The 144179-nt window shown below is 40.0% G+C and overlaps 3 protein-coding genes, 1 long non-coding RNA gene and 1 pseudogene across 11 annotated transcripts in view; 1 reads left to right on the top strand and 4 right to left on the bottom strand.

Annotated features, from left to right (window-relative positions):
- The window catches only part of OSTC (oligosaccharyltransferase complex non-catalytic subunit), a 17258-nt gene extending 724 nt beyond the window's left edge, over nt 1-16534 (bottom strand). The window contains exons 1-3 of the mRNA XM_024245994.3: nt 16314-16534; nt 11446-11539; nt 9459-9656 (exon numbers count right to left, since the gene is read on the bottom strand). Of these exons, the coding sequence (XP_024101762.1) occupies nt 9459-9656; nt 11446-11539; nt 16314-16452 (431 nt within the window). The 5' untranslated portion in view covers nt 16453-16534. The remainder of the gene's footprint in view (nt 1-9458; nt 9657-11445; nt 11540-16313) is intronic.
- Nucleotides 14848-14960, bottom strand: LOC112133215 (U6 spliceosomal RNA; annotated as a pseudogene).
- A 25359-nt stretch (nt 16535-41893) lies between the features above and the next one.
- Nucleotides 41894-46698, bottom strand: RPL34 (ribosomal protein L34). Of its 3 annotated transcripts, none has more exons than XM_009240246.4 (5): nt 46617-46698; nt 45181-45254; nt 45001-45100; nt 44587-44690; nt 41894-42027 (listed from the first exon to the last, which is right to left on the bottom strand). In XM_009240246.4, the coding sequence occupies exons 2-5, from the start codon at nt 45243-45245 to the stop codon at nt 41943-41945; spliced, it is 354 nt and encodes a 117-aa protein (XP_009238521.2). In that variant the 5' UTR covers nt 45246-45254; nt 46617-46698; the 3' UTR covers nt 41894-41942. The 3 variants fall into 3 exon arrangements, with proteins under 3 accessions (XP_009238521.2, XP_009238522.2, XP_024102080.1); XM_009240247.3 differs by having other exon boundaries at nt 46416-46633; XM_024246312.3 differs by lacking the exon at nt 46617-46698 and adding an exon at nt 46505-46603.
- Nucleotides 46699-46723: 25 nt separating this feature from the next.
- On the top strand, nt 46724-111519 carry LOC100451818 (uncharacterized). 6 transcript variants are annotated; one of them, XR_008524673.2, is made up of 4 exons: nt 65484-65618; nt 69647-69804; nt 102937-103181; nt 111151-111519. XR_008524673.2 is itself a non-coding variant. In XM_003776514.3 (2 exons), exons 1-2 carry the CDS (start codon nt 46779-46781, stop codon nt 111497-111499), a joined length of 498 nt encoding a protein of 165 aa, XP_003776562.3. In that variant the 5' UTR covers nt 46759-46778; the 3' UTR covers nt 111500-111519. The 6 variants fall into 6 exon arrangements, 1 of the variants encoding a protein (XP_003776562.3); XR_008524672.2 differs by lacking the exons at nt 102937-103181; nt 111151-111519 and adding an exon at nt 69902-70130; XR_008524674.2 differs by lacking the exon at nt 102937-103181 and having other exon boundaries at nt 65491-65618.
- On the bottom strand, nt 107885-110983 carry LOC103890480 (uncharacterized). Its single transcript, XR_654807.1, has 2 exons — nt 110898-110983; nt 107885-108384 (listed from the first exon to the last, which is right to left on the bottom strand). It is a non-coding gene; the product is annotated as an uncharacterized LOC103890480 (long non-coding RNA).
- Nucleotides 111520-144179: the final 32660 nt, after the last annotated feature.

The raw sequence follows: 144179 nt of genomic DNA, 5'->3' as shown, positions 1-144179 counted from the left end.
TTTCATATTTTGCCCCCCTCACCCCAATATACAAATAAATTACTGAGCCTCAGTTCTACTATCCTTCCCTCTTTTTCCTTTTTTTTGAGATGGAGTTTTGCTCTTGTCACCCAGGCTGGAGTGCAATGGTGTGATCTCAGCTCACTGCAACCTCCGCCTCCCGGGTTCAAGTGGTTCTCCTGCCTCAGCCTCCCAAGTAGCTGGGATTACAGGCGCGTGCCACCACACCTGGCTAACTTTTGTATTTTTATAGAGACAGGGTTTCGCCACGTTGGCCAGGTTGGTCTGGAACTCCTGACTTCAGGTGATCTGCCTGCCTTGGCCTTCCAAAGTGCTGGGATTACACGCGTGAAGCCCAGCAAAGTTTTGTTTTTTTTTTTTGAGATGGAGTTTTGCTCTTGTTGCCCAGGCTGGAGTGCAATGGCGCAATCTCGGCTCACTGCAACCTCTGCCTCCTGGGTTCAAGCGATTCTCCTGCCTCAGCCTCCCAAGTAGCTGAGATTACAGGTGACCACCACCACATCCAGCTAACTTTTTCTATTTAGTAGAGACGGGGTTTCACCATCTTGGCCAGGCTGGTCTCAAACGCCCAACCTCAGTTAATCCATCCACCTCAGCCTCCCAAAGTGCTGGGATTACAGGTGTGAGCCACTGCGCCTGGCCCTTCCCTCTTAAAGTTACAAAGCAGTATGCTAAACAACACAGAATAAGAAAAGGAAGTAAAGAAAAGAAAATGATATCTAAAAGTTAAAGTTAAGAGTCAGAATCAATCTATTTTAGACTCTCAGAAGTGCAACAAAATCAAAATGTTTTTTATGTAAAGAAACTGGTTTGGATTTCTAAAAACTCTAATATTACCAGAAGAGAAGTGGGAGAATCAGAAGCTCTTCAGGACTGGGAGGTGAGCCTTTGAGACTTCAAAAAACAGTGTGCACAAACATCTGCCCCTGAACCTCTAATACTTTAGGAAATGTCTGGATAACAGTTAGGAGCTTTAGCTGTACCTGCTGGTAAGGTCAAACTTCATGCTGGTCAAACAGAAAATCCTTTTATTAAATGTGCAAGTTAGGCCCTGAAATCCCCTTTAAATTAAAGCATTAAATCTGGTGTTATAAAAGTTCCAAACCTTTCCTTTGGCAATAAACCCTTTAAGTCTATTATTAATTAAGAATCTACAGGATCAGGAAAAAAAAAAAGGAAAAATTATGTACAAGTATCCACATTAAGAAAGGGTTGGGCTGGGCATGGTAGCTCATGCCTATAATCCCAGCACTTTGGGAAGCCGAGGCAGGTGGAGTACCAGGTCAGGAGTTCGAGACCAGCCTAGCCAACATGGTGAAAACCCACCTCTACTAAAACTACAAAAATTAGCTGGGCGTGGTGACAGACGCCTGTAATCTCAGCTACTTAGGAGGCTGAGGCAGGAGAATTGCTTGAACCCAGGAGGTGGAGGCTGCAGTGAGCCAAAATCGTGCCATTGCACTCTAGCCTGGGCAAACAGAGTGAAACTCCATCTCAAAAAAAAAAAAAAGAAAACAACAACAATAACAAAACAAAACAAAACAAAACATCCTGGCTAACACGGTGAAACCCCATGCTCCAGCCTGGGCAACAGTGCAAGACTCCGTCTCAAAAAAAAAAAAAAAAAAAAAAAAAAGGTTTACAACACCCTATACTCACTGATGGCTTCAGAACGCCTCTTCTTTTGACCCTGCTTCTACCACTTACTGCATGAGCCTGGCAAACCTCACTCAGTTTCCTCATCTGTAAAATGGAGTTACCTCAAAGGGTTTTAAGGATTATAAGAGAATCTACTCATATAGTAATTGCTACTCATAGTTACATGCACTTGACAAATGTTAGCTGCTATTTTTAGAGTCCCAAGTTTCTTCACTGGTAACGTAGGATTTAAAAACTACTTGACAATACCGAGGTCTCCTCCAGTGCTTGGCACACAGCAAACACTCAAAAATGTGACTTCCCTCCCTTTCAGCTTCTGAACTCACTTGACACCCTGTATGATTAGACTCATATTCAGCCAATGCAATCAACCTAGAACTCACACACTCTTTTCTTTCTACTATATCAGCCTCACCAATCCACACACTCTGAGTAAAGAGAACTTTCATCTAACACAACCACCTTGACAACCAGATACTTCTCACCTCCTCCCAAATCCAAAACTGAACAAAAATTTAAAAATAAAAAGGTTTGGCTGGGCACAGTGGCTCACGCCTGTAATCCCAGCACTTTGGGAAGCTGAGGCAAGGGGATCACGAGGTCAAGAGATCGAAACCATCCTGGCCAACACGGTGAAACCCCGTCTCTGCTAAAAATACAAAAATTACCTGGGTGTGGTAGTGCACGCCTGTAGTCCCAGCTACTCAGGACGCCGAGGCAGGAGAATCACTTGAACCTGGGAGGCGGAGGTTGCAGTGAACCGAGATCATGCCACTGCACTCCAGCCTGGCAACAGAGCCAGACTCCGTCCCCCACAAAAAAAAAAAAAAAATTAAAAACTAAAAGGTTCTTTGGATATATACATTGAATTTAAAGACTTCACATAAATTTGCTACTATAATGCCTGATGTGTCACAAAAAGGATACTTTAAAACATAAGCTTCACAAGAAAAAAAAAAAAGGTTCAAGATTTTAAGCAAGCATCAACTAATATCTGCACTCTGTAGTAGAAGTTACCCAACAGCTAGCTTACACTATGAAACAAGGGTACTAAAGACTCATTAGGAGTAACTTCTTGTCATTTGCATATACCTATATGTGAATATACACTTTGTATTCTATCTCTTAATATAGCTATATATTATGGTATCCTTCCTTGTAACTAGTGGGTGACCCATGCTTGTCAACCTATATTTAGATAGAAAAGAATATTTAAATAGACATGTCCTGTTCAAAGCTGCCAAACTTAAAATAGTTCTACCTTAAGGACAATTTTGGAGATACTAAGAAATATTATAATGCTGTAACGATACCATATTAGAAAAAAGAAAAGAAAAACAAATACATTACTATACTTCTTGGTAAGAAATAAAAATAAAATTGTTGAAATACACTTACTATAATATATACTCAATCATTTAGCCCCCTCTCATGACCCAGAAAATTTCACAATCTTATATTCAGGCCTGTGAGATTTTTACATAAGTAAAACTGTAGATAAATACAATAAAAAGGTAAATCAAGAACTCAAAAACCAACTAGAGACAGGAGAAGCCACCATGAAGGACCTTCTATTTAATCTTTATTTTAAGGCCATTCTTTCAATAATCACTCAGTGCCTCTGTATATTAAGGCAAGCACTGTGCTAGGTTAGCACTAACAGAAACTTCTCAAAACACTACCACATTCATTATTGCATTTAACCCTTGCAACAATCTTAAAAAGGTGTGTGAAACAAGGATTAGTCTCATTTTACAGATGAAGAGTGTGACAGCAATTAAGTGGTTTGCTCAAAATCACAAGGCCAGAAAAGAACCGAACCAGCATTAAAACACAAGTCTCCTCACTCCTGGTCTACTACCCACTCCAATGGTCCTAGAAATGGAAACCTCACTTTCTTCTTTTAGAAACAGTAACGGTTTATTCAGGCTGCGCACGGTGGCTCATGCCTGTAATCCTAGCACTTTGGGAGGCCGAGGCAGGCGGATCAAGAGGTTAGGAGATCGAGACCATCCTGGCTAACACGGTGAAACCCCATCTCTACTAAAAATACAAAAAATGAGCCGGGCATGGTGGCGGGCGCCTGTAGTCCCAGCTACTAGGGAGGCTGAGGCAGGAGAATGGTATGAACCTGGGAGGCAGCGTTTGTAGTGAGCCGAGATCGCGCCACTGCACTCTAGCCTGGCAACAGAGCAAGACTCCATCTCAAAACAAAACAAAACAAAAACAGTAATGGTTTATTCATTTATTTTTGAAACTGTGGCCATAATCTAACTTGAAACAGAACTTTTAGGACTCTATCTTTAGAATGAAAACATTGACATTGATTAACACATTATGATTGAGAGTACACCTTCTCATTTAATCTTGACAACTGTAACTCCCCAAGGTATATTGATACTTCATTTAACAAGTTTGGAACCTGAGGCCAAGAGAGTTCACGGAACTAATCCAAAGTCTCAGAGCTATTAAGTGGCAGGCCAAAACTGGACTCCAAATTCCTCACCCTCTCTACTACACATTGTCCTCAGCAGCTGTACAAATGTTTTGTTTCTTTAGAATGAATTACGTCCCTAAAAATGAACCTCGGATATCAGCTTTTTAGTCGCTGAAACAATCCAGCTGCTAGTTTCCCTACAGCCTTAACTCTCTAAAATATAGCTCCAAATCTGGAAGGAAATGAAAGAGATTCTCAAACATCTGAAAGTATGGTTACAAAGCCAAGCCATTAAGCTCTCCTTCAGCCAGAACTGATTTAAAAGGTAATTAATAGCTAGGTTATCTATTCCCTCAAGTCATAGAATAACCAGCAAACTGAAAAGAAGAAGAGGGAAAGGATGAAATTACAATAGGTATATACTGATCACCATGACAAGTGACAGGCCAGTGAAATCAACAAAACTAAAAAGTAGTACTATGCATAACAGAAATGTAAAATGACCCTCAGTGGAGAAGGTTAAATTATGTTTAATCTCAGTGTCCAGCAAATAACAGTTATCAAATAATATTTGCTACATACAAATGTGAGTGTTAACGTGTAATACAACAAACACTATAGAAAGAGGTCTGTCGAAAATGAATACAATGTTTTAGTATTTACGTATTTTCAATTACATGGAATCACATATATGTATCATATCATTCCCTAAATGATGTTAGTTTAAATATTATTACATTCATATTTTTTATTCCTTTCTCCCTTTAAGAGAACTTGTTTTCTGAACTGATCCCATGATCTCAGGATTTATCCAGAAGATCCTTAGCTTTTCTTCTCAAGCTTAATAAACACTAGGTGAAATTGCTAAAAAGCCATTTTTGCCAGCTGAAATAAGGCAGACCTTTTGTCCTCAATTATATGATAGTATCTATTTCAAGTAGTTTTATACAGCTTTATAACAGACTTGCCTGAATGTAGGAACCCATCCTTCCATCTCCAATTGAACACCTCGCCTGACTTTAGGGCATTACCATGCCACCACAGGCCACCTTTTATTTTTATTCTTTTTAAGATTCTGCTTTTGGCCGGGCATGGTGGCTCACGCCTGTAATCCCAGCACTTTGGGAGGCCGAGGCAGGCAGATCACTTGAGGTCAGGAGTTCGAGACCAGCCTCTGCCAACATGGCAAAACCTCGTCTCTACTAAAAATACAAAAATTAGCCTGGCATGGTGGCACATGCCTGTAATCCCAGCTACTCGGGAGGCTGAGGCAGGAGAATGGCTTGAACCTGGAAGGCGGAGGTAGTAGTGAGCCGAGACCGCACCATTGCACTCTAGCCTGGGTGATAGAGCAAGACTCTGTCTCAAAAAAGGAAAAAAAAAAAAAAAAAAGAAAAAAAACAAAGATTCTGCTTTTAAGTTAAAGCTGCCCTAAGAGTGGAGGCTAAAGACAATCTAATGAAGATTCATTATTTTTTCAGAAGAATCAAGTTCAAACTTGTACCAGTCTTCTACTCAGTAATCGAACATTATTTCCTTTGAGTCTATGTATATTTAAAATGCAGTGAACATACAGATGCATACATACATGATTTCACATACATTATCTCATAAATTATATTAGAATATTTTCATTTTCACAATGAAAATTACTCCTTTGAGACTGTACTAATAAAAATATTAGGGACTACAGTTTAATTTTTTCCTTTTAAATGTACTACTATGTGTGCAAAGTTAATAAACAATCATTCTTTATTTATTTTTTTTTTTGAGATGGAGTCCCACTCTGTCACCGAGCCTGGAATGTAGTGGCACAATTTCGACTCACTGCAACCTCTGCCTCCTGGGTTCAAGCAGTTCTCGTGCCTCAGCTTCCCAAATAGCTGGGATTACAGGCGTGTACTACCACGCCCAGCTAATTTTTTTATTTTTTAGTAGAGACTGGGTTTCACCATGTTGACCAGGCTGGTCTTGAACTCCTGACCTCAAGTGATCTGCACACCTCGGCCTCCCAAAATGCTGGGATTACAGGCCTGAGCCACTGCGCCCAGCCAACAGTCATTCATTTTTGACGTTTCTTCAAAACTCAAGACATCAAATAAAACATGTTTTAATTAGTAAAATTATATCAACAGAGGAAACATCAGGTCTTTCAAAAAAGCATAAATCAGAAAACAGAACCAGTAATACTGTTTCAGTGCTACTGTTTTCTCCTTTTCAAAGGCATCTCTTGCTAAAGGTAACATCTTTGTAAAAAAGAATTCCACCCTGGAGGTTATCATGGTGCATCTTATGATACAGCCATCCTTTATCTCAGATGCTAGAAGCTAGAAATGTAGTTGATTTGGAAAAACCAGTGGCTATTGGTGTTTTTTTGACATCTTTTTTATTGTTGTGGTTATTCCACTCACTATAATCAAACTGTTAGGTCATCATAGATAATTTGCATGAAAGAAGAAAGATACACCCTTTCCTTGCTGGGATAGTAACCACAACCCTGTTGTGTGTAATACAGGCCAACAGTCCTTGCTCATCATCTCCTCTGGGGCCTGCAAATATTCCAGGAAAGACAGTATCATTACTTCCATTTCTTATATAAAACTGTCCATTGTCTCTCCCCACTCCATACCCAAGGTACCAGGCATTAAGAGCTGCAGATGAGAAATGATATCACAAAGGGAACCATAAATTCATCTTAAAAATTCAAATCCTAGACTTAGCTGCATAACAAGACACAGAAAATAGCAATTTTCTGTTTGGACCACTGTCCTGTTTTGATTAGATCCAAACATAATCTACAACTGAAACCCAGAAAGTATACCCTTTTTCCCTAGCCTAAAGGTTGGATTTAGTCAACGGTGTTACATACTAGCCTATAGAATGCAGACAGGAAGACAAATGTTCACATAAATGATTGCAAAAGTAAGATGAAGGCAATCCGGAGTATTAAACACTTGTCAAAGCTTTTCTGTCAGTAGCAGATAGCTCTATTATCCTGCAAGTCAAATGCCAAAGCTAAAAGATAAACACCTATTTTCTTAATAGACTCATTCCTAGGAAGAGGACCTAAAACTATAAAGAAGGAAAACACTATGTAGAATGAAAACAGTAGGTAGAATGAGAACATATTTGATTCCATAAGCAAAACCAGGACACTTTCTCTGTTCTGACACATGCCTCCAAAGGTTTCTTTTGTTTTGGTTGTAAATTTTCTCTTCTTTTCTTTTCTTTTTTTGAGATGGAGTCTTACTCCGTCACCCAGGCTGGAGTGCAGTGGCGTGATCTTGGCTCACTGCAAGCTCTGCCTCCTGAGTTCACGCCATTCTCCTTCCTCAGCCTCCCGAGTAGCTGGGACTATAGGCACCTGCCACCATGCCTGGCTCATTTTTTATATTTTTAGTAAGAGATGGGGTTTCACCATGTTAGCCAGGATGGTTTCGATCTCCTGACCTTGTGATTCGCCCACCTCAGCCTCCCAAAGTGCTGGGATTACAGGCGTGAGCCTTTCAGTAACCTCTTTATTCTATCTGGGAGTCTCCTCTTTTCTTGCTCTGCTAATGAAAACTTCAGTCTTTTCTATACCAGTATACCTTACCAGGCTATGGTGACTTACTTCCACTAGGAGCAGAAAAACAAGGAACAAAAAGAAGAGGCTGGAGTACCTTAGTCTTCATACAACTTAGCCAATGGCCAGAAATGCCTTCCCCAAATGAAATAAGAGCTGCTGGCCGGGCACAGTGGCTCACACCTATAATCCCAGCACTTTGGGAGGCTGAGGCGGGTGGATCATGAAGTCAAGCGTTCCAGAACAGCCTGGCCAACATAGTGAAACCTTGTCTCTACTAAAAATACAAAAAAAATTAGCTGGGTGTGGTGGCAGGCACCTGTAATCCCAGCTACTTGTGAGGCTGAGGCAGGAAAATCTCTTGAACCTGGGAGGCGGAGGTTGCAGTGAGCCGAGATTGCACCACTGCACTCCAGCCTGGGCAACAATGAGAGACTCCATCTCAAAAAAAAAAAAAAAAAAAAAAAAAGAGCTGCTGCCAGAGGAAACTGAGGCAGCTATATGGCCACACAGATATTCAGCTGACAAAGAACTCCATGCTTTCCCTCCCATCCTGCCAGGACTAAAATGGGAACATGATGATTGTGGGATCATCATGTACTTTTGCCCATTCTACTCCACGTGTGTTACAGACAACGGACAGGTTAAGTCACAGAACAAGTGAATTTGTAAAATTCAAACACACTAAGAAATCAGTATAGTTGACACTTGATGTTTAACACAGTCCCTAAAAAATAAAATACTAAAAATAAAATACTAAGAGCTAATATTTGTGGTACGCTTGCCCAAATTTCCTGTCGTTACTGTAGTTACTAATGCATCCATGAATTAAATTAGAATATATGGAAATGTGATTGTATTTGTTCACATTTCAAGTAAATAGTCTTAAACAGAATTATGAAAGATGCCATAAACCATCTTATTTTTCTTCTAAAGATATTGAAAAGTTTTCTGAATCAAAATAATCTTTAAATACACATTAAACACACACACATACACACACACACACACATACATATATAAACATCCTTTTCCTATCTTTTTGAAGGGCAATAACTCTCTTTTCCCTTACAAGGCATAATGGGTTTTCTTCCCACCAATATTCAAAGAGCGGCAACAGTGAGTGATCTGAAGCTATTCCCTACCATTAATACTACTGGAATCCTGTGTTACAGGTTAGCCAAAAGGCATTTTAAAGAAACAATGACAGCTGGGCGTGGTAGCTCATGCCTTTGGAATAATCCCAGCACTTTGGAAGGCCAAGGCAGGAGGATCACCTGAGGTCAGGAGTTCAAGATCAGCCTGGTCAACATTGTGAAACCCCATCTCTACTAAAAATACAAAAAATAGCTGAGTGCTGTGGTGCATGGCTGTAATCCCGGCTACTCAGAAGGCTGAGGCAGGAGAATCACTTGAGCCCGGGAGGCAGAGGTTGCAGTGAGCCAAGACTGTGCCATTGCATTTCTAGCCTGGGCAACAAGAGTGAAACTCCATCTCAAAAAAAAAGAAACAATGACTATCTTCAGTCATTGATGCCAGGACAAGGTAACTAAATTTTCTCTCACGAACATTCATGCGGATAACAACTAAGAAGATCTATTAGTTTCAATTTTTATTAACTATAGCTGTAACCTGACCAAGTTACAAATATATTTGGTTTCTGGATTTTTCACCCATGTAAATGAAAGTTAAATTAAATGTCCCATGACTTTACATTTTCCAGGTAATCATTTTACCAATTTGCAACATAAGTTGCTGATTACACAAATAACTTACGGCAGTTTCATTCTCATGAATACTCTAGCCATGAAAAAACTCAATAGGACACAGACGAATCCAATGAACAGAAGAAGAAATCTATTGAGTTTTGGGATATTTGGTGCATTCGATCGGTCCAGGATTATGAAACCTAAACCTCCCATTGTAAATAGGAAGCTGGATGCAAGTCCTTCCATAATATATTGTCCATTTACTCTGGAAAAGAAAAGAATGACCATAGAAAGATAATAAATAGAAATGTTTCCCCTTAAATTGAAATTCCTATTTCCGTTTTTGTGCCAAAACATTTTTGTGCTATATTTCTTATTCTTACCCTCACAACTATTTTACTATACCTCTGGATATTCATCTGTCCATTCAACAGATATTTATTGAGTCTATTAGGTAGCAAGCACTGTTCTAGGTTCTGGGAGATACAACAATGAATAAAACAGACAAAAATCTTTGTCTTCATGGAGTTCACATTCAAAAAAAGTTGTAAAACCTCAACTAACACAACCGTTTATGTAAAATAAATACTCATATTTTACGTATATGAATGCTTTACCCAGAACTTTAGCTTAGCTTTTTTTTTTTTGAGACGGAGTCTTGCTGTCGCCCAGGCTGGAGTGCTGTGGCACGATCTCGGCTCACTGCAACCTCCACCTCCCAGATCGCTGGGACTACAGGCACATGCCACCACGCCTGGCTAATTTTTTGTATTTTTAGTGGAGACGGGGTTTCACCGGGTTAGCCAGGATAGTCCCAATCTCCTGACCTCGTGATCCGCCCACCTCGGCCTCCCAAAGTGCTGGGATTACAGGCGTGAGCCACCACGCCCAGTCTAGGTTAGCTTTTTTTAAAAGTTATGCTATTCAAATTTCTACTATCAATTTCAAACTAATTTTGAATTGGTTAGATGTGTTTCCTGAAGTTTTATGTTAATAATAATAAACTTCTTGTTTCAAAAGGAAACATTTTAAAAAGAAACTGTTCTTAAATAAGGCTCCACGAGCCCTATAAGAACTTCAGTGAACTACAAACCCCTATAATTATATGTAAAAGTGTGTGTGTGTGTGATTTTTCTAGGGATACAGAGCTTTTATCAAATTCTCATAGTTCAGGGACCTCAAGAAGAAAATTTCTCGTTAAAGGGATGATTATACATAGGCATATGTAAACAGGGTGTTTTTTTTTTTTGGTCAATTGTTTTCATTGAAAACACAATATATGTACCAAGTTCAAAATTCAAACAGTGTGAAAGAGGGCACTATGAAAAGCCACCCTACCATCAACCTGTCATTAACTCCCCTCCACAGAGAATACTAACAAATCTTTCAGAAATATTCTATGCATAAATAGCATTACTGCAAATATAAACACATAGCTATGTTTAGGTAGATATTTATCAAGTAAATTTTAGAAAGCAATATAAGCATTGTTCAGGTGAACAAAACCACACTGGAACGGGGTTTCACTGATGAAATAGAACCCTCAAGTCTCAAAAATACTTTTGTTATTTAATGGTATAGACCAGGGTATAGTCCAAAAATATTTTCTTAAATACCCATATAGTAAATATCTTAGGCTTGCAGGGTATGTGGTTTGTGTCATACTTATTCAACTCAGCCACTGTAGCTTAAAAGCAGCCATAGATTATATATAAACACATGGGCATGCTTACCTCCAATAAAACTTTTTTGGGGAAAAGAAAAAAAAAGCAGCTATAGTTCGCTGACCCCCAGAACAATCTATAAATGTAGTTTAAACTGACACCCTACTGTAAATTGGTGATACATCATTATGAAATACTTTATTTCTTAATAAATAAATAATATACTCTTGTTCTCGACTCACTTTCTGCCATTTCAGAATCCAGCATTTTAAAACAGCTGTTGTCTAAATACACATGCATCCCATAGGTTTTACTCTATTTTTAAATAAGTTGGCATACTACAGCAACCTTCTTTCCCACCACCAAATCATTCGAAAAGGTATCTTTTACCTGTAGGCCAAGAAAGCTACTGGCCTCTGATGCCCATGTTCATCAGTCATAGAACCGACACTTGGAGGTTCAACAATAACATCATAAATTATTCCTATAAGAAAAACAACAGAACAGATTAGATTGTATTACTAATTTTTGAAAACAGGATTACAGTTTTCATTGTCTCTTAAGGTTCATTTACTTTTTTTTTTTTGAGACAGAGTCTCACTCTGTTGCCCAGGCTGAGAGTGCGGTGGCGCCACTTGGCTTACTGCCAAACTCTGCCACCCAAGTTGAAGCAATTCTCCTGCCTCAACCTCCCGAGTAGCTGGGACTACAGGCGCCTACCACCACGCCCAGCTAATTTTTGTATTTTTAGTAGAGACAGGATTTCACCATATTGGTCAAGATGGTCTCGAACTCCTGACCTCAGGTGATCCACCTGCCTCAGTCTCCCAAAGTGCTGGGATTACAGGTGTGAGCCACTGCACCTGGCCAAGGTTCATTTACTTTTAAATAGGAATGCTTTGATTGTATTATTATAACCAAATGTGGCCCAACTCATCTAAGGTTCTGATAAATCATTCAGACATTCAACTCAATGTTTTAGAATTACTTTGAAAACTGTATGATATCTAAATGAAGTACAAATTTCATAAGGGAAATTCATCCAATAAGAGTTGCTAATACTCAGGAATGACTTTAAAGGGGATTTAAAACTAAAGGCTCTACTTCAGTTCAGAAAAATTGTCTCAGATATGCTTACATTTGTTTCTATAAATTGAAAAATAACTAGAGAAATTGCTTAAATGTAAAACAAGGAGACATTTTAAAACCACGCCATCAGGCAGAATGGCAATTCTAGAGATTCATAATCATTAACATTAGTGTCCATGATTATGTCATAATGTCATCGTGATCATTAACATTAATGTTCATCAGCACTAATAGTTTTCTCAATCTACCACTGTCAACATCTACTCTACCTTCTCCACTGTTCTCAAACATCTTCATCTCCAGCTTTTCTTAAGCATAACAAGCCTATCTCCCTTATCCTAGCCTGACAAAACAATCCTATAGGAATTCCCTTGTCTTTTCCCCACCAAATCTACAAATACCTGGTACCTGCATCCATCCTCACCTCCTTCTTTCCAGCTACAAAGAGGAAGATTCCCACCTCCTATTATGTGGGATCCCTTTTACAATTATCAGGAGTCCATTCCCACTTGGACTCTCGGGGACTTTATTTCTTTAGATATCTCTCCTCTCTCCTGTATTTTCAAGCTCTCCTTCCCTACATCAGCCCTCCTTGACTTCAGATCCTCTTAGCTAACATCCTATTTCTATCTGTGCTTTCTGAAATGGAGTCAGACTTTCTTCTGGAAGACTTAGGCAAACTTGCCATCTCCCCTTTCTTACTTACCCTTCATTCTTCAACTCAATCCAATCTGGCTTCTGCAACCATTGATACTGCTCTAAGGTCACCAATGATCTCCATGTTGTCAAATTCAATGGACACTTTTCAGTTCTCATCTTAGAAGACTTCTCAGAAGCTCTCAATCCAGTTTACTAAACCAATTTCTTGAAAAACACCTCTTCTTACAGCTTTTGTGATATTCCTCTTCATGTTTTCTTGCTACCTCTCTATTGGGCCTCTTCTTTTATAAAACCACTAAATGTTGGAGGCCCTCAGGGATTGGTCCACTGTCCTCTTCTACTTCCCTCCAAAATGAACTCCCAGGGCTTTCAATTTCATGTGCTAAAGACTCTAAATGTGATGTGCCAAGGCCTCTCAAATAATGCCAGTACCATTAGAATTACATGTAAGCTCTTCAAGAACAGGGACTTTGGACTTTGCCTATACTCTTCAATGTCTCATGGGAGTTCCAGAAATGTCTGTTAGTTGACCAACTTCAACACAGACCTCTTTTCTCAGGTCTAGACTCCCATCTGCACATGTGACATATCCAACTAATTTTACCCCAAAACAACTTCTGGTGCACCATTTTCCACCAAAAACTTTGTTTTTTCAATCTCAGGAAATGATACTTCCATCTATTCAGGTGCTCAAACCAGAAACCTGTAAGATTCCTTCCCACCTCATTCTTCCCCTACACCCAGTGAATTCAAGACCTACTGAATCTACTTCCAACGTATCTTTCATTATATTATCCTAATCTCCACTACCATAAACCTTGTATAGTCTAAGTCAACTACAAAGGCCACCTAATTGGTCTTTTGGTCTCACATTTGCCCTACGTTTCCCTCTGCCCAGCATATCCTTTCCCCGAACTCTGCAGATTTTGGCTTGCATATCACTTCCTCAGGAATCACATCCAATCCAATCCAGATGATGCTTCCAACTCCCTTTATTTTCTCAAAAACCTCTTGTTCTTTTCTTTCACCGTATTTATAACCATTGTTTGTTTGTTTTTATTTTTTGAGAGAGGGTTGGGTCTTGTTCTGTCACCCTGGCTGGAGTGCAGTGGTGCCATCACAGCTTACTGCAGCCTCAGCTTCCCAGGCTCAGGCGATCCTCCCACTTCAAACTCCTGCACTGTAGTCCCAGCTACTTGGGACTACAGGCGTGCGCCACCAAGCTCAGCTAATTTGGGGGTTTGTTTTTTGTTTTTGAAACAGGGCCTTGCTCTGTTGCCCAGGCTGGAGTGCAGTGGCACCATCTCGGCTCACTGCAACCTTCACCTCCCAGGTACAAGCAATTCTCCTGCCTCAGCCTCACAAGTAGCTGGGACTACAGGCGTGTACCACCACGCCTGGTTAATTTTTTGTATTTTCAGTAGAGACAGGGTTTCGCCATGTTGCCCAGGCTGGCCTCGAACTCCTGGGCTCAAATGATCCAACTGGCTCAGGCTCCCAAATTGTTGGATTACAGGCGTGAGCCACTGCGCCTGACCTGTTTTTGTGACCATTTTTAATGGACAAAAAAATTATGTGACATTTAACATGTCTCATCTATGACATTATAAGCTTCAGGAGGTCAGGGTCCTTATGTTTTGTTCTATTATCTCCAGTACCTAGTGCCTGAAACTTAACAGGGACTCAGTATCTATTTGCTGACTATTTGTCAGCAACAAATAGTTTATTTATAAAGGGGCACTCAGTTTTTAGAAGAGACTTCTTCCCTTCCAGTGGCAAAACCAATTCATCATACAAGATACCTCACAGACCTGGCCACTAAAAGGCATCTTTCCACTTTCCCCCCAATGGTTGGGACAGAGAATCTCCCCATTACAATAATCAACAGGGAAAAAAAGAGGGCCACAAAGAAAACTGAGGCTTCTCGCAAAGAATCCGACTCCAAGGGAAGTAAGGGTTACAGGAAAGAACTAGCATTATTCATTATTATTATTGAATAATGACCTTTTTTTTTTTTTGTCCAACGACCTTCGTGAACTGTGCAAAAATATGGAACGCTTCACGAATTTGTGAATTTGTGTCATTCTTGCACAGGGGCCATGGTAATCCTCTCCCTATCATTCCAATTTTAGTATATGTGCTGCCGAAGTGAGCACTCAATAATAATACTGAATTATTCTATATTATTTATTTTTAAAAGTCTATTATTTTTAAAAGCCACATGCATTTTAAATTTTGTTTATTCAGTACAGTAGCTATTAACTTGATGAGCAAATATTAATGGTTAATGCTAATGCAATGCTAGATAGTATCTTGTTACCAAAAAAGTATTTAAATGTAACTCAAATATTTAAATGTAATTTATTTAAATGAACATAAGTTAATTCTCACTATTCTAGATTGGGGGAAGGGGGTAAATTCAAAGGTGCCTTCTAGAACTCAGCTCTCTCAGTTTGAAGCCTCCCCCTTCAGTGCCAACTATTCTCACAAAACATCTATGAAAATAACAATTATATGGCCACTCCCTTAAAAGTAGAACTACTTTTGCTATCCCAAATCCGTAGCTTTAATTTTATAATTTCCAGGTTAAGTACACTACTTCCCAAAATCTAAATTAATTTTATAATTTCCAAGTTAAGTACACCACTTCCCCAAATCTAAATGTACACAGTAGCACAGTCCTAAGTATATCTTGGAACTGTGGCCTGAAAGGGTAGTGGCTCTGAAAAGACTGTAGCCGGATTGCCAACTCACCAGCACATAAGGCAACGCCCCTTTGCAATTTTCTATTTGAAAAGGACAGAATAAGACGACAGACAATTCAGAAGCGTTTAACAGTAATGCTATTTATCTTATTTTTTTAATTCTCAACTTCTGCCCACTGAAATACAATATCGTCTGCAAGTCTCATCTCCAATCTCAAATATTTATCAAACCTGTGATTTCAGAAAATTCCATTGATATTTATTGTAGATCATGCAAAAGCCAACACAGAACCGTAGGTTTGAGCCAACAAAACTAAAGATTGTCAAGTCTCTTCCAAGATTCCAGGACAAAGACAAGTTTAAAAGTCCCACAAGCTCTTGACCAACCATGGAAGCGAAGTTGGGCAAACTAGACTTTCCCAGGACCTTTATCAAACAACCAACATGGAAACGGAGTTGGCCAAACTAGACTTTCCCAGGACATTTATCAAACAACGTATGGCAAGCAATAAAAAGAGCAACAATTTGGCCTTGAGAAATATATTTGACTTGGATCCCTGGGATGGGAGGGCTAGAAAGAGAAGAAAGGCAATGGAGTGAGAACACGAATTCTCTCAAGACAGGGCGTGAGGGCGAATAAACTTGGACGTTAACACTCCGGACCCCAGAACTCCCCTCCACCCTCAGAAAAGATCCAAAGCAGAGCTATGCGTCCCCCGGGGCTGAGTCAGCGGAACAGACGCGCCTCCCGGGGCGGGTCAGTTCTCCGCGCCTCAGCCTCTCGGGCCCGACAGCCCGAGTTACCTCCGGTGATGAGGAAGTAAGACACCACCACCAGAGCATACACAGTCATGGCCGACGGCATGTGCAACCAGGGCGGCTTCTTCAGCTTCAGGTTGGGACATTCGAGCACTAAGAACGGGACACGGTACAAAGTCTCCATGTTGGTGGTAGCGAGGGCCGTTCTCGGCCTCAAGCCCCACGCGCCTCCGGGAAACAGGCCCGCCTTCCCTACCAACTGCGCGTGCGCGAGGAAAGGACCCGCAGATCCGTAAAGCTCGGAGGTGGTTACTATACTCATAGAAGAAAATAAGAAACTAAATAAAACAAATAAATGATAGAAATAAAATGTTATAAGTTATTTAATCTAGTTAAGCTTAATTTGTGATAATGTACTCTACATTTTTCCAATGGATATATAGGTGATTTGTGTACCTTCAAGGACCTGCGGGACTTCTAACGTGGCCAAGCCGGAGAAGCGGAGGCCAAGGAATCTAGCTGAGCCCCGCCCACTCGCTGTCGCAGGGGATTTGAAAGTTGATTGGACAGGGGGCGCTCCCGGTTCCCAGAGCGGGAGATGAATGGGAACTTTTGGATAGAAATGCCTTTTATATTAGAGGTTTTTGAAGGGATAGGAAAAGCCGGAGGCTGCTGAGCTTTTACTTCCCGATATAGTCGTGGTAATAATAAGAATTAATAATAATTGCTAAAGTAATATGTTACCAATTTTTTTAAACATCCAGCCTGGATCACAAATGTCAACAGGACATCTCTACGGGGATGCCTTAATGCTGATAGCTTGGCATGACCATAATACTATTTTGAATAACTCATCCTCTCAACTTTGCTCTTCCCTTGGTCATCTGTATGTCGGTAAAAGGTAAAATCCCTCTGGCCAAAAATCTTAAAGTCGTTTGGATTTCTCTCCTTACTAGCCTTCTGCATCCAAAATGTTAGTAGGTCTCTTTGGTTGTACTACCAAAATATCTCCAATTCATCTGCCCCTCACCATTCCACCACTGACACCCTAGTGTGAGCCACCGCCATCTCTGGTCTGGGCAACATTTACAATCCAAATAGATGAAAATATATGATGGAGAGTTAGTCATTAGGGATGGACTAGAAGGTCTAAAGGATTTTTTGTTTTCTGTTTTGCTTTTCTTTTTTATATAATCTTTTAAGACTCTACAAATGTTAGCTTCCTTTTGGAGCAAGAGTTAAGAGTCACTGATTACATAAGTCCAGAGCATATTGACACATTATAGAGCCAATGTTTTTATATTTTTTTATTTGCTTCTAACTAAGCCTGTGTGTTTTTTTTTTTTTTACAGGATGCCATTTATTGGTTCTGCACTTCTAATTAGCTAACAACTCAATTGTTAAGAAATTGTTTGAAGACCATAATGAAAATACTATCAAAACATTGTAGTATCCAATTCTAAGTACAGTTGAGGCTTGCTGCCTTTACTGTTCATTAGTGAGAGTCTCCCCCAGAGTCATATTACCTATGTCTTAACAGAGCCACACGAATCTTAGGTTATGTAAAGGCCAGTGATAACACCAATAATGAATGCATTTACATCAGAACCAGCGTTTATATGTAGGAAGTTTCTCTGGGCACTGTAAAGCAGAATGTTTCTGAGATTCCCACAGTTTTATAAGTAAGGAACACTTTGGAACAATTAAAATATTTTGCTTTGGTATGAAGAAAAAAATTAAAATAAAATATTTTGCTTTGGAAAAACATAGGGATTAAAGATTTTTAAATTTCCTTTATAACTTAAAAAGGAATCTAACATTAATTAACCACTGCTTGGCAGGTACTATGTTAAGTGATTTACATTTGTGTTTATATACTCTTCATGACAATTCTGTTAGGTAAATACTAGTATAACTGCTTTACATATGACAAAACTGACTCCTGGGAAGGGAAATAAACTCAAAAAGTGTAGTATAGTCTGTGACTGGATGAGACCTAAAAGGCAATTGCTGTAGAAGTAAAATAGATTTAAGAGGTTTAAGATGGTATACGTTTATATACTTATCCTTCTTCCTGTGTATACTAGGGACACATAATTTTTACATACATTGTGGAAAACATAGAAATTATTAATATATAATTTTTAAATGAAAAATTAATTTCATAAATAATAAAATTGCCAAGTCAGAACACACTGCATTCATCTATATGTTGAATTATTACTATCACTTTCCAAAAAGTAAGTTTGCTGCAGGAACCAATTCATTATTATTTTTTAATCTCTTAAGCTTTGAAATATTTTTCGACATGGGTTTGTAATATTCTATAAGCCACGTATAAAAGAGACCTTTCATGAGTAAGATATGCATATCTGTTATCATCCATGTCCTAACCCACAATTCCTACAGAAAAATGTTCTATTTAAACATAACATAAACTCTGTAACTGAAAACCAAAGAAATAATGAATATAGCAGTGGGCATTAGAGCATGCCCTTAAATAAACATATAATCTAACCATTCGGTGGTTTTCTATTTATAGATGAAGAAGGACAAATGTTGAGAGAAACACAGTTTACAATATAATATGCAGTAGAGCTGTCATCTTAAGCTACACATAAAAGCAAATGTTAATAATTCTTACTGTGCTCAAGCAAATATATATTCAAAGAAGAAAAAAGTGTAAAGATGGTATCTACCAAGCTTTCTGTGTTCATTGTAGAATATTTTAATAAAAAGCCTTGAAGTCAGAAATGGTTCTGCCAGCCAAAAGAGAGGGCGAGCTCCACAAATAAGTTTTTAACTAAATTCTAAACAAACCAGAATTACAAAGGCTACAAATATTATTGATTTCTGTTTATTTAAATATGTGTTGGCGAGGAAATTAGTAGCTTTGTTTTTTGTAGGATAATAATACTAATATTAACCTGGATTTTTATTTATGAAGACATTTTGCAGTTTGGTTGACAGCGTCTTGAATTATGTTCTTTCCCGCTAGGTTCTGTATAAGCATGAGTATGAAGCACTATTATGTCTCATGATCTAAATAAAAACTCTTTCTAATGCAATATTGTGGGGTTTGGTGTTATTGTTGTAGTTATTTTACATTTTGAAGGTTGTTTTTAAAATTATATGCAAGCAATGGCTGGGCACGGTGGCTCACGCCTGTAATCCCAGCACTTTGGGAGGCCTCCTCACCTGAGGTCAGCAGTTCGAACCCAGCCTGACTAACATGATGAAACCCCATCTCTACTAAAAAATAAAAAATTAGCTGGGCATGGTGGTGTATGCCTCTAATCCCAGCTACTTGCAAGGCTGAGGCAGGAGAATGGCTTGAACCCGAGAGGCAGACGTTGCAGTGAGCCAAGATCGCGCCATTGCACTCCAGCCTGGGCAACAAGAGAGAAACTCCATCTCTAAAAATAAATGAATAAACAAGTAAATAATGAAAATAAGAAATAAAATTATGCAAGTAAAACACAGGAACCTGCCCAATGTAAAATAATTAATTTATTCAAATATTAGAGACACATATGGAACAAGTTTCCCATTATCACTACTCTAATTTTAGTTCTCCTTCCAGAGGTAGTGAGATCACTGAGTTCTAGAATGTACAATTGGAATAAATGTACTCAGCAAATGGAAGAATCACCATATTGGTTTCCTGACCCATATTATGAGGGCTTTTATGGCAGGAAAGTCTAAGTGTAACCAGTAGAACTGCTTTTACCTACAGAAATAATAAATCTAAAGTGACTTCAGTGACTGATGTGCTATCAAAGACTTGAAAGATGCTGAGTAGTGATTTCTGCCACATTTCGCTCAATTAACTTGGCCCTTGCAAAAGAAAGACGGCCCTTGGAGAACAACAGTGGATTACTGTAAATTTAATCATGTGGTGACTCCAACTGCAGCTGCTATTCCACTTGTGGTCTTGTCGCTGGAGCACATCAACACATCTCGTGGCACCTGTTAGCTGTTCTGGCAAATGCTGTTTCAACTTATGCCTATGGTAAAGATCATCAGAAGAAGTTTGCTTTCAACTGGCAGAGTCAGCAACACACCTCTATTTCAGAATTATATCAATTCCCCAGCTCTATGTCATAATCTGATTTGCAGGAACTTTGATTGCCTTCTCATTCACAGAATATCACACTGTGACATTGCATTGATGATATGCTAATTAGACACAGTGATCTAAGTAGCAACTACAGTAGATATATTGTTAGGACAAATGCATGTCAGAGGATGGAAAATAAGCACAATAAAATGTCAGGGTCTCCTCAGGGAAATGTCTAGGGGTTAAGTGATCTGTAACACATAGAATATCTCTTTCAAAATAAAGGATATTTGCTGCACAATGCTCAATGGACAGAGCACTTGCAACATATACTTCATTTGGTCATACCATTTTGATGTATTTGCTGAGCAATCCAATAAGCTGCTAGTTTTGATTGGGATCCTGAATAAGCAAAGGTTCTTCAATAGCAAACTGCTCTGCCACTTGGGCCATACAACTTAGTAGATCCAATATTACTTGTAATGTCTGTGGTAGATAGGCATGCTTTATGAAGCTTTTGACAAGCCACTATAGCACAGAGCCTTAGAGCTTTGGCGCAAACCTATGTCATCCTCTGTCGAGAAATAATCTCCAGGCTTGCCACTGAGATTATTTCACAGGCAGTCATTGACAAATGACTCCAGGCTTGCCACTGAGCCTTAGTAGAGATGAAACTATTGACCATGGGCAACAAGCTACCATGAAACTTGAACTACCCATCATTTGATAATTTGGCATTCTCTAATCTATCATCCAATAAATGTGGGTGTCTACAGCAGCATTCCATCATCAAATGAAAGCGTTGTGCATAAGATCAAGCTCAAGCAGATCTTGAAGGTACAAGTAAGTTATACAAAAAATAGTTTCAAATACACATGGCCCACATTCCTGCCACATTGTCTCTTTTCTCTCAACCTATATCTATGGCTTTATACCTTCAGGTAACCTATGACGAGTTGACTGAAGAAGAAGAAAAGCCTGATTTACAGATAGTTCCACACAATGTGCTGGCACTCTCTGAAAGCAGATGGCTTTGCACAACAGCCTCACTTTGAAGGAGAGTGGTAGGCCTGAAGGAAAGTGGTGAGGAAAAATCTTCCCATTGGTCAGAACTTTAGCAGTGTACCTGGTTGTTCATTTTGCCTGGAAGGAGCAACAGCAAGAATTGCAGATCAATCATTTAGTTAGATTCGTGGGCAGTTCAATCATTTAGTCAGATGGTTGAAAAATGGGAAGGAACACAATAGGAAAATTACTGAGGAGGTCTGGAGGAGAGGCATGTGGATAGACCTTCCTGCAGGGGTACAAAATGTAAAGATATTTGTGCCTTATGTGAGTGCTTACCAAAGAGCAATCTCTGCATAGGAAGATCTTTATAATTAGGTGGACAAGACGGCCCATTCTGTGGCCATCAGTCAGCCTCTTTCCATATCCATTTGTGACCTTGCCCAAAGGACCTACAGACGAAGTGGCCATGGCAGGAGGGACGGAAGCTATGCATGGCCTTTCATTCACTAAGGCTGATCTGGCTAGAACCACTCCTGAGTGCCCAGCCTGCCACAGGAGAAACCAACAATGAGCCCACAATACGGCACTATTCTACAGAAGGATGAGCCAGACCTGGTGGCAAGTTAATTATATAGGACCAGGTCCAGTAGGCACTTGGTTTTTACTGAAGTAAACACACTAGAACAAAGTTTCCTTCCTTACGCATGATGCTGCTACCAAAATCACTATTCTGTAGGCTTAGGGAATGCCATAATCATCACCATGGTTTACTATACAGCATTGCTTCTGGCCAAGGAACTCATTTAACAGCAAATGAGTTGTGGCCATTGGCTCATGTTCATGAAACTTACTAGTCTTAGTATGTGAAATGGTGGAATGGTCTTTTGAAAACTCAGTTATGATGGCAACCCCTTTGGGAGCAGGTCCGTGTCTTCTAAGATACATATATGCAGTAAATCAGTAAGCAACATATTTCTCTCACAGTTAGAATTCACAAGTCCAGAAATCATGTGTAGGGAATGGGAATGGCTCCTCTCACTTTTACTCAACTTAGGGCTCTACTGATCTAGAAGTATTAGTACCAAAGAAGAATACTTCCACCAAGGAACACATTAATGGTTCCATAAATTTGAGAGATGAGACTGTCAGCTAGCCACTTCACAAGTCCTCGTGCCAATGAATCAAGAAACAAATAAAAGAATACTTTATGGGCTAGGCAGATTTATCTTGACAATCAAGAGGAAATTAGATTGTCATCACAAAATAGCAGTAAGGAGGAGTATGCCTGGAATGTGGTAGATCCCCTGAGATGCCTTAGTAATCCCCTATCCTGTGATAAACTTCAATGGAAAATTACAACAATCCAATAGAGCCAGGACTGTTAGTGGCTTAGACCTTTCAGGGATTAAGGTTTAGGTCACTCCAACAGGCAAGAAACCACAACCAGCTGAGATTTTTGCTGAGGGCAAAGACAATATGAAATGGGTAGTGGAAGAATGTAGTTATAAATACCAGCTATGACCATGTAAGCAGTTTTAGAAATAAGCACTGCAATAGTTAGGAGTATTTTATTTTGATACAAATATATTTTTGTGTATATTAACCAATTTTTTTCAGGCTCCCATTCTCCTAGTCAAATGTAATATACAATTTGTTGATAACATTTAAGCTCTCAGTGTTTAAGTAACTGGATATCAAAGAGGGAATATTGAATCACCTAGAAGAGAGATGATTATCACCCAAAAATGGATAAAAGGAGTTTGTTTCCTGTTTTGGGGAGACAGCATGTTTCAATTGCATGAGGGATAGTTACATTGCTAGGTGAAAGCATAATGTTATTGCTCTCATTTAAAAATTAAGCAGGCTGGGCACAGTGGCTCATGCCTGTAATCCCAGCACTTTGGGAGGCCGAGGTGGGCAGATCATTTGATGTTAGGAGTTCAAGAGCAGCCTGACCAACATGGAAAAACCCTGTCTCTACTTAAAATACAAAATTAGCTGGGTGTAGCCTGGTGTGGTGGCACATGCCTGTAATCCCAGCTACTTGGGAGGCTGAGGCAGGAGAATCGCTTGTACCCGGGAGTCGGAGGTTGTGGTGAGCTGAGATCACACCATTGCACTCCAGCCTGGGCAACAAGAGAGAAATTCCATTTAAAAAAAAAAAAAAATTAAGCTAGGCTGAGTGCGGTGGCTCACGCCTGTAATCCCAGCACTTTGGGAGGCCGAGGTAGGCAGATCATTTGAGGTCAGGAGTTCAAGACCAGCCTGGCCAACATAGTGAAATCCCGTCTCTACTAAAAATACAAAAATTAGCTGGGCATGGTGGCCCACACCCATAATCCCAGCTACTCGGGAGGCTGAGGCAGAAGAATTGCTTGAACCCAGGAGACGGAGGTTGCAGTGAGCCAAGATTGTTCCACTGCACTCCAGCCTAGGCAACAGAGTGAGCTTTCTCAAAAAAAAAAAAAAAAAAAATTAAGCCAAATATGGTTCAGAAAGGTATATAGAGATATTTAGTTGACAAGGAATCAACTGTGGTGGATTTGTATTGTGTTAACTTAGCTAAACTGAACTACATCTCCCAGAATCCCTTCATTGCAGAGCTCTAAATTAGTATGGGCCATAAGAGACATCATTATTTTTAAGAAACATATTGTTTAACTAGTGAAGTAACTTTCCAACTGATCTTCAGTTATTTCTGAAACATTAAAAATACCCAATTAAAAATAGTGGATTAATTTAAAAAAATTGTAAAGCATTCATACCATGGAATATTATACAGCTATTAAAAAGTACACTGTGGAAATTTATTTTCTGGAATGGACAGATGTCCAAAATAGCTGTTTTTTTCTGAGACAGAGTCTCACTCTGTCACTCAGGGTAGAGTGCAGTGGTGCAGTCATGGCTCACTGCATTGTTGACCTCCTGGGCTCAAGCAATCCTCCTGCCTCAGCCTCCTGAGCAGCTGGGACTACAGGCACACGCCACCTTACCTGGCTAATTTTTGTGTTTTTTTTGTAGAGATAGGGTTTCACTATGCTGCTTAGGCTGGTCTTGAACTCCTGGGCTCAAGAGATCCACCCACCTTGGTCTCCCAAAGTGCTGGGATTACAGGCATGAGCCACCATGCCCGGCCTCCACAATAGGCTTAAAATGAAGAAAATCAGACCATAAAATTGTATGTAGAGTACTGGCTCATTTGTTATTGTATGCATTTTCCACTGGAAAAAAGTCTGAAGGAACATAAAGATGACAGTGTCTATGTGATGTGATTATAGATTATTTTTCCCTTCTTTGAAACTACTTGTATTTCCTAATTTTTCTGTAATAAGCATATATTATTTTTGTAATTAAAATAAACTTTTATAATAGTACTTTGTAAGAACACAAAGTACTTTCTGGTCTTACATCAGCACATCTGTCTCTCTACCCAGGTGTTCACTGCTGTATTCTGTAAGAGATGCATAATAATGCTTCTCATATTTGCTTACATTCAAGTAGGAGTGAATGGATGTTTATTACTATGTACCATTACACAGCCAATTGTAATATCAGAAACTCAGTGTCTCAAATTCAGGGACAAAATCTTTTTCACCATGGAATTCCTGCCACTTCTCACAGTGCTGGCACATAGTAGGACTCATTAAATAAGTTGAATGAATCAATAAATGAACCCCTGATTCTTCCATTTCCTTTGATCCTTCAAGGTGTCATCTTAGCAATTGTACTTCCTTAATGTTTATTTAGTTTGTTCCCTCCTTTCTACCTCCACTTATTAATTCAGATCCACATGATGTCCTGCCTCTATTTCTCTCTACATTGCAGCTAGGGTGCATTGTTTAAGAAACTGAACAAATCTCATTATGCCAATCAAGATGCTGTCTTTACTGCTAGCTAGAGAGAAGTAAGTAGCTAAACGGGAAGTAAAATTTGGTTCTTTTTATTCACTACTGCCTTCTTCACTATGTTACAACTCCTTTCCATATTTTAATACTTGTTTTGTGGAAATACGCCTAATCTCACACACTTCCCTCCGTTTCCTTGCCAAGATGGGAATCAATGACAGCAGGCAGGGCCGGGCATGGTGGCTCATGCCTGTAATCCCAGCACACTGGGTGGCAGAGGCCAGTGGATAACCTGAGATCAAGAGTTTGAGACCAGCCTGGCCAACATGGCAAAACTCCGTCTCACTAAAAATACAAAATTAGCTGAGCGTCATGGTAGGCATCTGTAATCCAAGCTACTCGGGAGGCTGAGGCATGAGAATCACTTGAACCCGGGAGGTGGAGGCTGCCGTGAACCGAGATTTCGCCACTGCATTCCTGCCTGGGCAACAGAGAGAGACTCCGTCTCAAAATCAAACAAAAAAAAAGACAGTAGGCAGTAGTGTTGGTGATGACAACGTTCATCACTCATTCATTCGTTCATCAAGCATTTATGGATCATGTAGCAGAAACAAGTTGTCCTAAATGCTGTCAGTGCCAAGATAACCAGTGCATAACTCTTATCCCCAAGAAACTGTTATCCTAGTCTGAGGAGAATGCACGCTATGGCAGAACTGCCTGAGAAGCACACGCCTATTGGAGGTTTGGGCCAATTGGGCTTTGAGAGACCTGAGGAAATAGTGATTAATTCTCACAGGTAGGCAGTGCACAGTGGCTCATGCCTGTAATCACAGCATTTTGAGAGGCCAAGGCAGGTGGATCACTTGAGGTCAGGAATAGGAGGTCAGGAACGGCCTGGCCAACATAGTGAAACCCCGCCTCTACTAAAAATACAAAAATTAGCTGGGCGTGGTGGGGCATGCCTGTAATCCCAGTTACTTGGAGGCTGAGGCAGGAGAATCACTTGAACCCAGGAGGCAGAGGTTGCAGTGAGCCGAGATCGCACCATTGCACTCCAGCCTGGGCGACACAGCAAGACTCTGTCTCAAAAAAAAAAAAAAAAAAATTCTCAAACAGGTGGGGAAAAGGCAGGCTTACAGAAGTGCTCACATTTGAGCTGGGGCATTGATAGAAGAGCTGGATTCCTCGGTTGGGAAAAGGCTTTCAGGCAAGCGGACCAAAGGCAGAGAGATGGGAAAGCCCCAAAGGTAACAGAGTGATGGTGATGATGGAGGAGTAAAAGTGGAGATGCGACCTAAAAAAGAAGAAGCCTGACTAGACAGGGTCTTTCAATGTCATGATGCTTTTAGATTTCATTATATAGGCATAAAGAAGTATTGAAGGATTTTAAAACTTGAAATGATTAGTATTGTGTTTGGAAGAATAGATGGGATGACAGAAGACTTGAGGCAGAGAAACCTTTTAGGACCTTAGTGTGGAAGTCCAGATGAGAGACAGCGAGGGGCTGAGACAGACTGGGAGTGAGGAAAGCAGGGAGGGTGGTGGTAAAGCAAAAGCTATAAAAGATCTTTTTTTTCTTTTCTTTTCTGTGAGCCGGCATCTCACTCTGTCACCAGGCTGGAGTGCAGTGGCTCGATCTTGGCTCACTGCAACCTCTGACTCCCTGGTTCAAGCGATTCTCCTGCCTCAGCCTCCTGAGTAGCTGGGATTACAGGTACCTGCCACCATGCCCAGCTAATATTTTTATTTTTAGTAGAGACGGGGTTTCACAATGTTGGCCAGGATGGCCTCGATCTCCTGACCTTGTGATCCGCCCGCCTTGGCCTCCCAAAGTGCTGGGATTACAGGTGTGAGCCACGCACCCCACCATAAGATCTTTCTGTGCAGATAGAAATATGAGAATTTGATTAAAAATAAATATAGGGCCTGAACACTCTGGAAACAGAGGGCTCTGATGAAAGTGAATTGTGTAACAATGGCTCCAGGCAACACTACAGCTGTGTCCAAGAGCCGGACCAGAGAAGGCTTTTCCTGGAACCAGAGAAAGAGAATAGGAAAATGGCCAGGGTCGAGCAGTAATTCCATGGATAGCAAGAGGTAAGGTCACAATAGAGCTTCTGCACCCCAGGGACTCTGATTATACATGCACCCCTCCCATCACCCCCAACCCACCCAAGCCTCACAGAGGGGCATGCAAGGAGTGGGAGACAGAGGTTCTGCCACCTGCCTGATGAGAACTATTATTCTAGAAGGACCCCCCAGGAGAGACCTAGGCAGAGTTGGGAAGATGGTCGCTGGAGCATGGGAAAGAGGTTTAGGGTTGGAGATCCAGAAATCAGCAGCATGTGGAGGATAATGGAAGTCATCACAGTGGAAGAATGTGTCTACACGTGAGGTGGAACTGGTCAGGGTTGTTATTGGGAGGGTCATAGACCTCCTTGAAGAGCTGATAAAAGCTATGAACTCCTTCCTAGAAAAATGCACGCGCACACACACACACACACACACACACACACCAAACGTAGTGTATAATTACAGGAAATTCACAGAGTAAAGTTAAAAGAGTGAGAGAGAAGAAAGCTGAAGATGGATGCCTAGGGAATCACCCCCATAATTAGGAGGATACTACAAAGTAAATACAGCAAGATCAAAGGAACAGAAGAGCCCAGGGAGCGGTAGCAAAGAAGCCTTGGAAAGGGAAGTTTCCAGCATGTCAGATAGATTGAAATTGAAAGAAGACATTTAGCTTGACAAATAGACATTGGTGATTTTTGGCCAGTAAGTACAATATATTGTCAAGCACACAGTATTATAATGACTTAAGTTACTGAGCACAGTGCCTGGGACATGGTATCATGATAAATGCTTGTGTGAATATATGATGAATTAATTCATTAATTTCAGTAGCATGTTGGCAGGAGAAGCCAGATTGCGGAGGGGAGAAGTAGTGATAGGAATTTTTAAAATAATAGTAGTGAATGATTCATGGCACCCAACACAGCTGGGTATGAACAGAAGAAGAGAGCTGAAGTGGTAATGACAGAGGTTTTTATGGATGATGAGACTTGGGCATGTTTGTGTAAGATGAGAGAATAAAACTGTGGAGAGGAAGGGACCAAAGATGTCAGAGGGAGGGGAAGGAGTTAAGTAACTGAACAAAATAAGGGCCATGGCAAGAGAGTATGGGATAGAGTTCAACAGAGGTAAAATTTACCTTGGAAAAGATGCATGCCATCTTCTAAAGAAAAGAGAGCAGAAAGAAGATTAGAGGCATAAGGCAACCAACAGTTAGGATTTACTATGCACAGGAATTGTATTAGGTTGTCTTACTTAATCCATCCAACAATTCTTTGGAGTAGACATTATTAGTTTCATTTTTTAGATAAGAAAACTGAGGCTCATAGAAATCGGGCAACATGCTCAAGTTGACACAGCCAGAAATTGATAGAGCTCCAGTTTACCAATTTCAAAGCCCATGCTTTTACATACATTAAAGTTTTGAGGTGCCAAAGATGAAAAGGGAGTTACAGAAGTTCATAACTGATAGTTTCTACATTTACAGATATTAAGGCTGCTGGGAGTGAGAGTGAGTGTTGCATTAGGAAGAGAGGTAAAGAGTTGGGAGCTGTCCTCTGTGACTAATAAATTGTTTTGCAACATTAGGGACCCAGGTTAAAACAAAAAAACACTCACACAGGCACACAGATATTAAAATGTGTTAAAGAAAAATAACTGTAGATCTACACATTTTTTACCTCACTTGCAAAGCTGTTGCAATTCAACTAAATAACAACAGCATTTTTCTCACAGCTGCCCACATGTAATTCCTTTCTGTGGCCAGAGTAGGGCAGGAGTTCTCTTTCATAGGAATCATAGTCCTGCATAATTTTATCCTCATCAGTGTATTTTTGATACTTTGAGATTTACAAACTATATTCGCAAGCATAATGAAAAGGCAAACTTGTTTTAAAGAAACTTGCCTCAATGCTGTGATCAAGTAAATGCAATTAAACATTACATAAATGGGAAAAGCTGCATCCCACAGCATTCGAGCATATCTTTAAAATGTAAATGATTTACTTCTTTAATGATGAAAGAAAAAATCTTGTGAAAGCATCATTTTCAGATGAATAAAATATCAAACCCAGGGTATTTTTTATATCTAGTTGTCTTACAAATATTTTACAGACAGGCTTGTAAACTAAAAAAGAAAAAAGTATATTTGGCACGTTTTGGTAATTGAATCTTAAAAATAAATAATTTCTAGCTAAGCTTTCAAAAGTATACTTACTAGATTTCATTTCTCAATTCAGAAATTTAAAGAGAATTAATAACAAAAATGGTCTACAACACCATTATACAGACGATTCCTTTTTTTAAAAAATAAGATGACATGTTTGGAGTTATAAATTCAAAGAGTACAAATAATTTTAAAAATGCAAAGCAAATGTCACCTTTCCCTTATCATCTTCTCCCCTCCCCTATTCCTTCTCCCTGAAAGTAACCACTGTTAGATTCTTGCGATTGAAGAACACTTTCCCAAGGAATGTTTTACCCTAAGATTAGGAATGGCATTTAAAACAACAGGCTTTAATCACTTCAAAAGAATTTGAACCAGAACCCAGGTTGCAATTTGATTGCACATGTGAAATGTGGCAATGGCGGCTGGGCGCGGTGGCTCAAGGCTGTAATCCCAGCACTTTCGGAGGCTGAGGGGGGTGGATCACGAGGTCAGGAGATCGAGACCATCCTGGCTAACACGGTGAAACCTCGTCTCTACTAAAAATACAAAAAATTAAATTAGCCGGACGCGGTGGCGGGTGCCTGTAGTCCCAGCTACTCGGGAGGCTGAGGCAGCAGAATGGCGTGAACCCGGGAGGCGGAGTTTGCAGTGAGCCGAGATCGCACCACTGCACTCCAGCCTGGGTGACAGAGCGAGACCCTGTCTCAAAAAAAAAAAAAAAAAAAGAAATGTGGCAATGGCCTCAGAACCAAAACCCCAAGTAAATGGCCAGCTATTCCCCCACCATTCCCACCGACACCTTTCAGAAGGAGTGAGAAATAAAAGTGCCTGCTCACCTCCAGAAATGATCTTTCCAGAGGTAAAATATTTGGGGTATGCTTAAGCAGCAGCTGTTCCTGCTGTCTGCCAGAAGCCCAGAAAAAAGATTCTGTCGCCAGGCCTGTCAATATGGTCCTTTCTTACACACTGAGATCAATTTAAAACAAAACAAAACAAAAATATGCTAGCTTAGAAATGACAAGGAATTTAGCCATACACGTTGAAGAGAAAAGTATGTTTTACATATATCCTGAATAAAGTATCTAACTTTTAAAGAATGTTGTAAAATATTTCCATATGTACATTATATCAAAGTACTTTCCCCAAGTTCAGTTGAAAGGAAATACCCAGAGCATTAGGCCCATCAGAAATGATGTCTCCAGTTGTGGTTTTCAGATGCCCTGCCATGCATTTGCCCAGAACTAATCAAAGACAGCTTGATACTATCAGCCAGTGTGTGTGTGTGTGTAATTCCTTACAAAGAGAAAAAAAATCATTTTGGGTAAAACATGATACAGGAGGATATCAGTTGGCTTTTTGGTTTATTTCCAATATTATCACTGCTCTTCAATCATTCTAAATGAGAAGACTTCATCTTGGCCATCTTGATGCATTTTCTGTGTTTCTCTGTAAGTAGGTAAGAAGGCAGCTCTTGTACTGCAAGCAGGAAAGAGGCTTACTGAGCATCTCTACCATGAACCATGTGCTCTGTGATGTGGACAACACAAGGTATTTCAGCAACCCTCAGAACCTCTGAAATTATGATTATTTATCTTCATTTTTACAGGTGAGGTGACTAAGACGGAAAGAAGGTAAGAAAATTGCTCAGTCACCTAACTGGTTAATGGCAGACCTATGATTTAAACCTACGTTTGTCTAATACCCAATCGTACACAGTTTGTACCACATCGTTGTGAAAGGGCAGTTCAAGATCCATCTGGGTGAAAATCAGCTAAGAGATCTGTTACCATGAAAGTTCTTGGCCTGACTTTCAGAGGTTCTGATTGGGGACATCTTTGATGGAGCTTGGGTATCTGAATTTTAACAAGTTTCCCAGAAGAATCCTAAGTGAATCTAAAGTGTGAGAACCACTGACAATATTGTTAAGCTCAGATTTTTGAAACAGAAAAGGAAATTTCAGAAGACAAACCTCATGGGAGCTTCTGATGTCGATTTCTGAAGACATGGCAATCCCAAGTGTTTTCTTCACTGCCGATCCTGTCCTTTGCATTACCTCTTAGCTTTGTGTTACATTGAGTAGAGTGATCCTTGACTCCAAACAGATTGAGTTACCAGCTTCCTCTGCTTAAAATTCCCTCAGCAGAAGTCAGTCTTTCAACCCACCATCAGCAATTACAAAACCAAAAATATAAATACTCCTTGAGGAGGGAACGTTTACTCACATGAAATGAGCATGTGCGTGGGTTTGGGTGCTTCGGGCAGGGGTTCCGGGATTATGTCCAGAAAGGGAGCACACATTTAGGGTTAGCATACCCCTTGGTCCCCTGAACTCTTTGCTTTTGGGGTGGGATATTGGCAGGTGAAAGCCAGAGCAGCACCCTCTAAAGCATGGGACCCAGAGGAGACGGCCCTTGTCTGAGGGCCGCACTGGTCCTAGAGATGAATGGTAAGGACCCACACAACCCGGTGTCTGGAGAACTCCCTAACCTCATTTCTGTTGTGCTTTCCCTCAGCTTCAGGACCTCCTCCTGCCTCCGGACTATTCTCTGCTGGAAAGCTCTTTCTCACATATCCTTATGGCCACCCTCCTCACTGCCTTCAGGTCTTTGCTTCAATGTCCCCTTCTTGGGGAAGCCTCCCCTCACCAGGATATTCAAACTGCAACCCCCTACTTCCACCCTGCATTCTATCCCCTTTATCTGCTTTATATATATATATATGTATATATGTATATATGTGTGTATATATATGTATGTATATATATATACATTTATATATATATATATATATTTTTTTTTTGAGACGGAGTCTCTCTCTGTCCCCCAGGCTGGAGTGCAGTGGCATGATCTCGGCTCACTGAAACCTCCACCTCCTGGGTTCATGCCATTCTCCTGCCTCACCCTCCCGAGTAGCTGGGATTACAGGTGCCTGCCACCACGCCTGGCTAATTTTTTTGTATTTTTTAGTAGAGACGGGGTTTCACCGTGTTAGCCAGGATGGTCTCGATCTCCTGACCTCGTAATCCGCCCACCTCAGCCTCCCAAAGTGCTGGGATTACAGGCGTGAGCCACCGTGCCCGGCATCTGCTTTATATTTTGTATAGCATTTATTGTTCATATCATGTTTTTTACTTACTTACCTATTGACATATTACTTATTCCTTCATTCATTTATTGTCTGTCAGCCCTCACTGGAAGGTAATCTCCAGTAAGGCAGGAATTTTTGTCTATTTTGTTCATCTTAGTGCCTACATTAGCATTTTGTACATAGTCAATGAATTGTAAATAATACTTGACTGATTGTGAAGAAATTTTAAAAACCAGGGGCTTGGTGTCTTTCCCATCTTACACTGGAGCAGGATATCCTGGCTGTCACTGGGGGACGGCATGAACTCAGAGACAATGTCGAATCGAGTGAGGGAGAATGATGATGATTTTCATTTAGCAAGCTTTTCCTCTTTCATCTCCCCCAAATTGTCAAAAAAATGAATCTTCCTGAGGGAATCCATTGAGAATGAAGCAGAGAGCATGGTTGAAGAGGCAGCAATCAATGCCTTATTTTATCCATGGGATAGATGAGTGGCAAGACTCCATGACTCTCTCTTTTGCTTGTTCTCTCTTAAAAACAGAATTGTAGGGCCGGGCACCGTGGCTCATGTCTGTAATCCCAGCAATTTGGGAGGCCAAGGCAGGTGGATCACCTGAGGTCAGGAGTTCGAGACCAGCCCAACCAACAAGGCAAAACCCCGTATCTACTAAAAATACAAAAATTAGCTGACCATGGTGGTGGGTGCCTGTAATCCCAACTACTCAGGAGGGTGAGGCAGGAGAATCACTTGAACCCGGGAGGTGGAGGTTTCAGTGAGCTGAGATTGCGATTGTGCCATTGCATTCCAGCCTGAGCAACAGAGTGAGACTCTGTCTCAAAAAAAAAAAAAAAAAAAGGGAGAGAGAGAATTGTGGGAATTACCAATCAGGAAAATATTTCAACATAAAAATATATTAGCTTAAAATTCTATGGAGGAAATGGAATGGTAATATATGTCAAAAACAAAAAGGGGTGACACAGTGGCTCACATCTATAATTCCATTGCTTTGGGAGGCCGAGGCAGGAGAATTGCTTTGAGGTCAGGAGTTTGAGACCAGCCTAGGCAACGTAGCAAGACTCCATCTTCTTTTTCTTTTTTAAAACAAAAACCATTTTACAAATTAGCCAGGTGTGGTGGTACATGCCTGTAGTCCCAGCTGCTTGGAAGGCTGAGGCAGAGGATTGCTTGAGCCCAAAAGTTTGACGTTGCAGTGAGCCAGGATGGCACCATTAAACTCCAGCCCAGTCAATAGAGCAAGACCCTGTCTCTAAAAAAACAAAACAAAACAAAACAAAACAAAACAAAATGGAAGAAAAAAGAATGAATATAAAACTGCCAAATGTTAGAAAAGCTTGTTCCTGTCTTTTTGAAAACGGCTACTATACCATAAAAAGAACAATATCATGTCCTTTGCAGGAACATGGATGGAGCTGGAGGCCATTATCCTTAGCAAACTAATGCAGGAACAGAAAACCAAATTCTGCATGTTCTTACTTATAAGTGGGAGCTAAATGACGAGAACACATGGACACATAGAGGGAAACACACACTGGGGCCTATTGCAGGGTAGAGGGTGGGAGGAAGGAGAGGACCAGGAAAAATAACTAATGGGTACTAGGCTTAATACTTGCGTGATAAAATAATCTATACAACAAACTCCCATGACATAAGTTTACCTATATAACAAATCTGCACATATACCACTGAACTTAAAAGTTAAAAATAAATAAATAAATATATATACAAAAACTCAAAAAAATGGCTATGGAGCTTTTGATATGCTTAAAAATTGATAAAACAGTTCTCTTTAAAATTATTAAAATGTTCACTCTGTTGAAAATGATATCCTTTGCGAGGATTTACATTTTGAATGAAAAGTTTTAGGTGACAGTCTGAAAATGTACAAGAGTCTACATAACTTTCCAAAATGTTAAGGGGTACTCAAGTAAAAAGAAATATTTAAAGATTATTGCACTTTACCATTGTTTCAGTGGTATGTTGCTGTGTAACAAATCACCTCAAAATTGAATGGAATTTAAAAAGCAGCCATTTTATTTCTTCCCACCATCCATTGGGCTGATTAGACTTAACAAGGCAGTTTTCTACTGGTCTTGCTTAAGGTCTCTCACGCAATTGCAATCAGATGGCAGCTGCGGCTAGAAGCAGAGTCGTCTAGAGCAGGGTCCCAAACCATGAGCTAAGAGCCCAAATCTGACCTGACATCAGTTTTTGTAAATAAAACTTTATTGGAACATAGCCATGATCATTTGTTTATGTATCGTCTATGGCTACTGACACTCTACAATGGCAGAATTGAGTAGTTGTGACAGAGAGACCATATGGCCTGTGACATCTTTATATGACTTACACTAAGATGCAATAAACATGTGAATTTTCTTCAAGACCATTTGTTCTTTAGGCAAGTCAAGCTGTAAGCTTATTTTCAACCCTAGAATGAGAGAGAGTTGAGAGAGTAAAGCCTTCAGGCTATTTGCACAGGACAAGGAATATAGAAGCTGAATGAATATCAAGGGAATTTGGTCAGTAAATTTGATCCTTTTCCTCCTTAATGGTAGGTGGTTGGTGCCTAAATTATCTAGGGGATTGCATAATTTAAATATCCCCTAATGTAGAGGAGGATTTATTTGCTCCTAACTAAAACAGTTTAGGAAAGCTTTTCTTTTGCTGGTCTCCCTTAGGATGGAAAAGTAGCCCTGGGGCCACACAGGTATAGTAAAAGCTATGTGCTGACAGGGATGGTCCTTCTTAGTGATTAACAATTAGTTCACACATTTCAGGTTTATTGGCCTTTAAATATTGAGAGTGAATTGGATTGCCTGAATTGATTTTGTTTTTCATAAAAACTATTTCTTGACTTACAGCATTTGCACATGTTGGTTTCTATGTCCGGAGTTATTCTCCCTTTTTGTCACCCAGCCAACACCTACTTATCTTTGTTGTGAGCTTAAACGTCACTTTCTCAGAAAAAGCCTCCCTTAAATCCCCTATGAGGTTCCCTTTCCACATTGTTTCACAGCACTGTGGACTTTCTTTTTGTGAGTCTAATCCCAGTGTGTGCAACAACAAATGTATTTATATGTTCCCCATTTAACACTGTCTCTCCTGTGTGCCATGAGGCCAAGGGAAGAGTCTCATCTGCTTTGTCGACTACTGTATTAACAATTATCCAGCATCATAGTTTCTGGTACATGGTAGTTACTAATAAATATTTATCGAGTAAATGAATGAAAGCTAAAGCAATTATAAAAGAATGTAAATGTCTGGCAAAAATACATAATCCTTCAGGTTAACCAGAAACATTTAAGATTTCTTAAAAATTATTGAATAGCTAATATTTTGGAAACCCAAAAGCATCTTTTCATCCAGAATCATTGCGGATCTTATCCTTTAATTTAGAAAATGTTAGGGACTGAATGTTTGTGTCCCCCTCAAAATTTATATGTTGGAATCCTAACTTCCAATGAGATGGTGAGGCTTTGGGGAGGTATTCTATATAATTAGATTTTGAGGATGGAGCCCTGATGACGAGATAAGTGCCCTTCTAAGAAAAGACATGAGACAGGTGATCTCTCCACCACATGTGGATACAGCAAGGAGATGGCCATCTGCAAACAGGAAGAGACATGGAATCTGCCAGTGCCTTGATCTTGGACTTAGCTTCCAGAACAGTGAGAAATAAATGTTGTTCAAGCCACTCAGTCCGTGGTAGTTTGTTACAGTAGTGTGAACTAGCTGAGATAGAAATGAAATTCATAAAGACAGTATTAACTTCTTTTCTTTTTTTTTTGAGACGGAGTCTCGCTCTGCAGCCCAGGCTGGAGTGCAGTGGCGCAATCTGGGCTCACTGCAAGCTCCACCTCCCAGGTTCACGCCATGCTTCTGCCTCAGCCTCCGGGTAGCTGTGACTACAGGTGCCTGCCACCACGCCCGGCTAATTTTTTGTATTTTTAGTAGAGACGGGGTTTTACCGTGTTAGCCAGGATGGTCTCCATCTCCTGACCTTGTGATCCACCCACCTCGGCCTCCCAAAGTGCTGGGATTACAGGTGTAAGCCACCATGTCCAGCCAGATAGTGTTAGCTTTTCTACTCCTGGTTTAGAATAGTGTTTACCACATGTAGTTTTTAAGAAGATGGAACTTTCCCCTTTGCAAGATTTTTAATTCTTTTCCCTTCCATTCATACAGAGAACTGGTCACACAGAGAACTGGATTCAATAAAAGGCTTGTTTTGGATTTTATAAAATCAAACCCTGGACTCTTTACAGAATCAAAGTATTAATAAGTACTTATAACAACAATTTATAAAGTACAAGTCATTATCAAACATGTACCAGATATATATCAGAGCTCCTGGTACCAAGAGCATACTATATTAGTGATCATATACTGTAACTTGAATAGTATCTAGGGATGTGCTGGTAGTATTTAACCTCCAGCTCTCTGGGGGAAAACAGGATTTTGTAGCATTTGCTGAGGTGTAAATACTCTCACCATAACAATCTCAAGGTGCCAACCAGACGTCACTGGATGCAAAGCTGGAAAGAGATGCACACAACTGGCTCTCACAAACTGAGGTGAGGTAGCTCCAGTACACTAACTTTTTCTATTGGACCTAATAATGGCAGAATAATTATTACCAGCAATAAATAATATACTTTAGAGAAAAATCATAACATTCAGAACTGCTTCATAATCTTACTCTGTGAGGATTATATGTGATTTTAGTTGGTTTGATAAGATACATAGTTTACAGTGAAAGTTGGACATAGCCCTGACTATCAAAATTCTGGAAGCCCAAGCTCTTAATCATCAGGGTAAAGATTATAGGATGTTATTAGGTTGCTAAAACAAACTTGATTTGCTTAAACATTTGGAGATTTTATATTTTTAAGGGTAAAAGAACCCTTTCAACCTTCTAACAGAATTTATAAGCAATTCAACAGAAAGAAAAATATTAGACTTTAAAAAGAAAACCACTGACTACATTCACATGTCTTTTTAGGAAACTGTCAAGAATACTTTGTCACACACATAGAATTGGATTCAATAAGAGCTTCATTTTGTTTTTTACAAAAATCAAAACCCAGAAGAATTATAGAATCCATTTGGGTCACTTGGACAGAGTCGTTACTATGTTCACACCAGTCAATGCTCTTTGTCTTCTAAATACTGAACTTCAACACCAGCTTGTGAATATTAAAAAACAATTCAGCATAAGTGAAATAATCAGATATATAAGAATGCTCATGTTTTAAAATAGAGAAAAACTGGAAATAGCCCAAATGTTCAAAATAAAGGGAAAGTCTAAATTATAGCATGTAAATTTGATACTGCATGCAGCTACTAAAATATTCTTTGAAAAGAAATATAATCACAGGGGTTATGTGGGGGAAAAAAAAAGAGTTGAAAGTTTATATATGCAGTGGGCTTTAAGTTTTGACTTAAAGTGTCTATTTTTATTCATGGAAAACAAGATGGGAGGAAAAACATCCAACTATTAAAAATGACTGAGTAGTGGCCAGGCGTGATGGCTCAAGCCTGTCATCCCAACACTTTAGCAGGCCGAGGCGGGTGGACGTCCTGAGGTCAGGAGTTCGAGACCAGCCCGGCCAACATGACGAACCTCTGTCTCTACCAAAAATACAAAAATTAGCCAGATGTGGTGGCAGGCGCCTGTAATCCCAGCTACTCGGGAGGCTGAGGCAGAATGGCTTGAACCCAGGAGGTGGAGGTTGCAGTAAGCTGAGATTGCGTCACTGCACTCCAGCCTGGGTGATAGAGTGAGACTCTGTCTCCAAAATAATAATAATAATAATAAGACTAAGTAGTGAAATTGAGATTTTTTATCATTCTATTTTTCCAAACTTTCCAAATAGTCTACAAAGATGTTTGTTAAGTAAAACCATTTAACATACGAAGAATTCTTGGAAAAGAATGTACACCTCAATTCTTTAACTTCCTTACATTTCTCAAAGTTCACCCATTTCATATTTTGCTGAAACTTGCTAGTTCCCACCAGCTAGAGCCTGTGTATCCAGTCATGTTGTTCTACTTAACTTGGAGCAGCAAGGAGAGGGAGGAGCCTCCTTCCACCAGCAAGAACTCAGGCTGGGGTGGCAAATAGGCTTTCCCTTCCACAGCAATTTTTCAGAAATTACATCTCAAACCTTTCAAAAACTAGACTGGCCTACAGAGCAGCCAATTAGTTTAAGTTTTAAGCCACATTATTGTCTGAGCATATTATTAAAAGTGCCAATTTTTAGATTGTGATATCAAATACAATAAAACAGTCACAGAACTGCTTGGTGCAGTATATATAAGCCTAAATCATGAGAAAGTGATGTAAATCTGCCTTAGAATTCCAGCTTTTCAATTCTATCCCCATTTTATAATATTTTCAATATTGTGATTAAGCATTATACAAGATAATTAATTCTATTATCCTGGTTGCTTAACAATCTTTGGGATTGGCAGGTGTTTGGAGAAAGCTAATAGATCTCAATCGTTTGAGACTGTGAATGTTGACAACAGGGATCCCAGCTATCATTGATTATGCTAGCATTTATCAGGGTTAGACTTATTCACTAACACAGCTACAAAAATCCTACCAACAATACAAATGGCTCTGGGTTTTCTATAACCTGTGTCTGTTCTCTCATCAGTAAAATGGGAATAAAGCTGTTGGAGTTGCTGGGAGGACTAGAACCAATTTGGTGGAGTTAGGCACACAGCCAATCAAGTGTACTGTGGTTAAAATGAAATTTTTTTTTTTTTTTTTTTGAGGAGTCTCACTGTCACTCAGGCTGGAGTGCAGTGGCGCAATCTCGGCTCACTGCAACCTCTGCCTCACAGGTTCAAGCGATTCTTCTGCCTCAGCCTCCTGATAGCTGGGATTACACGTGCATGCCACCACTCCTGGCTAATTTTTGCATTTTTAGTAGAGACGGGAGTTTCACCATATTAGTCAGGCTGGTCTCGAACTCCTGACCTCTGGTGATCCACCCGCCTCAGCCTCCCAAAGTGCTGGGATTACAGGCGTGAGCCACTGCATCCGGCGGTTAATTTCTTAAAAGGGAGTTAAACTGCCAGCTTTGCCACTTACTAGTTCTGTGACTCCTCTTCTGCAAAACGCTAATTAAAAATTTTGTATACCAAGAACAAGTTAACTGGCAGTGGGGTACAGTAAAGGTGTTATGAGATCCCATTTTTTTTCCCTTTTACCTTAAGGGGTATTCTTACTTTTTAATTATTTTTTAGGCAGGGTCTTGCCAAGCTGCCCAGGGTGGTCTCCAACTCCTGTCCTCCAGTGATCCTCCCGCCTCAGCATCCCAAGTGTTGAGACTGGGACTACAGGGGTGAACCACTGAGTCCGGCTTAAGAAAAGGATGTTTTTTTTTTTTGAGACCGAGTCTCACTCTGTCGCACAGGCGAGTGCAGTGGCGCGATCTCAGCTCACTGCAACCTCCGCCTCCTGGGTTCAAGCAACCCTCTTGCCTCAACCTCCTAACTGGGATTACAGACGCATATCACCACGCCCAGCTAGTTTTTTATATTTTCAGTACAGACCGGGTTTCACCATGCCAGCCAGGATGGTCTCGATCTCCTGACCTCATGATCTGCCCACCTCAGCCTCCCAAAGTACTGGGATTACAGGCATGAACCATGGTGTCCAGCCAGAAAAGCATGTTCTTATGTATAGCTAAGCGGTAACTCTCCTCTGCTTAAGCAGTTACATCATGCCAGTTAGCAGGTAAATTTTCCTCAACTGAGGAAAATAGTCAAAATTTACCGAACTCCCCAGGTACTTCCAGCTTCTGCATTCCATGATGGCTCCAGGTCTCTGCTCTCTACTCAGACTGGAATAAAGCTTGTTATGGCTTCAAGAGATGGTGTTGGCTGGGTGCAGGGGCTCACGCCTGTCATCTCAGCACTTTAGGAAGCCAAGATGGGCGGATCACTTGAGATCAAGAGTTCAAGATGAACCTGGCCAATATGGCAAAACCCCATCTCTACTAAAAATACAAAAATTAGCTAGGTGTGGTGGTGGGTGCCTGTAATCCTTAGGAGGCTGAGGCAGAAGTGCTTGAACCCAGGAGGTGGAGGTTGCAGTGAGCCGATATCGAGCCAGTACACTCTAGCCTGGGCAAGAGCAAGGCTCCATTTCAAAAAAAAAAAAGGTTGTCAGCCAACAGGTTGGGCAGAATGACTCATGCCTGTAATCCTGGCACTCTGGGAGGCCGAGGCAGGCAGACTGCTTGAGCCCAGGAATTTTGAGACCAGCCTAAACATGGTGAAACTGTTTCTAAAAAAACCAAAAATGAGCCAGGCATGGTGGTGCCCACATGTAGTCCCAGCTACTTGGGAAGCTGAGGCAGAGAATCACTTGAGCCCAAGAGGTGGAGGTTGCAGCAAGCCAAGATTGCACTCTAGGCTGGGCAGCAGGAGTGAAACCTTGTCTGAGCTGGCAGAAACACTACATAGTTCCCAAGAAAAATGAGGTCTGTATTTTAATATTCTGCCCTGGATAATAAATCCAATGTAGATCAGAAACTATACCCTTGACCCAAGGTTTTATATACAGTAGCTCACTCATTTGTTAAATAAGGAGTTCTGAGCTCTCCAAGATACCATTTTTGATCTGAAGTGGCCTAAAAGAACAGAAGGTTTAAAAACAATCTTAAAAAGGGTCCATTCCAAGGAACTAGAATACCAAGGTTTCTATCCTGTGAAACTTGCTGATGTAAAGGAGATACTATAATAAGGATCAAAGGGATATTAAAGTTTCAGATAGAAGGGCCATTCCTCCCAAACCACCCCAAAGTCTCAGCCCACAAAGAGAAGGACATTATGCTCCAATGCAGTGGTAGAGCTGTCACCAAAAAAATTCTAGCCATCAGTGACCACCAACTGTTTCTTCAGAAAAAGTAACCCACTGGCTGGGTGCTGTGGCTTGCACCTTAACACCAGCACTTTGGGAGGCCAAGGTGGGCGGATCACCTGAGGTCGGGAGTTTGAGACCAGCCTGACCAACATGGAGAAACCTTGTCTCTACTAAAATATACAAAATTAGCCTGGCATGGTGGCGCATGCCTGTAATCCCAGCTACTTGGGAGGCTGAGGCAGGAGAATCACTTGAACCTGGAAGGCGGAGGGTGCAGTCAGCCGAGATCCTGCCATTGTACTCCAGCCTAGGCAACAAGAGAGAAACTCCGTCTCAAAAAAACCCAACCCAACCAAAAACAAATAAACAACAAACAAAACAAGAAAAAGTAATCTGCTAAAAACTACAGGGTCCCCAAATACCATATAAACAAAATCGGTATACTAACACATTACAACAGAAAAAAAAAAAATCATACATACAACAAGTCTTTTCATTTTTATTACTCAAAAAAGTTTCATTTTTTTTTTATTTAGCTTTCTGACTCTGTGCTTGTGCCTTTAACACTTTCACAACGATTTTCTGCTCCTCGATAAGGAAAGCACGCTTGATCCTAGAAAGGAAAATACCAAATTAATCATTTCTTTAAAATGAACTTCATTTTTTATTTAGCACAGAGAAGGCAAACATGGTAAAGAACTACGCGAAGCAATCAAGGAACCCAGGAAACTACAGGATACACAAATATAGAGTAAAACTTAAAAGATGAAATTCATTTAAAGCAGGATAATCCTTCAATTTCATGCCAGTAGTTATCTGTCCTCCTTCTGAGTCAATATAAACTATAAAGTCATCCCCACAGGAGACCACTTACGGGAGCTCTAATTTATTGTTAGGATCCAGGAACAGTGGTATTTCTTGATTTACAAAATGTCTTAGAATATTTTAACCATATTTTTGAAAATTCCCAGTAAAAAACAACACAGAAGGGGCTATGTGCTAAGAACTAAAATTAAAAGGTAAAGGGATATTACCAAGAGACACCTCACCAAGAGCAAGGATTTTAGACCCCGTTTACGGCCAACTCCACCACACACTAGCTGCACACTGGACAAGTTACCTTCTCTATATTAAGGCACAAAATAGTTTCACACCTATTTAACAGGGAGTTTATGAGGATTAAATTTGGAAAGATTTTCTAGACTTTGAAACTCCATCTACGAGTGCATTTTATGGATCACTATCATTACAGTGTTGCACAGGACCTAGCAAAAAGCAGGTCTTCCTAGCATTTGTTAAATCAGAGTTACCACCAGAGGTAAAGCACTCCTCTCGCTTCAACTTAAACCTTCCCCCACCCCATTTCCCATTGGTAAAACTGGTTATCAAACCCTACCCTCAAAACTCTGGGTTTTCTAATTTCTTCAAATCTCCCCCATGTGATCCTATCAGAGACACATACAACTGAGTCACTTAAAAATTCCCTTAATTTACTCAAAGCACAGACCATATGCAGACCTGCTCAGCATCACAGCTAACAATGCTAATTTCTAGGCTATCCTGTAAACCTAAATTCAAATCTTCAGGAGATAAGGCCCGAGAATTTGTATTTTTAATAAATATGCCCATCTGATTTTGTGTTCAGCAAAGTTTTAGAACCAAAGACTGGGGAAAAAAAGCCAAACTTCTTCAGCTTAAAACTCATGACTTATCTCCAATGTACACTTCCATTTCTCACCCACAATGTGCCAGATCAGTCTGTACTTTCCTTGCCTGGAATGCCCTTTCTGCCTTTTGTCCAAAATTTGCCCATCATTTAGGTTCCAACTCAAATGCCATTCCTAGTTATTTGCAAATAATTTCTCCTTTAAACTTCAATCATAGTTAAGCTTTGCTGTATATCACAGAAGCTATATTTATCCCCTATTTGTATTAATGTAGTATCTCTTACTGTTCTCTTACAAACTACCTCCTAAAATGCAGAATGAAGCCTGCATTTGGTGTCAAAAGATTTGGTTTAAAAACTCAGCTAGGACTGGGTGCGGTGGCTTACACCTGTATTCCCAGCACTTTGGGAGGCCGAGGCTGACGGATCACGAGGTCAGGAGATCGAGACCATCCTGGCTAACACAGTGAAACCTTGACTCTACTAAAAATACAAAAAATCAGTCAAGTGTGGTGGCATGTGGTGGTAGTCCCAGCTATTCGGGAGGCTGAGGCAGGAGAATTGCTTGAACCCAGGAGGCGGAGGTTGCAGTGAGCCAAGATCACACCACTGGACTCCAGCCTGGGCTACAGAGCGAGACTCCATCTCAAAATAAATCAATCAATAAAATAATTAAGCTAATCCACCTTTTATTCTGTAAAGCCCCTCATAATCTGGCTTTTCTTTCTTTCTTTTTTTTTGAGACAAGAGTTTCGCTCTTGTTGCCCAGGCTGGAGTGCAATGGTGCAATCGCAGCTCACCACAACCTCTGCCTCCCAGCTTCCAGCAATTCTCCTGCCTCAGTCTCTGAGTAGCTGGGATCACAGGCATGCGCCACCACGCCCAGCTACCTTTTTGTATTTTTAGTAGAGACGGTGTTTCTCCATGTTGGTCAGGCTGGTCTCAATCTCCCAACCTCAGGTGATCTGCCTGCCTCCGCCTCCCAAAGTGTTGGGATTTCAGGCGTAAGCCACCGCACCTGGCCATAATCTGGCTTTTCTACCTTTGTTGTCCATCATCTCCTGCAACCCTATGCTCCAGGAACATGAGAATACACAACTCTTCTGTTCCTACACTTTCAACACCTTCCACACATGAGAATACACAACTCTTGTTCCTACACTTTTAACACCTTCCACACATGAGAATACACAACTCTTCTGTTCCTACACTTTTAACACCTTCCACACTCCACCTATCTTTGTCCAAACCACTAACAGAGACTTTCTTACCCACCTCCTGAACAAAACCAAGTTCCTTTTAATCTCCACATCTAGCATAAATATGCCCCCAAATTATTACTTTATCATTCCCTGCTTTGTGCGGCATCAATTATCCATAGTAAAGAAAGGGTTCTGAAGCATGCAACTGGTTTAAAATGAGTTGTTTCACCATTGTACTGATTAGCAGACAGTATAACACACACAATAATTTGCTAAAGAAAGCCCATTTAAGCATTTAACTTACCTGTCACGAACACATTTAGCACACATGGAACCACCATAGGCCCTGCTGACATGTTTCTTTGTTTTGGACAATCTCATAAGAACTTTAGGTCTTACAGCACGAACCTGCATAAGAAAAATATTAAGATTTTTGTGATGCTTTAACAGAAGTTTTCCTAAATTTTGTTAAGTGTTAAGGGCAAGTTTAAAGTAGGTTACAAAGGGAAATGGTGTACTGATTTATCTGAAAGGCATTTCACTGCATTTCTCAGATTGGTTTTAAAAGTCTATGTTCTTGGCAGATATGGCTCATGAATGTTAAGCAATTCTCAACCCTCTTAGTGGTAACCTCTCCTTGATTCATTCCATCGTCAAGCGATGAAAGCTCAGTAAGTTCAAGACTTGTTAGGCTGCACACAGTAAAAGGTACACTTACCCCTCGAAGTCTGCCTGGGCACACACCACATGCAGATTTTGGTGCTTTCCCAACCTTCTTGGTATAAAGGTAAACAATTCTATTACCAGGGGTTCGGGACCTAGAAAGTGAAACAGTCAATAGGTCAGCATTTTGTAGAGTAAATGAAAATATATACTTAAAATTTTTAGAAATACTTACAGCCTAGTTTTGTTAGAGGCTGTATTGTAGGAAAGCCTACGTCGGTATGTCAAACGCTGGACCATTCTGAGTGCCTAAATTAAGAATAGAGTAACATCAAATCTTTCCATTGTAAAAGTAAATAAAATCTCAAAACAGTATCATGTGGTCTATTTCATTCACACACATATCCTTGTATGTAACACCCTTAAATTAAGATGTATTATTCCACATTTTAAAACTACTTGTATTTAAAGGTGACTGATAAACAAGAGGCCAATAATGTTAGCTTTCCTGATGGTAATCAAACGTGGCACTTCCTTAACATTCTGATGACCAGGCTCCTTACTCAGAGTCTGATTTTGTTTGGAGTGGTGTCCAGAAAAGTGCTACAAGCCCAGTTGGAGAAACACTGCTTTAAACAAACAGCACAAAAAGTGAGCTCTGAAGTCGAATCCTTAGCTATGCCATTTATTGGGAATACACAGGGCAAGGAGCTAGCCCTCCTTATCTCTAAAACGGGAATTCTGTCTACTGTATACAGCTGTCATTATGATTAAACGACGTGAGCTATCCCTCCCAACACAATGCCTGGCACATATCAGGGTTCAATGTCTTGCCCTCAAGCACCACCTGCGTAAAGGCATACCCTTTAATACTAATTTTGATATTACACAAGTTTCTTTGGGTTATGGCACCTGCTTTCTTCCCACTTCTGGAAACATCGTGATGTTATTTAGCAAATCGGTTATACAGACATGCATACGAGCAACTTCGTTAAGGGAACTACCTAACGTAAAACATAACCAACACTAGAACTAATTTAATCTTCCCATTCCACACCCTGTAACCATTTCATTTGTTGTCACAAGCCTCTCACTAAAATTAAACTAAAACAGAACTGCCAGACACCAAAACTTGACACGTAAAACCAGTGCGAGTGATTTATGAAGCCATTAGTCTGTATGCATCTCCAAAAGCAAGACAGAAACTTCTCTCTCACTAACACATTTTTCTCTTCCTTGACATGGGCCTTGGAAGCAGAAGCCAAATAGCGAAACAACCACCCGAACTCGCCGGTCCCTGCCCTCCCAAAGACTGAGGACACGTACAGGTGTGCTGTGAAAACGTGGGTGTAAAATATGAAAACGTTTGGCGATTTCCCAGTCTCAAACCGCCAAACCACAACTCGTTTGTCTCCAAACGCTACACTTGGAATGCAGCAAAGTCCCGGGTGGTGAGCTCTGGCTACTCACGGCTTTGGAGGTGCCACCAGGAACAAGGGATTTCCGAAGATCAAAGTAAGGAACTTCCTCATCACCAACCTCCCTGTTGTGCCCCTTACCCCTACGCCAGCTCAAAGGACTGCTCCTGAGGGCTCTAGGCTTCCTCAGCTCCTCGGATGGCAGCCGATTGGGAAGGAAATAAAGACAGGGAAAAGAGAACAACATCCATACCTGCAGACAACGTCCCCGGAAGAGGAAGAAAAAAAGCTTTTGCGAGTTCAAAGGTCAAATAGAATTGCGCAGGACAGGAAGTGGCGTCAGAACCAGCGGCGTGGCGGAGAGACCGTATCCGTGTTGTACGGAAGCCGACGCACCTCCCCGACGTGGGCGGAGATGCAGGGAACCACCACGTTGTACGGCAACCAATGTGCCGCCCCTCTGTGGGCGGGGATTCACACTAGCTGTCTGTGTCAAGGCCACGCAGAAATCTTTTGGAAATCGCTGTGGAAACAAACGCAAATAAAAAGCCGCAAAGAGCAAAGGTGGGACAAAATCAACTTCTTTCGTTGTCATGGACACTGCACTTTTAATCTAAAGGGCGCCAGCTCTGGCGTTAGACCTGGGTTTAAATCCCAACTCGATATTTATGGTTAAGGGACCTTCAAGAACCTTCCCTTCTTCAACCTTCCCTTCTCTTTCCTTGTCATTTATTCAGAGCACAAGCTTTACAAACAAATTGGGATTTTAATGCAGTTTCTGCTAATCATTAGCTATGTTACTTTGAGCAAGCCCTTAAATCTCTAAAAGGAAGATATTAGGAACTACCCTGCCGTGTTATGTCGTGATCAAAGGCATTATGAAGTTAAAGCACTTAGCACAGGGTCTTATAGAGTGGAAGTGCTCAGTAAATGGTTGCTAATCTTATGATTATGTACAAAGAGCTACTTGAGGCTTTTCATGGGTGGTAAAGTTTAACCTTTAAAACAGTATGTAAAATTTTACATTAAGTGCACGTGTGTATTTTTCTGAGAAGAGGCTCCCTGGCTTTCATCACCTTGTCAAAGGGATTCATGACCTCTAAAAAAGTAAAGAACTCTTTGCCTGGGCTCTAAAAGACAATTCTAAAAGGGGCCTTTAAGTTTTTAATCTTAGATTAGGCTCCCTGGGAACACACCTCGGAGAGACTTGAGTGTTGGTTTATGGGGAGCGCTCTTAGAATGCACCTCCAGGAAGCTGAGAAAGGCGGGGTCAGGTGATCCACAACGTGGTTGCAATTGAAGCCTCAGCTGTTCCAGCAAGGAGCTCTGGAATTAGGATGAACATCATAGTTGTCCCAAACAAGCAAGGAAGCTCTGCCTTTGTGCTCCCACATCAGCCAATTATTGGCATGCTGCTCCCTGACCAAGGGTGAAGCGCTTTCCTGAAGCTGAAGGTAACGTCCAATGAGGAAGGGAGCTGTGAGGCAGCTGCATTGCCCCAGAAGAGAGGATTTGGATAGGATATCCCAGTACCCACTCAACTTTCCTTCTAGTATTTCTAATCCATCTAGCAAACCAAGAAAGCAGGCAAGTGACTGAGGGCATGTAGTCTGTCTTGAACTGTGAGGCCTATTCTATCAAGCCTCACATCACTGCCATCTTTGTCACAACACCAGATGGAAGGCTCTGGTTATATCCTTCCCTCTGCTCACTCTCAAATAGCTGCTTCTCCCCCGACCTTGTCATCAGCTACTTCCCTCCTTTCCAGTCCTTTGATTTTTGTCCTCTGAAATCCTTTTCGTCTCTATGCCAGGCATTGAGATGGAAGCTTGCATAGAGAGACAAATGTGGTTTTTGAATAAATGCACTAATGAATGTATTTACTTGCAATATGTTCTCTATATTTTAAGAGAGACTTTGCAGAGCAGAAGAGAACAGGAGATGGGAGCCCTTGGCACACTATGTTGTTGTTTACGTCTCTGTCCGTGCCTTCCCCCACTCCAGTAGATAAGAATAGTGGTCTCATTATTGTAGTTTTCCCTTAAGGTACTTAACCCAGTTCCATAATACTATTTTCCGTCTCTTTAAATTTGTATTTGCATTTTTTCTTGATCAGTCTTGAGAAAGATATGGCGATCTTATTAAAAACTTCAAAGAGCCAGGTACAGTGGCTCATGCCTGTTAATCCTAGCAGAAAGATTGCCTGAGACCTGTAGTTAAAGATCAGCCTGGGCAACATAGCGAGACGCCCATCTCTACAATTTTTTTTTTTTTTTAATTAGCCAGGTGGTGTAGCACACGCCTTTAGTCCCACCTACTCAGGAGGCTGAGACTGGAAGATCACTTGAGCCTAGAAGTTTGAGGCTGCAGTGAACCATGATTGTGCCACCATACTCCACCCTGGGCAACAGAATGAAATCCTATCTCAATAATAATAATGATAATAATAATAATAATAAATGTATGAAACTTTGGTATATGACAAAGCTAATATATCAGATTGGTGGGGAAAGATTGGTGACTATTCAGTAAATGAAGTTGGGAAAAATGGTTATACATATGAAAAGAAAAAAATTGTATCCTTAAGTCACTCTACACCAAAAAAAAAACCCTTAAATGAGTCAATAATAAGGCTTTAATTCATTAGGAAATATAGGTGACTATCTTATAGACCTTGGAGTAGAAAAGGATTTTTTAAACAAGACACAAAAAGCACAAACTCAGAAAAGACCGATAAATCTGACCACATTACAATTAATAGCTTTTATCAAAAAACCCTTAAATAAAAGAATGTTAAACCTCAAAGATTCCCAGTCCAAGCCAAAAAAAGTATGATAGGTTCACCTTAATTTCACAAAAATTTGTAAAATATTTAGTAAGTGCACACAGAAATTAATGAACAGAGAACAAAGACAGATTAAAAAAACAAATGAGGTTCTTTAGGCCGGGTGTGGTGGCTCATGCCTGTAATCCCAGCACTTTGGGAGGCCAAGGCAGGTGGATCGCTTGAGGCCAGGAGTTCAAGACCAGCCTGGCCAACATGGCCAAACCCCATCTCTACTAAAAATACAAAAATTATCTGGGCGTGGTGACAGGTGCCTGTAATCCCAGATACTCAGGAGGCTGAGGCACGAGAATCACTTGTGCCTGGGAGGAGGAGGTTGCAGGGAGCCAAGATTGCACCACTGCACTTCCACTGAAGTTGCCAGCCTGGGCAACATAGAGAGACCCTGTCTCTAAAAAAAAATTTTAAGAGATTTTGTACATGTGATTACGATTACTAATCAGTAGACTACAAAGGAAGCCAAAATTAGAAGTGGAATGAAGGAATGTGTTGCAAGACACCAACAGCTTTTGTTATGCTAAAAATAGAATTCATTATTGGCAGTTGTTTTTTCTTGCTTTTCTTGCTTTCAGTACTATATGCCACTAAGCATAAAATAATCATTTTAGTATGCTCATGAATTCTATGGATCAGGAATTTCTACATGGTATAATGAGAATAGTTTGCCTTTACTATGTAATGATTGGAGCCTCAACTGGGGGGTAACTTGAACAGCTAAGGTGTGCATGGGTTCTCTAGAGATAAACAGAACTGATAGGGTATACATTTATTTGTTTATTTATTATAGGAATTGGCTTATGTGATTATGAAGGCAGAGAGGCCCTGCAATCTGCCATCTGCAAGCTGGGAAACCAGGACAGCTGGTGGTATAAGCCCTAGTCTGACTCCAGAGTCCCAAGAACCAGGAGTGCTGATATTCAAGAACAGAGAAGATGAATGTCCCAGCTTAAGCAGAGAGAAAATTCACTCTCCTCCACGTTTTTCTCTTCAGACCCTCAACAAATTGGATGACACTCACCTACATTGTGAAGGCAATCTTCTTTACTTAGTATACTGATTCCAATGCTAATCTTTTCTGAAACCACCTTCACAGACCCACAGAAATAATGTTACCAGCTATCTGGGCATCTCTTAGCCCAGTCAAGTTGACACATGAAATTAATCATCAGGCTGGGCGTGGTGGCTCACACCTGTAATCCCAGTGCTTTGGGAGGCCAGGGTAGACAGATTGCTTGAGTTCAGTCTGGGCAACATGGCAAAACCCCATCTCTACCAAAAATACGAAAAAGTTAGCCAGGTGTGGTGGTGCATGCCTGTGGTCTCAGCTACTCAGGAGGCTGAGGTGGGAGGATTACTTGAGCCTGGGAGACAGAGGTTGCAGTAAGCTGAGATGGCACCACTGCACTCCAACCTGAGTGACAGAGTGAGACCCCATCTGAAAAAAAAAAGAAAAAGAAATTAATCATCATGGGGTGGGGGTAGAAGGTGGAATTATCTGAACACTTTTTAGTTTCATGCCTGGACTGGGCTGCTTCAAAGGCTGGGCTCTCATATGGAACTGTCAACCAGCGCAACTACATATAGCCTTTCTATAAGGCTTAGAATTCTCACAAATGGCAATTTGGTTCCGGGAGGTAGGTTCTCAAGAGAAAGCATCTAGGAAAAAAGCATTCTAAGAGAAACAACAGAAGATGCATGGCCTTGGAAGTCACATAGCATCACTTCAATCATACTCTATTGGTTAAGGGTGTCACAAATCTAAAAAGATTCAAAGGCAGTAGACATATATCCTCATTCCTTTTTTTTTTTTGAGACAGAGTCTTGCTCTGTTGCCCAGGCTGGTATGCAGTGGCACAATCTCGGCTCACTGAAAGCTCTGCCTCCTGGGTTCATACCATTCTCCTGACTAAGCCTCCTGAGTAGCTGGGACTACAGGTGCACACCACCATGCCTGGCTATTTTATTTTTATTTATTTTTTTTAGTACAGAGGGGGTTTCACCATGTTAGCCAGGATGGTCTCGATCTCCTGACCTCGTGATCCACCTGCCTCGGCCTCCCAAAGTGCTGGGATTACAGGTGTGAGCCACTGCGCCCGGCCTATATATCCTCATTCTTGATGGAAAGATTATCAGTGATTTTAGGATTATATATTAAAGCCACCATGGTTTCTTTCCTGCTCTTTAATATTTAAACCTTTTTGTTCTTAACATACTTCTGACCTGTCTCCCAGTCCAGCAATGTCTAATGTGCTGTTAAACCCATCCCTCGAGTTTGTAATTTCAGTTATTACATTTTTCTATTCTAAACTTTCAATTTGTTTCTCTGTTTATGTTTCCCATTCTAGGCTGAAATTTTCAGTCTTGACTTTTTTCTTTGAATGCTTAAACACGCTTAGCATAATTATTATTTCAATGTTTCATTATCTGGGTTTTCTTAGGATCTGTTTGTACTGTCTGATGTTTCTCTTGGTTTTATGAAAAATTGATTTTAGGACCTAGATAATCTACTCATTTTCTAAGACCACTTTGTTTTAATTCAAGATGCTTTGTATAATAAATGGTATATCTAGTAAGACTGACCCCTCCCAATGTTCTACTTTTTCAGGGTTTTCTTGATAATTCTTACTGATTATTGCATACAAATTTTTAGCATCAACTTGTTTAACTCCAAACAAAAGTTGACATTTTTATGTGTCAATTTTGTGTATTAACTTGGGAAGACTTGACATCTTTATGATCCTGAGTCATCTTATCTAAGAACATGGAATATCTGTTTGCTGTGTCCTTAAAGTTTTGTCCCTAAAAGCTCTGTACATTTCTTATTAAGTTTATCTCTAGGTATTTTATCTGTTTTGCTGCTAACATAAGTGGTATACTCTTACCCACTACTCCATTTAACTGTTTTCTTTCAAATGGAAGGCTATGGATTTTTGTTTATTCATGTATGCCCTGCTATCTTACTGAATTATCTTATGATTGGTATTAACTTTTTATTGATTTTATTTTTTTCAGATATTACCTCTTCCTTTCTAATTCTTTTACCTATTATTCAATCCCATTGGCTTATATTTCAAATGCAATACTAAATAGAAATAGTAGTATAGATTAATGGCATTTTTGTCTTATTCCCAAATGCAGGAAAACAGCCATGTTTCTCCACTATGTCATATGTTAAGAAAATAGCCACTGATTACTATTTATTTATTTTTTTTTACCATGTCAGGAATGGATATTAATTTATGAATTGCCTTCTTACTATCTATTAAGATGAGAGTTTAAATTTTCTCTTTAGATCAACTAATGTAGTGAATCATACTGGGGGAGGGTGATGGGGTGCCTTTTCTAATTTACGTAAGACGTCATGGTTTTCATGTCTCACTGGCTGTTCTTCTGCCTGGAATGCTGTTCCCCAGGTATCTGCATGGCTTGCTCCCATTTCCTTTATGCCTTTGCTCAAGGTCACTTTTGAAATGAGGCCCATCCTAATCATCTCATTTAAATTGCACTTTTTGCTGTCCTGCATTGGCATTTTTAGTTCCTCCCACCAGGTTCTTTTTTTCTCACACTTATCACTTTCTAACATACTATATATTTATTTATTATGCTTATTGTGTGTCGTCTGTCTCCACTACAAGTGTACTCTGTCTCCACTACAAGTATACTCCATGAGGCTAGGAAGTTTGTTCCTTTTTTCCTTTTTTTGACTTACATGTTTCCAGTACCTAGAGCAGTGCTTGGCGAATAGTAAGCATTCAAAAATATTTTTTAAATGAATGAATAAGTAGAGATTAGCGCCTATCAAGGAATTATTCAAGAAGAATATCAAATAATAAAATTTAGTATTATTTCTAGCGAAGGTTAGACTTACAGCCATGGAGATAAAGTAAAGAGATTAAAAGCATTTTCATTGTAGAACTTTTACACGTTTTTCCATTACTGGGCCTCATAGCCTATATTGCACCATGAATCAATGTCTTTTATTAATCTCGTGATTATTTGTGAATGGCCCAATTATAGTCATGTGTTGCTTAATGACAGATACATTCTGAGAAATATGTTAGATGATTTCGTCTTTGTGTGAACATCATAGAGTGTATGTACACAAACCTAGATGGTAGAGTCTACTGCACACCTAGGCTTTATAGTATAGCCTTCTGCTTCTAGTCTACAAACCTGTACAGTATGTTACTGCAGTGAATAGTGTAGGCAATTGTAACACAATGGTAAGTATTTATGTATCTAAACATATCTAAACATAGAAAAGGTAGAAGAAAAATATGATATAAAAGATAATGGTACACCTGTATAGGGCACTGACTATGAAGGGAGCTTGCAGGACTGGAAGTTGCTCTAGGTGAGTCAGTGAGTGAGTGGTGAGTGAATGGGAAGGCCTAGGACATTACTATACACTACGGTAGACTTTATAAACACTATACACTTTATATACACTATATATATATTTATATATAAAAAGATAAATATATATACTCTATATATTTATATATAAAAAGATAAATATATATACTCTCTATATATTTATATATAAAAAGATAAATATATGCTCTATATATATACACTATATATTTTTTGTATACACTAAATTTATAAAAAGTTTTTTTTCTTCAATAATAGACTAACCTTAATAAGCTTACTGTTGCTTTTTTACTTTATAAAGTTTAAAAAAAATTTAACTTTTTGACTTTTTGGTAATAACACTTAGCTTTAAACACACATTGTACAACTGTACAAAAATACTTTCTCTCCTTATATCATTACTCTATGAGCTTCATTCTCCTTTTAAATTTTTTTTAAGCCCTTTTGTTAAAAACTGGGACAAACACACATATTAGTATAGACCTACGCAGGGTCAAGATAATATCACTGTCTTTCTCCTCCACATCTTGTCCGATTTTGTCTTCTTGGGCAATAACATGCATGGAGCTGTCATCTGCTGTCATAACAATGCCTTCTTCTGGAATGCCTCCTGAAAGACATGCTGAGGCTGTTTTACAGTTAAGGTTTTTTTTTGTTGTTGTTTCTTGGTAAGCAGAAGAAGTACACTTTAAAATAATGAGGCCGGGCATGGTGGCTCACAGTGTAATCCCAGATACTTGAGAGGTTGAGGCAGGAGAATGGCTTGAACTGGGAGGTGGAGGTTGCAGTGAGCCGAGATCACACCACTGCACTCCAACCTGGGTGACAGAGTAAGACTCCATCTCAAAAAAATAATAACAATCATAAGTAAAATAATGAGAAAAGTGTAGTATAGTCAATACATAAACCAGTAACATAGTAGTTTATTATTACCAAGCATTATGTACTGTACATAAGTGTATATGCTATACTTTTATACAGCTGGCACGATAGTAGGTTTATTTACACCAACATTACTACAAACATGTGAGTAATGTGTTACACTATGATGGTTGTGATGGCCACCACATCATTAGGCGATAGGAAAGTTACAGCTCTATTACAATCTTATGGAACCAGTCTTATGTATGCAGACTGTCACTGACCAAAATGTCACTGTGCAGCACAAGACTGTATACAAATTATGTTACATTTTGTGTATTAAAAGGATTAACTAGTTCAGTGTAAATATTTGAAATATATCGTGGCTTTGGTGATCCTGCTTTGACATGTCTTCATTTTAAAATGTATGTTGAGAACCTTAAGAAAAGTAGCAGGAGTGGCCCAAGCTTTTTTCAACTTCTGAGAGGCCCTACTAGAGACTAACTGCTCACCTTGTATTCTGTAGCTCTGGGTTTTCTTCTAACTGCTGTTGAGTCCTTCTGCCAAATGTGTCACTGCATCTTTAATTGCTTTGCCAGCTTGAGCTGTAATCTAGCAACAACTTTGCTACAAAGAGTTAAAATATCAGAGCCATTCTAAATAACCACTGTAATTTTAGAAATAGGCGTTTGAAACAAATTAGATTTTTCTAATAGAAATGTTCTGAGCCTAAAGCCCTAAAGGGGAGTAAGGAAACCAATTAACTTTAATTTAAATAATCATGTCTTAAGTAGCAAACGAGCCAAGTTCTATTGTTAAAGAACGACTGTACTAAATCTCCGAAAGGTTAGGTTCAAAATGGTATAAATGCAGTGGTTTCACATCTTACTAATGAAATAAATTTCTATTGGTCTTTGTAGCCTCTGCTTCTTGTCTTACTGGACATTGTTACTGAGGGTAGAGGAAGGGAATGATTGAGATTAAGGGCAGAATAATTATGTGCAATTCACATTGATGTTCCTATTGTTAGTAACTTTTTTAAAAGCAACCAGTGAAACAGCTAATAATTTTATTCCTGGGAAAAAATAAGAAAATCTGAGCAAAGCTTATTTTCTTCTTTTAAGCTTGTATATGTAGTATATGATTTTCTGTTTGTACTTGCTATTTAAAAACAATGTATTTATAATGATTGAGGTCGCCATGCTGTTTTATATACAAACATGCCCACTATTTACAGCCACAATGAATTTCTGCCAATGTCTATAAGCATTAAAGCAACCATCAAAAATGTATTAATAAGGCATATATTATTAATAAGGTATAATACAGTAGATACTAAACTCATGCCTGGAGTTTTATTCTGGATGAGTTAATGTAGTAAAGTAGGAAGAGAGTGAGTTTAGCAAGCAGTTTGAAGCCAGATGATGGAAAGTTTTAAATGCTATGCTTAAAGGCTTAAATTGTTTCTCTCGTGCCTTCTCTTTTGATTTCTTTCTCCTCACGTGCTACCTTTGTGAACTTCAGAAAGCAAGTTAACCTCACTGAGACTGTCTCTTTATCTGTAACATGGAAGTGGGAATCCCATATTGTGGGTGTGCTGGGGGAATTAACGGAGATAAAGCACGTGGCTGAGGCTGGCACACCATGGCTGCTCAATAGATAATTGGTCTTAGTATTGTTTTCTAGAAATGAAATGCTGCCTTCTGCTCTTCCTTATTAACCAGTTTTACACATCACTGTTATGTCTTATACCTTACTAATGTTTGGTGTGTTCTTAGGAGAACATTTTTATTTCCTTGTGTTATTTTGGGGAACTCTAGAAAAACCACTATAGAATTTATCAAAATGGAAACATAGCATGGATTGACAGAAAAGGGCAAAAGAGTTAAAAGGGTTAGTGTGTCAACTCCTTGACTTTCTGGAGATCCTTTTTTTTTTTTTTCCCCAAAACGTAGCCACTGCCTTTGTGTCTTGTTCCCTGTCCTGTGTCTTGTACCAATTATTTATGCAAATGAAGACAATTGTTTTCCTATGAAAGCTTGGTGAAAGGATGCTATAGAAAAATCCAGTGCATTTTCATTATTGCTTGCTCAACAGCAATACTCTTTTGTAGCAAGAAGAAAAGAATTTCGCAAAATGCTCCCCCACCCCCACATGAAAAGTAAAAAGTACATAATATCATGTTTGTGTTGAAACTTTTTCTTCCAAAATGTCATAACCCCATACGAAAGAGAATTAAAATCCCATTATTTTAATTTACATCTAGCCACAAGATAAGTAAAGTTATCATTGAAATTCTAATTAAATGGGATGATTGACTAAGGTAGCACATCAAAGAAGAGAAGTGAATATGATAAGTCGAAGACTTATTAATTAGTCTGCGTGGAAGAAATTCCAGGGATGTCAAGCTGAGCCTGCTGCAAGGAGAAAAGAAGCAGACAAGAAAACGTTCGTTTCTTTGAAGTTAGGAACTGAGATAGTGATGGAGGTAATTGCGTCTGACTGGATCCAGTAATGAAGAGCTGTAAATCAGACCGCAGAATCGAAAGGAAGATTCAAGTAACGAATGTGGCTGCCTCCCCCTGCTGTGAAGAAACAGAATGCAGAGCGCACTAATTGACCCAGCCTATTTCCCAGTAGTTCTCTGTTATTATTTATTAATTTTTAATTTCTGAATTATTTACGTGCTGGGAAATTATTCTTGACAGGCTGTTAGGCGTGCCAAAGTTAATGGAGGATGAAAGGACTGGTACCAGAATTAGCAGGGATGTAGTCACAGGCTACTGGATTTAATGATTTTGGAAAGAAAAATTGATTTCACACAGCGTGTCACTTTATACTACTTTAGGGATACACCAGCTATTTGATTAATTGAGGAATAACCAATTCAAAGTATATTTGAAGTGTAAATGAGTCACAGTGCTCAGCTGTTTACTTTTCTCTCTTTCTGAGAGATCTGAATTTTCTTCAAGCTGATGATTAAAAGCCGATGAAGACACACTTGCATGCTTTGAATGCACACCTGTTTGATTCATATTAAACTCAGAAGGGAGGAAAACCCTGAAGTACATGAGAAGATAGTTTCACTTATTTTTTTTCTGTCTTCTAATCGCTTTATGTGATTTCTTTCCTCCAGCATATAGCACAGCAGTAGTTGCAATCTGCATCCCTTAAGAATGAGGCTCAAGAAAATTTCTCATTTGCTTTATGACCTATGAGCACAATCAGAAAGAAGCAGTGCTTGCTAATGAATAGAATAACCAAGTAGAAAAAATGTATTAACAGAAAACAATGACTTTAATGAATAAGGGAAGAGGATTAACCTATTAGGAAAATGAGTGAGGCAGAAATATGCCATCACCATCCAGGCTAAAAGCCCTGTGTCATTTCTGTCTTCTCCCTTTCCGGGCTCCCTCATTAGCCACCCTCTTTGTTCAGCTATCTTTGGCCTAGTCCTCTGGTTTTCTTAGGTCAAGTCTTCCTCTTCAATTATATTCTATACCGGTGGTTCTCAAATTTTAATGTGCAAACAAATTGCTTGGGGTTCTTGCTACTGTACAGGTTTAGATTCTGTGGGTCTGGGATGGGGACCTGAGATTCTGCATTGCTAGTAGGCTCCCAGGTAAAGCCCATGCTTCTGGTCCTTGACCACTCTTTGAGCAGCAAGGTTCTACAAAACTCTTGACAGGCACATTTTCTTTAAAACACTGATTTTAACCATGTAACTTTCTCATTCAGACACTTTAAGTGATTTTCAGTGCCTACAGTTAAATGCAGATTCCTTAGCATGGCATTCAAGGTCTTCCTAATATGACCACAACCTGCCCTTGTAGGCATATCCTATACTTTCCCATCTCCAGGCTTTTGTTTTTGCTTTTTCTTCTTTGTGAAAAACCTTTGTCTTTGGAAATTCTAACAGTGCCTCAAGGCGTATTTCAAATTCCACATCCTCAGTGTTGGCCCACTCAATAAGACATGAGCTGTCCTTCAAACTCTTCCTCTCATACCTTTTTACTTTTTTTTTTTTTAAACTGGTTTCTTGAGAAAGGACAGATGTTTTACCTCTTTCTTGCTATGTGTTATCTTCAGTCTCATATAATTGCTATTAATATTGCGATTTCTCCCTGTTCACATACAGAATTGTAAGTTATGTAGGAGTAGGGACTGTTCCTTGTCTTTGTATTTTCCCGAAGTGCAGATGCAGAGCACAGAGTATGTATCTCACAAATATTTCAGTTTAACTGAACTATGTAAGAACATTCTCTCCATGGTCGTTCCTACTCTTGCAAATTTGCAGCATCTCAAATCCTTCAGAATAGCTCACAGATCCTGATTTTTTGCTACTTTATTCATTCATCAATTTACCTATTTACTCATAAGCATTTGAGGGTTCTTTTTGTGTCAGTGCAGTGCCAGGGACTGGAAATATTCAAGTAAAACAATAGTCTTTCACTCCTAAGCTCCGATGATTCCCCCTCCCCACATTTATGTCCTGCTCCCCCACTTCTATGTTTACTAACGTCAACCCCCAAATATAAATTATATAAGCGATAATTCTGGCTGGGAACAGTTTCTCATGCCTGTAATCCCAACACTTTGGGAGGCCAAGGCAGGCGGATCACTTGAGGTCAGGAGTTCAAGAACAGCCTGGCCAACATGGTGAAAGCCCATCTCTACTAAAAATGCAAAAATTAGCCAAGCATGGTGGCAGGCACCTGTAATCCCAGCTACTTGGGAGACTGAGGCACAAGAATCGCCTGAACCCAGGAGGCAGAGGCTGCAGTGAGCTGGAATCACGCCACTGCACTCCAGCCTGGGTGACAGAGTGAGACTCCATATAAAATAAAAATAAAAATAAATTATATAAGCAATAATTCATATATTTTTTAAAAAACCAAAACTTTTCATGAAAATTTCTAACTGTTGTAGGCTCAAGCACCATTACCTCAGAATATGGACTTCCATGAATCCTGAGAGACTTTCTGCTGAATCTGGGCCTTGCATTCATTTTCCTCTCCAAAGGATTTCAAAATCCTTAAAGCCTTGGCCATTCACTACATTTCTCACCTCACTCCCACCCCCCAGTACCCATTTTTCAGCCTTGCATCAGTTCTCAAACTGTTGCTTCTACCTGATCTAATCTCTCTGAGGGGAGGGCACTTCAACATATTTAAAAAACTTACCCCTTCGTTTCTTCTGTCCTCTTCCTCTGTCTTTTCTATTTATGTTTTGTGCCCGTTACCCTACCCTGATTTCCAGCCTTAATCCCTATACCCTACCAAATGCAGACGGAAAAAACATTTTTTAAAAACTTCTAATTTTGTGTCTTTCATAAAGATTCAGTCAAGAATAAACCACAACAAGCAAGTGTGACAGAAATGTGCAGGAGTCTAATTGTCTAAACTAATTAAAAGAGACCAAAAAATTATATCATGGTTCTTTAGTTGCAGGCAACAGAAGCCAACTCTGGGTAACAAGCAAAAAGGGAAGGAAAAGGATGCAAGGGCTGCTCAGAGAATAGATAATATAATAAATATTAATGACAATAATATGAGACTGAAGACACCACATGGTAAGAAAGAGGTAAAACATCTGTCCTTTCTCAAGAAACCAGTTTGGTTTTGTTTTGTTTGTTTTTTTTTATTTATTATCTTTTTTTTTAGAAAAAAGTAAAACAGGTATGAGAGCAAGAGTTTGAAGGACAGCTCATGTCTTATTGAGTGGGAGAAGGTTAGATAGCCAACATTGAGGATGTGGCATTTGAAATATGCCTTAAGGCACTGGTAGAATTTCCAAAGGCAAAGGTGTTTCACAAAGAAGAAATAACAAAACAAAAGCCTGAAGATGGGGAAGTATAGGATATGCCTACAAGGGCAAGTTGTGGTCATATTAGGAAGACTTTGAATGCCATGCTGAGGAATCTGTATTTAATTTGTAGACACTGAAAGTTGCTTAAAGTGTCTGAATGAGAGAATTACATGGTTAAAATGTAATTGAATTTTGGAAAACAACGATGGCACCAAATAAGAGAGTGATCCTGTAGTGCCCATTCTAGGAGAACCTGCTTTGGTCTAAATCTTATTCCGTCTCCTAAGAACTGATTTATAAGTGGAATGATGCAAAGAAGGGAAATGATTACAGCTGATCCATTTCCCTTGGAAACACTAGCTATCAATTCCTTTATCCCCAGAGCTGTCTGTCTGGTACAATAAATATTAATAACAATAATATGAGACTGAAGATACCACGTGGTAAGAAAGAGGTAAAACATCTGTCCTTTCTCTTTTTTTTTTTTCTCACGAAACCAGTTTAAAAAAAAAAAGTAAACAGGTATGAGAGGAAGAGTTTGAAGAACTCATGTCTTATATAGTAAGAGAAGGTTAAAGTAGCCAACACTGATTCTTGTTCTTGAATCCTGGCTGTTCAGCTTTTCCTCCACTGATTTTTATCAGTGGAAGCCAAAGAACTCTAACTGATACAAGAGACAGTTGCAATAGCAGGTGCTCACTAGAGGTTTGCTCATCATCCATGTGGTTTATCAGATACGAGCAGATGAGTTTTTAACTCTATCACAGCTCTAAAAGATTTACTGAGAAAAACATCCTTAAAGAAAACGCAGTCAAAGAAAGTTCTAATGGCAATATTAATTAATATTACTTAGAAGGCCAAACTCTATAGCCGATGAGATAAAGCAAAGGGAAAGTAAAGAAACTTTTGTTGGGATGTTTTAGGCTGATTTATTTATCTCAGCATATGAATGAGTGATTCAACCTACTGGTTATTGAGGAATATTTCAAAGCAAAAGCAGTGTGGTTCTGGTGTAGGAACAGACAAATGGAACAGAGGGAGAGTTCAGAAATAGATCTGTGTGCATATGGGAATTTGATATACAATAAATGTGGTAAAAATGGAAAAGAATGCGTTGTTTGGAATATAGTATTGGGAAAACTGGCTCATCATCTGGAGAAAAAGCTGGACTTTTTCATTACACTATACAAAGATGGACTCTAAATGAATTAAAGACCTAAATGAGACAGGTGAGTATTCAGAACCAGAAGAAGAAAATAAAGAATTATCTTCATGAAGTTTATTAAACCATTGAAGTACAAACAATAAGTGAAAAATTGATGATTTAGCTACATTAATGTTACAGCATTTTTTTCAGCAAAGGTTACCAAAAACAAAGTTAATAGACAAGGAGAAGATAGTTGCAGCATCAAAAACAAAGGATAATATTTACATCAGTGCTGTCCACTAGAAATGAAATGTGAGTCACATATGTAATTTAAAATTGTTAGTCACGTTAAAAACTAAAACCATTCTGGCCAGGCATAGTGGCTCACGCCTGTAATCCCAGCACTTTAGGAGAGTGAGGTGGGTGGATTGCTTGAGCGCAGTTCAAGACCAGCCTGGGCAACATGGTGAAACCCTGTCTCTACAAAAAATACAAAAAAAATTAGTCAGGCATGCTGGCTTGCACCTGTAGTCCCAGCTACTTGTGGGGCTGAGGCTGGAGGATCACTTGAGCCCAGGAGGCAGAGATTGAAGTGAGCTGAGATTGCACCACTGTACTCCAGCCTGGGCAACAGAGTGAGAACCTGTCTCAAAAAAAAAAAAAAAAAAAAAGAAATGTATAAAGTCATTGTTGCTGATTTTTATTATGAAGAGTTTCAATTTCAACATAAATTGTTGTTCTTGTCTGGCTAAATCACTAATAAGCTCTTCCTTTCTTTTGGAGTTTAAAATTTAGCTTGTTCATATGTAGTGTGATATCCGTGAGAAAACATAAATCATATTGTCATTTTGTCTTTGATTATTTAATATTCCTTCCAATTCAGGAACATATTAAATTGGAGTTAAAAGTACTTTCTAAAAATTCTTTGCCGAGTGCAGTGGCTCACGCCTGTAATCCCAGCAATTTGGGAGGCCAAGGCGGGTGGATCACGAGGTCAGGAGATTGAGACCATCCTGGCTAACATGATGAAACCCCGTCTCTACTAAAAATACAAAAAAAAAAAAAAAATTAGCCAGGCTTGGTGGCGGGCACCTGTAGTCCCAGCTACTTGAGAGGCTGAGGCTGGAGAATGGCGTGAACCCAGGAGGCAGAGCTTGCAGTGGGCCGAGATTTCACCACTGCACTCCAGCCTGGGCAACAGAGCGAGACTCTGTCTCAAAAAATAATAATAATAATAATAAAATAAAATAGAAATTCTTCCACAACTCTTATCAATGAGCACAGGCAGAGAACACAAGATTAAGAAAATCAGTCTTCTATTTCTTTCAAAAGTTCCATAACTTGGCAATGATTTATAGCATTAGTGTATAGATACTAAATGACATTTATTTATTTATTTATTTATTTATTTATTTAGAGACAGTCTTGCTGTGTCACCCAGATTGGAGTGAAGTGATGCGATCTCGGCTCACTGCAATCTCTGCCTCCTGGGCTCAAGCGATTCTCCTGCCTCAGCCGCCCGAGTAGCTGGGATTACAGGCTCCTGCCACCACACCCAGCTAATTTTTGTATTTTTAGTAGAGACTGAGTTTCACTATGTTGGCCAGGCTGATCTCGAACACCTGACTTCAGGTGATCTGCCTGCCTTGGCCTCCCAAAGTACTGGGATTATAGGTGTGAGGCACCACGCCTGGCCCTAAATGACTTTAAAGTAATTGTACTCCATAACAGTTTTCATACAGTGTGCTTTAAAAAGCTGAGCACAAAGATTTTCAATACATATCACACAGTGGAACAAAGCAATAAATGAAATAGCAATCTCTTGTCTTACCATTCCAACAAATCTGGATTTTTACCTAACATATATGGGCCACCATCTGTCATTATAGACACAAATTCTTCTTTGATGGTTATAAAAGATGAAAAACTACTCCAGAAATTTAGGTGTTTTTAATTCAGATTTAATAAAACTTCATAATTTAGGAAGTCCTTTGAGACACAAATATACCCAAAGTATTAATAAACATTGTCATTTTTTTGAGATAGAGTCTCACTCTGTAGCCCAGGCTGGAGTGCAATGGTATAATCTTGGCTCACTGTAACCTCCACCTCCCAAGTTCAAGTGATTCTCCTGCATCAGCCTCCCGAGTAGCTGGGTTTCCAGGTGCCTGCCACCATGCCTGGCTGATTCTTTTTTTAAATAGAGGCAGGGTTTCACCATGTTAGCCAGGCTGGTCTTGAACTTGTGACCTAAGGTAATCCACCCGCCTCGGCCTCCCAAAGTGCTGGGAATACAGACGTGAGCCACCATGCCCGGCCGACATTGTCTCTTATATCACATCATCCATTTAAAGCTAAAGAAAAGTACTTGTAATTTTTTTAATTGTTAATCAATTGATCTTTGATACTGTATCATTAGAAAGTTCTTGTAATCTATGGGCCATTTTTTAATGGCTTAGTTGAAGGTCTTTCACTTTTTGTAAAATATCTTCTTTAGACTTTTTCTCATAATTTTCTAGCAAAATTTCCACAACTGAAATAATTTGTTTTACTATCTGACTTAAAATGACTTTCATTTTTCATCCCTCCCTTTCCCCTCCCTCCCTCCCTTCCTCCCTCCCTTCCTTCCTTCCTTCCTTCATTCCTTCCTTCCTTTTCTGTTTCCTTCCTCCCCTCCCTCCTTTCTTTCTGTAAGAATCCAACACATTTTTAGCTGACTAAAATTACAAGCTCAGGGGCCAGGTGCGGTGGCTTATGCCTGTAATCCCAGCATTTTGGGAGGCTGAGGTGGGCAGATCACCTGAGGTCAGGAGTTTGAAACCAGCCTGACCAACATGGCAAAATCCCATCTCTCCCAAAAAATACAAAAAAATTAACCAGGCATGGTGGCGTGCACCTGTAGTCCCAGCTACTGGAGAGGCTGAGGAATGAGAATCGCTTGAACCTGGGAGGCAGAAGTTGCAGTGAGCCAAGATGGTGCCACTGCACTCCAGCCTGGGCAACACAGCAAGACTCTGTCTTAAAAACATAAATAAAATAAAATAAAATAATAATCTCAGATCCTATTAAGAGCCAGTAAGGATTTTTTGGTCGTATATTCAACTCCTATTTTGAACTACAATTTTGATTCTTTTTTGACTTTCAAGGGGAAATGTCTTATCAAATTCGTTATGTATTTACTTAAAATGTCTCAGTATTGTCTAATTTATTGCTTAAAATATTTTTTACACACAAATAGCTTTTTTCATTTTGCTGTGTTACAACAAATTGCAGTTTCCATTCATTGTAGAATTTGTGACATGCTTTCTTTCAGTCCTTTTCTTTATTTTTTTCTTTTTTGAGACGGAGTCTCGCTCTGTACCCCAGGCTGGAGTGCAGTGGCGCGATATTGGCTCACTGCAAGCTCCGCCTCCCGGGTTCATGCCATTCTCCTGTCTCAGCCTCCCGAGTAGCTGGGACTGCAGGCGCCCGCCACCACACCCGGGTAATTTTTTGTATTTTTAGTAGAGACGGGGTTTCACTGTGTTAGCCAGGATGCTCTCGATCTCCTGACCTCATGATCCACCCATCTCGGCCTCCCAAAGTGCTGGGATTACAGGCGTGAGCCACCGCGCCGGGGCTTTTTTTTTTTTTTTTGAGACGGAGTCTTGCTCTATCCCCCAGGCTGGAGTGCAATGGCGCGATCTCGGCTCACTGCAACCTCTGCCTCCTGGATTCAAGCAATTCTCCTGCCTCAGCCTCCTGAGTAGCTGAGATTACAGGCACCCGCCACCATGCCCGGTTAATTTTTGTATTTTTAGTAGAGACAGGCTTTCACCATATTGGTCAGGCAGCTCTCGAACTCCTGACCTCAGGTGATCCGCCCGCCTCGGCCTCCCAAAGTGCTAGGATTACAGGCGTGAGCCACTGCGCCCGGCCAGTCCTTTTCTTTTAATAGCCTAGTTGTAGTACTAGTTTCTGTGTCTCCACTTTATTCTGCATTAGTGGTATGCATTCATTTTATATTTAAATTTGGTTCATTCTTAAGCTATAAAAATGATTTTATTATAGTTACAATACTAGGTATTTAAATTTAATTTCTTCTCAGACAAAGGAAACTAAGAGAATTACCAGTCGACCTACCTTTAAAGAATGACTAAGGATATTCTTCAAAGGAAATGATAACAGCAGGCATAGAACTTTAGAAAGAAAGAAAGAACAATGGAATGAGAAAAAATAGGGTAACTATAATAGAATATATTTTATCTCTTATGTTTTAAAAATTATGTTTAATGGTTTAAATTTGTTTCCTATTGCTGCTCTAACAAGTAACTGCAAACACAAGGGCTTAAACAATACAAATGTATTATCTTATAGTTCTAGAGAGCAGAAGCACAAAATGAGTCTCACTAGGCTAAAATCAAGGTGTCAGCAGGGCTGCATTCCTTCTGGAGACTCTAGGGGAGAATGCATTTCCTTGTCTTTCCCATTTTCTAGAGGACATCTGCTGTTGTTGGCTCATGGCACCTTTTTTTCATCTTCAAAGACAGCAATGTTGGTTGAGTCCGTCTCACACTCACACTGCTACCTCTCTGGTTTTCTTTTTTGTCTCTCTCTCCCACACTTATGTCTGTCTGTCAGTCTGTGTGTATATTTGTGTGTGATGGGGTCTTGCTATATTCCCCAGACTGGCCTGGAACTCCTTGGCTCAAGCAGTCCTCTCACCTCATCCTCCCCAGTAGCTGGGACTCTGGGCATAGAACTGGCTGCTCTTCCACTTTTGTGAATCCTTATGACTATATTGGGCTCCCCTTGATAGTATAGAATAATATCTCTTTTTAAAGTCAGCTGATTAGCAGCTTTAATTCCATCTGCTTCCTTACTTCCCCTTTGCCACATAACCTATTAACTGTTTTGGGGGATTAGGATGTGGACATCTTTGAGAGTGGGCATTATTCTGCCCATCACAGGATTAAAAAATTATAATACCAATTGGATGTGATATTCAATGTATGTGGAGGAAATACTTAAGACATTATGTTTAAGAGGTGGGGAGGGATAAATCGCTAGGGAATTATGCTGAATTAAAAAAAAGCCACCTATAGGTTGTATACTATATGATTTCATCTTTCTAACATTTTGAAATGACGAAATTTTAGAAATGGATATATATTGCCAGGATAAATGGTTGCCAGAGGGTGGGGGCGGGGGAAGGTAGGAGGATGTGGTTATGAGAACAACACAGAGGATCTTTGTGTTTTGGAACTATTGAATATCTTGATTGTAGTAGTGGGTACATGACCTACATAGGTGATAACATTGTATAAAACAATATATAAATACATAATAAAAATAAAATAAAGACAAAAACAGAAAACAATATATAAACACACACAGACACACAAATGAATACTAGTAAAATTAGAATATATGAATATAATCAGTAGATTGCATCAATTTCAATATCCTGCCTTTTTGTGATTATTTGATAATTTCTGAAGGGATGAGAAGTAATGGATTTAATTTGTACATTATTCCAAGTTTCTCTGCAGAATGCAGGATATTTTAGGATATTAGTCATCTTGTTAGTCTAGAATCTTAAAAAGTGGTTGGCAGAGGTGTGAGGGAGGTGGATGTGGGTATAAAAGGCATCAAGTGGGCTCCCTGTCGTGTTGGAACTGTTTAGCACCTTGACTGTGACAGTGGATACAGAAACCTGCACAGAAGATAAAAATATGTGGAACTTGGCCAGGCGTGGTGGCTCATGCTTGTAATCCCAGGACTTTGGGAGGCCGAGGCAGGTGGATCACCGGAGGTCAGGAGATCGAGAACAGCCTGGCCAACATGGTGAAACCTGTCTCTACTAAAAATACAAAAATTAGCTGGGTGTGGTGGTGGGCGCCTGTAATCCCAGCTGCTTGAGAGGCTGAGGCAGGGGAATGGCTTGAACCCGGGAGGCAGAGGTTGTAGTGACCCGAGATTGTGCCACAGCACTCCAACCTGGGCAACAGAGGGAGACTCTATCTCAAAAAAAAAAAAAAATGTATATATACATACACACACATATATACATATACATACATACATATATATATATATATATATATATATATATATGGAACTTAATACATCACACACATGCAAATGATCCCAACGGGAAATCTGAATATGATCTGTGGATTGTATCAATGTCAGTATCCTAGTTATACTGTTATGATAAAGTTTTGTAAAGTTTTACCACTGGGGAAAACTGGAATCAGCATATAAGGAATCTATCTCTGTTATTTCTTACAACTGCATGTGAATCTACAATTAGCTGAACAAACATTTCAATTTAAAAAAGTGAAAGAGTGAAGGGACCTAATGGAAGTAAGGTTTCTACACTCAAAAAGTGGTAAAATGTCAACGCTGTTAGACTGTGATAAATTATGCAAGTATATTGTAATACCTAGGGAAACCATTAAGAAAACTATTCAAAGAAATATACTCAAAAAACTATAAAAAATGTAATTCTAAAACATTTTCAAGTGACCCACAGAAAGGTGAGAAAGGGGAAACAGAGGAATGAAAAACAGAGGGAACAAACAGTAAACAATTAATAAAATAGCCAATTTAAGCCCAGCATACCAATCATTACTTTCAATATAACTAATCTAAATATGCCAATTAAAAGGCAGAGATTGGCAGGGTGGATAAATTTAATTATCAAGGATGGTTTAAGTAGGTATCACTATAACTCTTGCTCTTTGCACAAAATATTCAAATAAACATACTACAGTGTTACATAGTTCACAGAAAAAAATCATTCAAACCAAATCAGTCCATTGGCACTGGCTACGTTGGTGATGTTTTTATGTATAATACATAAGAAATAATAGATAAGAATATGTTATGTATAATACATAAGAATATTTCTCATGTATAACACATAAGAAATTATGTATAATATATATAATGTATAAGAAAAATGTGTACTATAATAAAACAATAACAATATCTTAACATAACATAAGTTAAAGTAAAATGTACATTTACCAAAATGCTGCTTCAGTTTTAAATTTAAATTAAATGGAATGAAATGAAAAATTCATTTCTAGCTGCATTTCAAGTGCTCAATAATCACAGACCCAGCATAGACACAGAAATCCTATATAGCAAAAAAACCCAAACTTAAAAAAAAATAAAAATGTGTAAAGCATGTTAATAGGTAATTCAGTGACAAAGACATTCACTAGTAATCTGAAAGTTAATTAAAATTCTGCATGGGTTCTGAGAGCTTTTATCCTTAAGTAATACATATCAGTTCAACTCACGTTTCCTCCACCAAAGCAGTCTCTTTGTCACACTTATCATCAAGGGGAAAATAAGTAGCTAGGAAGTGCAGTCCTACTCTGTGCTGAGCAAAAGGTCTGGAAATATTTTCAGAATAGCATTATTATCTACATAAGCCACATATGAATATTTTTTGTTGTAGTTGTGAAGTGGAGAATTGTGAAGTGGAGAATTGAAAGCAATCTAGCTGTCTCTCACCAGGTGGATGGCACTTTTTTTTTTTTTTTTTTTTGAGATGGAGTTTTGCTCTTATTGCCCAGGCTGCAGTGCGATGGTGCAATATCAGCTAGCTTACCGCAACCTCTGCCTCCCGGGTTCCAGCGATTCTCCTGCCTCAGCCTCCCAAGTAGCTGGGATTACAGGCATGCACCACCACACCCGGCTAATTTTGTATTTTTAGTAGAGACAGGATTTATCCATGTTGGTCAGGGTGGTCTTGAACTCCCGAACTCAGGTGATCCGCCTGCCTCGTCCTTCCAAAGTGCTGGGATTGCAGGCATGAGCCACTGTGCCTGGCCAGCACTTTTAATTTATGTTAATTATTGCTACCATTCATTGAGAGCTTAACTTGTGACTCACTGTCCTAAGATTTTACATTTAATTTTTTTTATTTTTTGAGATGCAGATTCACTCTGGTTGCCCAGGCTGGAGTGCAATGGTGCAATCTCGGCTCACTGCAACCTCTGTCTCCTGGTTTCAACCCTCGGCCTCCCAAAGTGCTGGGATTACAGGCGTGAACCACTGCACCTGGCCAAGATTTTGCACTTATTAATCACATTTAACCACCCTATACATCCATGAGGTGGATATACTGATAATTTTCCTTGTATTACATTATGGAGTAACTTGCCCAGGATCATCCCTCTGTTAAGTGGCAGAGCTGGAACTTGAACTCACTATTTTCTGACTTTATAACCCATGCCCTTTTATCCTTTAGGCTGTACTGCCTCTTTTTATCAATTTGCCCTATTCATGGTTATGCATGCTGATGGAGACTGCTTTTGAAGCTTCTTTATTGAAGGAGCGGGAGAAGAGTAAGAAAGTTGGAGAGGACTAAGAAGACAGGAAAGGAAGAAAAGCAAAAGTAAGATAGAGGTCAGTGAGAAATGAGTGACAAAATGGGTGTTGGTTACCTCACAGGTTTTTAAAATTTCACAAGGCCCCATGCCGTCTTTGTCATTCTGTCCTCCAGATTTCTTGCTGGCGGCTCGCCTTGTCTGAACACAACCACAGGGCACGTGAATCTGTGATACAATCCATAATGGTCAACTTCCCACGACACAGATTAGAGTGCGGAAAAAACTCCAGCATACCATGTTTTCTTCTTTCTTAATTCTTTTTTTGCATTCATTTTGGTGGGAGCATATCCTTACTAGCTTCTTGAGAAAGAGTACACGGGAATTAAGTTTTTGAGACCTTGATTGTTGTTGTTTTAAGACAGAGCCAAGGGCTGGGCGCAGTGGCTCGTGCCTCTATTCCCATCACTTTGGGAGGCCGAGGTGGGCAGATCACCTGAGATCAGGAGTTCGAGACCAGCTTGATCAACACGGAGAAACCCCATCTCTACTAAAAAAATACAAAATTAGCGGAGCATGGTGGTGCATGCCTGTAATCCCAGCTACTCGGGAGGCTGAGGCAGGCAAATTGCTTGAACCCGGGAGGCGGAGGTTGTGGTTAGCTGAGATTGCGCCATTGCACTCCAGCCTGGGCAACAAGAGTGAAACTCCGACTCAAAAAATAAAAAACAAAAAACCAAAAAACCTGAGCCAATTCTGGGTGCGGTGGCTCACCTCTGTAATCCCAGCACTTTGGGAGGCCGAGGTGGGTGGATCACTTGAGGTCAGGAGTTCGAGACCAGCCTGGCCAGCATGGTGAAACCCTGTCTCTAGTAAAATACAAAAATTAGCTGAGCGTGGTGGTGCGCCCTGTAATCCCACCTACTCAGGAGGCTAAGGTGAGAGAATCACTTGAACCTGGGAGGCAGAGGTTGCAGTGAGCCTAGATCACGCTACTGCACTCCAGCCTGGGTGACAGAGCGAGACTGAGCCAGACGCCTTGGCTCACGCCTGTAATCCCAGCACTTTGGGAGGCCGAGGCGGGTGGATCACCTGAGGTCAGGTGTTCAAGACTAGCATGGCCAACATGGTGAAACACCATCTCTACTAAAAATACAAACTTTAGCTGGGCATGGTGTGGCGTGCACCTGTAATCCCAGCTACTCAGGAGGCTGAGGCGGTAGAATCGCTCAAACCTGGAAGGTGGAGGTTGCAATGAGCTGAGATCCCGCCACTGCACTCCAGCCTGGGTGACAGAGTGAGACTCCAACTCAAAAAACAAACAAACAACAACAAAAAAAACAAGACGGAGTCTCCCTGTGTCGCCCAGGCTGAAGTGCAGTGGCACGATCTTGGCTCACTGCAACCTCCGCCCTCTGGGTTCCAGCGATTCTCCTGCCTCAGCCTCCCGAGTAGCTGGGATTACAAGTGCGTGCCACCACGCCTATCTAATTTTTGTATTTTTTAGTAGAGATGGGGTTTCACCCTGTTTTGGCCAGGCTGGTCTTGAACTCCTGGCCTCAGGTGATCCTCCCGCTTCGGCCTCCCAAAGTGCTGGGATTATAGGTGTGAGCCATGGTGGTTGGCCTGAAAATGTTTTTCTTCTTCCCTCCTGTGTATTTGACGGTTTGGCTGAATCTAGAATTGCAGTAGGAATGCTTTAACTCAAGAATTTTTTTGTTGTTTTTGTAAAGACAGTGTTATAATTGCCAAACAGATTATTCCTGTCCACTGCACAGACAAAATCAATTCACTGAGATCACAGCCTTGCAGTAGAGTTTAATTGACATGAGGCTGGCCCATGCAGGAGAAATAGAGTGATCATTCAAATCAGCTACCCTGAAGGCTTGAAGGCTATGGTTTTTATGGTCAATTTGGTGGGTAGGGGTCTAGGGAATGGGTGCTGCTGATTTGTTGGGGATGAAATCATAGGAGTGTGGAGAATGGTCCTTGTGTGCTGAGTCAGCTTCTGGGTAAGAATGTCCGATTAGTTGAGTCCTGAGTCATGAGTGTGGGTGGGGTCATTCTAAAAACTATTGCAAAAAATAATATAATAAATTTAGGTTTTACAATAGTGATGTTATCTCGAAGAGCAATTGGAGAAGTCACAAATCTTGTGACCTCTGGCCACATGATCCCTGAGCAGTAAGGGATTATAGAAACTACTCCTATATTTTAGCAGAGTTCAGGTCCCTCCCATAAGCCTAATCTTGTAGTTTTACAAAGGCAGTTTTCAGTCCCTGAGCAAGGAAGGGCTTAGTTTTTATTTATCTATTTAGAGACGGAGTTTCGCTCTTGTTGCCCAGGCTACAGTGCAATGGCGACATCTCGGGTCACTGCAACCTCTGCCTCCTGGTTCAAGCAATTCTCCTGCCTCAGCCTCCCGAGTAGCTAGGATTACAGGCACCCGCCATTACCCCTGGCTATTTTTTTGTATTTTTAGTAGAGATGGGGTTTCACCATGTTGGTCAGGCTAGTCTTGAACTCCTCACCTCAGGTGATCCACCCGCCTCGACTTCCCAAAATGTTGGGATTACAGTCGTGAGCCACCGCGCCCGGCTGGAAGGGCTTAGTTTTAGGGAGGGACTACTATCATCCTTGTTTTAAAGTTAAAATACAAACTAAATTTCTCCCAAAGTTAGCTTGGACTACACCCGGGAATGACCAAGGACAGTTAGAAGGTTAGAAGCAAAATGGAGTCAACTGAGGTGGATTTCTGTTACTGTTATAATTTAGCAAAGACATTTTCAGGGTCTTGCTCTATTGTCCAGGCTGAAATACAATGGCAGGATGATAGCTCACTGCACCCTTAAACTCTTGGGCTCAAGTGATCTTCCCATATTTGTGTTTCAAAGTGCTGGGATTACAGGTATGAGCCACTGTGCCCAGACTCTTAAAAATTTTGAAGGTTGGCTGGGCGTGGTGGCTGACACCTGTAATCCCAGCACTTTGGGAGGCCAAGGCGGGTGGATCACGAGGTCAGGAGATTGAGACCATCCTGGCTAACATGGTGAAACGCTGTCTCTACTAAAAATACAAAAATTAGCTGGGCGTGGAGGTGGGCACCTGTAATCCCAGCTACTCGAGAGGCTGAGGCAGGAGAAACGCTTGAACCTGGGAGGTGGAGATTGCAGTGAGCTGAGATCACGCCATTGCACTCCAGCCTGGACAACAGAGTGAGACTCCGTCTCACACAAAAAAAATTTTTTTGAAGGTCTTTCTCTTGTGTTATTGTAGCTGAGAAGTGTGAAGGCATTCTGATTCCTAGTCCTTTCTAAGTAGTCTATTTTTCTCTCTGCAAGTTTATACGATCTCTGTCCCCAGTGTTCTGAAATTTCACAGTGATGTTCCTCAATGTAGCTCTACTGGAATCTATTTTTAGGAGCACATGGTGGGCCCTTTTCATCTAGCAATTCATGTCTTCAGTTCTGAAAAATTTTTGTTAAATTATTTTACTAATGATTTTTCTGCTTCATTTTCTCCTTGCTCTCTTCCTGGAACCCTTATTACTCATATATGAGATCTTCAGGTGTGCTCCCTTTATTTTTCTTATATCTTCTCTTCTATTTTCTGTCTGTCTTTTTGCTGTTTTCTTAACACTTTCTTGAACTTTATCTTCAACTTTTCTGTTGAATTTTTCATTTCAGCTATTAGCTGCTCTTTTAATTCTCTGAATTTTCTTTTGACTAGCATCATTTTCTATTTTCACAAAGGAAATATTTTCTCTCAGGATTTTTTTTTTTTAAGACAGAGTCTCGCTCTGTCGCCCAGGCTGGAGTGCAGTGTCACAATCTCGGCTCACTGCAACCTCTGCCTCCTGGATTCAAGTGATTTTACTGCCTCAGCCTCCCAAGTACTGGGACTACAGGCATATGCCACTATGACCAGGTAATTTTTTCTATTTTTAGTAGAGATGGGGTTTCACTATGTTGGCCAGGCTGATCTTGAGCTCCTGACCTCAGGTGATCAGCCCACCTCGGCCTCCCAAAGTGCTGGAATTACAGGTGGGAGCCACTGCACCCGGCCTCTCTGAGGTTATTAAGAATAGCTTTGTTTGGGCCAGGCGCAGTGGCTCACACCTGTAATCCCAGCACTTTGGGAGGCCGAGGCGGGTGGATCAACTGAAGTCGGGAGTTCAAGACCAGCCTGGCCAACATGGTGAAACCCTGTCTCTGCCAAAAATACAAAATTAACCGGGTATGGTGGTGCATGCCTGTAATCCCAGCTACTTGGGAGGCTGAGGCAGGAAAATTGCTTGAACCCGGGAGGCGGAAGTTGTGGTGAGCCGAGATTGTGCCATTGCACTCCAGCCTGGGCAACAAGAGTGAAACTCTGTCTCGAAAAAAAAAAAAAAGAATAGCTTTGTTTGGCCAGGCACGGTGGCCCACTTTGGGAGCCGAGGTGGGTGGATTGCTTGAGCTCAGGAGTTCTACACCAGCCTGGGCCACATGATGAGACCCTGTCTCCACTAAAAATACAAAAGTTGGAGGTCGGGGGAAAGGGGACAGAGAGCATTAAGACAAATACCTAATGCATGCAGGGCTTAAAACCTAGATTACAGGTTGATAGGTGCAGGAAACCACCATGGCACATGTATACCTATGTAACAAGCCTGCACATTCAGCACATGTATCCCAGAACTTAAAGTAAAATAAAAAAAAAAAATACAAAAATTAGCTGGTGGCCGAGCACAGTGGCTCACGCCTGTAATCCCAGCACTTTGGGAGGCCGAGGTGGGCAGATCACTTGTCAGGAATTCAAGACCAACTTGGCCAACATGGTGAAACCCCATCTCTACTAAAAAAATATAAAAATTAGCTGGGTGTGGTTGCATGCGCCTGTAATCCCACTTACTTGAGAGGGTGAGGCAAGAGAATTGCTTGAGCCTGGGAGGCAGAGGTTGCAGTGAGCTGAGGTCACGCCACTACACTCCAGTCTGGGCGGCAGAGCTAGATTCTACCTCAAATAAATAAATATATAAATTAATTAAATTAAATAAAAAAAATTAGCTGGTCATATTGGTGTATGCCTGTGGTCCTGGCTAATCAGGAGGCTTAGTTGGGAGAACTGCTTGAGCCCAGGAGATCGAAGCTACAGTGAGCCAAGATAGAGCCACTGCACTCCAGCCTGGGCAACAGAATGATACCCTGTCTCAAAAAAAAAAAAAAAAAAAGAGTAGCTTTGTTGGAGTTTCCCCCCCCAACCCCACCCCCCACCGTATAGTCTCTATTTCCTTCAAGTTGCATTCTTTTGTTTATTGGTTTGGTCTTTATCTTCCATATCTTGTCATCCTTTCTTTGTGATTAAGAACAAGGGATTTAAATCATAATTGGTTGCTCTGGGTTCTTCTGTGGAGCTTGTTTACTTTGGATGTCACTGTCAAGTGGTCTGGATAGGCTCTTTGCACTTCCAATGTCAATATTTAAAAAATCTTTCCTCCTGGCAGGGCATGGTGGCTCATGCCTGTAATCCCAGCACTTTGGGAGGCCCAGGTGGGCGGATCACTTGAGGCCAGGAGTTCAAGACCAGCCTGGCCAACACGATGAAACCTGTCTCTACTAAAAATACAAAAATTAGCTGGGTGTCGTGGTACATGCCTGTAATCCCAGCTATTTGGGAGGCTGAGGCAGAGAATTGCTTGAACCTGGGAGCCAGAGGCTTCAGTGAGCAGAGATTGCGCCACTGCACTCCAGCCTGGGCAACAGAGCAAGACCCCATCTCAAAAAAAAAAAAAAACAAAAAAAACCCAAAAAACAAAATAACTTTCCTCTTACATGGAGATTTTTAGCAGAAAACATTCTTCTGATCTCCTTACTAAAGGGAAATGACCAGGCTTCTGGCATTCTGGAAGCCAAGTGGAGGAAGTGATGAAAGGTTTTAGCATTCCATATGCATTCAGTCATGCAATCTCTCTGTGTTTGGTATGATGATAGATCTTTAATTGTATCTCGTGTCCTGCATTTCAAAGGCCTTCTGCTGTGCTTACTCCTCAGAATAAATCAGGTGAGGAAAGGGCAATGTGAGTTAAGATATAGAGATTTAACCCAATGGAACAGCTTTCATTCAATCCTCATTTTACCCTCTTCATTATTTTGGCCTCCCCTCTACACCAGTGGTAGGGGTATATGGCACTGCCAGTTGTCAATCTGCTTTTCAGATTCCAAAATTTTCCTGCCCTTGTATTCTCTTGTGCTTGCTTGCTTTTCTTTTTTCTTTCTTTTTCTTTCTTTCTTTCTTTCTTTCTTTCTTTCTTTCTTTCTTTCTTTCTTTCTTTCTCTTTCTTTCTTTCTTTTTCTTTCTCTTTCTTTCTTTCTTTCTTTCTTTCTTTCTTTCTTTCTTTCTTTCTTTCTTTCTTTCTTTCTTTCTTTCTTTCTTTCTTCCTTCCTTCCTTCCTTCCTTTCTTCCTTTCTTTTCCTTCCTTCCTTCCTTCTTTCCTCCCTCCCTCCCCTTCTCTCTCTCTCTCTCTTTCTTTCTTCTTATTCTTTTTTTTTTTCCAGAGTCTCACTCTGTCACCTAAGGCTGGAGTGCAGTGGTGTGATCTTAACTCACTGCAACCTCCACCTTCCAGGTTCAAGTGATTCTCCTGCCTCAGCCTCCCAAGCAGCTGGGATTATAGGCACCCAGCACCATGCCTGGCTAATTTATGTATTTTTAGTAGAGACGGGGTTTCACCATGTTGGCTGGCTCCTGATCTCAAGTGATCTGCCCTCCTCAGCCTCCCGAAGTGCTGGGATTAGAGGCGTGAGCCACCGTGCCTGGCCTTTTTTTTTTTCTCAAGTTTTTTCTTTGTTTTTTAGTTTCTCCTTCTTTTGTTTTTGTGTTCTTTTTCATGTGAGTTGTACCTTTTCAAGAAAATCACTTTACTCAAGTTTTATGGAATTTTGTAGAGCAGCAAAATTAGATGTGTGGTTTAGTCTACCATCTTAACCCAGAAAACCATTTAGATCTACTTTTGCTCCTTTTAAAATGAATGAAGTAGAAGTTTCAGGATACTGAGATAAAGACCAAAGTGTTCTTCTGTCTCCTTTATTTTCTCTCCATGACAATGTGAAACCATATTTAGATCAAACAAGTGTTCATTTAAGCCCTGTGCTTTTGAGAAAAATAGTTTTGAAAGTTTGAGCAATCCGAGCAAACTTGGCCCTTGGACTTGACCCAAAGGAGTTTTCTACAAACCATAACCAAACTTTGTGGACACAGAGGCTGGTTGCTTAAAGAAAAGACCTCTCCTAGGTCAGAAATGATAGGTTCCACTGAGAGCAAATTCAAACAACTCTGTTTCATTTGAGGGAATTTCAATATCTAGGTTTTTCTCTAATAAATACATTAAACAACAAGCTTAATTTTTCTTGTGTTACTTATTACACAATTACAGGTGTTACTTACTGAAATATGGATAAATTGTCTTTTAGGAAATGTTGACTGAGGACTAAGTATGAAGTACAATAAGCAGAAAGTCAGAAAATACTAATCCCCTTCATTTCCTATTTAAAAATGAGAAAAATGAAATATTAATTGTATTGTAAGAGTTATGGGTACTTCAGGACTATAAACTGGGAATTTTGCCAAGCGTTGCTCAGACCAACCTTGATTAACATTCATTCACCATTCATTCATTTATTCATTCATTCACTCAAACATGTTTCCTGATCCCCCATATATGCAAGGCTCTGAACTAGTTACTGGACCTCTACCCATGAACAAGGCAGACCCTGCCTTCTTTGAACTTGTGCTCTGGCAGAACGGACAAGCATGAAACAAGTAATTGCAACATGATTTACTGTGGTAAGAATATAAGAGAGGGGTGCTTGCCTTAATCTCAGGTGTAATGTTTGAGTTGAGATCTGAGAGAGGAGTAGAAGATGTTAATTAGGCAAAGAGCAGGCATAGAATAGGGGGCCTGGAAATCTACCAGACCTAAGTCACAGAACAGTCAGTGTAAATACCCGGAGACGTTCCTTGAGACACAGAGAGGCACAGACAGACAGAGCAAGAGAACTGGGCAGGAGGCAAAGTCCACATCATGATTAACTGTAATGCTTCCTCAGGAAGACAAGAACTCACAGCAGAAACACAGGGCAGAGAAATTTATCTGCCCAACAGTTTGAACGGTCACTCTGCTTCAACATGACAAAACAAGCCAACGAAAATATTTTACTCAGGACAAGTTTTCAAAAAGTATAAATGCATTTTTTTAATGCTTTAGACTTTTATTTGAATACAAAATAAAGTCTCTTACTGGTGAATAAGAACAGCATCTATTAAGAGTACCCAAATACCATCTATTATGTTATTTGCTAATGTATTTATACCACTCCCTCAACCCGGTGTTTTTGTTTTGTTTTGTTTTAATCACAATTCAGTGTTAAAAAGATAAAGCTTTTTAAACATTCACTGTTGCTCAAAAGCTGAGTGCATGTGCTGTCCCAGATCATGAGGTTAGTGGTGCTTATTTCAATATTAAATAAAAGGATTCATTTTCATTGAAGCAAGCAGGGAATTAAGCTTACAACTTCAATTACCAATAATTAATTCCCCACACTGCAAGCCATGCAGTTTGCATTTAAACTCCCAGTGCCCCAAGGATAACAAAAATCTATTTTGATCACTTTTTATTTTCATCATTTAAAGAGTACATCTTATTTCAATTAGGCACATACATTTCCAGATTATAAGAGAGAACAAATATCCCTTCTAAAAAAAAAAACCAGGGAATTGTGGGGAGTGGGGGGCAGAGGACTTTTAAGCATGACAAAGAAATTTCTGAGACCTTTTCTTTCTCTTGCTTTTATTGAAAGAGCACCTAATATTGTCGAGAATTAGCTACCTCATATCCATGAAGCTATTATTTACAGGCAGATGAATAATTCCTCTAAATTCATTTTTCCTTATGCATTAAGCTATTCTTTGCTGGCTTTTCATTATTTAAGAGAAAGAAAGCAATTGAGCACATGATTTTAAATGAGGCAAAATTAAGTCCTGCTCCAAAGCCAACCCCACCAACTCTGGAAGCAGGCATAAGGATGAGAAGGACTCTTCAGAGAGGGAGGCTTGACCTAGCGGTGGGTAAGGGAGACTGAGCTCATCAGGATCTTCCGCATTCTTTTGACAAATTCTGAGCAACAGAAAGGAACCGCCAGGGTGTCACCAAAGCAAAGACACAATCAGAGCTGGAGTTCTTAGATATAAAAAGAGATGCTTGGAATTAGGTTTCATCAGAAAGAGGCAGACCTGTGTGGCATCCAGAAAATAAGTTCTAAGAAGACTCTTCTTTCAAGTTTTAAAGACATTAGGTTTCTTCCAGCCTGTAAGCGCTAATTTTGCCCCAAATAAATCTCATAATTCATAATACAATTGACCATGTTACAGTAAAATCTCATTTAAGTGGAACTTAATTAAATGAAACCATAAATTAACTAGAATTAGCTTCTATACTTGGCTTTCAGGAAAAATAGGGGAATCATAAAAAAATGCAGTATCAGTTATTTAATAAAAAGTAATAGATACGAAGGCAAGTTCTAAGGTCAGTGCAACTTCATCCTAGTCTTCAACCCACAGCTGAACAATGTCCAAACATATCCAGAATCTTGATCTTAGTACCCTACAAGATATTTAATATAGGCAATAATATACTTTGTTTGTTTTTTTGTTTTTGATGTTTTTTTTTAGACGAAGTCTCCCTCTGTTCCCCAGGCTGGAATGCAGTGGTGCGATCTCAGCTAACTGCAGCCTCTGCCTTTTGGGTTCAAGCGATTCTTGTGTCTCAGCCTCCTGAGAGCTGGGACTACAGGCCTGTGCCCTGGCTAATTTTTGTATTTTTAGTAGAAACGGGGTTTCACCATGTTGGCCAGGCCAGTCTCAAACTCCTACCTTCACGTGATCCACCTGCTTCAGCCTCCCAAAAGTGCTGGAATTACAGGCGTGATGCACCATGCCCAGCTGATATAGTTTTAAAGATTCTATTAAAAACATTTGAGGGCTGGGTGTGGTGGCTCATGCCTGTAATCCCAGCACTTTGGGAGGCCGAAGTGGGTGGATCACTTGAGGCCAGGAGCTTAAGACTAGCCTGGCCAACACGGTGAAACCCCATCTCTACTAAAAATACAAAATTAGGCAGGCGTGGTGGTGGGCACCTGTAATCCCAGCTGCTCAGGAGGCTGAGGCAGGAGAATCACTTGAACCGGGGCGGTGGAGGTTGCAGTGAGCCAAGATCGTGCCACTGCACTCCAGTCTGGATGACAGAACAAGACTCTGTCTCAAAAAAAAAAAAAAAAAAAAAAAGGATAGAGGCAGAAAGTATTTTCTGGCTAAGTGAATCTTAATTATTACAAATTTTAATAGCTGTTCAACCTGTTATTCAAGCATTCTGATTAACTTTTTCCAACATTACACAAAAACTTATATATTAAAAGAGAGCCACCTGCCTAATGAAATTTAACCAAAAGTTTCAAAATGCAAAGAGAAAAGGGAAGCCGTTGCTGATATTATTATACAAAACAGAAACACAAACAGATTTTATGTCCTGAAGGCGAAGCGCCACATCTACTAAAATCATTTATTTAAGGAGCCCGGTCACTGGCTCTGCGTCTGTATGCTTGATGCATTGTTGTCAGCACAAGCAAATATTTCCACCCCAGGAAATCAAATCTAAATAGTATAATAAGCAATGTCTTTTCACAAGACAGACTTTAAAGAAATCATTTCTTTTTTTAATGCAGAGTTTTTGTTTACAAATCACTCTGACAGAAAAATCAGGAGATTTATTTTGCTGGGGAATTAAAAGTGACAATATGACATTCATTTCTTGGTTTCTGTCTTTTTTTTTTTTTTTTTTTTTGAGATGGAGTCTCGCTCTGTCTCCCAGGCTGGAGTGCAGCAGCGCGATCTCAGCTCACTGCAAGCTCCGCCTCCCGGGTTCACACCATTCTCCTGCCTCAGCCTCCCGAGTAGCTGGGACTACAGGCGCCTGCCACCTCGCCTGGCTAATTTTTTGTATTTTTAGTAGAGACGGGTTTTCACCGTGTTAGCCAGGGTGGTCTCGATCTCCTGACCTCATGATCCACCCGCCTCGGCCTCCCAAAGTGCTGGGATTACAGGCGTGAGCCACCGCGCCCAGCCGGTTTCTGTCTTTAAATCTTTCAAGATCATGCCTTCAGCAATAAAAGTAAGTAAGTCCTGCATTTAGACACTTTATTACTCCTGTCCCATCCCATCTATAAGACACATCCTCTCTTGTCATTGAAGGCTTTGGCTCCTGTCAATGGTCTACTGAAGTTTTTAGCACAGACAAGCAAATTCTACTCAGGAACTTTATTGTGGTACCATACAAATGTTTCCAAGCACAGTGGATGTTATTAGCCCAAAATATCCCTGATGGACCACACAGCTCTAAGATCCAGCCCCTTGTCATAGATAGCCAAGGGGGAACAAAGAGAACAGAGAAGCCTCAATTTGGCTTTGAAAAGATAGGCCAACCCCAGGAGGTCTGGGACAAGAAGCCACTGAATGCCTGACGGGTTTGCCATGACATAGCCGTTCCTGCCTGGGAAGAGGGCAGGGAACACTGGTACCCACTTTATAAGATTCTGTAAATGACCAACTCCTGAAGGCAACAGCCTACCACCAGCTAAAAACATCTGTGGGAACTGAAAACAGACTAGATTGGAATGCCACTGAGATCTACGTTGCTTTCCGTTTGGAACCGGAGGCTGTCCCCAAGATTCAATAGTCAGCCAAAGCATGGAGAAGTGCTATTTTTCACAAGGAAAAGAGACACCGTTTGTGGCTGTTGTCTGTCACTCAAGCATGTTTGAGTTGTTTTTCCACTAGAGATGATGGCCTCATACTCCCCTGCTCTATGCTCTGCGTTACCAGACTAAGGTTTTTGAGGTGACTACCTAGTTAGGGTACAAATTTTGGTAGTGCAAGAGGGAGAATGTTGATTGCTTTTTGAGGAAATAAACCTCTGCTTGGGCCCTCAATAGTGTCAAGCTCAATGGAACTAACTCAATATTTAGCATTGTCTTCGTTTGTTTCATAGAAATTTGAAAATGAAAACAAGTTTGATTATGAAATAAAAAAATACAATAGATATTCACTTGTTTTCAAAAAAGTAACAAATTTTACAAACTTTTTTTGTTTTCTTTTCATCATCACAATTTCCTAAGCTGCTGGCATTCCTGGGTAGGTTGACAGAATAAATCAAATAGCTGGGCCATCCAATTCTCTGTTGAGGGAATTTTGTTTAAATTAGTGGTATTTGAAATTCAACATTCATTAAAACGGTTTACAGGTTTCTTCTTAATATGTCTTCGCTATCCTATCACGTTTTCTTTGTTACTCTTTGTTGGACCCAATTATTTTCTTGCAGTCCAGTGAATGAACACTATGAAATGAAAGTTTAGAGAGGTCAAGTGACTTGTCCATGGTCACACAGCTAGTTAATGACATAACTGAGGCTTGAATTTATATTGCTTATTTGTTAGTTCAAGCAGGATTATTTTCTGTTACCAAGCTACTTCTGAGACTATAAATAGTTGTGGTAGTTAAGATGGATTTTTTTTTCTCCTTAAAAAATGAATTTCAAAAATGAAGAAATATCTCTTTTATCTCTTTCTCCAGGATCTTCAGTACAAGGATAAGCTCTATTAACGTGCTTAGCAAAATAGATGACAGATTTTCTTGGCTTTATATCTGCCCTTATGCCTCTATTTTCATTAACAACAGCCCCTCTCAAAGTGTTAAAAGTAGTCTCTTAAACTTGCAACAAATATGATTAAAGAATTGAAAAGTAAAGCTTATGAAGGAGAACAAGGGATAATCTAGTGGTCTTCAAGGATTCAGAAAGTCATGCGAAGGATAATGTATTCCTCTGCATTTTCAAAAAGAAGAACTTTCAAGTAAATGTTTTCTAATTATAGCTGCAATAAAATCAGATTTTATTTTAAAATATTACTTGTGTCCACCTATACGAATAGAGGAAATTAGGTTTAAGAAAGAACGCCACAGGAATGATTTCTCCCATGTTGGAGCAGATGTTGGTATGCATTGATAAAACAGTTCATACATCTTGCCTCAAAAATACTGCACCACGGCCGGGTGTGGTGGCTCACTCCTGTGATCCCAGCACTGTGGGAGGCTGAAGTGGGAGAATCATGAGGTCAGGAGTTCGGGACCAGCCTGACCAACCATGGTGAAACCCCATCTCTACTGAAAATACAAAAATTAGCTGGATGTGGTGGCATGTGTCTATAATCCCAGCTACTCAGGAGGCTGAGGCAGGAGAATCACTTGAACTCAGGAGGCGGAGGTTGCAGTGAGCCAAGATGGCGCCCCTGCACTCCAGCCTGGGCAACAGAGCGAGACTCTATCTAACAACAACAACAAAAAAACTGCACCTCTCCCCATACCCCGAAGCTGTGATGATGTGTGGTTTTTACACTGTGAAAGGGGGAAATTTCAGAACAAAGTAGAGCAGGTAAAGGTAGACTCATTTAAAAACTAAATTTAGAGCTGTCCTCTGCAGAAGAATATCTCAATGCCTTATTGTATAATCCAGTGACTTTAGCCCTTCATTTTTAATTTGACAGAGTCATAGGTCATATAACATCAACTCTTATTGCATAGAAGTCCAAAGAGTTAAAGTGACTTAAAATTTCTTGAGATCATAAAACTAGCTAATAACCAAACACAGGCTTGAACTCAGACCTCTTGTTTGCTTACTCCAAAACTCTTCTCACTTTACCATGCAGACTATATTAATCATTCCAGTTTCTCAGACAGATGTTATTCCCCTCTGCGGCAGGCAAAACAATGGCCCCCCAAAATGTCTATGCCCTAATCCCTGGAACCTGTGAATATGTTTCATTCCATGGCAAAGAAGAATTAGGGTTGCAGATGAATTAAGTTTGCTAATCAACTGATCTTAAAATAGGGAGACTATCCTGGATTATCGGGGTGGGTCCAGAGAAATCACAGGGGTCTTGATGTGTGGGAGAAGGAGGTAGATTTGTCATCAGAGTGATGTAAGAAATCTTGACTGCCCATTGCTGGCTTTGACAATGGCATGGCACTAGCAGCAAAGGAATGTGGGCAGCCTCTAGAAGCAAGAAAGGCAAAAAAATGGGTTTTCCCTGAAAGGTCCTGAAAGGAAGTGCCCTGCCAACACCTTGATATTAGCCCAGTGAGACCCATTTTAGACTTCTGATCTCCAGTACTGGAAGAGAATATTTTTGTGTTGTTTAAGCCACTGGATTTATGGTACTGCATGAACCAATATTATGGAAATATGTTACAGCAACAATAAAGAACCAATATACACTTTCAAAAAAGTATTTTAAAAAACCACATGATAGTATTTTTAAAAAACACAAGATAACAAAACTCAATAATACGTCCCACTATTTTTTTTCCCTAATAGGCCATTTTTTTTCATAGGTTTTTTGGGGAACAGCTGGTATTCGGTTACATGAGTAAATTCTTTAGTGGTGATTTATGAGATTTTGGTGCATCCATCACCTGAGCAGTAAACACTGAACCCAATTTGAAGCCTTATATCCCTTACCTCCCTTCCCACCCTTTCCCCCAAAGTCCCCAAAGTCCATTGCATCATTCTTACGCCTTTGCATCCTCAGAGCTTAGCTCCCACTTATGAGTGAGAACATACAATGTTTGATTTTCCATTCCTGAGTTACTTCACTTAGAATAATAGTCTCCCATCCCATCCAGGTTGCCATGAATGCCATTAACTCATTCCTTTTTATGGCCGAGTAGTATTCCATCTTATTTATATACCACATTTTCTTTATCCACTCCTGGATTGATGTGCACCTGATAGGCCATTTTAAGGACTTTACATTATATATATATATATATATATATATTTATTTATTTATTTATATTTTTTGGAGACAGGATCTGGCTCTGTCACCCAGGCTGGAGTGCAGTGGCATGATCACGACTCACTGCAACCTCCACCTCAGCCTCCCAATTAGTTGGGACTACAGGCATGCGCCACCACACCTGGCTAATTTTTGTATCTTTGTAGAGATGGGGTGTTTCCATGTTGCCCAAGATGGTCTTGAACTCCTGAGCTCAAGCAATCTACCCACTTCAGCCTCCCAGAGTGCTGGGATTAGAGGCATGAGCCACCATGCTTGGCCTATCTACTATTTTTAAAAAGTAGCTATTATTCCTTTGAAGTCTGATCTTTACCAAGTTGTAGCAAATAACAACAAATATCCGAGGAGAAAATCTAGTATGTATCAAGACCTAGTCCAGATGTTAGATATATTAACTCATTTAGCCCCTGTCAGAATGTCATGAGGTGGGCTCTATTATCATCCTAACTTTATGGAGAAGATGACGAAGGCACAGAGAAGTCATGCAGCTTGCCCAAGCTCACAAAACTGAAAAGTTCCAGAACTGGGATTGAACCCAGACAGTCTGGCTCTAGAGTCTGAACACTGCTATGCTCTTCTGCTTCTCTCAAATGGTAGTGGCCAAATACATAGCATCTTTACCAAGTGTAGACAGAGATGATCCTGTCTTTTACCCAGGAGATAAACAAAATTGCTTATGAAAATATATTTTTTTTCTAATTCACAGATTTTCCTTTGAAATATTTTTAGCTTTTTCCTGTAAGCTTCTCATACTGCTAGTTAAACTTTTTTCTCTCCCTAGCACTGAGACTGTTTTCATATGTAAATCACCAACAATTTTATAATCTTGCAGATATTTATTATTCAAGAGCTGATCAACATGCCTGTGGTTTTCCAGCTCAGTTGTTTGTGTACATTTTTGTGTCTTGCCCACTGCAGATCCCATGAGCCCATCTACCAGTCTACATGCAGTGAAGGGTAGAGAAGGTGAAAATAAAATCTGCAGACTTAGTTACTTGTTAATAACAGCTCTAACAAAAGAGGAGGTTTGTCTGTGGTTGCCTACCATTGATTTTTTTTTTCCATTTTATTTTTAAATGAAATGTAAGCTCTTTGTAGTCCTCTGATTTTTATATTTAGACATTTCTTTTAAGTCTCATTTCTAACATACGTTTATTAATTTGATTCATTCATGCTAAACCACACTCTCCAATATCACAGATGATCAAGAACTGGCTTTAGTAATTTTGTTTTTTTCAGTTTCTAGACACAGAAAACCAAAACAAATAGTTAAAATCAGTTTGTTCTTCTTCAAGGTTTGCTTCCCGTTTTAAATTTGCTTCCCTTTATGCTATAGCCCAGGAATGGAAATAGATTAGTGGTGGCTGATGGATCAGCAGAGATTGTCCAAAGTATTTTTGAAAAGGATTTTGTGGAAAAATATAGACTCTATGGAAAAGAGTTTGGTGACCTATTTGCTGATGTAGATGTTTATTAGCAGATATAGACGTATGTTTTGGAGGTGAGCTGGGTATTGCAACTGCCACATACTTGCCATCCCTGCTATAGCAAGTCAAGCACTACCTCACCGTCAATCCCCACTGAGCACCTGTGCGGAGGAACTCGGGTATGGGTGGCACCATCTGTTTCAACATTACCATTTTCTGAGTCTTCGGAGTTTTCAAGAACAAATAATGGAAACCATATATAACCACATAGAAAATATTATGTGATTCTCTAAAATATAGCTAAAATGAATTGAATTAGGATTAAATTAAATACAGAGAGTTTTGGGCTTCAAATAATATTTTACCAACTCGAAGAATTGTTAGATAATGCAGAAAGTCATTGGGAGCTGGTTTAACCTTTCTTTTTTAAGATAACAGTAGCTGGTTGAGCTCTTTTTATTTGTACAGCCCTCTGTTAAGTGACTTTAAATAATTTATTTAACCCTCATCCATACCTGGGAGGTGGGTCTTTTTAACTCCCAGTTTGCAGAAGAGAAACTGAGTCCAGTGAGGTTAAGTAACTTTCATTTGGGTTTGTGGAAACACAGGCAGGATGTCAATTGAGGACTCTGCCTGAAATGGGTCTCAGAGGAGTCTCTCAGGAAGGCCTCAGTGGAAGATTGCCTTCGAGACAGGAAATGGACTCGATAGATGCCTTGTGAATGTCATCTTCAGCCCAGAGTGGAAATTTAACCCATTTTATATTATCCCCATTCGAAAGAGGAAGAACCACTAAAATAGAAATGTTTGAAGTCACTGAGGGATTAGACAGAGCCAGATCTCTGAAGCATCTACCTCCCAGGATTGCGTGAAGATGGAGCAACCAGGCTCTCTCAGTTCCTTTTATCTCTTTCTAGGTCAGTCCCTGCAGGGTTTCAATCCTATCAGTTACTCTTCTCTACAGCGCCTATCAATTATTTGCTGTTTTGCTCTAGGGTTGTGATATTTAAAAGAAGATACAAGTCAAGCTGTGAGATTTTGCCTGAGTTTTCTGGGTACTTGTCTCAATTTTATGCTGAATTTCTGCTTCGGAGACCAGTTATACAATGCGTGGATAGCCTTTTGCATTAGAGGTCCTTGTAGGAAATTTGGAAAGCTTGGTAATTAACAAGGGTTCATAAAATCAAACCTCTGCCAGGAACTTAAACTGAATGAAATAGCAATGCAGAGACTATTGGATGTTCTGTTGAGGCATTGTCTGGGTTGAAGTGTTCAAAAATTCATAGCTAAAAAACAAAACAAAACAAAAAAACCTCATAGCTTCAGCTTCAAATTGGTTCATGCAGTACGCCTTTGAAAACACTGGTTTGGGTCACACAGGCCAGGAAGAAAAGAACAAAAAAACATTTGGGTTATGTTTAATATGATCCACTCCAGCTTTCAGGATTAAAGTTAAGTTAAAGTTACTGTGTCTGCCATTTTTGATACCCAAGTGAGTGGAAACGAAAAGCGCTTTCAGAGATTCAGATAATTGGATGGGAAAAACTGAATCTGTGTGCCTTGAAGAGGCACCTGAGACACAGATGATTAAACATGTGACATAGATGGTTACTGATTTCTAAATACCTTTTAGTTAGAATAGTACCATTATTTTATAGACTTTATATTTATTATTCCACCTAAAAACCAAATGATAATATCTCTAGTTATAGGAGCAACTGTGAGATTATATTCTTTGTTGCAAGTCCCTGCTGAGACTATAGGGATTTCTGTGGCAAGATTGCTATGTGTACACCAAAACCCATTTTCTTTTTTGTTTTTTGTTTGTTTGTTCTTTTGAGACAGTCTCGCTCTGTTGCCTAGGCTGGACTGCAGTAGCGCGATCTTGGCTCACTGCAAGCTCCGCCTCCCGGGTTCACGCCATTCTCCTGCCTCAGCCTCCTGAGTAGCTGGGACTGCACGCGCCCGCCACCACGCCTGGCTTTTTTTTTTTTTTTTTTTTTTGTATTTTTAGTAGAGGCGGGGTTTCACTGCGTTAGACAAGATAGTCTTGATCTCCTGACCTCGTGATCCGCCCGCCTCGGCCTCCCAAAGTGCTGAGATTATAGGCGTGAGCCACAGCGTCCGGCTAAAACTCATTTTCTTACTCCCTGGGCAGACAGACTACATTTCCTAGCCTCCACTGTACTTAGTTGTGACCATGTAACTGAATTCTGCCCACTGGAATGTGGGTAGAAGTGATGTGCAATACTTCTGAGCCCAGTTCCCATTCTTCCCCCACCCCCCAACAAACCCAAAAGACAAAGCCAAAAGACTTTTGCAGTGTTCTTTCTACACTCTCTGATGTCCATCCCCTGGCTATAGGATCCAAGAGAGGCGTCTGAGACCCCAGTTATTTTGAAGTCACAAGATGGAATGACCACATTGGACATTGTGTCAGAGAGAGAAATAAACTTTTATTGTGTTAAGCCATTTTAGACCTTGGGATTTGTTATAGCAGCTAGCATTACTTACCCTAAATAATAAAAAAATGGTTTTTGCAATCAAGGTAAAAGATGGTGGTGTTATTAGCAGGCCTAAATGCATAAAACTCTCTTTTTTACTAGTTCAATTGGATTTGAATTGAGATATCAAAATTGATACTCTTATTGCTATAGCATACAATAGCCAGAAAAACTAGCTGGTATCCAGTCAGCTGTTCATTGTGCTATTTTATCATGTTCAACAACTGGTTTGTCTGATATTTAAGTTAAATTAACAGGTATTTAAATTCAAGAGACTATTTGGTAACATAAAATAAATTTTCAAGTGCCTCACTTCTTACTTATGTTAGGCATATGAGAAATTTATTTTTTAATCTGTTTTCTTTTTTATTTTTGAGATGAAGTCTTGCTCTGTCACCCAGGCTGGAGTGCAGTGGTGCTATCTCAGCTCACTGCAACCTCTGCTTCCCTGGTTCAAGCCATTCTCCTGCCTCAGCCTCCCGAGTAGCTGGGATTACTGGCGCTGACCACCACACCTGGCTAATTTTTGTATTTTTAGTAGAGATGGGTTTTCACCATGTTGGCCAGGCTGGTCTCAAACTCCTGACCTCAGGTGATCTGCCTGCCTTGGCCTCTCAAAGTGCTGGGATTACAGAGTGAGCCACTGAGTCCAGCATCTATTTTCAACTATAGTAAAATTAATAGAACTTATCTTTTTGAACTTTTAGCTTATGTGAAGGCATTTAAATATTCAAGTTAAAGTAACAATATATAATTTATCCTCAGAGTATCTCAATGATCCTTTTACCAATTTTGTTTATTTATTTATTGAGACAGAGTCTTGCTCCTGTCACCCAGGCTGGAATGCAATGGCCCTATCCCAGCTCACTGCAACCTCCGTCTCCTGAGTTCAAGCAATTCTTCTGCCTCAAACCTCCCAACTAGCTGGGATTATAAGTGTGTGCCACCATAACTGGCTATTTTTTGTATTTTTAGTAGAGATGAGGTTTCACCGTGTTGGACAGTCTGGTCTTGAACTCCTGACCTCAGGTGATCTGCCCACCTCGTCCTCCCAAAGTGCTGGGATTACAGGCATGAGTCATTGTGCTCGGCCAATTTATGTACTTAGGTTTTTGTTTTCCAGAGAAATGAGCAAGTGAGTCTAGACTCTTTTCAGGAAAAAATGATAGGGAATATGATGCAAAATAGTAAATTTTAAATTTATAATATTCATCATAAGATTATTCTGTGAAAAACAAAGAAGTAACAGAATGAGATTTTTTCTTTTTTTTTTTTGAGACAGAGTCTCTCTCTGTCACCCAGGCTGGAGTGCAGTGGCATGATATCAGCTCACTTCAACCTCCGCCTCCCAGATTCAAGCGATTCTCCTGCCTCAGTCTCCCAAGTAGCTGGGATTATAGACACGCACCACCACACCCAGCTAATGTTCGTATTTTTAGTAGAGGTGGGGTTTCTCCATGTTGGCCAGGCTGATCTCGAACTCCTGACATCAGGTGATCCGCCCGCCTCGGCATCCCAAATTGCTAGGATTACAGGCTTAAGCCACCACTGCCGGCCCAGAATGAGAATTTTATGAATGAATGTGCTTTCAAATCTTATAATATGAGAAAAATGGAGCTTTAAAAAATAAACCTCATTGGTAGAATTCAGATGACTTTTGGAACACAAACTGAAAGCTACTTATTAAATAAGGGTAATTTGTTCTGGGTCCACACCATAAAATGGCTTCAAACATTTTTAAAGTAGGTCATTTGAATACTCTAAAATGTCTGGTGTATGGTAACATTCTTAAGCAAGTTCATATGAGAGTTAGAGTGTATCCCAAAAGCATCCTTGGGATTTCTGACCATATCAAAGCAAATGGAACTACATTATCAAGGAGCTCTAATGAGACAGTTTGTTTAATTGAAATGCTTTAAATTACCATGTAGTACAGCATGAAAAAATCATTATTTTAATTGGCTGAACTATTTCTGTTAGCCCCAAACTAAAGGTTCTAATATTGAAGCATGATAAATGCACTGTAAAACCAGTAGGTCACAAGGAGGAATTTAAATGAAAGAATTCATCTAAAATATCAACATTTTGCCTTAAACATTACACGTAGGCGTCAATATCCTATCAGTGACTCTCCCAAGCCAGAGGAAGTATTAACTAGAAATAGGCCCAATCTATACAAATAAAAAACTAATAACTGTGGCATCACCATTTAGTTACTTTGTCTTAATAGGCAACACAGCTCTTCTATCAACACATGGGCATAGTGGGTTGCTTTAGACACAGTACAATTAAGAGTTTTCCTTTGACTTTTTTTTTTTTTTTTTTTTTTTTGAGATGGAGTCTTGCTCTTATCACCCAGGCTGGAATGCAATGGCACGAGCTTGGCTCACTGCAACCTCCACCTCCTGGTTCAAGTGATTCTCCTGCCCCAGCCTCCTGAGTAGCTGGGATTACAGTCGCCTGCCACCACGCCTGGCTAATTTTTTGTATTTTTAGTAGAGATGGGGTTTCACCATGTTGGTCAGGCTGGTCTCAAACTCCTGACCTCAGGTGATCCACGTGCTTTGGACTCCCAAAGTGCTGGGGTTACTGGTGTCAGCCACCGCACCTGGCCCCTTTGATGATTTCATTATGGAAGATAAGTTTATTTTATTTTGTTTTGTTTTTCCTTGAGACGAAGTCTAGCTTTGTTGCCCAGGCTGGAGTGCAGTAGTGTAATCTTGGCTCACTGCAACCTCCTCCTTCCGGGCTCAGGCGATTCTCCTGCCTCAGCCTCCCAAGTAGCTGGAATTACAGGCGTGCACCACCACACCCGGCTAATTTTTGTATTTTTATTAGAGACAGGGTGTCGCCATGTTGGCCAGGCTGGTCTTGAACTCCTGACCCCAAGTGATCCACCCTTCTTGGCCTCCCAAAGTGTTGGGATTACAGGTGTGAGCCACTGTACGCGGCCACAAATTTGTTTTGACTTAAGAAGAACCCACCTATAGTAAAGAGGAGAATATTCATACAGCATTTGCCTTGATCATCTTTCTATGGAGAAAAACTGGCTAACAGTGAAATTCCAGAATTAAATTTCCCATTCAGTTAAAATATGATCTATCTCAACAGGAACCACTTTTGTTCTAAAGAAGCAAGAAACCGTGGACTAAGAATTATGCCCCTCACTCATCTGATAGCTGATCTTCCGTAGCATAAGTTAGATCAAGAAGGCTTCCTGGGAATGGGTAGGATGTGAAAGAAGATGCAGAACAGAGAGGGCCTGAATCTCCTTGGTAGGCAAACCTGACGTCACTTAAGGGTACAGTTTCCATTAATAGTAGATTAGCTCAATCTTAAGAAGAAAAAGAATAAAGTTCAACTTGGATGACTGTGAAGTGATTTAAGATAGTTTTTTTTTTTTTTTTTTGAGACAGAGTCTCACTCTGTCGCCCAGGTTAGAGTGCAGTGGCACGATCTTGGCTCACTGCAACCTCCACCTCCCCGGTTCAAGCCATTCTCCTGCCTCAGCCTCTGGAGTAGCTGGGACTACAGACACACACTACCGTGACCGGCTAATTCTTGTATTTTTAGTAGAGACGAGTTTTCACCATGTTGCCCAGGCTGGTCTTGAACTCCTGTCCTCAAGTGATCCGTCTGCCTTGGCCTCCTAAAGTGCTGGGATCACAGGCATGAGCCACTGCGCCCAGCCTAAGATGGGTATTTAAAATGTTGACTGTTAGCAATAGAAAATACTCTTTGCTTTTTGAATGATAAGGAGGTTTGAATTATTTGCTTTTGTTTTGTGCAAAGAAATAATTATGAGAAAATTTCCTTTTTCATGAGTTAGGTATATGGAGGCATATGGAGGCAGTAAATCTTGAAGATTTTTTCTTTTCTTTTTCTGTAATTTTTGTGTCATGTAAATTTTGCTAGTCTCTTGTGATTCATGATTAAATGGGTTAGATGCCATTCCACTAATAATCATTACCAATAACGAAGTTCAAGAGTTTCTCCAGTTTCATACAAGGAGTAGCTATGGACAAGGAGAATTGGACCCAGGAACTTTGTTTCATTAGTTTTCTTATACCTTTGACATATTTTGTACTCTCTCTCTCTCTCTCTATATATATATATATACATATAAATATATATATAATTTATATATTTATATATAATATTTAAAATTTATATATAATTTTATATATAAATTTTATATATAAAATTATATATAATATTTAAAATTATAATATATAATATATAAAATTTATATATAATATTTAAAATTATATATTATATATATATATAAAGGGTTCTCTTTTAGGGATCCTGGAAGAACTCCTTCCAGATAAAAAGCACTACTGTATTAATAGATTATGTAAACTCTTTTTTTCTGAGGTGTCATAAAGTAGAAAGTTGAATATTCCAGCTTTTTTTTTTTTTTTTTTAAAAAGGGAAACTTGAATGCTTTGATCATTAGTCCCTTGAGTCTCATTCTTGTTTGGAGTTTTATTTTCCCATTCCTGATCCAGTCTGATGTTCTTTGTCTGCAATTAAATCTCTATTTCTTTAATCATTTTGGATTGTACCAATGCCTTCTCAGTAATAAAAGAAATGGGGAGCCAGGCTTGGCATGGGACAAGTCTCTTCAGCTGCAGTAAGACGTTACATATGGGTTGTCTACCCACAAAAGGGCCCACTGTCAGATTAAATTAATGAGCTGCATGTTTTAATCATTAAGGTAATAGCAATATGTGGATTATTTGCCTAAGTTTTAATCATTTCTGTTTTTACCAACTAGGTCATCAAATGCTTTCTTTAAAGAAATCTTCCTATTTCATAGCAGAGAATAGCTTCTATGTGGGACAGAAATAAATGCTTCAGAGTCCTAAAACACTAAACAGCTCCTGGGTTTGGTAAAATTTAGTTATGCCTTTGTCCGTCAACACAGGAATTTGGAGGGACTGGCCATGGTCACCATTAGCAAGTGGAACCAGCATGAGTTCCAATTTGCAAAGAGTTGAAGTAGAATAGGGGAATTTTAGGTCTCAGCAGCTGAGGTGGAAATGAATTATTTTGTGGACCATGGGCAGCACTGAGACCGGGTGAGTTGAAAGAGATACTGCTGACTATGCCTGCAGGGGATCTGATGGCTTTGCTTCCACTGGAAATTGCTTTGTACAGACTTTCAATTCACAGTCTGGTATCTGCATGGCAAATGTTGGCAAGAGGACTTGCTGTTCTCAGGAGAGTCCACAGTAAGTAGATCAAGACACAACTTCTACAGCTGATTTTTCTAATAAAGCCATACTTCAGAAAAGAAGGGATGAGTTTTAACACCATTTGCATTTCTTCTTAGATATTTAGGCTATACCCAAGTGAAACCTAGAGCATAGGGTCAAAAAGAGAAAAATCCAACTTATTACTTATATCATTGGGGTAATGCCAAGCACACGGCTCAACTGATTTTTCACCGAATTTGCTAAATTAAAACAATCATTTTATGAACTCTGTGATAGTACTGTCCAATGTGTTACCACAGCATTTGTTCGTAGCTCAAACATAGCTCTTCCTATACGTGTTATAGTGAATTACACCATTTAGCTATGTGCTTCCGGAGGTCAGGGACAGTAACATATTCATCTGTGTGTCCTCACGTCTTTATACAGAGTTGATGATCATAGAACATAATTGACAGTGTAGGAATCAATAGAGAGTTTCTGCTTTCCTTTCTGCAAACTGTGGTGTGGTGGGAAACCAAAGGATATAGGGGGTGGGTTTAGAAATACAGAATTATAGATGAGAAGGGCTCTCAGAGATCACGTAGTTCAACACTTTCATTTTATGGATGAAGAAAGTGAGGTCCAGAGAGTTTAATGACTTTTAGGTCAATTAGTTGGTGGCAGAGCCAGAATGGAGGCGACATTGGAACTAGCATTTACCAGAAACTGCTATAGACTGGGCATTGTGCTTGACCTGTGCTGTCTGATTCATCCATTCTTCTGTCCTTTTTTTTTTTTTTCTTGAGACCGTGTCTTGCTCTGTCACCCAGGCTGGAGTGCAGTGGTGCCATCTCGGCTCACTGCAACCTCCCTCTTCTGGGTTCAAGCGATTCTCCTGTCTCAGTCTCCCAAGTAACTGGGATTACAGGCGCCCACCACCACACCTGGCTAATTTTTGTATTTTTAGTAGAGATGGGCTTTCACCTGTTGGCCCAGACTGGTCTCGAACTCCTTGATTTCAAGTGATCCTCCCGCCTCGACCTCCCAAAGTACTGGGATTACAAGAGTGAGCCACCGCGCCCAGCCTCTTCTATTCTTTTTTAATGATTTATCCATTTTCCATGTGTTTGGAAAAGGACTAACATTATTTATTTTGAAACTAAATCATTTGGAAAAAATATTAAAGTACATATCGTAGTTAAATATTTGCTTCATCCTTGTGTCTAGTATAGATTTAATATTTTGTCCAGGTGAGAAAAACAAAAGACAATCTGGCAGCTCTGCGTGGAGTATATTTCCCATACAGGCAGCCTAAAGATGATTCTTGCTGAGAGTTGAGACAAAGATATTTTACCATAATTTTGCTGTGAGTTCTAACATTGGCCAGATACAGATGCCTAAAAATGTGGCAAAAAAAGTTTAGGTCCCAGCTACTCGGGAGGCTGAGGCGGGAGAAACGATTGAACCGGGGAGGTGGAGGTTGCAGTGAACCGAGATCGCGCCATTGCACTCTAGCCTGGCGATAGAGTGAGACTCTGTCTCAACACACACACACACACACACACAATTTAGACAAGAACCCATGACACACACACACACAATTTAGACACACGAACCCATGCTTTTGATGAAAGAGGAGTCAGATTTTCCCAAAGACTGAATTCACCGTGAATCTATTTGAAGAAGAACACACCTCATAGATTTCCTAGCTGTAGAAGGTGTTGGTATAATTTTACAGCAATTGAGTTTATTGTCAATAGAGGGCGCCAAAGGATGGAAAAGTAATTACTGATGACTGGTTTGTTTCTCCAACTCAATTCGCCAGTACATGTTTTTTTTGAAAATAAACCTTTGAAGTCATCTTTCCATCTTTTTTGTTTGTTTGTTTTGAGACGGAGTCTCGCCCTGTCACTCAGGCTGGAGTGCAGTGGTGTGATCTTGGCTCACCAAAACCTCCACCACCTGGGTGCAAGCGATTCTCCTGCCTCAGATTCCCGAGTAGCTGGAATTACAGGCACCCACCACCACACCCAGCTAATTTTTGTATTTTTAGTAGAGATGGGGTTTCACCATGTTGCCCAGGCTGCTCTTGGACTCCTGACCTCAGGTGATCCGCCCGCCTCAGCCATCCACAGTGTTGGGATTACAGGCGTGAGCTACCGTGCCTGGCCATCTTTCCATCTTGAAAAGGGAGAATCAGTACCTCTGTCCACATATGTACTGTCATTTCTGCCCATCCAGGCAAAGCCAAGCTGAACAGAGCACAGCCTGAAGCTGGGCTTTGGTATATGGGTGGTCTATGAAGTTGAGAAAAAGTTTCTACTCCTGCTTTTTTTTTTTTTTTTTTTTTAAACCAGAAGATACGGTCCCTATTTCCCCAGATAGGACTCTGTCCAACAGCTTTACGTGCACTAGTCCTTTAATTGTTAGCAATTCACATTCCAATTCCTGCCATATGGCAGGCACATTGTTAGTTTCTGGGGAAACCAGGTACTAAAACAGAACCACCAGCATGCAGCCTACAGTATAGCGGGCAACAGAGACATTAACGAAACAGTCACACAGGCATACCATCAAAAATTATCTTGACAAAGTGGTGTTTGAGTTGAAATCTGAAAACTGAATAGGTGCTAACTAGGCAAAGTAGGGAGGGTGGAGGAAAAAATATTCGAGCCGCAGAGAACAACAGGGTTCACACATCTGAGCCAGGAGGGAACATGGGCACTCCAGGAGTAGAAAGCCAGAGTGACTAGAGCCTGGGAAATGAGAGTGAGTGGCTGAGGCTGGATGGGGGGCAGAGTCATATCATACAGGGACTTAAGGCAGTGGCATGGAGTTTGGATTTTGTTGTCTGTGCCAGGCAAAGTTCTTGATAAGTGGTGATATGGATAGATTTATTTTTTAAAAAAGATTTCTCTAGCTATTTTGTGGAGAATGGATTAGCAGAGGGCATGATCATGAGGAGGCTACTGCCACAGTTCAGATGGGAGAGTGGGAGAATGTGGTGGCTTGGACCACGATGGTGATCATGAAAATGAAGAGACATGAATAAAGAGGGAGATAAAATTGGCTGAACTTCATTGTGGATCAAACACGGTGGTGAGGGAGGGGGTGGATGACCTCTAGGTTTCTGACTTGCAAAGTGCACATAGGTTAGAGTTTTCAAACTTGGAAAATACAGCTGGTGGTGTTCAGGAAGTGTTGTCATTACTGATGTGAGGTGGAAATCAGGAACATAAACCCTCGACAGTAGCTCATTGGGCAACCCGAGTTCTGGCTGTTGGTCTTTGCATCAAATCTCTAAACTTCTGTCATTCAGTGGACATTTCAAGCAGAGCTAGGAATGAGCAACAGCATTGTAACGTGATATTTAAATACATAGCCTATACCAGCATGTACATATGTATATACATAGAAAAATTCTGGAATATAATTAAACCATTAACTGTCATGTTTGAGAAGTGAGAGGGAGTTCCAATTTGAAGTCCAGATGTTACTGTATTGTTCGAAAAAATTTAAAGTAAGGCTTAATTGGTCTTCTAATTAGCAAAACTCATAAAATCACTGTCATTTCCAATAAAAAGCTTTTCAGTTGAGAAATTCGAAGCCCTTGTGGAGCCCCAATAATCTCTCACCTCCATTAAATTTCTCTACAGGAATTTAGAGAGTCTTTCTATTTTGGGACCTTCTAGCCCCAGACAGCATAGATTTCTCTCACTGCAGCTCATTAGAGATGCTCAGAAAATCAACTTGAGGACCAGCTACAGGAGCCCTCCCAGTACCCTTTGATCTTTTGAGTAGCAAATGTGTCATTTGTAGCATGATGGTCCAGTTCTTATGTGAGGCTAAAACAGAGCCACTCCAAGATGCTTCTGAGACTCCCTGAACTCCTACTAACTACCAGCCTTTCTCCCAATTGATGTATCAGGTCTGCCATCTCCCCTGGGACATCATTTCCACTTGCTTGGTAAATAATTAGCCTGGCTGCCTTTGGCTATAGCAAGGATTATAAATATTTTAAGCACTGCAAGTGATTGAAACTGTTTCTATTTGATTTTGTCTATTCCTTCGATGCTTTGGGTAAAAACTTAACTCTAAGTAGGAAACATCTTTGGGAAGAACAATGTTTTAGGTATGAGAGGATGAGGTGTTGTATAGGCTGCTAAGGTCATCAGGCATTCACAAACATGCTATAAGCCAGTAGTTTGAACCTGTCCAGTTTTAGCTCATACTAATCAATCTTTCTCACATGAGAGAGATAAAAGACCCCATGTCCTAAGAACATTTCTATGCTTATAGGATTTTAAAAAAAATAGACCCTATTTTTTTTTTGAGACAGAGTCTTCGTCTGTTGCCCAGGCTATAGTGCAGTGGCATGATCTCGGCTCACTGCAACCTGTGCCTCCTGGGTTCAAGCGATTCTCCTGCCTCAGCATCCCAAGTAGCAGCCTCTCCTGCACCACCATGCCCGGCTAATTTTTTGTATTTTTAGTAGAGACAGGGTTTCACCGTGTTGGCCCGGCTGGTCTCGAACTCCTGACCTTGTGCCCACCTCGGCCTCCCAAAGTACTGAGATTACAGGCGTGAGCCACTACACCCGGCCATAGACCCTAGTTTTTAGAGCAGTTTTAGGTTCACAGCAAAACAGAATGGAAAGTTCTTACATGCCCTCTGCCCCCACACATGCATAGCTTCCCCCAACATCCTGCACTGTAGAAGAACATTTGTTACCATCAATGAACCTACATTGGCATATCGGTATCACCCAAAGTTCATAATTTCCATTAACTTTCACTCTTGGTGTTGTACATTCTACGGGTTTTGAAATGTATAACGACATGCATCCATCATTGTAGTATCACACAGAATAGTTTTATTGTCTTAAAAATTCTCCATGCTCCTCCTATTCATCTCTCTCCCTCTACCCACTGGAAACCACTGTTATTTTTACTGTCTTCATAGTTTTGCCTTTTCCAGAATGTCATATAGTTGGAATCCTTATAGAAATTTAAAAATAATTCCTCTTACAGTAAGTTATAAAACATAAAAGTTCCCATTCATATAATTGATTCTAATCTTTACAGTGAATTCTTTGTGATTACTACGGAAACCCAATGTCTTAACTAAACCATGTCTGTATCTTACTAGAGGCTCATGGGCAACCTGGTGAGAGCCACTGACCCATGCAAGGCAGGCAGGGAAGTTGGGGCGGAGAAGATACTGGTATGTTGGATAGGGGATCTATCCAGAGATCTGCAGAGTATTTGTTCTCAGCTCTTTCAATGTGACTTGTGATGGAAATGGTAACATGTGCCTATTTATCCAAAAAGTAGCATACTACAATGGTGTACAAAGTAAATACTGTCCATGCTTTTATCCCCCATAAATGACCTCTGTTAACAGTTAATGTATATCCTTCTGTACTACAGGTGGGTTCATACTACACTTATTATTTTGCAACATGCTGATTTTATGGAAGAGTGTATCATGGTCCGCTTTCCATGTCAATTCCTGAAAATCTCATCTTTTTAAAGATATATAAAAATTTATTTAATCCTCTATGGATGGTAACTTGGATTATTTTCAAATATTTGCTGTGAAACACCAGCAATAAAGATTCTCATGCCTCTTTGCACATTTGATTATTTCCTTAAGATAAATTCCTAGAAGAGAAATTTTCAGATCAAAAGATAAGCGTGTTTAAAAGTTTTTTTTATTTGTTGTGTTTAATATTTTTATACATTTTGCCAAATTATACTCTTACCAAAAGCATATAGGAATACACTTTTCTACATCCAAGTCAAGAGAAAGATTAGTCTTTCATCTTTGCCAATTTGTTAGGTAAAAAAAGGTTTTAGTTTTAACTTTTTTATTCAGATATTAATGACGTTTAATTTTTATTTCAGTGCCGCGTTATATGAGTATATTTAGATTGTTGTGAGCTATGTATTTGTGATATGCATACTTTATTGGGATAAGTATTATATATTGGCCTTTGCGCGGGGTGGGGGGGATTTCTTTCTTTTTTGAGACAGGTTTTCACTATGCCACTTAGGCTGGAGTGCAGTGGTATGATCCTAACTCACTGCAGCCCCAACCTCCCAGGCTCAAGCAATCCTCCCACCTCAGCCTCCTGAGTAGCTGGGACCACAGGCATGTACCACCATGCCTGGTTAGTTTTTAAATTTTTAGTGGAAAAAGACTCTCCCTATGTTACCCAGGCTGGTTCTGAACTCCCGGGCTCAAGAAATCTTCCTGCTTCAGCCTCCCAAAGTGCTGGGATTACAGGTGTGAGCCACTGCACCCAGCCAAGGTTTCTTGCATATCTGTTAGGCTGCTTAGGGTTGCAAATAACCGAAAAGCCCAAATCAAATATGTATAGATATATTTGTATTCTCTCATATAGCATGAATTCTCTAACTAGGGTGTACAGCGTTGATGAATTCTGCAGATCAGTGCATCCTCAGTCATTCTCAGTGCTTTGGCTTAGCTCCCCTCATGCATGCCAGATGGCTGCAGTAACTCCATGTCTCATGTGGAAATGCTGCAATATCCAGTGGGAGGAGAGAGACCATTTCTTTCTACCTATCTTTATGCCATATCTGAGGAAAGGTTTTTCTCAGATACTTCCCTCCTCTTCCTAAGGCTTGCTCTCACATCTAATTGGCCAAAATTCTATCATGTGTCCGTGCTTCCACTAGTCAATGGCAAGAGGAATGAGAACACCATGACTGACCCGAACGGATAAAGATTCTCCCTCTGCGGCTGCACCAAGGCCCACCTTCCCTGCAGTCCATGGCTGGGGAGAGGAAATCAGCAGTGTTTGCTGGAGATGGAGTATGTACAGGAAAGCAGTGGGAGATCAGATGGGAGAGGCAGAGGGGAGAGGATTGGGACAGACCTGGGTTGCCAGTTCAGATGGACTTGAAGGGAGATAGCACAGACTGAGCTGTTAGCAAGCCACTTTATGGTCTACAGAAGATAGTGAAACTCAGTATTCATCGAGGCCCCTCTCAGTGTCAGATAATGTGCTTGGTGCTTGTGGATACAGTGAGGATGAAAGCAGGCTTTATTGACATTACAGCCAGCATCTTAACTCAATGACATTAGGACTCCATTGCATTGAGAGGCATAAAAATGATATTAATAGTAGTTAATAGGCTGGGCGCAGTGGCTCACGTCTGTAATCTCAGCATTTTGGGAGGCTGAGGCCCGTGGATCACGAGGTCGGGAGTTCAAGACCAACCTGGCCAACATGGTGAAACCCTGTCTCTTCTAAAAATACAAAAATTAGCTGGGCATGGTGGCGCATATCTGTAATCCCAGCTACTTGGGAGGCTGAGGTAGGAGAATTGCTTGAACCTGGGAGGCGGAGGTTGCAGTGAGCCGAGATCCTGCCAATGCACTCCAGCCTGGGCAACAGAGAGAGACTCCGTCTCGGGGAAAAAAAAATGTCTAATAGTTACTGCGAGTTTCCTACAGCTGGGTATTGTTTTAAGTACTTTAATGAATTAACTCATTTAGTGCTCACAGTAACTTTAGGAACTAGGCATTATCACTCCTATTTTAAAGAACAGACTGAATCAGAGAGGTGAAGTATAATCAATTACCCTAGGTCAAAGGGCCAATAAATAGGGGAGACAGGAATTGAGCCCAGGCAGTGGGACTTTTGAATTCATGTTCCTAAGTGATCTGCTGTGTTGCCCAGGAAACCCACACATCAGCAGCTAGAATGTTAGTAATACGAACGGTCGACTCAGTACAAAACGGTGGAAGCAGTACAAATATAAAAGGGGGTAGCTGTGATTATATTCCTATCTGACAATTACTGAGTGCTTACCATCTGACAGCAATTGTGTTAAATGCTATTTATGTATAATCTCACTTAATTCTCACAAGTCTGTAAAATAAGTACCCTATTCCACCTGTGAGGAAACTGTGGCTTAGAGATGTTAAGTCATTTACCAAAGGTCAAAACTGTATTTGAATCTGGGTCTTTAAGACTCCAAAGCCTATGGAATTGGTTAATTCCACTATATTAGCATGAAAGTTATTTTCCAAACAGAAGACAAGGAATTCTGAAAAAGAGCACTGAAGGACATAAAGGTGTCCTTATGTTCCTTTTTTATTGAAGAACTTCAAGACAAATTTTAAATGTTGTATTGCACTCTGGCTGCTCTGAGCTGGCCTTCACATTGGCCATGGTACACTGATCAGACATGATATATATATTTTTTTGAGATGAAGTCTCACTCTGTTGCCCAGTCTGGAGTGCAGTGTTATAATCTCGGCTCACTGCAACCTCTGCTTCCCAGATTCAAGTGATTCTAGTGCCTCAGCCTCCCGAGTAGCTAGGATTACAGGCGCCCACCACCACGCTTGGCTAATTTTTGTATTTTTAGTAGAGATGGGGTTTCACCATGTTGGCCAGGCTGGTCTCTAACTCCTGACCTCAGGTGATCTGCCTGCCTCAGCCTCCCAAAGTATTGGGATTACAGGCATGAGCCACTGCATCCAGCCAGATACGATACTTTAGGATAGCACAAATTATTTTTTCCCGAGAAGCTAAACCCAGAATTCAGAAACCCTTTTCCAAACATTTTTTCCATTAAAAAAGTTTTGTATGTTAACATTTTATCATGCATTTATAGTCTTTCTGCAATACATTTGTGTATATAATAGGCATCTTGTATTTACTAATTTTTTAGATGAATGCAATTCAATTTTAATTTGTATAACCAACAGCCATTCCATTGCTGACTATTCTCACAAACCAAGAGCTCCACCTCACCCCACCCCCATTCAACTGTGGTCTCCTTGTGGAGGGAGGCTTGCTGTCCTGCCTAGTTAGGGAGCACAATTACCTCAAGCAAGCCTGTCCAACCCATAGCCCATGGCCCACATGTGGCCCAGGATGGCTTCGAATGCCATCCAACAGAAATTTGCAAACTTTCTTAAAACATCAAGAGTTTTTTTTGTTTGTTTGTTTGTTTTGTTTTTAAGCTCACCAGCTATCATTAGTATTAGTGTATTTTATGTGTGGCCCAAGACAATCTTCTTCTTCCAGTGTGGCCTAGGGAAGCTAAAAGATTGGACACCCATGACCTAGACGGTTTTTTCTTTTCTTTTTCGGTTTCCAGGGAGATTCCCGCCAGCCCTCATCTAGATGTTAATGTGGCACGTGTGGCATTGAAGTCTTAGCTTTTCAAGTCTTCTTTTCTTTACTAGAATGACTGGGTGGAGCAAAGGAAATTCTTACAAGGTATTATGGTTTCTCTTCTAAGCTGAGTTGAATCCAGAGAACATCATCAGTGACCAAAGTCACTGCCATCTGTCAATTGTGGGAGCCCCAAACAAGTGGTCTTCCTCTGCTCCCAGTGAACAGGTAACTTGCATCTCAAAAACCAACACATCCCATCTGGAACTTATTGGCAGACTCAAAAGAGAATCCAAAAATGAAATCAGTCACAGAGATAGAACACACTGCTTTTTCTTGGAGCTGGTGTCTCCTAGGTTCAGGCTTGTGGCATATGGGTTGAACAATTCAATACAGTTTTCCAATGGTATAGGCCAACTGAACATACTTTTCTAAAGCACAATCTTCTTCCAAAAATGGAAAGAAAAAATAAAGCCCAAACCAAACACACCCAAATCAGCTCACTTCTCTGGTGTGCCATGTAAAACATTAATAAAATTGCCTGCCGTGAAGATATTTGAATTTAAATTGTTGTCACGTCTAAGTAGGGTTAGCTGCTTGAGAGATAATCAGCATTCTAACAAAGTACAAATATTATATACAAAGCACTAACACTATAATTAGTAAACACAGGTGAAACAACTTCTTGCTTCCTCTTCCTTAGATATATAGAGATTACCGGGGGAATAAGAATGACAGGATGGAAGAAAAATAGAAAACATGTAAGGAAATAACTTTATAAATAGTCAGAATACAGTATAGTTTTGCATCAGAATGACAAAATAAATGCACATCTCTTTAAATATTGTTTTATTTTGCCATATTTTATATACACGTAAGTATACAGGTATATAAAGTTTTAATAATCACTTGTTAGGCTTTACATAGCATTGCCTCTCATATGCACTTCAAATAACAATATACAATTCATTTCAAATATAAACCATGAGTTCCATTATAATAATATTAAAGAAAGAGTGAACAATTTAGGTGGGTCAGGGGCATGGGAAGACTATATTTGAAGAGTAGTCTGATGTATTCCTGGGGAGGTTGAATAGGTAGAGATTTTAGAGGGAATATTTGTCCTGCACTCAACCAGGGCCTTATATACATACATTTTTCTCTGGAGCTTTGAGCATCAAATGAAAGGAGTGTAAGTAGGAGAAAATTCATGAGCTCTGACATCAGACAGCCCTGGATTTAACTCCCGGCTCTGCTACTTACTAGCTGTATGAGTTTAGGCAAGTTACTTAAACTCATTCAACTTCAGTTTCCTCATCTATAAAATGAGAGTTGTTAACACCTTCCTGGCAAGCTATTGTCAGGATCAAATAAGATAATGGTATTAAAGCACATAGGGTATAAGAAATGCTTCACCACTGGGTGCGGTGGCTTATGCCTATAATCCCAGCACTTTGGGAGGCTGAGGTGGGTGGATCACTTGAGGTCAGGAGTTTGAGACCAGCCTGGCCAACATGGTGAAACCCTATCTCTACTAAAAATACAAAAAAAAAAAAAAAAAACAGCCAGGCGAGATGGCACACACCTGTAATTCCAATTACTTGGGAGGCTGAGGCAGGAGAATCACTTGAACCCGGGAGGCGGAGGTTTCAGTGAGCTAAGATCATGCCATTGCACTCCAGCCTGGGCTACAGAGTGACACTTCATCTCAAAACAAACAAACAAACAAACATCAAAAAGGAATGCTTCACCAATGCTGTTTCATTTCCTCTCGCTTGTCTGTAGGAATCGGTGTCATTCAGGTTACCAAACAGGTTTCTCAGTCAGAGACAAGACAGCTTTAGCAGACTGGAATCCAATCTTTTCTATCTTGCTCTCTTTTTCCTCTCTTTTCTCTTCCTCTTTATTTTTCATTGTAATAATAGTATGATTACATGGCCCTAATGGAAGATCTGATTCACTTTCAATGTTCCTTTTCCCTAATCCAAGAGTAAAACTTACAGTATTCACTTCTGGTAAAGAAACATTTTCTTAATTGTGTTTTTTTTTTTTTTTTTTTGAAACAGAGTTTTGCTCTGTCGCCCAGGCTGGAGTGCAGTGGTGTGATCTTGGCTCACTGCAACCTCCGCCTCCTGAGTTCAAGCGATTCTCCTGCCTCAGCCTCCCGAGTAGCTGGGATTGCAGGCGCCCACCACCACGCCCAGCTAATTTTTGTATTTTCAGTAGAGACAGGGTTTCACCATCTTGGCCAGGCTGGTCTGGAACTCCTGACCTCGTGATCCACCCACCTTGGCCTCCCAAAGTGCAGGGATTACAGGCGTGAGCCACCGCGTCTGGCCATTTTCTTAATTGCTAAGGGAAATTTATAATTCAGCCACACAAAGCTTAATTTTTCTTTTTTAATTATTATTATTTTTATTATACTTTAAGTTCTAGGGTACATGTGCACAACGTGCAGGTTTGTTACATATGTATACATGTGCCATGTTGGTGTGCTGCACCCATTAACTCATCATTTACATTAGGTATATCTCCTAATGCTATCCCTCCTGCCTCTCCCCACCGCACAACAGGCCCCGGTGTGTGATGTTCCCCTTTCTGTGTCCACAAAGCTTAATTTTTCTACCTCAGTGAGAGCATATGAAGGATAAAAGAACTCTAAGGATGCTTGCTTTGAGGTTACTTAGGGTCAGTTAGATATTGTGCTTTTCTGTTTCTAAGTCTATATCCTCATCTATCCCACAGTGATTGAGATTCATATAACAATTCTGTTGGTGTGGATTGGGATAATTCACTCCTACCTCATTGCTTCAATGTTGTGCCATTATGGGCTCCTGAGTGTACATGAGTTTGTCAATGTCTGGATGAGTCTACTTGTTTTATACCTTTTATAGTGCCAGCTACACATTGGGGCATCCAGGAAGCAGTCGGTAAATTCTGAATGAGCAAATGATGAATGAATACTTTTAGAACAGTATTTCTTCAGTTTTTGAAACTTATGCTTTTTTTTTTTTTTTTTTTGAGAGAGAGTCTTACTCTGAGGGCCAAGGTGGAATGCAGTGGCATGATCTTGGCTCACTGCAACCTCTGCTTCCCAGGTTCAAGCAATTCTCCTGCCTCAGCCTCCCCAGTAGCTGGGATTACAGGCATGCACCACCATGCCCACCTAACTTTTGTATTTTTAGTAGAAACGGGATTTCAGGCCGGGCAAGGTGGCTCACGCCTTTAATCCTAGCACTTTGGGGGGCCAAGGTGGGCAGATTGGCTGAGCTCAGGAGTTCAAGACCAGCCTGGACAACATGGGAAAACTTTGCCTCTACCAAAAATGCAAAAATTAGCCTGTTGTGGTGGCACACACCTGTAATCCCAGCTACTGGGGAGGCTGAGGCAGGAGGATCACTTGAACTCAGGAGGCAGAGGTCACGGTGAGCCGAGATCATGCCACTGCACTCCAGCCTGGGCAACAGAGCAAGACTCTGTCTCCAAAAAAATAAATAAATAAAATAAAATGAAAAAAGAAACAGGGTTTCACCATGTTGGCCAGGCTGGTCTCAAACTCCTGACCTCAAGTGATCTGCCTGCCTCAGCCTCCCAAAATGCTGGGATTCCAGGCATGAGCCACCACGCCTTGCTGAAAATTGTGCTATATTTTGATCAACAGCTCCCACCCCCCAAATGTGATACTATTCTACAGGGTCCCCTTCCAATGATGATGAATTGTATTCTCCACCAGTTAAAACTTTCTAGTCTCTTCCACCCTAATTACACACTAAAAAAATACTAGTGGACATGCTCTCTTCCACTCAAGGTTCTGCTATTTACCCCATTTCCAAGAGTATCTGCACCATTTTATATCAGAGGCCCCAGAAAGGCAGGGACATTCCTGTTTAAACATCTGCCATGCATAGACATATTAGGTACCAAATAAGTGCTTTTGATAATGACACAAAGTGACAGCTTGGGAAAGCTGTGGTGCCCTACCATCACCGATTGCATTCTGCCATTCAAAACTGGATTTAAAACCAGACCTCCCAAGTAGAGTCCCCATAGCCTAGTCTGAGATGGAATGCATGGCATTCTTCAACCTCTCTTCCTTAAATATCTGTCCAGATTATGCCCTTTCATGTGTTTTTGAAGTAAAAAATAAAATCGTATCCTCTCCTAAAACTTTTCCTGACTCAGGCATTTAATATTATTAATGAAGACTAATGGCTGCAGTTTAATTATTTTGTTTCTACCTCAAACTATAGAAGTCTAGGAACCAAATGTTTGGCCCATCGTAGCTAAAAGCCTGCCTATACTTTTCATGTGCATGACTATAAAATGAAAAACAAGGAAAGTGGCTTGTAATTGTATAGCAACCAAACACATGGTTTTTCCCTTTCCTTTGGGATGAAAATGCCTTCCTGTAGAAACTAAGGTTATGCCCCTACTTCTGAAGCCCAAGGAGGGACACTTTGATGTGAAAGAGGATCCTGGCCAAGTAGCGGATGCAGAAACCAGTGTGGGAATAGGAGGAGCCTCCAGAAACAGGAAAAGGCATTGTCCCAGGGAGGGGTTATTTCATCCCACTCTGTCGTCATTCGGGCTGTCTGGCTTATTTCCTCCCCCAGGTTGGTGTGAGTTGGAAGGACAGTCCTTTGTTAATGAGGTCAAGAACAAGACTGACCATTTTGTGAGGTGGTTAGGGCTGAACTTTCAGATTTCAGATTTTATAAGAAGTGACCGAGAAAAAAATTAATCTGGGCTTCATCTAAGCAACACCAAGGCAACTGGTTAGGAAGTGAGAAGTCCAGTCAATTGGTGTGGCTAAGCAACATCAAACACCTTGGTTTTTCTAAGGAAATATTTCAACATGCCAACAGCTTAGGCTTTATGCAGATAAAAGACTGAAATCCTGCCTGCAGCCAGGTTCGCTCAACAAAACTTGCTAAAATAAAAAAGATTTTATTTTAAGAGTTTCATATCACAAATGAATAGCTGCTGGTCAAAGCACTGATAAACGCAAAGCAATGTATAGAGCTGGGAAAATCCCTGGGCTTGTTTTCTGAGACAGCATTAGCAATGCCCCGCTGTGGGTTCCATCTTTCTTGCGGGCTTTCTCAGCACACACTTGTGTGTGCCCTGCAGCTCCTTGTGGGAATACTGATGCATGGGTCCTGGCAGAATCTTCAGCCAAACCTCTGTCAGCTGGGAGCAGCAGTATGGGAAAGAGTGGCCAAAGTTGGTTCCATCTGGCACAGGCCCGAGGCCTCTGGCCACATTATTTTCATTGTACTTAGCACTGAATGCTTCATAGTGCTTGAGAAGGCTTTGTCTTTATTAGTTTTCACAACAGTCCATGTTGTAGGATATCATTAATATTAGATTTCCCATTTTAGAGTTCAAGAAGCTGCTGATCAGAAGGCTTAAGGGACTTGTCCATCATCACCTGGAAAATGAGTATTTGACCCAGGATTAGATTGCATAAATATGCCTGGGTCTCTAATGGCTGCATAGTCCACATAGAGCATTGCCATTTTCTCTGAGAACCTAAGGGAATACTTTTCTCATCTCGCAGGAACCCCTCTCTTCCCAGGGCCCAGGGAAGCCCCTGCCAGTCTTATCTCAGGACATGAACTTGGTCTAAACTGCTGGAGGCACTCTCTTAACCGAGGTTGGGCTCAGCTCAGCTCTCATTCTATGTCACACAAAAAGACCCACAAGGGTTTGAGATGAGCTGGGTTTTTTTTTTTTTTTTTTTTTTCTAATCTGCAATACTAGCACATAAAAACGAAACCTTAGGGAGCATAAACTGAATAAGCCAAAGCTAATCTTTTAAAGCAATTCAATTTGATATGGCAAAATATGAGTCATCTTCCATGTGCAAGACCCGAGGATGAATGAAAACAGTCCTGACACTCCAGGAGTTCACAGCCTTCTGAGGTAGACAAATGCACACACACTCATTTGCACTACAGGGTTCACTGCATAATTGTTACACAAGAAGTAGAAACTACATGTTAAGCGGGCCCAGAAGAGGAAGGAGACTCCGATTCTGACCAGGGATGTCTGGAAGCTTTCTTTGAGGAGATGGGAGGGGCCCTTGACAAGTAAGACTTGCAAAAGCAGCAACAGAGGTCCTGAGTAGTGTGATTTGCCCAAGCTCAGAATGCATTTCTTCATCCATCATACCAAATAGCTTCAGAATCATTATCTGAATGTTACAAGGGAGATATGGTGTATTGTGAAATTGAGATGATTTTTTTCTCAGCTCTATTTTGCTAAAAAAAAAATTCCAAGAATAAGGCAGTGGCAGAAGTGACCCATTTTTCTCATTTTGCATAAATTTGTATTTAAATTCTCACTATTGGGGACTTCAATAATAATAAGATTTATCCAGAGCCTTGCATCAGTGTTAAAGAAGGACATTCATTCAGAGGAAAATTTTCAAAAAGATCAACCATGCATTGAAATCCATTTATGTTTTCTGTGTTTCTAACTGGCGTTTCTTGAAATATTTGCTAATTGCTAAATTATTTTAGCCAAGATTAAATCCCCTGGTTTTTCTACTTATTTGAGTTAGTACCAAGTGAATAGATAAGGCGAAATCTATTTCCTCCATGGAAGTAGATTAAGAGGTTATAAACATAGGATTAGACTTAACTATAGTATTAAGCAGGAGAAACTGGTCATAATGTATGACAATTAGTTTTTTTCCAAGTTCAAAAATAGCGTACTTGTCAAAGCATGGGGCATTACACTGAGAGATGCTTCATAAATACTTTCTATTAATATCTCCCCTTTAAAAGTAGTTTTCTGAGAAATGTCTAATACAAAAAATTTGTTCTGCTTAGACAGATATAAGTGTTCTTTGTTTTAAGGTATCTAGTTGTGTGGAAATTTCTGCTTAAACCCAGTACTTTGAGGCTGGGTGTGGTGGCTCATGCCTGTAATCGCAGCACTTTGGGAGGCTGAGGCGGGCAGATCACTTGAGGTCAGGAGTTCGAGACCAGTCTGGCCAACATTGTGAAACCCTCATCTCTACTAAAAATACAAAAAAATTAGCTGGACGTGGTGATGTGCACTTGTGGTCCCAGCTACTCGGGAGGCTGAGGTAGGAGAATCGCTTGAACCCAGAGGGCAGAGGTTGCAGTGAGCCAAGATTGCACCACTGCACTCCAGCTTGGGCAACAGAGTGAGATTTAAAAAAAAAAAAAAAAATCCAGAAAACAAAAACACCAGTACTTTGAGATAAGATATTGGGTACATGTGAATCTGACAGAGAGACTATATATTTAATTTTGTCCAAAAATCTTAAGTTACCTGATTATACACAGTATTGTGTACAGTGTTTTTCAGCTGAGAGCTGTATAAGCCTAAGGTTAATGAATTCAGGCCGAGCTCCGTGGCTCATGCCTATAATCCCACCACTTTGCGAGGCTGAGGTGGGAGGATCACTTGAGCCTAGGAGTTCAAGACCAGCCTGGGCAACATAGTAGGACCCTGTCTCAAAAAAAATTAAAATAAATAAATAAAGTTAATGAATTCAGTCATTTGATTAATCATTAGTGAATACATATGATGCACCAGGCATTGTACTACATGCTAGTGCTTGCTTTAAAGAAGCCTACAGTTTTATAGAGTAGACAAACAAACACTAAACATACAAACAACACTCACTGAATATGATGAAAACTCTATTTTCTTGAATAGAAATGACACAGGTTATAAAATACACCATTTAAAAAAATCACTTAGAAAAACTGTGGCCAATTAAACTATGACATAGTATTGATTATAAGATTCATCCCAACTTCAGAGATGTTAAAATATGAAAAAAAAGTGTATATCAGAATCAGGAAAATGCAGTACTCTCAAGGAAAAACAGGGCTGTGTTAGACTATCACAGGGAGATCTTTAAATAGGGATGGCCTCCACGCTGAGATATGTTTTAGCTCGTACCTGAAGAATAAGAAGTTGGTCCCACTTCAGCCCAAGAGGAACGTTCCAGGCAGCAGGAAGAGCCTCAGGTCACAGAGGCATGTTTGAGGTGCCTAAATTATATTTCACAGGTTTGGTGGCAGTTGTCTTGGGGCTTCTTCCAAACCACCACTGTTTTAATATAGAATTCTAAACCATTGAGGCATCTCCCTTTCCACATGGTCTTCTGCAGCTGTTGTAGCTTTCCTGCTGTTGTTGTGTGTTCTGCTTTCAGGCTGCTCACCGGCCCATCTCCTCTCATGACTGCTGCTCTGGGAACCACCTCTCTGCTCTCCATCGCTACCACTCTAGCCTGTGGCCTGCTCCTGGTTGAAGAAGCCATCAATCAAAATGAATACCACTCTGGAAATCTTGGGTGGCCTGACCTGATATTTTCACATAGTGGCCACAGATATTTTAGGCCCCCAAGAGGTAGTCTTACTCTTTCAATTTTACTGGCTCCACTGTTTGAGGAACTTGGAACAATTTCCCCAGGGACTGGTCTGGAGGTACTGTTGAATAACACCACGGTGTTTTTCTTCCTCCCCACTAAGGGCCCGTTGATGTCTCAAGACCAGACATAAAACTTTTGGTGCTCAACTTACTCAGAATGAGAGTCCTTCTTTCCCTCAGCACTCTTGCCCTTCGAGGGTGGGGCCAAATGTTTTCTTCCTTTATTACTGAGGACTTTTGATCCTGGTTTTTGTTATTTGTCATTCCCAGGGGGAATTTAGTACCCTGTGTCTTGGTAAATTGTAAGACCACTGTGGATTTTGGGGTTAAGTCTCATTTCCCTATCCCTCCCTTCAAGAGAAGAAAGAAAGAGAGAACACCCAAACCCTGCATCGTCACTCACTTGCCTGTCCAGAGCCTATGGAACAGCCACTGGGGCAGCTGTCACCAGCTGTTCACACAGCCTTTCTGATATACTGACAGTCTCATGAGGAAGTGCTTATAACTCCCTGCAATGGTTTGAATGTGTCCTCCAAAGTTTATGTGTTGGAAACTTAATACTCAATACAACAGTGTTGACAGGTGGGACCTTTAAGAGGTGATTAGATCACAAGGGCTCTGTCCTTATGAATGGATTAAGGTTATTGAGAGAGTGGGACTGTTATGCAAGCAAGTTTAGCCTCCTTCCTGTGTGCTCTCTCTCTCTTTCTCTCTGAAAAAGAATGGGAATTATTAGATGCTTTTTATCAAAAAGAACCCTGGCTCCTTATACTATCTCTACAATTTCTTTACATCCTATTCTAACTCCTCACATTCCATTCCTCCTTAATCTTACTTAACCTTACTATAGTTTTCATTTTCACCAAGATTTATAGTGACTCCAGCTAGTCAAAAACGATGGCTAACATTCTTTATGATTTCATCTTACTGACAAATTGGCATGTGGTTAACCACTCTTCCACTCTTAAGACACCCTTGGCTTCCCTGACACCATGTTCTTTGGATTTTTTCCCATACCATTGGCCTTTGTTTCACTCCTTTGGGTTTTCTTTCTTTGCTCAACTCCTAAATTTTTGAGTACTCTATAGGCTTGATTTTGATTTCTCTGTTTGTTTTCTGTCTTTATCCTCATTCTAGGCAATCTCATAACCACCAGAATTATGACAATTTCCAAATGTATTTCACTAGCCCCACTAAGATCCAAACTTACATATCCAACCTCCTCCTTAATATGAAATTTGATAGCTAATAATCATTTGAAACCAGAATTCTTGATTCCCCTCTCAAATCTGTTCTTGTCTTTATCATTTCAGTAAATGACATATCTACTTAGTTGTTCAAGCTAAAAACCTAGAAGTCATTCTTGATTCCTTCCTTTCTGTCACCCCTGTGTCCATCCGTCAGCAAGTCTAGTCAGCTCACCCTCCAAAATCAATCTCAAATCTGATTATCTCTTTTATTGTCTGCCTTTACTCTCTTAGTGCAAATAATTGGCTGCAGTAACTATCTAACTGGTCTCCATGCTTCTATGTTTGCCCCCTTACAACCCATCCTCTACATAGCATTCAGGGTGATTTTTTAAGAAAAATGTAACTCAGGGCATGTCTATTCTCTGTCATTTAAATTAAACAAAATTCGACTTCTTCACTTTGTGTGATTTGGTCTCATCACACAAGCTTTATCCATTTGAGATTTTGTTAATTTGTTATCAGGTGCAAAGATAGATCCTTTTATTCTTTAAAGGCAGATATACCTTTTCAAATACATCCTTTTACCTTCAACTAAACCCCAATTTTGCTGGCAAAAGAACACTGCTTTTCCTTTTCAGGAACTGGTTGTGGGCAGGTTTAAGGGACTGATAGGATGACCAGAAGTGTAGTGGAGAACCCCAGTGTCATTGCACAAATGCCAGCCTTCCCCATGTTCATGGCTGAGCCTAATTAAAACTGTAGGGGAATTAAAGTTTTCTTCGGTGCACCAGCCATTTTTTGGGGGGTAATTATTGGGGGGAATGCCATATCACTATCACCTGCCTCTCCTGCACTTATTTTGCAAAGTTTATAGTGCTTTCTTCTAGGCCTCCATAAAAATTTATTCTCATAATTTGTATGTGTGAAATGTGAATCCAAAAGTATCTGAGACAGGTCTCAATCAATTTAGAAAGTTTATTTTGCCAAGGCTAAGGACACACCCAAGAGACAGCCTCAGGAGGTCCTGACAACATGTGCCCAAGGTGGCAGGGTACAGCTTGCTTTTATACATTTTAGGGAGACATAATAATACACCAGTCAATAGATGTAAGATTTACAGTGGTTCAATATAAAAAGGCAGGACAACTTGAAGTGGGGATTTCCAGGTCATAGGTAGATTTAAAAATTTTCTGATTGGCAATTGATTGAAAGAGTTTTTATCAGTAGAAAACAATGTCTGGGTTGTGATAAGTGGTTGTGGAGTCCAAGGTTTTATCATGCAGTTGAAGCCTCCAGGTAGCAAATTTCAAAGAGAATAGATTGCAAATGTTTCTTATCAGACTTAGGGTTTGTGTTGATGTTAAATGCTGGTCAGCTTTTCCTGAATTCCAAAAGGGAGGAGGGTATAATGAGGCATGTCCAATCCGCCATTCCCGTCATGGCCTGAACCAGTCTTTCAGGTTATCTTAGGAGTGCCCTGGCCAAGAGGAGGGAGTCCATTCAGATGGTTGGGGGTGGTCATAGAATTTTATTTTTGGTTTACAGAAATAATCTGTAAAAATGTATTAAAAATAACAAAGCAAACATTTTGCATTTGTTTTTAAAAGATAGTCATGCCTTGTGGCATGTAATACTTGTAATCCCAACACTTAGGGAGGCCAAGCTGGGAGGAACACTTGAGAACAGGAGTTCAAGACCAGCCTGGGCAACATACTGAGATCTCATCTCCAAAAATAACAGAAAAAAAAAAAAAATTAGCCAGGCATAGCAGCATGCGCCTGTAGTCCCACCTCCTCAGGAGGCTGAGGTGGGAAGATCTCTTGAGCCTAGGAGTTTAAGGTTACAGTGAGCTATGATGGCACCACTGCACTCCAGCCTGGATGACAGACAAGAAAGAAAGAACAAAAGAAAGAAAGGATGAACAAAAGAAAGAAGTGGGGAAGGAAGGAAGGAAGGAAAGAAGGAAAGAAGGAAGGAAGGAAGAAAGAAAGGAAGGGAAGGAAGTAGTTCATTTGACAAAGACTCGCTTATTGAGCAAATGTAGTCAGGCTCCTCTGAGCCCTACTTTTGACTAGACTTTATCTTTGGCCCAATCTTTGGCTTGCCAAGTCTAGTTTTAGCATTGGATACTGCTTAGCCAGTTTATAGAGAATCCCACCACCTTTGATATCTAATCAAGCTCTCCTCCCTACCCTTGATGTCTAATCAAGTTGCACTCCCCCAATGTCCTTGATACCTAACCAAGTCCCTCTTTAGTATGTTTCTATCCAATGATTCCCTCATCATGCCCCTTGAATATATATTCCCACTTATTCCTGTTGTATTTATTTATTGATTGATTTTTGAGGTAGGGTCTCACTCTCGTCACTTAGGTTGGTATCCCTGTTGTATTTAGAATTGAGTTCAATCTCTCCTCTATTGAAATAGTCTTGAGTAAAGTCTTCCTTGCCATTTTTAACAAGTGTCTAGTGCAAAATTTCTCTTCAGTGTATTGATTCTAAGCACGTCTTTTTCACTTTTAAATTATCATTAATTTCTCCCCTGATCTCCCACTGTATAAATCTTCTCTTCTCACTATGCTCTGACACATTAATTATTTAAGCAATTTTATTATTATTTTAAAAATCATAGACATCTATCTATTCCTTGATCTCTGTTCTTAGGGCTGCTTCACAGTTGTAATCCTGATATCTCTTTCACATTGCATTTTGGGGATTCTTTTTGCCTTTCTCTTATGTAGGATTCCCCTATTTAGTTCTGCTGTCTTCTTCTTTTTACTTTTTTTAAACAAATTTTTGGGGTGCATGTGAAATTTTGTTACATGTATGTAATGCAAAGTGATCAAGTCGGGGTATTTAGGATGTCCACCACCTGAGTACAACACGTTTTTTTGTTAACTATAGTCACCCTACTCTATCAAACATTGCATTTATCTCTTCTATCTAACTGCATGTTTGTACTCTTTAACCTATTTCTTTTCATTCTTTCTCCTTCCCCCAGTTACCTTTCCCAATCTCCATTATCTCTTTCCACTCTACCTCCAGGTGATCAAATTTTTTAGCTTCCACATGTAAGTAAGTACATACAATATTTATCTTTTTATGCCTGGCTTACTTCACTTAATATAATGACCATTCATGTTGCTGCAAATGACATGATTTCATTCTTTTTTTATGGCCAAATGGTATTCCATTGTGTATATTTACCACATTTTCTTTACCTACTCATCCATTGATGGGTATTTAGGTTTGTTTCATATATTTGCTATTGTGAATAGTGCTGCAATAAAAATGCAAATGCTTTGTATCCCTTTGATCTATTGGTTTCTTTTGGATAGATACTTGGTAGTGGGGCTGCTGGATTGAATTCTGTTTTTAATTTTTTGAGAAATCTCCATATGGTTTTTCATAGTGGCTGCACCAGTTTACATTCCCAGCAACAGAGTACACAAGTTCCTTTTTCTCCACATCCTCACCAACATCCATTATTTTTTTGTCTTTTTAATAATAGCCATTCTGACTGGGATGAGATGATGTCTTATTGTGGTTTTGATTTGCGTTTCTCTGATGGATTCGTGATGTTGAGCATTTGAGCATTTTTTCATATACCTGTTGGCCATTTGTAGGTTGTCTTTTGAGAAATATCTATTCATGCGCTTTCCCCCACTTTTTTTTTTTTTTTTTTGAGACTGAGTCTCGCTCTGTTGCCAGGCTGGAGTGCAGTGGCGAGATCTTGGCTCACTGCAACCTCCGCCTCTCGGGTTCAAGCAATTATCCTGCCTCAGCCTCCCGAGTAGTTGGGACTACAGGCGCACCACCACACCCAGCTAGTTTTTGTATTTTTAGTAGACGGGGTTTCAGCATGTTGGCCAGGATGGTCTCATTCTCTTGACCTCATGATCTGCCTGCCTTGGCCTCCCAAAGTGCTGCGATTACAGGCATGAGCCACTGCGCCCAGCCTCTCCCACTTTTTAATGGAATTATTTGTTGCCTTTTATTCCTGTTGAGTTGTTCGAGTTTCTTGTATATTCTGGATATTAGTCCCCTGTTGGATGAAGTTTGCAAATGTTTTCTCCAATTCAACAGGGTGTGTCTTCACTTTGTTAATTATTTCTTTTTTGTGCAGAAGCTTTTTTTGTTTAATTAAGTCCCATTTGTCTATTTTTATTTCTGTTATCTATGCTTTTGAGGTCTCAGTCATACATTCTTTGCCTAGACCAATGCCCAGGAGAGTTTTCCCTAGCTTTTCTTCTAGTATTTTTATAGTTTTAGAGCTTGTGTTTAAGTCTTTAATCAACTTCAAGTTGATTTTTGTATGTGTTGAGAAATAGGGGTCCAGTTTCCTTCTTCTGGAATGTGGCTATCCTATTTTTCCAGCATCATTTATTTAAGAGATTGTCCTTTCTCCAATATGAGTTCTTGGTGTCTTTGTCAAACATCAGTTGACTGTAAATATGTGGCCTTATTTTTGGGTTCCCTGTTCTGTTCCATTGGTCTATATGCCTATTTTTATACCAGTATGATGCTGTTTGGGGTATTATAGCCTTGCGGTGTATTTTGAAGTCAGGCAATGTGATGCTTCCAGCTTTGTTCATTTTGCTCAGGTTTGCTTTGGCTCTTGGGTTCTTTTTTGATTCCACATGCATTTTAGGACTGTTTTTTCTAGTTCTGTGAAAAATGATGGGATGTTTTCATTAAAATTGCATTGAATCTGTAGATTGCTTTGGTCCATATGGTCATTTTAACAATTTTAATTCTGATTCATAAGCTTGAGATGTTTTTCCATTTGTTGGTATTATCTTCAATTTCTTTCATCAGTGTTTTGTAGTTTTCCTTGTAGAGATCTTTCACCTCTCTGGTTGAATATATTCCTAGGTTTTTATTTCTTTGTTTGTTTTTTGTAGCTATTGTAAATGGGAATGCCTTCTTGATTTCTTTCTTGGCTAGATCATTATTGATGTATAGAAATACCACTGATTTTGGGGCATTGATTTTGCATCCTGCAGCTTTACTGAATTCATTAATCAAATCTAAGAGTTGTGTGTGTGTGTGTGCACGTGTGTGCATGTGTGTGTGTGTGTGTGTGTGTGTATATGTAGTCTAGGTTTTTCTAGGTATATCATATCAATAGCAAAGAGGGACAATTTAACTTCCTCTTTTCCACTTTGGATGCTGTTTATTTTTTTCACTTGTCTGATTGCTCTGGCTAGGACTTCCAGCACTGTGTTGAACAGGAGTGGTGAAAGTGAGCATCCTTGTCACGTTCTAGTTCTTAGAGGAAAGGCCTTCAACTTTTCCACATTCAGTATGTTGCTAGTTGTGGGTTTGTTGTATATGGCCTTTCTTATTTTGTGGTATGTTCCTTCTATACATAGTTTGTTGAGAGGTTTTTTTGTTAATCATGCAGCCATGTTGAATTTTATTAAATGATTTTTCTGCATCTATTGAGATGATTATGTAGTTTTTGTCCTTCATTCTGTTGACATGATATATCATGTTTATTGACTTGCATATGTTGAACCATTCTTATATCCCTGGTATAAATCTCATGTGATCATGGTATATTATCTTTTTGTTTTTTGTTTATTTGTTTGTTTGTTTGAGACAGGATCTCCTTATGTTGCCCAGGCTGGAGTGCAGTGGTGTGATCTTAGCTTATTGCAGCCTCAACCTCCTGGGCTCCAGCAGTCCTCCCACATAAGCCTCCTGAATAGCTGGGACTACAGGTGGATGCCAACACACCTGACTAATTTTTGTATTTTTTGTAGAGATCTCACTATGTTGCCCAGACTGGTCTTGAACTCCTGGGCTCAAGTAATCCCACCACCTTGCCTTGGCCTCTGAAAGTGCTGGGGTTACAGGTGTGATAATCCAATAGCAAATCCAACAGCACATCAAAAAGATAATACACTCTGCCAGGCCCTGGGGTATTATCTTTCTGATGTGCTGTTGAATTTGGTTTGCTAGTATTTTGTTGAAGATTTTTATGTCTATGTTCATCGAGATATTGGCCTGTAGTTTTCCTTTTTGTTGTCTACTTGTGGTTTTGATATTAGGGTGATGCTGACCTCATAGATGAGTTAGGAAGAATTCCCTCCTCTCTGATTTTTTGAAATAACTTCAAGAAGATTGATATTAGTGCTTTGTACATGTGGTAGAATTCAGCTGTAAATCTATCTGGTCCTGGGCTTTTTGTTGTTGTTGTCTTACTCATTCAATCTTACTACCTGTTATTGGTTTGTTCAGGTGTTCTGTTTCTTCATGATTCAATCTGAGTAGGTTGCATGTTTTCAGGAATTTATTTGTATCTTATAGGTTTTCCAGTTTGTCAGTGTATAATTGTTCATCGTAGTCTCTGATGATCTTTTGTATTTCTGTGATGTCAGTCGTAATGTTTCCTTTTTCATTTCTGTTTTTATTTGGATCTTCTTTCTTCTTGGTTAGTCTAGCTAGTGGTTTATCAGTATTGTTTATCTTATTGAAGAACCAACGTTTCATTGTGTTGATCTTTAGTATTTTTTTAAGTCTCTATTTCGTTTAGTTCTGTTCCAATCTTTATTATTTCTTTTCTTCTGCTAATTTTTGATTTAATTTGTTCTTGGCTTTCTAACTCCTCAAGGTGCATTATTAGAATGCTCATTTGTAATTTTTCTACCTTTTTGGTGCAGACATTTATTCCTATAAACTTCCCACTTAGCACTGCTTTTGCTGTATTCCACAGGTTTTGGTATGTTTGATATTTATGTTTCATTTGTTTCAAGAAATTTTTTGATTTCTGTTTTAATTTCCTCATTGGCTCAATGGTCATTCAAAAACATGTTGTTTAATGTCCTTGTATTTGTCTAGTTTTGAGAGTTTCTCATGATATTGATTTTTAGCTTTATTCTATTGTGATCTGAGAAAATACTTGATATGAACTTGATTTTTAAAAATTTTCTGAGACTTGTTTTGTGGCCTTACGTATAGTCTGTCTTGGAGAATGTTCCACGTGCTAATGAGCAGAATGTGTATTCGGCAGTTGTTGGATAGAATGTTCTGTAAATGACTGAATAAATCCTACTTTAAATTCAATTTTTTGTGTCAATTTTCTGTCTAGATAAGCTGTGTAATGCTGAGAGTGGGGTGTTGGGAAATCCCCCACTATTCCTATCCTACAGTCTATCTCTTTAGATATAGGAATATTTGCTTTATGAATCTGGGTGTTCCAGCCTTGGGTGCATATATGTTTAGAATTGTTGTATTCTCTTGCTGGATTGACTTTCATTAATATATAATTATCATCTTTGTCCTTTCTTTTTTTTTTAACTGTTCTTGATTTAAAATCTGTTTTATCGGATATAGCTACTCCTACTCACTTTCGGTTTCCATTTGCATGGAATGTCTTTTTTCATCCCTTTGCTTTCAGTCTATATGTCTTTACTAGTAAGATGAATTCCTCAAAAGCAACATATAGCTGAATCATTTAAAAAATATCAATTCAGCCATTCTGTATCTTTCAATTGGATAATTTGATCCATTTACATTCAAGGTTACTATTGCTATGTGAGGTTTTGTTCCTGTCATATTGCTAATTGTTTTCTGATTTTCAATATATTCTTTGTTAATTATTTTTTCTGTTAATTATTATTCTGTTATTTTTGGTCATTGTGGTTTGGTGGGTTTCTGTCATGGTACCATTTGAGTCCTTTCCTCCATTGTGTGATTTCTTTACCAGTGAGATTTACAGTTTGATGTGTATTCGTGATGGCAAATGACATTCTTTTGCTTCCAGGTTTAGGATGGCCTTGAGCATTTATTGTAGAGTTGGTCTAGTGGTAATGAATTCCCTCAGCATTTGCTTGTCTAGGAAAGACTTTATTTCGTCTTCATTTACAAAGGATAATTCTGCTGGATCTAATATTCTTGGCTAGCAGGTATTTTTTGTTTTTTTAGCACTTTGAATGTATCATCCCATTCTCTTCTGGCCTTTAAAGTTTCTGGTGAGAAATCCACTGTTGGTCTGATGGAATTTCCTTTATAGCCAACTAGATACGTTTGCTGTTTTTAGGATTTGCTCTTTATCCTTGACATTAGACAGTCTGACTATAGTGTGCTGTGGAGAAGAATTTTTTGTATTGTGTCATCTGGGATTGCTGAATTTCCTTTATCTGAATGTCTAAACCTTTTTCTAGACTTGGGGAGTTGTCATCTATTATTTTGTTAAATAGATTTTCTAATTCTTTCATTTTTTATTTGCCCTTGGGGATATCAATAATTTGTAGATTTGGTCTCTTTACGTGTCCCAAACATCACAAAGGCTTTTCTCATTATTTTTATTTTCTTTATTTTTATCTGACTGAATTATTTCAAAAGACCCATGTTCAATTTCTGATATTCTTTCTTCTGCTCAATCTAGTCAGTTGATGAAGTTTTTAAATGTATTTTGTATTTCATTCAATGAATTATTCACTTCCAGAATTTCTGTTTGGTTCTTTTAAAAAATGTCTATGTCTTTAGTAAATTTCTGATTCATATTCTGAACTGTTTATCTGACTTCTCCAAGAATTCTCTTGTATCTCACTGAGCTTCTTTAAAATCAGTACTTTGAATTCTTTATCTGGAATTTTATACATTCATTTATTTTTGAGATGTCATTCTGTCGCCCAGGCCAGGGTGCAGTGGTGTGATCTCAGCTCACTGCAACCTCTACTTCCCGGATTCAAGCAATTCTTCCTGCCTCAGCCTAACAAGCAGCTGGGATTACAGGCACCTGCCACCATGCCCAGTAATTTTTAAAAAATTTTTAGTAGAGATGGGGTTTCACAATGTTGGCCAGGCTGGTCTCAAACTTCTGGCCTCAAGCGATCCACTGGCCTTGGCCTCCCAAAGTGTTGGGATTACAGGCATGAGCCCTGAGCCCAGCTTATAAATTTCTTTTTGATTGGGATATGTTGCAGGAGAATAATTATGTTCCTTACGAGGTTTCATATTTCCTTGCTTTTTTATGTTGATATTTGTGTATCTGGTGTAACTGTTGCTTCTTCCAATTTTTTGAAATTGCTTTCTTAGGGAAGGACTTTCTCCTGAAGGTGTATATAATGTTGTTGGTTGGGTAGGGCACTTTGGCTTTTCTTTTGGGAGCATGCAGTATTGTAATTTCTGTATGACTTCTTTGGCTATAAACAGTATCAGTGGTATCTGTGATTTACTCAGTGGCTTATGATGTGGTTATTATTTGAGACTGTGGTGAAGTTTTGCTGGGGAGTAGGATGCCATGGGCCAGTCACCAGGTCTCAATGGTGGCAGTGGTGAGCTTAGCATGCCTGTTCTTTGGCTTCAAAGCAGCTTGTGCTGGCACCAGTGTTATTGGGTCCAGGAGGGTTGATCCTTGCCTCTAGGTGGCTTGGGTGGGTGCTGGTAGTGCCAATGGGGGGGCGTTGCTGGGTATGTGGGCAAGTTCTTGGGCCCTTGGAAGCTGGTGTGATATGGGTGATGGCAGTGGCGGTGATGGAGCATCCCCATTGGAACCCACACTGTGGCCTATGAGAAAGCCCAAACTAAACATGTGAAAGGCTATGTGGAAAGAGAGAAATGCCCAGCAACCCCCAAGCTGTTCAACTCACCCATCTGAGATGATAGACATTGAGAAATTCATAGAGACAATCTGTCTCCTCTGTGCTCCATCCAAATTCTTGGAATCAAAAGATATAGTTGCTACAAGTCACTAAGTTTTAAGATCTTTTTCATGAAGCCACATAAAACTGTAACATATAGGAAATAATTTGAGACCTTGAATGTCTTGAAATGTCTTCTATTTGTCACTTATTTAATAGTTTGGATGGATATAGAATTCTTGATTATTAGATTTTTTCTTCAGAACGTTGAAGGTATTGTTCTGTCGTCTTCCAGTCATTAGACACCTCAGTGGCATACAAAAAGGCACTTATTACTTCAGAGATTCTGAGGGTTTTCTGAGCTATGTGACAGAAAATGAGGCAGAGATCAAGTATATATTTCTTATTATAATATCACATTCTAGTTCCTCCATCTACATCCTAGTTTTCAAAATTGTGTTGTTCTACCCTTCTACTACTATCATTCTCTTGTAGATTAATTCCTTCTTAAACCATCTACTATAATATTAATAGGATTAGGGAAAACAGTGGTTGTAATTGTGTGTGCAGGTAACCTATATTTCTGTTTTATATGCTGTATTATTTAGAATTATTTGTTTCACATTGTCTCCCCTATGAAATTGTAAACTCCATGATTAGGGACCATTCTCTTTTTCACTACTGTATCCTCATCTCCTAGCACAGTGCCTGGCATATAGTCCTTATTTAATAAACATCTCTTAAGTAAATGAACAAAGAAATGCCCAAGGCAGGAGGCAGGAAAGGTGACAGGGACACACACATCAAAATAAAACATTATAATATCCCTCATCATTTTGTCTAGACCAGTGGTTCTTAAGGGAGGGTGTCTTTACCACCCAGAAGACATTGGTGATGCCTGAGGATATTTTTGATTACCAAAATTAGAAGGTGGGACAGTTTGCTATTGACATCTAGTGAGCAGTGTCCAGGGATTCTGCTAAACATCTTACAATGCAGAGCACAGCTCCCTGCAACAAGGAATTATACACTCTAAATGTCAGTAGCGCTGAGGCTGAGAAACCCTGGTCTAAACCAAGCTCTAATATATAGCTAATATTTATAATTTGGTATTTCTTAAATATGTGGCCCATTTTCAAACTACCACAAGCATGGGTCAAAACTTCTATCTTTATGCCTTTTTTGGTGTATGGGCTCGGTGGAGACGTACTAGGTTTGAATATCCTATGGCTCACCCCTTTATAGCAGTTGATTTTACATATTCCCCACCTTTTTTTTGAAAGCTAGGATTAGTGGATAAGGAAAAGAGTAGGAAAGAAATCCACAGAGTCCCTATTTAATTCATTAATTTTCTTCCTACCTTCAGTTGTAAGTAGATTTAATGATGTCTTACATTGTTTCTCAGCTGTTCCCCTATCTTCTCAGAGAAAAGTGCCTACCAGGCTGTTCACAATAACCAAACAGGGTAATCATAGCACTCTAAGACTAGAAGGGGCCTCGTTTTAAGATAAAGTAATTATGCCTCATGTAGCTAGCTCAATAGAGAACTAGAATAAAAATTTGGGTTTGTACTATAAGGTAGCTGTATTCTGTTGTAGCATGTTCTTCCAATTAAAAACAACAGCAGCCACAAAACTCTGTTGACTACACAAATCTATCTTCAACAACACAGTGAATAAAATGCTCACCCTATTTTACTTTCATAAAAAGTGAAATCACCTGGGGCGACCATTCCATGTTATCCAACCATACCAAATGCTACACCACAGACAGTTGATTATGACCTTGCAGACAAAGCATGGATTTGTAGTTGTACGTTGTGACATGCAGCACATTTGGGAGTCTTGCGTAAGCTATGTTTTGATGACAGCTATGTTTGCAGAATGAATTCATTCAGGCTAAACTCAGCGGTTAGTCATGGTTGGTTATTTAATGCTTTACCACTCCCGAACTCCACCTCTCTCTTCCAAATTCATCATTTAAGTCCAGACAAAGTTGGCACAAAAAGGAAGTTGTGCCTTCTCCTCTGCAGTTCTTGTTCCACTAATGACTTGCTATAAATTCAAAGCTAACCATTTTGCTTTTGTTACTCTCTCTCTAGAAGCTGGATAATAATATGGCTTCCTTCCTCATTTTCTTCTCCCAGAGTTTTTTTTTTTTTTTTTAACATGAAGTGGAGTGCAGTGGCACGATCTGAGCTCACTGCAACCTCTGCCTCCTGGGTTCAAGTGATTCTCCTGCCTCAGCCTCCCGAGTAGCTGGGATTACAGGCGTGTGCCACCACACCTGGAAAATTTTTTTGTATTTTTAGTAGATACGGGGTTTTGCCATATTGGCCAGGCTGGTCTCGAATTTCTGACCTTAGGTGATCTGCCTGCCTCAGTCTCCCAAAGTGCTGGGATTACAGACATGAGCCACTGCACCTGGCCTTCTCCCAGAATTTCCGAAAGCCCGTAACACAAAGGTTCTTTGACATCTTCAGATAAATGAAAGCCCTGAACCAAATCCATGGAGTCTCTGACTGCTTCTCCCTTCATAGCTCTGTATCATGAGAGTTCAGTCATTCCTTTCTTTTCTCACCTTGCCTAAAGGTGTCCTCTTCCTCCAGGCTCTGCAGTACTTCTCTAAGCCTGAATATTTAACCACACTTCTGGGCTGGGTTTTTTAACAGAAGTCACTCAACCTTCTCATTGGGCCACAGACTGGAGTGGATAATCTGCCATCATCTGTGACCACGGAATAGCTTTAAGCTCCTTTCATTGCCAAGAGGGAGCCTGGATACTGGCTGTTTTTCTCTCAATCCCCCACTGAGCACTTCCTCCTTCCTCATTTATGTTCATTTTCTTGTATCATTTATGTACATTACTTTTCTCCACTAAATGTAGTTCCTTGAGAACAGGACCCTATCCACAGAATCGCCATGACAGCCAACTCTATGGTTTGTCCCTAATGGATTTAATTAGTATTTGTGCTAGAGTGATAGGGAAAGTTATAGCAGATGTGCTCTATGCCCTGGTCCTTATTTCCCTTTTTACCTTATTTATCTGGTGACTTCCTATTTATGTAGCTAGATCAGGGGGCATTCATTTCTTTAGGGGTTTTCAATGATGGGATCAGAAAGGAAAAAATGCAAATTCTTGCAAACTAAGTTTAACATCAACATTTTTGTCCTAAATATTAAGATGGGAAAAATTTTTAAGGATAAACAAATAAGTAGAATCATTTTTTCTCCTTCCTCCCCACTTTCCCTACCAGGTCAAGATCCCAGCAACTAAAGATAAAGAGTGTGGGAGGACCAAAACAGTTTAAGAAATTAGTCTGGCCAGGAGCAGTGGCTCATGCCTGTTATCCCAGCATTTTGGGAGGCCAAAACAAGAGGCTCACTTGAGGCCAGGAGTTCAAGACCAGCCTGGGTAACATAGTGAGACCTTGTTTTGACAAAATTTTTTTTTTTTCAGTTAGCCAGGCATGATGGTGTGAGCCTGTAGTCTCAGATCTTCAGGAGGCTGAGTGGGGAGGATTGCTTGAGCCCAGGAGTCTGAGGTTACAGTGAGCTATGATTGCACCACTGCACTCTAGCCTGGGCAACAAGGTGAGACTCTGTTTGTAAAATGAAAAAGAAAAGAAAGACATTAGTTTGTCTGTGGACCTTGTCTCCTGCCCCAACCCCCAGAGAGCTTAAGGATATCCCTGATCTGAGTTCACCTGGTCTTTCTGATCTCTTCTGGAACTCATCTATGACTTAGAGAAAGAGGGTAGAGATAGCATTGAGGGTGGAAGGAGCACAGTGAGTGCCTGTGACAGTTCAAGGTTCTTTGGGGAGCCCAGAGGACTATAGATGACTGGTCTTCTGGTTCTGTAAGAAAGTCCAAGAAAATAGAGATAGAAGGAGAGGTGAAAAAGGAGAGAGAGTGGGGGAGAGGAGAAGATGAAAGGGGAAAGAGAGAGAGAGAGAGAGAGAGAGAACCCACTACCCAGCAAACACGTAGAAGGAAAAGGGGAAAGAAATAGAGAAAAAGGAGAGAGAGGAAAAGGAAAAAGGGAGAGAAAGAAATGGATTACCTTCTCTACCTGGCTTGAGTTGAGATTTTCTACAAACCAGGAAAGGGTCATCCGAGAGATATGTAGTAAGTAGATCAAAACTGTTTCATAGACCTGAAACAATTGGTTGTCAGCAATATCATATCATTTAACCTAATATCACAGGCAAGGCTACATGGTAACTTTCAGAAGCAGTAGGCACTTCCTCCTTAGAAAAAAAGTAAAAAGTATGTTTTATGACCAGGTTAGAATAAAGGTGAATATATTAACATTGCATATTAAAACATGTTCTTTGACCTAAAACTTAATTTTTTCCTTCTGATTTCTAAAGAAATAAAAATCTGTCCATGGCCCTAAACACATTGTGAGTCTCTAGTCGCTGTGCCCTTTGTGCCTGCTGGGGATATTGGCCCTGGCAACAGGATGAACATGGACCACTGCAGCCTGGAATTCTGCCACTGAGAGATTCTCCGGGAGCATGACTTTCTTTTCTTTCCTGGTTCCGTGGATTCTCTCCTTCTCCTCAGGTATGGTGTGCTAGTCCCTCTTGCATTTCTATAAAGAAATACCTGAGGCTGGGTAATTCATAAAGAAAAGGGGTTTAATTCACTCACAGTTCTACAGGCTGTATAGGAAGCATAGCGGCAACATTGGCTCGGCTTCTGATGAGTGCCTCAGGAAGCTCACAATCATGGTGGAAGGTGAAAAGGGAAGCCAGCATATCACATGGTGAGAGCAGGAGCAAGGGAGAGAAGGGGGAGGTCCTAGACTTTTTTTTTTTTTTTTGAGACAGGGTCCCACTCTGTCACCCAGGCTGCAGTGCAGTGGTGCAATCATGGTTCACTGCAGCCTCAACCTCCTGGGCCCAAGCAATCCTCCCGCCTCAGCCTCCCAAGTAGCTGGGACCACAGGTGGGTGCCACCATGCTCAACTAATTTCTTTTTTTGTTTTTTGTAGAGACAGGATCTCACTATGTTGCCCAGGCTGGTCTTGAACTCTTGGACTCAAGTGATCCTCCTGCCTTGGCCTCCCAAAGTGCTGGAGTTACAGGTGTGAGCCATTGCACTTGGCCTCCAGACTCTTTTAAACAACCAGATCTCACATGAAGTAACTGAGCAAGAACTCACTCATCACCAAGGGGATGGCAATAAGCCATTCATGAGGGATCTGCCCCCATGATTCAATACCTTCCACTAGGCCCCACCTCCAACATTGGAGGTCATGTTTCAACATGAAATTTGGAGGGGACAAACATCCAAACCATGTCATATAGGTTTCTCCTGCATTGGCCTTTACACAGGTAAATAAATGCCTCTAATCTCGAACCCCAATCAGAAAGTCCCTCATGTCATTAGTAAGAATAATTCCATTTCAACTGGGCACTAATTGTAAATGCAGGGCTTTCATGCTGCTATGTATATTAGCTTGACAATCCAATTGAGAGCTTCCCACTCTAACATTAAAAAACAAGCAAAACCTCAAAGCATCACTCTCACCATATGGATACAGAGCTCCTGACCACCATGCACATTGTGGCTAGTGACCAGGGAAGGGAACTAAAAGCTCATCTTCGTTGTTGGGTGCATTCACATATTGGCAAGCTTGCAGAACTCCCACCCATTTCCTTCTCCATTAATTGCCCTATTAAGACTGCGGCAGAAAAGAAAACACATCGGATCCTGCTCTGAAAACCACAGGGGCTCATAGGAGTGAGTGACATTTTATTTCTCTGCCCTTCAGGAATTAGCCTCCTTACTGTCAGATCAGCCACAGAACTTTCTCCCACTTATCCCTTAGATGTCAAATACCTACACTTCAAATCACCCTGGAGACTGATGTGACTGGGATGATTTGACTGCATGTAGGTCAGAGCTGCCTCCAGGCAACTTGTGGGGCCAAGGCTCTGCGGCTAGAAGGAAGTGAGCATTAATACATCACTTAGAACAGCAAAGATCATCATCTGAAGATCATCATCTGAAAGATGATCATCAGAAGAGCTGTGAATATTACCAATCTGATAATTGGTATTTTTGGTAACACACACACACACACACACACATACACACACGCACACATGCACACAGCCCTGCTTTTATGAGAATTGCAGTCAAATTGATGTGGGTGGAGGTTTTACTGAACTGAGTAATTCTTAACTTTTGGAGTACAACACCTAGTCTCCTAATTCCTGTCCTGCAGAGCATGCTTATACAGTGTTTTAAAATTAGAGATAATTAAATTTGATTTTGTTTCAATAATTATTTTGACGGTTTTAAGATATCTGTTGGAATTGTTTGTACCATTCCAGTCTTTTTCAAATCCAAGACTGAAATGAATTTTTCTAGCTATTTATCCCATCTTTGAGTTAAGAACCTAGGTCCTTGCATTTCAGTTTAATAGGTGATTCTTTAAAAGTTGTTTATTTATTTAGAAACAGGGTCTTACTATGTTGCTGGCTGGTCTTGAACTTCTGGGGTCAAGTGATCCTCCCACCTCAGCCTCCCAAGTAGCTGGGATTACAGGTGTGAGCCACTGCACCTGGCTCTAATAGTTGATTTTTGAAACCATATGGAATATTTCAAGTTAATAAAAATTTTTAATTAAAAAATATGTGCACAATTCACAGATGATCAGTCTTTTGGAATTATTATAGAATATTTTTGACAATAAAACTATGCTGAACTCAGTCTTTTCTTAATGATTATGAAGATATTTTCTGATAGCAAAACTATGAAAATTAATGTTCATTGTGATATTGATGTGAGTCTAGGTCAATGTAGAGTTCTGGAGAAAGAATAATACCTAAAGTAGATCTGTTTTTTACTTTGGGAACTGATTATAACACCTGGAAATTATGTATTATATTATTTAATTAAATGAGACAATGTATATAAATAAACCAAGCATCGGGGCTTGGCACATAGTATTTTTCAGTCAATAAGAGAAGAGTTTGAATATGAAATTATTTATGCACTGGGGAGTAACTTCCTAGATCTATTTCTCTATGTGCTTCCTCTCTGTCAATCTCACTCATTCAACAATACTTACTAAGCATATACTATTAATATTATATTGCATCGATTCTAAGTCAGACACATAGTCACATTTTATTAACTCTAAAATTGTGATCAGTTTTAACATTGCTGGTGGCTTACAAATACTGTCAGCTAGCAGCAATCATGATGTACTAGTTGGCTATTCTTTTTGGTGGCACAATTGGATAACTGAGCCCCTTCGTGTTTCTGTCAACTGACATTTATGTTTGAGGAAGGCACATGAATCAGGGCCATTGTTTGAAATCTAACCTTTGGTAAAAATCAGTAGGGAACTAGCCCTCAAATTTGCCTAATGGTTGGTGTCAGCGGCTTGGATGAAAATTCCTGGGGATAGTAGTGGAGTACTCTTTTAAGAAATAGTGTAGCACCAACACTCTAGATGGTACAGAAGATGGATACTGTGGGAAAGTCAGGGACACTGATCACTCTATTTGAAAGGTAATTCACCAAATTTAGACTCACACATATAAAGAAGTTCAGAAAATTGAACCAATTACTTTTGTTTATATTTTTCTTTTTATGTATGTGTAAGAGATAAGATAAATATCTGTGACTAGATATGTCTCTTATACCAAATAGAAAAATATATCCAAGAAGAAATTATAATGTCATTGTTTTATTAAGCATTATGTCATGCTTTTTGGAGGCATTTCCACCCTTTTTTATCTTTCTTAATGGTATATAAAATTGCAGTGCATTTCACCATCAGTGGTTCATTGGATTCAGTGAAGTCTAAGTAACTGCTGGACACTGCGTTAGGCTTTTTAGATACAATTAATTAAGCAAATATTTATTTATTTATTTATTTAAATTGAGACTGATTCTTGCTCCGTCACCTAGGGTGAAGTACAATGGTGCCATCTCGGCTCACTGCAACTTCTGCCTCCCAGGTTAAAGCGATTCTTCCACCTCAGCTTCCCAGGTAGCTGGGATTACAGGCACTCGCCATCATGCCCAGCTAATTTTTGTATTTTTGTAGAGATGGGGTTCTACCATGTTGGCCAGTCTGGTCTTGAACTCCTGACCTCAGGTGATCTGCCCTCCTTGGCCTCCCAAAGTACTGGGATTACAGGCGTGAGCCACCATGCCCAGCAGCAAATATTTATTGAATGCCTACTGTGTGCCCCAAGCTGTTCTAGGTGCTATAAATGGGCCAGACAAGCTGTCAGGGAGGTTGCCCTGGCTGGGAAGACAGACATCAAACAACACAATTCCAGAGCTGGATAAATACTAGGGAGAAAAACAAATGCGTGATGTATTATGATGGATATTGCAACAGAGTTAAACACTGGGATTTAAGACACAATTTCTGTTCACAAGGCATGTATGATCTAGGGTCAAAGATAGATGGGTATTTTTTAAGTGGTGGGTAAAATGCCATGAACTCCTGAAAAGTGTGAAGGAGGTAATAGTTAAACTGCCCTGAAAGGCTAGTAAGGTTTAGCCAGTTGAAGAGCATGGGAAGGGCATTCCAAGCAGAAGGACGATCATGTTTAAAGGTCAAGAAAGAAGAGGGAGGCTGGTGAGTTCCTTCAACAGCAACTAGTCAGATGGCAGAGTCTACAGTGTGAGGGGCAAAGGAGAGGCCTAGAAAGGTAGGCAAGGCTTGGAAGGTCTTGGATGTTATGGTGAGTCTTTTGGTCTTTATACTAAGAGCAATGGAGAGACACTCCAGGATTTCATGCAGGGTATAAGCATGATAGGATTTGCGTTTTAGGAAGATTACCCTTGCTGGAGTATGGAGAGTGGATTAATCTTCTTCCCTCTCCCTCTGCAAGCAAAGATGACAGTTGCAGTCATTCAAACACAAGAAGATGGTAGCCATGTTAAATTCCCCAATTTTCCCAACTTCATTGGATTCTTGTCCTGTTTGTATGGGGTCTTTATAAGAAAATGTCGACTTCAGCAACCTATGATCTTTGCCCAAGGTGAGCCCAGTTACAGACGCTACAATCACTTTTAAATGAAGTCCTATCAAGTTACTTGGTTAGAAAAACAGATTAATAAACCCACTGATCTAGTGAACAACCTATCAATAAAAATGCCACCCCAATTACATGATAAAGTCAAAAATCAAAGTGTACAGTTACCCTCCTAAGCTTCTGTGAGACTGAAGAATTTCCATCTGAGATTTATCAAAGGGTCTCAAAAGGCAAATAATGGTTCAGATGAAACTCAATTGATTTTATATTTCTGCCAGAACTCTGAGCTTTCTACAGGTCACAGCCTGTCAAGTATTAAAAAAATCATAATTTTATCAGAGATTCCTTTTACGGTTTGGAAGGAAGAATGCCCCAGCAAGTGCTAGACTGATAAATGCTGGTCGTGTGTCTGTTTAAGCAGATGTAAATGAAAATGCCAAAAGGCTCAAGTTCAAAGGATTCAGTATCTGAGAAATGTCCCTTTTTGGAATTCCCTCTTTGGAAATGCACTTGGCAAAAAGGTTTCTTAAGCAGGCTGGGAAGCCACAGCTTCAGTACAGTTCGTGCCTCTCCCAGCCAGCTTGACCACCATCATTTCTTCTTGGAGCCCATGCAGGGCTACAATGCCTAGAAGCTCACTTGGAGAGATGCGCTGTTTACTGAGCTATCTTGGAAGGCTCCAGATCACAGAGCGTTGACATGTGTTCCTCAGTTGCTTATGCCATTTTGAAAGTACTTGAATTTCATAAGCAAACTGTTGTTGCAAGGAAATAACAATGGGCCAGCTTAGTCACCTCCAGACATTTTATCCTGTGTACTTTTGTATTTCTGTATGTGCACAGGGCTTAGTCCTGCAGGGAACCATTTAAAGAATATAGATAATACCTATCAGTGTTGAGTCACCCTGTCAAGAGAGTAATGTACAATTGTGCATCCTTGTTAGTTATTTATTATACTCTGAGGCTTGAAGGAATCAAGTTTCCTCGATGAAGAGATAAAAAGGAGCAACATAAAAGCGAGGTAAAAGAAGAACACTTCATTAAAACTAAGTCTACCTTCCGGTCTTAACTTTTTTTGAGTTGATTTTTTTAATTAGTAAAGTATTACTAAAATTTATCGCACAAAAATTTACTTTGTAGAACATCTTTCCAAAAAACAAATAGAACATGTTCATGATGGAAGGAATAAGGTTGGAAAGGGACAGAAATACATGGAGACAGAGAAAAGCGGAGAGATTGGAAGACAAAATTAAAGCAAAGATGAGAGAGAAAGAGAGAGTGAGAGGGGGAGAGAAGTTGAGAGTTTAAGAGAGATAAACTAAAGAAATCGAGTTCTGTAGAACTGGAATCTTCAAAATACAATTAAACAAACTAATTCCCCAGAGAATGGAAGTAAACAGCTCTGAAAAAGCACCAGTTTTCTCTGTTGAAATTAGTGAGAGGAGTTCTGTCCAGTTAAACAGAAAGGACTGAGCCCGAATCCATTTCACTCCGAAAAGGGTTATAAAATGAGGCTATAGAGAATAGGACGAGTCAAGAGGAACAACAGATTCTAACTTGAGCAAACCAGCACTCTCACCTAAACATGAGGGGTCTAAGCAAAGGTTTTGTAAGGTGCTTTGTGGTTCTAGAATTCTATGTCTGTCAGGGTGAGTAGGGTGGCCACTGAGAAGCACAGTAGTGGGCTCAGATCCAAGAGAGGGTGGAGAAGGAAGGAAGTTGGTGTTTTATTCCATGTTGAAGTTTAATTCAAATTCTAGCTTGTTTATCCTCTTTCTTCCCACTGCTCCTTTAGAACAGAACCTCAGGACTAAATAACTCTCATAAAAAGAGCTGATTTTCAGGACAATATTGGGGTTTAGTTAAATAAGCAATGCAAGAAGTCAATGCTTTTTAAAGTACCACTTAATACTGTGACTGTTTAAAAGGACTTAAATTTGAACTATATAAATAACATGGATACAGTTTCTTTGTAAAAATTGAAAATATTATATGTAAGGCTAAACTCCCCTTTCACCACTACCCTTCTTCTTTTTTTTTTTTTTTTTTTTTTGGCAGGGTCTCGCGGTGTTGCCCAGGCACAATCTCAGCTCAGGGCAACCTCCGCCTCCTGAGTTTGAGCGATTCTCATGCCTCAGCTTCCTGATTAGCTGGGATTACAGGTGCACGCCACCATGCCAAGCTAATTTTTTTATTTTTTATTTTTAGTAGGGACAGGTTTCACCATGTTGGCCAGGCTGGTTTTAAACTCCTGGCCTCAAGAGATTTGCCCACCTTAACCTCCCAAAGTGCTGGGATTACAGGCCTGAGCCGCTGCGCCTGGCTTTCACCACTATTCTTAATCTCAAATCATCCCAACCTCTCCCAATCAATTTACTACATTTTCTTAACAGATTTTTTCTAGGTAGAAACTACATAGTATTGTTTCATGTTTGTAAGTATGTCTTTTTAATATAAACAATATATTTTTAAAAAATTTTATGTCTTAGAGATGGATCCTTATCAGTATGCAAGCTCCATCTCATTCCTTTGAACTGCTTTGTAGTGTTCTGTGGCTTAGATGGATCATAGCTTATTTAGTCATTCCTCTATGATCTACAAGTGGTTTCCAAGTTATTGTTTGTTTTTTGCTACTGCAAATAAATGCTGCATCCTTGTATATGCTTCCTTGTATACCCTATGCAATTGTTTCTCTAAGGTAGAAATAATTTGGTTTTTAGCCTTTGGGTCTCCAGGTCTTATGTAGGCAGCTTGAATTTAGCTACATGCCACAGAAAATTTGAAAAATGGCCCCCAAATGGGAAAGAAGAGTCACTTTTTAATCTTAGCAAAACATTGGCCCATTTCGCAGCTTCATAAAATGACTACTGTATTCATTTTCCTGTCTAGGTGAGACTATTGATTAAGAATGCTACATATGGCATCACACAGAAAAATACTATTTTAGTGCTCGTCTTGGCAGCACATATACTAGAAAAATACTACTTTAATATTCTTTCTTTTGTAGCTTGCATGTTAAAAATGTGTTTCAGGAATAAAAAATAATTTTATATTTATGTGAAAACATGTATAAACCGAGACTTTCAACATACTGCAAAGAGCCACTCTGTAAGAGTAAAGTATTTTCTTTTACTAAATGAACACTTAATCAATTAAATGAAATGGGCAAGAATGAAAAGAGAATAATGTCAAAATTGAAAAGCAGCTGATAAGCTCACATCGTCATTTTTGACATGTAATGTCTATACTGGCAGCTTTAGGATCAATCCAGTCACAAATCCTTTGGGCAGCTGTTTGTATGCCTTCGACTAATGAAGCTCTTTGAGTGCTCTGTTATTAATGTCATAAAGGGGGAGAGAGGATAAAGAAAGAGACAGTGGACCAAAGAAGAGACATTCTAAAAAGAGACTCCCTTTCCCCAGCCACTTGTGGAAATCCATTTCAGGTCAACTGGGACCAATTGTGAGTTCTGGCCTTAGGCAAAATTCCTATTTGCAGTCAATAAATTAATGGATGACACCTTGAAATGGGTTAGCTTTAACCGAATCAATGTCTGATGTGGCAATCTATCCTCAGGCCAAATTCCCACTGAAGTTCATATGTTGGGGCTCACTGAAGAAATGGACAAATCCTTGAACTTTTTTTTTTTTTTCTAAATCACTTCTTTAAAAAGCAGCAGTCAGGCACTGTTTTTACTTTCCTGTCCTTGCCCATCCTCTCTTTAATTGGCATGGAAGAACTCCCAATATTAATTGATTTCATTTGCACAGAACTCTGCAATGTACAGAGTTCTTTGCCTGGGTGATTCTAGTTGAATCTGTTTCTTCTAAAAAAGTTGTCCATAAGGCCAAAGAGGTAACCGTTCCTTTACAGTAGCTCCTTTTGAAACCTCTAGGCAGCAGGAAACAGAGAAGGGCTGCTCTGTTGGTTCAGCTGGCTTTTACAGCTGAAGATAACATGAACCACAAATCTGTCGAGGTTCATGTTTTCTTGGAGGGGGAGGAGAATTCAGGGAGCAAAATAAAGAGAAGTTGAAGTTTAATGTTTCATAACTGTGTGCTCTTTTCCAGGTTTTATTCCTGTAATATTCTCTGTGTGTGGCCAGGCCCTTCATAACACAGTGCTATTGAAGAAGAAGGAGAGGGAAAAGGAAAAGGGAGGAAAGGGTGGAGGTAGGGATAAAAACTAGCCTTTGAGGGGGCAAAAAGACCACTGCTTTTAAGTAACAACTGTGACCTTAACTGGAACTAATCAAGGCCTCATGGAATTGAGTTGGCCATTCAATTCTGAAAATAGGATAAGGGGTAAGTATGTGGATGGAATTTGTAGTGAAGCCACAAAAGGGAAATGACCCACTTAGAATCTTCTCTGGAAAAAGTGGGTTCCTGAGGCATCAAAAAGTTGATGGGCTAAGAGCTTTCCTTTCCTTGAGGGTATACGTGGGTAATGTCTGCTAGGAAAAAAAAAAAAAAAATTGAGGGACAAAGATGGTGGAAACATTGGAACATAATCTCTTTTTCTATTTTGGAATCTATTTGTGGGATTAAAAATTGGGAGAAATATTTAAAATCTCTGGAAAAAGAGCAAGCATTGTCATGTCTACATTATGTATGCAATGCTGTTCCTGTCATCAGATGGGGAGGCTAACAAGCTTAGCTGCTGAGGAGAAGCATATTTTATTCTCAAGTTGCTCTTGGAGCAAAAACCAGTACAGCCAGTGCACCCTGATGATATTTGTTTTCTCCGAATATCAGAACATTTTAAATAACAAGCACATTATTCTTTTAAAGGCTCTGAAAACATGAATGGAGAAATAGAACACCGTTGTATCTCTTCCCTTGAGAACACCCCTTTCTCTAGAACTATACACCATTGCTGGAGTTTCCGAATGTAAATTTAGAAACTGACCATTTTTCTTTTTTCTGCCCAAACTGGACTCGAATTCCTGAACCCAAGCAATCATCCCACCCCAGCCTCCTGACAGCTGGGATTACAGGAGACTGCCACTGCACCTGGCTGGCAATTGTTTTTTTCATCTCTCACGAGTGAGAAAACATAGCCAAAACACATAGTAGTGATGAAGTCCCATGGCCTTGAATAGAGACAATAAAAATAAGGCCAGTTACGGTCTCTGAGCTGAGCTGGGGTCTCTCAAAGCTAAGCAGAGTGTGCTGGGCAGGGCGGAGGAAGAGTGGGGCGGTAGCAGTACCTGTGTTGGAAAGGCTCCACAGTGGTGTTTGACAGTTCACGTCATTGATGAATAGTTCTCAGGTGCATAAGCCTAGAGCTATAACAAAAAGGACCTTAGATTTCATATAACCCAATTCCTTCATTGTGCAGAATGACTTGCAAGGGTTAGTGGCAGAGTCAAGCCTAGATTCCGGGGCTCTTGTCTTCCAGGTTGGTATTTTCCATTGCTTTGAGTTGGGCATTTTACCAGACAGGTTAAAATACACAGTCTCTGTCTTCTAGTAGCTTACAATTTAAAATGTCTGTTTCCCAGAAAAAAAAAGGAGTAGTTCAGGGAATGAATGAACACTATGAGGACCAAAAAAGACACTTGGTTCCAAGCTCGCATCGCTGGGTGACCATAACAAAACCACTGATCTTGTCTGTGCTTGCGAAGGAAGCTGAGGGAAAGTGGGGACTGGGGAGCAGCTTCATTCACCTTTTTAACAGTTAGTGGTTCTGCACTAAACCAACGAAGTCTCTTTACTGTACCATGAGGGATGTAAGAGTGGACAAATGTGAGGTTAAATTTCTCATTTGAAAGTGTGATAATGGAATAATATTAACTGTTTCTCTAACAAAGGTCAATGTGCATTCTCACAGTGACACAAAATACCCTGGCTCTGTACTTCTTCCTTTACAAACAGGCCCATGTCAGCTTCCTGGCTGACTTCTGGTAAATCATCCTAAAACGATTCCTGGCATTCACCTCATAGAGGGTTAAAACTTCCTCTGCACAAACCAAGGGCTGCACACAGAGGAGAGAGGCTACAAAGGAGGATATTGTTGCTTATTTTATACCATGCTGAAAGGAGAAAATGCTGTGGTATAATTTTTAAAATCCAGATTCATAAGAAAAATTTTATGGAGGTTATTTTATTTTATTTTTTAACTCAGTTTTTTTCCTCTCTGTGTTCCACCCAGACTAAACCATCCCTAAAAATGTCCTTGTTTGGGTGAGAAAGACTCTCAATGCTGCGGAATTCTGTGTGGAAACCCAGAAACAGAAGGTTGACCAGAGGCAGCACACATAGGGGTTAGTGGTACTGATCCCTTGTCTTCTCACCCTTGACCCTAGAAGGGCTTAGTGGCAAAAGGAGAATTTCCTGCAGGGCTGCGTTCATCCTTCCTGTTAGCAAAACTGGAGGAAGAATACAATGAACTAAAAAGCAGCCCCTCCTTCATTCCTCTGCCTCATCTACTTCTTTGAGAGAAATGAAAGAAGGAAAATAGCCATATCCACCAACAACCCCGAGGATCCCTGACAAGTGGCCCTAAGGTATATCACACCACATCCTTGGAAACCAGGAAGAAACCAGGGAACAGGATTGGGTTTAGCTCGTATAATTGAGTTTAGCTGTAATTACTGTGTGGAAAACTGCAGTATTTTCCCTACCGTAGATTGGATCTTCACCCCTCATGAATACTGTGCTGGTCAGTACTACATCTTGCAATCTTTTGCTGGTGTAATTTTCAAAGGTGGAATATATGCAATGAGGAATTAATGTCTGTTGAAAATACATGAGCTGCTGGAAACTTGTATGCGGTTACATTAGAATAAGCAGACAAGCTGATATAGTGCATGTTGGAACAGTCCAGAATGAGACAATATTAAAAATATTTATTTTGGGACCCGAGGTAGGTGTTGAAATGGATATGAAGGGCATGCAGCCTCACCCAACTGTCTTTCTGGGCATTGCCGTGCCGTTTAAAGGGCCAAGCACCTTTTGAGAGTTGATGCACTTTATTTACTAAAAGTAAAAATATCTTTGGTCCCATTTTTCTTTTCTTTTGGGGGTAAAAAATAATTTGTTAGTTGTCAAGATAGCCAGGCTGAAGAAAAAATGGCTTTCCCCCTCGTTTTTAACCTGCTTTGATGACATAGTAACCAAATAACCAAGTGGTTCATATATACTCAAAATATTGAATCACAGTCTCCAGGGGCAGGGCCAGATCATCAGAACTTTTCTAAAGTTCCCCACATCACTCTATTGTGGCATCAGGATTGAGAAACCACTTGTCTGAAGTCTCACCAGTTTGAACTGACATTGGTAAGGAGAAAACTTAGTCCAAAAGAGAAGGCTAGCAAAAGGAAACATGTAAATCAGCTATGAAATGTGAATGTGTTGCTTCAGGGATTGCTTCATTGAATTAAGGGCATGAAAAGAACTTTGAGAGTTCAATTATTTCATTCATGTGCATCTAGATAGAAACATACTCCAGGAATTGATGTTCTGTTTTTAACAGCTTTCAGTGCTACTTATCCAAGCATCTTTTGTAATCCATTCCCAAATATTGCAATGGGTGGAAAAGCAAGCAAGCAAGTAGACCAATAGTACAAAACATTATAGAAAGAACTTATTTTTACACATAATAAAAATAGAAGTAAAATTAGTCACTTTAGGATTAGTTAAATTAGGACAAGTTAAATTAGGATTGAGACTATGCATCATGGGTAAATTTTCATATATGCATATTACAATAACACTGATTTTGCAAGACCAATTTATGACTAATCTTAGAGCTTCCTACCAGAATATTTCTTCTTAATTCCAGAGAGGATGTTTTTAGCTATTTCTCTGATCTCTTATAAAGGTACTGGCCTGGCTAGATTTACAAGTAATTTTTAGGTCATAATAGCAATAACTTATAACTTACTGATATTTGAAAGCTGTAATTATTGGAGGAGAAAATTACAGGTGAATCTTTCATCTTCATTGAGATACAAGGGGATAGGAAAGCTTTATAAAAGAAAAGACCAAAAAAGTCATATAAATGTTAAGGTTGAAAATATAAGATCTGTTTTCTTAATTAAAGGAATTTGGCCACATATAATAGTAAGAAGGTTTTTTGTTGTTATTTTGATTTTCAGAGCTAAATAGGCAACCAGCTGGGCTCAGCTCCATGTCTGATGGTCTCACCTCTTTGTTTCCTTTAGGGTAATTTCCTTTTGCCTTGTCTCACTGTACCCAAGAGGTCAGTGGAGATCCTTAAGGAAGGTGTGATGGGCCGTGGGGAGAGACCTCAAGGTGGGATTCCATTCAGTTGATAGCAGGCCCTCACTGTTTGTATGAAGCAAAGTTCAAAGAGCTGAGCACAAGGAAGGAAAGCAGTTGCTGAACAATGATGAGCAGGATCCAATGGGAGACACACAATCAAAAAGCAGGGAGCAGTTACTTAACTCACTATATTAAATAGTCAGACTTTCCCATCTCAGCCCAAACTTCCCAGGGGCCTCTTAGGATTTTCATGTACCCTAGGATGCTTTTGTCTTTGTGGGTCCCTTCCTTCATTGAAACAATACTAAAAATTATATTTTATGACTGTGTTGATATAAAGACAAATAATTAATATTATATGTTAAAATATAGTTTTTTAACCTAGAATTTTTTCTTCTGTTTTTTAAAAGAAGTTAAACACTTTTGTGGGCTCCTAAAAGCATGGCTCAGACCTTCGGCACTATGCCAACTGCCTAAAGGGTAAGTCAACCCTAACTGGAGTGGGTTAAGTGAGGAGAGGACTAGCAGAATTAATAGGAATAATAGCAGGTGGACAGATCACATAGGGCCCTCTAGGTCATAGTACAATGAAAATGATGTTGGAGTTTATTTTCATAAGTGAGATGGGACATTTTTGAGGGTTGTAAACAGAGAAGTGATATGACTTGAAACATTTTAAAGGGATAGTTCCTTTTGTAGAGAATATGCTATAGGAGGTAAGGAAGAAAATCATAGAGACCAGTCAGGAGGCCATTCTGATAATCCAGGGAAGAGATGATGTAGCTTGTCCTAAGGTGATGGTAGAGGTGATAAGAAGTGGACAGGTTTTAAATAGATATTAAAGGTAAAGGCAAGAAGGATTTGCTGATGGATTGGATGTTGAATGTGATAGGGACGATTCAAAGATGACCTCAAGGCTTTTGCTTGAACAACTGAAAGAGTGAAGTTATCATTTATTGGGATGGGGAAAAATTGTAAGGAAAGCACATTTAGGGAGGAAAACTGAGAGCTCAGTTTTGGACATGTTAAGTTTTATATGTTTATTAGACATACAAGAGGAAATAGATATCTGGAGTTTAAAAGTGTTTCAGACTGAGGTAGAAATTTGGAAGCATCGGCTTACAGGTGATATTTAAAGTCAGTAAAAGAGGATGATATCAGAGAGATGGTATTACGTAGATTCAATAGAGAAGAGATTAAAGGACTGAAATCTCAGGTATTCCCATATTTAGAGGTTGGGAACATGAAGAGGAACCAACAAAAGCAGCTTTGTAGAAGTGGCTAATCATTGCTAAGAAAGAGCGGTGTCCTGGAGACCAAGTAAAGAAGCACTCAGGTCTGCATGAACAGTTGCTTTCAAACTTGGACCATCTCTGGCTGCTTAACACCACAAGAAATTATGGTGCACCCACAGACTTCCTTCCTGTTGGGGGAGGAGGCTAAGTGCCTACTGCCAAAAATGGAATGGAAAATTAATCTAACAACCATTTCCCCCCTCTATGTGACAAAAAAATTTAATCTCATATGGTTCAGTTAAGGCACAAATACCACTAAAAGATTAAAACATGCCCAAGAAATAAGTTTTTTCTCCTGGCAGGAGAGTCCTTTCTGTAGACGGAACCCCTCTTCTGGTCACATCTGAAAAGGCATTTTCTTCCCTAGAGCTCCAGCATGATTTTAGATGTATAAAAGGAAACAATGGGAAGCATGTACAAATGGCAGTCTGAGGAAGGAACCCAACAGTGAATTCTGTCATGGACATGGACATGGTGAACATGTAGATATGATGATGGAGGAGCTTAGAAAAAGGAGAAGCATGGCTTAAACTTAAGAGAGAAGGAAAAAGATGCAGTCATAAAAAACCCAAAACATTCACTGATACAAACTGAATGTTCATCTCCTCTTCTACCTGAAATTCATATATTGAACTCCTAATTCCTGGTGTGATGGTACAGTAATTCCCTCTTTTCCATAGAGGATATGTTCCAAGACTTCCAGTGCATGCCTGAAACTGTGCATAGAACTGAACCCTATATATACTATGATTTTTCCCATACATACATACCTAAGATAAAGTTTAATTTATAAATTAGGCATAGCAAGAGATTAACAACAATAGATAATAACACAATAGAACAATTATAACAATATACAGTGGACCTTTGAACAATTCAGGGTTAAGGACCACTGGTTCCCCCCTCCCACCTATGCAGTTTTGACCTCACTTAACTACTGATAACTTGCTGTTGACCAGAAGCCTTACCGATAACATAAACAGTCAATTAGCAGATATTTTGTATGTTACTTGTATTACATACAGTATTCTTACAATGAAGTAAGCCAGAGACAAGAAAATGCTATTAAGAAAAATCATAAAGAAGCGAAGATACATTTACTATTTATTAAGTGGAAGTGATCATCATAAAGTTCTTTATCCTTGTCATCTTCACATTTAGTAGAGTGAGGAGGAGGAGGAGGAAGAGGAGGGTTTGGCTTGCTGTCTCAGGGGTGGCAGAGGTGGAATATGTGGAGAAGGTGGAAGGGGAGGCAGGGGAGGCAGGGGAGGCAGGTACATTTGGTATAACTTTACAAAAATACTTTATAATTTCTATATGACATTTTTGCTGTTCCATTTCTTGAAAAATGTTTCTGGTGGTACCAATCCTTCTTCCACCATTTGCTTTAGTTTCAGCGCTTGTATCAAATGATCCATGTTATAAAAGAAGTCAAAAGCAATCTTGAGTAATTGGAACCTTCCTGCCAGCTTGTCTAATGTCAACTTGTTTTCTGACACTGCTTCTTCTACATCTTCCTCACAGTCTGGCAGTGGTTCAGGAGCACTCATCTCCATCAAGTTGTCTTCTGTTTCTTCCTCTGGTGTGGTGTCCATTAGAGCTTGAATTCATCCAAAACCCATATCCTAAAACCTTTCACCTTCTACCTTTTTTTTTTTTTGCCATGTCCACAGTCTCTTTCATGATTTCCTTGATTGACTCTGTCATAAATTGTACAAATATCAACACCATTTCTCCAGTAGGAATTAATTTTTTTCATGCTTAAACTCATTTATGCCTAGTGTTCCATTATTGGAACCCTAAGCATGTGGGAGTTATTTATATCCTATTACTCAAGGTCATCACCAAGGTCTGATTGCAAAAATTCAAAAAATTGCAACCTCAGTCATAAATGGGTTAATGGCTTTCATAGTTTTTTCTATAACAATGATGGCGTCTTCAATGGTGTAATCCTTTTGGACTTTCATGATGTGCTTTCTATTGGGGTTCTCTTCCATGGCATTGACTATCCTTTCCCTACAGTAATGTGTAATGACCTTTAAAGGTCCTTTTGACCCCCTGCTCTAGATGCTGAATTAGACACATTGTGCTTGGGGGCAAGTAGACCATTTTGGCAACTTTGGTGTTGAAGCAAAGAAGAACCCATGGGGTTCTGGGTGGCCTGGGGCATTGTCCAATAGCAAACATTAAAAGGTTACTGGCAGGGTACTTCCTGACTTCAGAGACAAAGCATTGATGGAACCCATCCAGCAAAAGTGTTCCCATTGTCCAGGCCTTCTTGTTGTACAACCAAAAGACTGGCAGCAGATGTTTATCTTTTCTTTTCAAAGCTCACAGTTTTAGCGGCTTTATAGATAAGGGCATCCCTGATCATAAAATGGACTGCATTTTCACAAAATAGTAAAGTTAGCCTATCCTTCCTGCTTTAAATCCTGGTGCTCACTTGTCCTTCCTATTAATAAATTTCCTTTGTGGCATTTTTTTTTTTTTTTCAGAATAGGGCACTTTTGTCTACGTTAAAGACCTGTTCAGGCAGATATCCTTTCTCCGTAATGATTTCCTTCATGGTGTTTGAGAACTCTTCTGCTGCCTTTTGGTTGGCAGAAGCTGCTCCTCCTGTTATCTTCACAGTTTTTGTTGTCGTTGTTGTTGTTGGTATTTAGAGATGGAGTCTCCCTGTGTTGTTTAGGCTGGCCTAGAACTCCTAAGCTCAAGAGATCCTCCAGACACAACCTTCTGAGTAGGTGGGACTACAAGTGCATTTCACAGCACCTTACCTGGACATTTTTAAAGCCAAACCTCTTTCTAAAATTATCAAACCATCCTTTGCTGGTATTAAACTTTCCAGCTTTAGATCCTTCATCTTCCTTTTTTTAAGTTGTCACATGATAACTTTGTTTTTCTCAGATTATAATAGAGTCTATAGGTATGCCTTTTTATAGAAATCATGAATCCACATAAAAGCTGCATTTTCAATATGAGAGAAAAAGATTTTTGCAAAAATGCAATGTTTTTGTGCCTGTTGGAATAGCTGCAGCTATGGCTTCACACATTTTCTTTTCTTTCTTTCTTTTTTTTTTCCACAATGATCCTTACACTGGATTCATTTATCTTAAAATAGTGGGCAACTGCAACTCCTGACCTCAATCTGCAGTACATATCAAGCAATCAACTTTTTCTTGTAATGTTATGGCTTTTCTCTGCCTCTTGGGAGCACTTCCAGCATCACTAGTGGCACTTGTATGGGTCCCATGGTGTTATGCAAGGTTTATGATATTGCACTACATACAGTGGAAAATACACAAGAACCACAGAAGATCACTTTTTACTGTGATAGACAATTTATTGGAGAGAGGAACTGCTCACATGGAGATGATTAGCATCACAAGGCATTTTATGCAGATACTCAACACTTGTGTTCATCACAATAGTAACAGGAGACAGCTACAAATTATTATGGTAGTGTGGTATTACTACAGTTAATTTTATGC

Source organism: Pongo abelii, chromosome 3 (genome assembly GCF_028885655.2).
Source record: "Pongo abelii isolate AG06213 chromosome 3, NHGRI_mPonAbe1-v2.0_pri, whole genome shotgun sequence".
Lineage (NCBI taxonomy): Eukaryota > Metazoa > Chordata > Mammalia > Primates > Hominidae > Pongo > Pongo abelii.
This window is presented reverse-complemented; position numbering and strand designations above follow the sequence as displayed.

What these genes read in the sequence shown, in the direction of transcription:
- LOC100451818 (XM_003776514.3), top strand. Translation starts at nt 46,779, where the DNA reads ATGCAGGGAACCACCACGTTGTACGGCAACCAATGTGCCGCCCCTCTG. An exon ending in AAAAGCCGCAAAGAGCAAAG is followed by an intron (nt 46,928 to 111,150) that starts GTGGGACAAAAT and finishes TTCTGCTTTCAG; the next exon opens with GCTGCTCACCGGCCCATCTC.
- RPL34 (XM_009240247.3), bottom strand. Translation starts at nt 46,610, where the DNA reads ATGTTGTTCTCTTTTCCCTGTCTTTATTTCCTTCCCAATCGGCTGCCA. An exon ending in CTGGTGGCACCTCCAAAGCC is followed by an intron (nt 45,255 to 46,415) that starts GTGAGTAGCCAG and finishes TTCTTAATTTAG; the next exon opens with GCACTCAGAATGGTCCAGCG. An exon ending in GCTAAATGTGTTCGTGACAG is followed by an intron (nt 42,028 to 44,586) that starts GTAAGTTAAATG and finishes TTTCCTTTCTAG; the next exon opens with GATCAAGCGTGCTTTCCTTA.